General features: G+C 43.1%; 1 protein-coding gene, 1 long non-coding RNA gene and 2 pseudogenes across 2 annotated transcripts; 2 read left to right on the top strand and 2 right to left on the bottom strand.

Moving 5' to 3' along the window:
* The first annotated feature begins 47835 nt into the window (after positions 1-47835).
* Positions 47836-97484, top strand: LOC150040829 (uncharacterized). The gene is made up of 3 exons (XR_016533811.1): positions 47836-47903; positions 51267-51442; positions 97438-97484. It is a non-coding gene; the product is annotated as an uncharacterized LOC150040829 (long non-coding RNA).
* On the bottom strand, positions 67886-68481 carry LOC150040831 (high mobility group protein B1 pseudogene; annotated as a pseudogene).
* On the bottom strand, positions 73740-74077 carry LOC150040830 (U6 snRNA-associated Sm-like protein LSm8 pseudogene; annotated as a pseudogene).
* Positions 97485-97625: 141 nt separating the features above from the next.
* Positions 97626-103581, top strand: LOC150040828 (PWWP domain-containing DNA repair factor 3A-like). The gene is made up of 4 exons (XM_090327100.1): positions 97626-99416; positions 99639-99755; positions 101052-101157; positions 103565-103581. Exons 1-4 carry the CDS (start codon positions 97626-97628, stop codon positions 103579-103581), a joined length of 2031 nt encoding a protein of 676 aa, XP_090183226.1.
* Positions 103582-122835: the final 19254 nt, after the last annotated feature.

The following is a 122835-nucleotide window of genomic DNA, read 5'->3' as shown; positions in this document are numbered from 1 at the left end:
ACCTGTGAACATTTTACAAAATGACTGAAGTTAAGGGATTTGTCATAGTCACAAAAATAGTCTTGGTTTTGACAGTAGAATATACTTCTTTTTAAATCTTATTTTTGAGAGTACATTTTGCTATGTAGGCCATGAGCTCATGATCTTCTGAAGTGAGTCTACTCCTTTATATTGTTATATTTTATGCAAATTGATGGTTCTTATAGACGAATTATGTATTTATAACTACCATTCAAAATATTTACTTGTAGATTTATAGGCACATTCTAGGGAATCCATGTATCCTATGTTCTCTCTATTACATTGTTGGTAGGAATGTAAACTTGTTCAACCACTCTGGAAAGCAGTATGGAGGTTCCTTAAAAGACTAAACATAGAGCTTCCCCATGACACACAATTCCACTCCTAGGCATTTATCCAGTGGATCACAAACCACACCACACTAAAGCCACCAGCCCAACCATGTTTATTGCAGCATTGTTTATCATAGCCAAGATATGGAATCAACCTAGATGTCCATCAGTGGACAAATGGATCAAGAAAACGTGGTGTGTATGCACAATGGAATGCTATGCCTCCGTCAGGAAGAATGATATTGTCCCATTGATAAGAAAATGGAAAGACTTGAAAAAAATATATTAAGTAAAGTAAGCCCTGTGTTTATCTGATCATATATGGACTTGTAGTGATTGGAAAGTGTATATGGTTACAATTGCTCCATGACATATTTCTAATAATCTTCATGAATTTCCAGGCTTACCTGTTTGCTTGTCAGCCCAGCAGTACTCAAATATTGCTGTTTGTAAGGTACATTTTCCTAATGTCAGTGTCATATTTCACAGTGAAATAAACGCTCAGGGTAGAGACAACATCCAACACCTTATGAACAAACCAGGGCTGAGGTGGTGAGTATTTTAGCACCGCCGTACTTGAGTCATAGGAATTAATCTTTAAATGTAAACTAAAATAGATGTAGGTATACAAGTGCAGAAGTACAGTGCTAGTGAATAACTTTTGATGCTAGTGATCCTGTACAATCCTATAGGATCACTAATATCAGGTTATCACTAGTATTCTGGTGATGCCTGAATTCTTATGCTAATCTATTTACCAGAACTATGTCCTATGACTGCACTGTATACTGCCTTTATATAAGGATTTGAATGCCCTGATCTTAACACAGATGAATATACTTGAAATGTCCTTGTGGCCAAGTATTTGGGAACAGGTATGTGAACAGGTGGGAACATGTGTGGATGAACTCATATGCATATTTATATATTTACATATATACATATTTGTATATATTGCTGATGTTCAGATATTTTCAACTTATTTATGATCCAATTTACCTATATGTTATTTATGGATAAAGTGTATGATGGATAAAGTGTATATAACCATGACATGCATACATATATATACATATGTGCATTAATAAAACTGCTTTTGCTCATATCCTGTGCTCAGCAAGTTACTGATAAGAAACCTCAACCATTTAGCCCATTGGTTGAGCTTTACAATATTTGTCATCTCCAGGAGATGGAAGATGACAAAGACTGGGAAATTCCAGGTGAATGCAGGGGAAGAATGCTTGCTGGGGAAAAGGGCTTTGCATCCTGATTTGTGAAATATGATGATGAGTAAATAGCATTTTGGAAAGGGGTCCAAAATGTTGCTGAAATTCGCTACAGAGTGGAGGTGGTAACCAATTTATTCAAGTTTTTCTATCATACAATAATGCATTGTTCTGTTTTGCTCCAAGATATGTTTAATGTGTTTTGAAAATACAGTCCCTGTTGAAGAACTATTTTATCCAGTGCCAAAAAGCTAGAGAACTTTGTTGAATTTGTGGGTATGCACAACATGAGAGGTAAACCTAGTTTCATTAGAATGTTGTTTAGGGGCCTTCACATATAATTACTTTAAATGTATAATTCAAATCTTTGGAGTTCTAAGCCAACATAGCTTATAGTTCAGAAAAGCCTTGTTGCATATTGATGTGAAACCCAGAAAAGGAAGTAAGGATGACCTATAGACACATGAAGAAATGCAAACATCCCTGGCCATAAAAGAAACGCAAATCAAAACAAGTTTGAGGACCTTGACATTGGCCTAGTGATAGAGTACTTCCCTAACATGCATAAAGAGCCTCAGTACTGCATACATAGAAAAAGCCAGAAGTGGTGCCCAAGGAGAGTGCTCAAGCCCCGGGACTGGCAAAAATAAATACACACACACACACACACACACACACACACACACACACACACACTTTGAATGGCCATTAACAAGAAATCTAATATTAAAAGATGCTGGTGGGGATGTGGCCCGAAGGGTTTGGTACTACACTGTTGGTGGAAGTGTAAACTCATTCAACCACTTTGGAAAACAGGGCGGTGGTTCCTCAAAAGACTAAGCATAGAGCTCCCTTATGACCCAGCAATCCCACTCCTGTGCATTTATTTGCAGCAGAGTCCAGTTGTGAATGCTGCATGGCACTTACGGTCATGGTTATTAATTCTGTTCAACATGGACCAGGACCTTACTTTTTCAAAAACTGTGTTCCTTTTCATGACACGGGAAAGTTACATCAGTCCAGTTCTGAGAGACAGTCACTAATTTGTCCCTATTTCTTTAATGCACTTTTCATTATCCATCTGTTCTCTCACCGCATAAAATGTGGTGATAAATATGGTATGCACACAAAAAAATAAAATTCTAGTGAAGAACAAAAAGTTCACCTAAGTAGTCTGAACAATGTCTTGGGATAGAGTGAAGGTGCTGATTTTTCAGTTGAGCTTTGTTGTCTTCCTGTCAGAGCACTTTTGATAGAATATTGAGTAACTTTTATTTGTGACATTTATTTCTATACTAGCCCAAAAGTTTTAATTTGGTTCGGGGTAAGAAAAGATTTTGAATTTATGAATCATGCCTTGAGGCTTAAGAAAACAAATCCTTTTCAGAACTTGATCTAGTTAAAGATCCGAAGGAGGAACTAGATTCTAAAAAGTCTGACAGTAAGTACAGACAATGTTATGATATGCAAGAGGAGATTGTACTCAATTTAGAGACTTGTCTAGTGCCAAGGGACCAGCATTCCACTACTAAGAAGGTGAATAAAGTAATTTCCACATCCCTCCACACTATTTTCTTATTCATGTACAGGAATCATTGTTATTATAGTCCAGTCTAAAGTGACATATCTAGATTCTTTGAAAACTAGTTCAGAACTCAAATGCTTGTCTTTGACTGCCTGATGTAGAAACAGATTGAGACAAACTCATATTAAACTTGGAGAAATGAAAACATTTTTATATTTTTGAACATTTATTTTTATTTAAAAGGTGATTAGCGCCAGGAGTTTTGCCTAGTGGTAGAGTGCTTGCCTAGCATGCACGAAGACCTGGGTTCGATTCCTCGGTACCACATACATAGCAAAAAGCCAGAAGTGGTGCTGTGGCTCAACTGGTAGAGCTCTAGCCTTGAGAAAATCCAGGGATAGTGTTCAGGCCCTGAGCCCAAGCCCAGGACTGGCAAAAAAAAAAAAGAACTTGGCCGGGAGTTTGGCCTAGTGGTAGAGTGCTTGCCTAGCATGCACGAAGACCCGGGTTCAATTCCTCGGTACCACATACACAGACAAAGCCTGATGCAGTGCTGTGACTCAAGTGGTAGAGTTCTAGCCTTGAGAAAGTCCAAGGACAGTGCTCAAACCCTGAGCTCAAACCCAGGACTGGCAAAAAAAAAAAAGGTGATTAGCATGGGTATTACAGTTACATAAGTGAGGTAATGAGTGTATTTGTTTTTAAACACTATTACCTCCTTCCTCATTTTCTCCCTCTTACCCCTCTCAATTTGTAAGGTTCATATCCAACATAGTGTCAAGTGAGTATCAATATTGCTTTACTTAACCCTTTGTCCTGCTGTTTCTGTGATTCACTTTCCCTTCCATATATTGAATAATTTATATACAAGACACCAGGCACAGAAAACTAAAAGAAATGAAAAAAAAAACTAAATACAGGACATAATAAGAAGCTGTCGTTTGTATGTCTTGGAGTTCATGTTGGTACACTTCATTATATATGGTCCTATGCACTAAATGATTGGGTTATTGAGATACCCTGTTAAGAATATCATAGATATATTCTAGTTTTTACAAATGCAGAAAATCATGCAAGTTACTTTTGGGTCTGGCTTTCTTCACTATATAACTTTGAAAGAGGCTACTTTTTATTGCTTAAATGTTATTATACAGGTGGTATACAGAGGAGTAACAGTTGTATAGAGCATATTCCTTTTTTGATAACGTTACCTCTTCCTTTGTTCTCTCCCAAAGAAACTGTTTTTTTTTACAAATACATATTTGTAAAATATGTTAGTTTACATTTAAATAGCTCCATGGCAAAATTAATGAAAACTTTTGTGGCCATATAAATTCTCAAGCCAATTGGGTTGGTTTGAAGTACTTGAAGAGGCATTCTTCCTTAGTTATCCAGGAGTGCGGATGAAAATGCAGACCAATCAATATCTTATTTAAAATAATTACACAAATGCTAAAATATACATAGAAATTTTTTACTTCTCTGTATTAGAAATTTTAAAAAGACAGCATTATTGCTTGTACATATTTCACTTAAGTAATTCCAGCTATTATATTGCTTTTATGTTACATTTAGAATATTACTTTATGTAAACTATCCAAGTCATTTTTTGTTAAAATGTTTTCTTATTTCCAGTTGTTTCATGATTAAATTTCTATACAATTCTATTCTGTTCTACCTTTGTACTAAACATTTCCTGTAAAATCAGTGCATTTAATCATTTCTGAGGTTGAAGAGTATCGTATATTTCCCTCTGTACCTCAGTTGTCTTTCAAGGTATGATGAGGGTGTGTGAAAATCCACCTTCACATTTTCCCCTGTGATTTCCTATAGGCGAGTCTCAAGGTTGACCTTAGTTTTTTTCATATATTTTTATTATAATTAATAGAAGGGTTACATTATATTCACCACATAGAAGGTGCATTACTTCACATACATTGATACCCTTTCTCATGTCTTGGTCCCCATTTAGCTCCCCCCATCCCCCACCCCTCATCTTGTTTTCCTCCCTTCCCTATCCAACTTCAAATAACCAAATATGCATGTATACAATATATCAGATAACCAGGTGAAATCTTAGTTTTCTGGTTCAATCCATTAGAAAACCAAATGTCCCTACCAATTTTGTACCTTTAATAGTTTCTCTTCGACTGGGAATGTGGTAGAATGTTTTACTAGCATGCATGAAGCCCTAGGTTTGATTCCTCAATACCGCATAAACAGAAAAGGCTGGAAGTGGTGCTGTGGCTCAAGTGGTAGAGTGCTAGCCTAGAGCAAAAGAAGCTCAGGGAAAGTGCCTAGGTCTGACTTCAAACCTCAGGGCGGGCAGAAATAAAATTTTCTCAGTGAAGTCCTTGTAATTACCTTCCCCAACTGCTGTGTTTTCTTATAGGTAAAGAGAAATCAAACCAGTATTTGAATACATGTTGCAACCAAGCCTTTCAGCCAGACATTTAACTGAGAAATTACTTTTTTGCCAGTCCTGGGCCTTGAACACAGGGCCTGGGCACTGTCCTTGGGCTCTCTCAAGGCTAGAGCTCTATTACTTCAGCCACAGCACCATTTCTGACTTTTTTCTGTGTATGTGGTACCGAGAAATCGAACCCGCGAAACTGCGTCTTCATGCATGCTAGGCAAGCACTCTACAAGTAGGCTAAACTCCCGGCCCTGAGAAATTAGTTTTATAATAAATTTTTTACTGTTTTCTGCATCAGATTGTTGCGTTACACTATCAACTTTGTTTTTCAACTTTAATCCTACTAAAATTGCCTCTTTGGAATTGTCTCTCTCTCTGTGTAGTTATGTAAATGGAAACATTTGAAAATGCATTTATTTGAACACTTTATTGAATATATTTTCTGGTTCTAGCATATGATATTTAGGTTCTTTCTTCTTTCTGGATCAACCAAGTGCAGTCAGTGTACCTTTGGGAAACAGCACTGTTTTCCTGCTACTATCAGTGTTACTTTTATCATTTAGCATTGTGTAGAATTTTGAATGAAGAAGAGACAGTGGAATTCTTTTCTCGGTCCATGGTCCTCGGTCCATGGTCTTAACTAGAATCCTCTGTCATTGAAAATAATGCATACCACTCTTTGAAACTACAATTTCCCAGAGTAAAGATTTGTTTGAATGTATGTTTAATTGTGTCAGAGACAATATGTGAGACAACCAATAGGATAGATAGATTTACTATCTTTTTCCACTGCCTACATGATTAAAAGATATGGACCAAATAAAGGGACTCCCTAATCAGGTGACAAATCAAAGAAGATTGTGTTTGAGGACTACCAGGACAGAGTTTTGGAAGGCTCTGTTGTCAAAGACAGCAAGGCATTCTGGGTCTGTCCTATTTCCCCAGCTGCTGAGGAGGAAGAGTTAGGAAGATCACAGGTCATGGCAACCCTGGGCAAAGTCAGCTGAAGACTCTTTCAAAAGGACTGAAGGGTTCCTGAAATGGTAGAGTTATTACCTAGCTATCATAATATGCTGAATTCAATCTGCATTAGGTGAAAAAGGTTGGGTGTTTCTTCTGGTTATTTTGGAGGTAGAGTGTATTTTTCTTCCTGGGTTAAACTTGTTAATGTGTCCTTCAAGTCCCCTTCTCTTGAATAGCTACAAACATGACCCACCAGCATCTGACATACAGTTGTTCTTAAATGACACAGATTGAAGAAATAGTCTGCTCAGTCATGGTGTATCTGCTGGAAATTTGGTAGACCATATCTTGACAATCAGGAACATATACACTGCTGGATGTGTGGTTCAAGTTGTATAGCACCTGTATATCATTAGGAAGGCTAGGCGATCAAAATCCATTACCAACAAAGAACAAACACTCTAAAACACCCTACATAATGGAAATATGAGTAAAGAAATATATCTCATTCTTGACTTTTTATTGTTTGCTGATATTTTCTCATTGTCTCCATTAGGGAAATCTGTCAAACTGATACAGAACAACTATATTGTCTAATCTTAGTTCTTTTTTTCTTCATGAACTTATAGTATGGGTTTGCTGACAGAGTGAAAAGTAAAATAACTAAGATTTTTTAAAAAAGAAAACTTAATAAATTTAATTTTGTTAATATTAAGGTGTTGTTTGAGAATTTCCAGTTTCAAAAGTCAGGCATTGAGTACATTTCTTTTGGAAAATGTCACTCCTGCCTTTGCCTTGAAGCCAACTTTTAAGTAGTTTCTTCTAAATGGGAGGGGTCTGAATGGAGGGTCATCACATATAATGGATTGTAATAGCTGCCTCCAGAAGACAGCTAGGAAATTTTTAGAGATGATTGGATATTCTGGGGGCCAAATTAGGTTCTAGAGGCCCCAAGGAGCCTGCATGAACTCCTTATGTATACTTTAGCCCCTTTGAATGGGTGTCAGTTTGGGTGCATACCTCTGGGGTTCTACTGGAGTGCTGTTTGTGTATATGCATTTTGGCATATGTACATGTGAACTGGATAACAAGTGCAGTTTAAACCATTAGTCCACCTGAAAGAGCTTCTGAATATTAGTCTTTCAGGGAACCTAGTTGACACAAAATGTTCCTAGTTCATCCAAACCCTATAGCATCTGAAAAAGAATAATTTATTGACATATATATATATATATATATAAAATGTATGATGGAGTAGCCTAATTTGAGTGGAGGACAGTCTGTGGGAATGGCTTCAGAAGGAAGTCCTGTGTGTACACATTCAGCAGAGGCACGTGTGAACTCATGCTGCTCATTCAGGTGTACTGTGAAAGTCACATCTTTTTCCTACCCTGCAGGCCCTGAGTCCCCTGAGGGGAGTAAGGACAAGGAGGCATCCCGGGCAGTAAGATTTGCAGGTAAACTTTGTAGAGTGCTCTTCCAGGAGGCTGGATGCTCCTGAAGGAGGGAGAGGAGCAGCTGCTCCGGGCCTACCATGAGGTAATCAAGGGTTCTCCCATGTCCCTCCTCTCTGCCATGGCTAATGTCAGCTCTGGCATCTTGCCTTGCAAGGTGCACTGTGCCGGCTTCCTAGCAGAAACCCACCTCCTTTCTACTGAATCTACTAAGTGCAGGGTCCCTGACCTGATGCTGTGTGAGCTGTTGGGACTAAGGTTTCTTCTTGAGATCTGTCATTGCCTTTACATGTACTGTGGTACATGTAAATATTTTCAAGTTTTATCTTTTGTACCTTGTTAGACTAGTTCACACCCTGTATTACAATTTTTTTTAGTCCTTAGATATTTTCATGTTAGTTTTTTAAAGTTTGTATTTTAAAGTTATTTTATAAGGATTTGGAATTTAGATAGCATTTTATATGATACAATATTTTTTTTGTATCCAGGAAGCCACCTTAAATACTTTCAGTAGTGTAATAATGAATATAACTTCCCAAGTCTTTCCATTTCCTTATGAATGGGGTGATATCATTCTTTCTGATGGCAGCATAGAATTCCATTGTGTATAAACACCACATTTTCTGGAGTGGGTGCTGTAGCTCAACATGGTAAAGCACTGAGCTGAAGAGTTCAGGGACAGCACCCAGACCAAGCGATCAAGCCGCATGACTGGCAAAAATAAATACGCAAATAAATTAATAAATACCATGTCTTTTTAATTATCTCCTGAGGGGCATCTGGGATGGTTCCTTATCTTAGCTATGGTAAATAATGCTGCAATGAAAATAATTGTGTTGGTAGGTTTAGTATGTCCTTGTTTCTGGATTTTTGGGTAAATGTCAAGTAGTGGAATTGCTGGGTCATAGGGGAACTCTATGTTTAGTCTTTTGAGGAACTGCCACACTGCTTTCCATAGTGGTTGAACGAGTTTGCACTCCCACCAACAGTGTAGTAGTGATCCCTCCTGGCCACATCCCCACCAGCATCTGATGTTATTAGATTTATTGTTCATGGCCATTCTAACCAGAATGAGGTGGAATCTCAAAGTTGTTTTGATTTGCATTTCTTTTATGGCCAGAGATGTCATGTGTCTATTGGCCATTCAAGACAGACCCAAAGAAACATAGGCTCCTTTGTTTCTCTCATTTGTAATGATTAGCATATATCTAGAATTTTCCTAACAGAGGATCACAATAGCTCAGAAGCTATGTGTATATGGCCATATAGGATTAGGCTAAGTGAAATGAATTCCAGGATATGGAAACAAGAGGTTTATCTATATGGTTGTTGTTTATAATGTACTATGTGAAGTTATATCCTTACTCTTTTGGTTTCTTTTTCCTTATGGTTTATCCCTTGCTGTTGCTCTATCTGCTTTTGGTACCTGGTGTATTATATATACATTTATTTGCTTATCTGAATTAGGGAAGAAAAGGGGAGAACATGACAATGAGACAAAGGACAAAGGGTGAAACAATGTAATAGTAATAGTAATAGGACAATATATTGGAAATGAACTTTACAACTTGGGTGGAAGTGGGGGGAGTGAGAGTGGGAGAAAAACATGGGAAGGGGAAACAATGTTCAAGAAGCAATGTACTCACTACCTTACTAATGTAATGTAATCCCTCTATGAATCACCCTGACAATAAAATACAATTTTTAAAAAATAAAAAATGAATATATTTGTTGAGATACCCATCTATTGTAAAGTAGTTGAATCTAGCATGAAAGAAATTTTAGTCATTTGTTTAGATAATCAAATTGTAAGATTCCATTTGTTATTTGAGTTCCAACAGTCTCCTGTTTTGTTTGGCTTGCCTTCAATTAATTCTTGAATGTCTGTACTTTTTTTGTGTGTGTAGATCATGGGGCTTGAACTCGGCCTGGGCCCTGTCCCTGAGCTCTTTAACTCAAGGCTACCACCCTACCCCTTGAGCCAAGCCCAACTTCCCATTTTCTAGAGGTTAATTGGAGATAAGAGTCTCAGGTCCTTTTGTGCCTGGGCTGGCTTTGAACCTTGATCCTCACATCTCAGCCTCTTGAGTAGGTAGGATTATAGGCATGTGCCACCAGCACCCCAGCAAACATCTGTACTTTTGTTAGAACTGATTGCAATAAGATAACCATCTTTTTTTATAGCCAAAAGATGTTTTATTTTGGAGAAATTATATTGTTAAAGGGAGAAAATATGCTCATGGTAAAAATGTTGCAGAACATGTAATTTTAAAAATCTTTCAAAAAGGGCCAGGAGTTTGGCCTAGTGGTAGAGTGGTTACCTAGCATGCACGATTCGATTCCTTGCTACCACATACATAGAAAGAAGCTGGAAGTGGTGCTGTGGCTCAAGGGGTAGAGCTCTAGACTTGAGGAAAGTCCAAGGACAGTGCTCAGGCCCTGAGTTCAAACCCCACAACTGGCAAAAAAAACCCAAAAGTTTTTCAAAAAGCTTAATCAAGTAACATCCCAGTTTCCTCCTATTTATAATCATTTATTATGGAAAAAAGATTTGGCCGGGAAATAACACATAGAGGTCAGTTGGCTCTTTTGAGTAGACAAAAAGGTGCTTGTAGGAAGTAGTTTATAGACACTAGGCAGTTCTGATGGTAAACAAAGACCCAGTTGTGAAATGAGCTATGGCCTAAATGGCAAGAAAAAGAATTGAAGATTAAAGTGAAAGTGGAAGATTGAAGATAAGTGTACTTGGGAAAAGCAATCTCAAATGCACTTATAAGGGATGAGATAACCATCTTTCTAAGAGTAATAATATTTCTATATATTTAAAATAACAGTATCCTGAGTCTTTTATGTATACACATATTTGTACAATAAGTTCCAGATTAGACATATCAAGGATGCATAAACCACCTTTACAACAAAATAAGAGTAAATTAAAAATTGAGCTACAAATGAAAATTGGCCTAACTTAGAATTGTGGAATTCCAGGGGCCAATAAAATTTTTGTCCAATGTTTAATAGGTCAATTTTTATTATTATTGTTATTATCATCATCATCATTATCATTATTATTATTATTTGCCAGTCATGGAGCTTGAAATCAGGGCCTGGACACTGTCCTCGGACAATTTTTGCTCAAGGCTAGCGCTCTGCCACTTGAGCCACAGCGTCATTTCCAGTTTTTTCTGTGTATGTGGTACCGAGAAATTGATCCAAGAGCTTTGTGCATGTTAGGTGAGTATTTTACAGCTAGGCTATACTCCCGGCCCCAAGGTCAAATTATTTTTAAAAGCTCTGTAACCAGGTATGTTAATTTAGAATACTTCCATTTAGGTATAGGTTGATTTATGATTTGGAGTGATGGTAAGGAGATGACACAGATTAACTTTGTGTGTGTTATCTTTAGCATCATCAAGGCAGATTTGGTCCATTTAGAGTCAATAGCTAGAGAAAACATGGCTCTGAAAAGGGAAAAGAATCTCCTTCTGGTTTTATTTTAAGGTTCATGACCTCAGGATTTAAAAGAAAACTCCTAGGTTGACCATATAAGCCATGATAAACATGATATTTAAGCAAGAACAAATAGAACACATAAACCGACAGGAAATTTTCTGTTTGTTTATGCCCTCAAAGGAAAATCAAGTTAAGATGCTTTCCAAAAGGAAGAAGAGCTTATGTTTTTGAAGAGCAAGTTAAAACATACCTCAATGTTAATGAGTAGCACAAAAATGAGATCAAGGGCTTTGTTTTTACTTTTTGGAGGTAACGTGGAATACCAAAATTTGTCAAGAGAATTACAGTAGAATCACGTAATGAGGGAAAGCAAGGAGAGAAGTTCAAATTTTTCAGGACATGGACAATATCCATTGACTTTGTGGAGTCTTCAATATGCAGAGTATCTCTTCTGTAGGAGAACATCACAAGCATATTGGATAACTAGAATGTACAAATGACTAAACTGTAACAAATCCTGGGCTTCAGCCCACTTGAACGGCTATGATTAGCTCCAAATCCCTGATAGAGGATAGTCTAGATCAGTTGGTAGATTGGTAAGAAGGATCCATCAAAGATATGTTGATAATCAAAATGTAAGGGAATGTAGACACTACATCTTTGAAGATAAGTTTCCTCTGTGATTCTAAAGGGTAAGAATTGGATATACATCCAGGGACCATGCCTTATGTATCAATTGGAGATCCTGAACAATCATCTACCATTTTCACTTTTTTAAATGGTCTTTGAGCAATTGTGTAAAGCAGTTACAATTTAACAAAGCATTCTACTGTTTTTCCCTTAACCCCACCACTCTCATATTTCGAAAATTTTTATTATCTTTAAGTAGTTGTACAAAGATGTTGCCACTTACAGTTTATTAATAAAGTGTATCCTGTTCAGTGTCACCTCTTTCAACTTTCTCTTCCAACCTGCCCTACTTACCTCTTCCCCTATATTAACTTTAGGTTAAGTATTGAATTTTTGCCATTTAACAAAGCAGTTTGTGTGTACAGTGCATCTTGTTCTGTGTCACCACTTCATGATTCACCCCCTTTTTGTCTCACCCCTTCCTTATATTTCTTTTTTCCCCTTCCCTTTCTCTCTCTCTTTCTTTCTCTCTCTCTCTCTCTCTTTCTTTCTTTCTTTCTTTCTTTCTTTCTTTCTTTCTTTCTTTCTTTCTTTCTTTCTTTCTTTCCTTCCTTCCTTCTTTCTTTTTGTGGGTCATAGGGCTTGAACTCTGGGCCTGGACATTGTCCCTGACCTCTTCAGGTCAAGGCTACTAAGACCTTACCCCTGAGCCACAGCCCCACTGCCCATTTTCTAGTGATTAATTGGAGATAACAGTCTCATGTTCCTTAGTGCCCAGGCTGGCTTTGAACTGCGATCCACAGATCTCAGCCTCCTAAGTAGCTAGGATTACAGGTGGGAGCCCGTGCCTGGAGCCTTCCTTATATTTCTTAATTCTGTGGTATATACAATGAATCCTTGCATGCATTTTCCCCTGTCCCCTTATTCTTCTACCCTTTTCCTTTTGGATCCACGCTCCCCTCTTGCAAGGGAATGAACTGAAGTTTATAGACTCTACAGAAAGAGCAAACAGCAAAATTCTTTTAAAAGATTAAGGTAACACCCACAGCGTAATTTCCTTGTGAGGAGGTTCTTAACATTTAAGGACACACACACACACACACACACACACACACACACACACACACACACTGCAAGCACACGCTGATGTGAAATCAAAGTAAAATGACTAAATGGCTGTTATGTTACTCACACCCCAGCCCAACAATCCTTATCATTTGAAACAGGGAAGTAGACAGGCACTGGTGGATCACACTTGTCATCCTATCTACTCAGGAGTCTGTCTTGAGGAAGTAGGTTTGAAACCAGCAGGAGCAAGAAAGTCTGTGAAACACTTATCAGCAATTAACAACAAAAACCTGGAAGTTAAGCTTTTTTTTCAGTGGTAGAGTCCTAGCTTTAGCACAATAGTTCAGGGGCAGAGCCAAGACCTTTATTTCAAGCTCCAGGACCAACAAAACAAACAAACAAATAAAGGAAATTCTGTCTGTGTTCTCTCACACTTTGTCCTGCTAGAGAGCCAACAAAGCCCCAGAAATATGGGCACTGGCCTTCAATGAAGAAGATGTGTGTATAAATACAAAAAGCCCTAGGGGAACAGAAGTGAGAAGCAGTGTGTCTCGAGGGAACATTTCTGGAATTGGAGGTGTGGGTCAAGTTGTAAAATGTCTGTCTCAAGCAAAAATGTAGGGAAAGCTGGGCAGTGATGCCTCACACCTGTCATCCTTGATACCTAGGAAATGTAGGTCTGAAGACCCCTGGTTCACAGCCATCATGGGCAGAAAACTCTGTCAAATAACGTTCTCCAGTCAACCAACAACAACCAAGAAATGAGTTAAGCAAAAGAAAACTCAGAGACAGGTTCTGAATTCAAGCCTAGGGAATGGCCCAAAAAGAAAAATAAAAAGCAAATGCCAGCCAAGAAGGTGAGGCCCTGAGGTTCAAAACCTAGTTCTTGTAAACAATATGGTGATACATACTTCTTACTGAGGTAAATGTAGTCAACATGAAAAAGTACAAAGAGAAAAGTAGAAGCCATGGTTACTTTTTTCTTTGTTGCCTTCTGTTTGTTGGAGGAGGCCATGGCTAACAGTGGCAGTGTACTAGTCTGCTCCCCACCTATCAGTGTGCCTAGCAACATGGTCCACAATCTCCTGTCTTTCAGAAGGAGACGACAGATTCCAGGTCACAATGAGCAAGTGGTCAACACTCAGGACATCTTTAAAGGCTTCTTAAGAAATGGAATTTGAGGAAGTGAAAATGTGCCTCAAGTGGTAAACTGCCAGTGTTGAGAGAAAGAGTCAACAGAAAGTGCAAAGCCATGAGTTCATGCTTCAATGCCAGCAGAAAAGAAAAAAAATCCAAAACATCTCATCCATTTCCTGGGTGCCAGTTGCTGATGCCTTTAATCTTACCTATTTGGAAGGCTGAAATATGAGCATTGAGTTTTGAAACCAGCTGCGGGCAAATCTGTGAGACTCTGCATACAAACCAGCAAGAATGTTAGAAGTGAAGAAGTGGCTGGAATTACAGAGCACTTGCCATCTACAAAAAAGGGTAAGCAAGAGCTCAAGAAACCTGAGTTCAAGCTCAATTACTATCACAAATTGAGGAGAATTTGAGCCGAGTTCACTGACAGTGAAGATCAGGAAGGGGCAGGGAGGCAGTCAGGGTAATAGCAAGGTTAAAACCTAGAACAACTGAGGCCGGGAGTTTGGCCTAGTGGTAGAATGCTTGCCTAGCAAGCATGAAGACCCAGGTTCAATTCCTTGGTACCACATACATAGCAAAGCTGGAAGTGGTGCTGTGTGTGGCTCAAGTGGTAGAGCTCTAGCCTTGAGAAAGCGAGGATAGTGCTCAGGCCCTGAGCTAAAAAGCCCAGGACTGGAGGAAAAAAAAAACCTAGAACAACTATTCCTAAATAAAAGCTGGGAAGGGTTGGGAGTAGACTGAGCAAAATGTGCTTAGTTGGGCCTAGGAAAGTCCAGTTGCATTCTACAGTTTTATAAAAGAATCAGAATCTCTCCTCTCTCTTCTCTTCCTTTCACCCTCACCCCATTCCCTCAGGATCTTGGCTTGCTGCAAGGTGGTGGCAATGACGATTCACGGTGCTACATTATCTCTTCTAACTCATCTGGGCAGTGACTAGCTGTGCTCTAATCTCAGAATGTGGTACTGAGGCAGGTAATTCCTCCCAGCTCCTGGGAACAAACCATGGGGAGACAGCTAGGAGATAAAGGAGTGACAGGTTCCCCAACATGTAAATAAGGTATCATACCTGAAACAAATGGTGTGAAGAAAACCAGAGTTCTTTCATTTTAAAGATAGTGAAACTGAGGTTCATTGGAAGGAAAAGATTTGCTTGTGGGAACACAAAAAGGGATGCTTGGTAGGAATCTGGCTTTCAACAGAGCCTAGTTCTCTCCTTTTTCCCCTGCTAGGGCCAACAAAAAAGAGCAAGAGGAGAGGACTTAAGTGGTGGGGAGTAGATTTCTCCAACAGAGGTTGAAGGAGAAGAGCCTGGGAAAGAAAGGAGAGACTCTTCAGAGGAACTAAACTGGAAAGACACTGAGAAGCACAAGAGAGGAACAGAGTAGCTGAAAAGTGTGAGAACAACCATGCAAGGGAAAGCTAGGGAAGAGTTTACAGCTCCAGCTTCTACCATATGATAAGCATGGTAACCTCCATGATAGGGTGGAATTACTATCATATGGGATATGATATGTGCATACATGTATGTACATGTGTGTGTACATATCCTTATACATATGATAGTTTACTTTGCCATCTACAAAAGGTTGCTCTTCCTCAGCTCCTTTGAAGCATTTGTTCTTGTTCTGTCCTCCACACCTATTCTAAATGAACGGTCAGTGCTTGGTTTTGTTTTGTACCTCTTGAACCAAAGCTGCACTTCAAGTATTTTCCTGTATATTTGGAGAAAAGGGTTCATAGAATTTCCTATCTGGCCTGACTTTCATCCTGGATACACATATCTCAGCCTCTTATGCCACCTAGGATTATAGGAGTGAAACACTGGTACTTGGATCAATTCTGATTTGGCTTGCATTTTCCAGCGCAAGGAGACTGATTTTCAAATTTGAACAAGACAGGAACATTAGCATGAAGCCTTTGCTCTATGAACCAACCAAGAGCTAGTTTGACGTTGGTGGGTCATCTTCCTGTGTACAACGCTGAGCATTCATCACGGAGCCTTCCCGGACTGGGCCAGTTATGAACTAGCACGGTATCTTCAGGCTTTGGGGATACACCACAGCATGGGAACAGGGCTGGCTAATCTGCATGGAGCACGTGACCCTCCTCTTGTACCTTCCAGTACCCGAGGTACTGTATATAGCCAGGCCACGAGGATGGCCTCAGAATGTTTATAAGGCTAACCAATGAGCAAGCGCCCGGGGCCGCATGGAACAGCCAATCCCAGTATCTCGAGGCCACGTGAAAGAGGCCTCTGTTTGTGTACAAATCTGTCCAATCAGAGAGGAACGCCCAGGCTGGAATTCCGTGGTTACCCAGGCAGTTGTGGACCGGCTGATAGACTACACGGCTCAGGCTTTCTGGTACCGGCTGTCGGGTACTGGCTGCCAGCAAGCTGCTTAGGAGGGCTGCTCCTGAGCGTCGTGGATCCAGGTCCAGGAAGTCCAGGACCTCGGGCCATCCTGTAGGTACAGCGGTTCCTGGTCGATCAGGTGCGTCCCAGAGGCGCCCTGGGTTGTCTGACACTGCACTGGAGAAGGGGGCAATGAGTGCATGTGGGGTCAGTTGGCTAAATTGCACTTTGGTGGTCAGCAGTGGGTGAATAGAAAAGTCCACATTGCCATAAGAGATAGCACCACTGCACACTGCTTAGGATTGGGGACCATGAAGGCTGCCAGGGAAGGGCTGGTTCCAGTCAAAAGGTCCTCAGGTACTGTGAGGGTGAAGCGGCACTGAGTGGGCAGTTGTCTTGTGCCGGGGCCAGCTGGCAGCAAACCAGGGTTCGCAGATTGGGATTCCTGAAATAGGGGCAAGGACTAGGAAAAATTAAAAGCGAGACAAACAGATGGAGTTCGGGAGGTCTGCAGCCCAGGTAAAAACTGCAGCCCAGTTTATTTCAAGTTCCGACCTTAAATACTCTTCTTAAAACTAGGGAACTGCCAGAGGCTATTCATACAGAATAGTAAACAAGTCACATATAGGATAAATGAGAAAGGATTAACATTGCTTAAAGTCATCCTGATAAGAGCTGATTCACATTGCTTAAAGTTATCCTAATAAGAGTTACTTCCTTGTGTATACAGTTGTGTAGGTCCAAGGTCAGGTCCAAGGTCATTGACCCCACAGTCGGTCCCCAACAGTCTTGGGGTGGGCACTCTTCATGTCTTCCAGACAAGGCAAGGCATGATGAAGGGACACTTAGGAACCCTGAGATGTTGGAGGGGATTCCATGATGTGCACTGGGCTGTGTGCTGGACTGAGTGAGCAGAACAGTACTCATGTGTCATTTCCCCCTGTGTGTGGCTGGAGTGGCTCTATTTTTCCCAGTAGCTCCATTGGCTGCTGTGTCTACACCTCTGCACTGGGCCTCAAGGGGACAAGGAGCAATGCAAAACTTTGCTCCAGAGGAAGGAGAGGGGAGCACACTACCACTAGGCAGGCAGGACTGACCTTGATGCACGCTGGGCAAGGAGAGACCCTCATTCATATGTGAGGAAGGAAAGACCCAGGGATACACACTGCTCTATTCCTGATGGTGTGGGGTGTCCTTTTCTTCTTTGCTTTCTTTTTTATGGTTGTATATGGGGCTGCAACACACAGTCTGTCTTGTCATTAAACTTTTCACTAACAAGCACAATGTTATTTTCTATTTCTTGGAGGTGATCTGGAAATAAAACTTTAAGGGACTTTCCTCCCCAGGCTAGCTTGGAAGTGCAATACAGAGATCTCAGCCACATGAGTAGGTTGAGACAAGGAACCCAGATTAGAATCCTTTTCTACATTAAATTATATCTAATGTTAGAAGTCCTTACTTAATACAATAAACAAGATAAGATTTGATTTACATTATTAACAAACTAGAGATGAAATCTTAGGGCACAAATTTTATAAAATTTTTGTTTGAAAAGTAAATAGCACCAACCATCACCAGGCAGGTCACATCTGTGCACTGTTTTCATGATTTCTCTGATCTTCTATGAGAATAACTTTACATGCTCATCTCTTTTTATTATTATATTAGTCTTTCATAGTTGTGAAAGGTAATTGCAATTAAATGAAGTAGTGCAGTAATACAATGTGTCGTGATCAATGTCACCTTAGCCAATATTCTCACTCATTCCTCCCCAAGCACCTTTTCTTTCCCTGATTTCCCTCTCATTTCCTCCTCATTCTGTAGCTGCTAAGGTCTGAACAAGGACATATGAACATCAGCAATTACTTCACTGTAGTATAGTATTTCAATTTAAAGATTGGTCACATATTTTTGCTTGAACTCAGGGCCTGGACACTGTCCCTGAACTTCTTTTGCTCAAAGCTAACACTCTACCACTGGACCACTTTTGGCTTTCTCTGTTTATGTGTTACCGACAATTTGAACTCAGGGCTACATGCTTGCTAGGCAAGCACTCTGCCACTAAGCCAGATTCCCAGTCCTTTTACATGTTTTTTTTTTGCCAGTCGTGGGGCTTGAACTCAGGGCCTGAGCATTATCCTTGGGCTTTCTCAAGGCTAGAGCTCTACCACTTGAGCCCCAGCACCACTTCCAGCCTTTTTCTTTTTTTTTTCTTCCATATATTTTTATTGTAATTAATAGAAGGGTTACATTATATTTGCCAGATAAAAGGTGCATTATTTCACATACATTGATACCCTTTCTCATGTCTTGGTCCCCATTTCCCTCCCCACCACTCCCACCCCTCATCTTGTTTTCCCCCTTCCCTATCCAATTTCAAATAACCAAATAGAAATATATCCAATATATCAGATAACAAAGTGAGATACTGTAACAATATGAGATAACCAAGGGACAGCAAAACAGATGAGAGATAACATAGTACATTAAGGACAACAATCACTCATTATATGGCTTTTGTTTCTATATCCTAGAGGTCCTTTCATTTAGCGTCATACTATATGGCCTTATGTATCTAGGTTTTGCTCTATTGTAAATCTCTACTATGAGAGTCCAAGGTTTCTACTGACTATGACAAATGAGGAAAACCTTTCTATGCATGTGGTACTGAGGAGTTGAACCCGGGCCTTCGTGCATGCTAAGCAAGCACTCTACCACTAGGCCAAAATCCTGGCTAATTTTTACATGTTTTTTTTTTTTTTTTGCCAGTCCTGGGCTTGAGCTCAGGGCCTGAGCACTGTCCTTGGACTTTCTCAAGGCTAGAGCTCTACCACTTGAGCCTCAGCACCACTTCTGGCTTTTTTCTATGTATGTGGTACCGAGGAATCGAACCTGGGTCTTCATGCATGCTAGGCAAGCACTTTAACCACTAGGCCAAACTCCCAGCCCTAATTTTTACATGTTTTAAGAACAACATTTTACAGTGTATATCATGCTAATTATAGGGTGAGGAGATATACCAGAGAGGAATTGTATGCCCACAAGAAATGAAATGACCTTATGGCTGTATAGGATGAGGGTAAATGAAATGAATTCCAGAATATGGAAAGAAGAGGTTTATGTTTGAGACTGTTGTTCTTAATGTACTACATGAAGTCATTTCTTTTCTCTTTTTTCCCTTCATGGCTTATCTCATGATGTTACTGTATCTTACTTTGGTACCTGGTATACTGTATATATGTTTATTTGAAATAGGGAAGGGAAAGGGTAAAACAAGATGGTTGAGAGGGGGTGGGGGGAAGGAAATTGGGAGAAAAACATGGACCCTGAGAGGAATGTATGCTGAGGTAATAAAGATGGAAGAAACTAGTCTGAGAAACTAAATTAGGGATGGCATAATTTTTCCACTTTGGTTTCAAAAGGCACTGACAATTTTAGGAAGGAATGTGATCTCCCAATCTTTACTTCATTGTCTTCGTGCCCTATCTGCTTTGGATTTTCCAGAGCTGTTATTCCAGGACAGAGTTTGTGGTGATCTGGAGCAGGTGTTCCAGGGTCTTTGGAGTTTTGTGCACTTCAGAGGCTCAGAGCAAGACAAAGCATTAGGACAGCTGGTGCAGAGTTAAGACTCCAGAGAATCAGCTCGAAACCAGACCTCCTACGATTCATGCAACCAAGGTAAAACTTGATTATGTACTTAGCACTCATCAGCATTTACATATATTCAATGTTTAGACCATGTTGTTCCTCGCTACCCAATCTATAAGCAACAGCAGCAGTGGCTGGTTTTTGGTGACTTAGCCTGTGTTCCTAGCTATCCTGGAGGCTGAGACTTGAGGATCATAATTCAAAGCCAGCTATAGGTAAAACTTTTGATAGATTCTAATCCGCAATTAAGTACTACAAAACGGTAAGTGGACATGTCATCCATAGTGGTAGTGCACTAGCCTTGAGCCAAAGGTTTCAGGGAAAGCTCTCAGGCCCCGAGTTCCCTTCCCACAAACAACAACCAAAACAACATCAGCAGTCATGCTGAGTGACAACAGATCTCAATAATCATAAACATGGAGTAATTAGCTAAGGGCCAGTGCCCACCCATCTCTAGTAGAGTTCCTATGCAGGAACCATCAGGGTGACCTTCCCCAAATACCATATATCCCTTATCAAACTCAAAACATGACATTGGGCTGAGGGCCAGAATGTGTGTGCAGGAGATGACCACAAGCATCCTGGGATGTGCAGGGCAGCTCTAGCACTCCAAGAAAACGAGAAGGAAACAACACATTCCAAGAGAGGGAAGGGCTAAGGAGGTCCTAGGGCACCAAATGTGGATTAAGGTAAAAGGACCTGGCAGAATTTCCATGTCTCAAGCAGATGTACATCAACACACAGAAATTACAGTTGGTACAAATCATTTTGACAGTAGTGTCAGGGATCTTCTATACAATCTTCTGAATTTCACCCAAATATTTGCCATCAATCTTCCTCTTGGTGTAGGACAGAATTTTCTACTTTATTCTATTCTTCTGTGCCAGACTCATTGAAGATGGGGTCTCTATCACTAAGGGAAGTGCATGTCTGACTCATTTCTGCTGTCCCCTTTCTATGTTGCAGGGCACTGGTGCATCCTGAGTGAGACTCCACGGCCAGCTAGTCCCGGATCCTCAGGTGGGAGGAGAGCCCTTGAAGCCCACAGCCCTGCATGCACCTCAGGACAAGGAGGCTGCAGGTGGCTGCATGAGGAGCACATAAGGAAGAGTGGGAACTGAGCGACTCTGAATCAGCTCCCAACTCTAGGCACAATGGAGAGTGAGGACTATGTCCTTTGTCATTGGAAAGGGGACTTGTGGCCTGCTAAGGTGTTGTCCAGAGCAGGGACTCAAACACACAATGAAGGGAGAGAGGGATCACTCTTAGATGTACAAATCCTCTCTGTGGAAAAGGTGCAAGTGAGAAGCACTGATGTAAGGCCCCTCACAGAGGCTGGGATTGAAGCCATTGTGTCCTCAGCAGGATTGTGCTTGAGGGCCAATGAGTTTCCAGGAGATGCTCTGTGCAAGGACTCTGGCCCACCAGGCCAGGCTAGTGCCCACACAGAAGCACTTAAAGTAGCATTGGAGATTCTGTCTTCCAGAAAACTAGCAGGGCAAGGAACCCCTGTGGAGTCTCCACAGTCAGAGCCAGAGGCACCAAGGGCTCAGCCTGGCCCTGGCCCTTGCACTGGCAAAAAACCGCCCAAACGCAAACTGAATTCTGAGCCTAATCTGGGGAAGAGAGCATGCTTACCATCCCATCACATGTGCCATGCTGGCAGTGAGCATGCCCTCCCCGTGTCCGTGGCACACACAGCCACTGCTGCTTCTGTACATGAAATGCAAGCTCAGGTATCAGAAAGATCCAGTGTGAGCTCCCAAGTACCAACAACGAAGGGAGCCATTAATCCATCACAGAGTGAGAAAACCTTGGGAGCCCCAACCCCCGAGTCCTCTGGGCACCCTAGCTCCTGGAAATGTCGATATGCTAAAGCTCAATTTCCAGGTCTATATATGCGACCAGTTGTGGTCCTCACCAGGCTCAAAGACCAGAGCCAGAAAGGTGAGGATGCTGGTGAAGGGATCAAAGCGTGTGATCCCCACAGGTTCACTATCTCCCCAAAGGGCATGGAGGATTCTGCCAAGAGTGCCTCCCAGGCAGGCTTGCCAGGGGCTGGGGCCTCCTCTGTGTCCCCAAACTCATGGCTTCCCCATGCTGTCTCTACTGCAAATAGAAAAAGGAAGTGCCAGCCAGCAGGTGTTAACACAGGAGCAAAGAAATGTAAAGTTGCTAAGACATCCAATGAGCCTAAAGTCACTGGTACCAAGAAGGAAGGTGAGGAAAGAGAAGAAACACAAAGCAAAAGTGTGGCTCCCAGGAGCAAGGCCCCCCTCATTGAAACAGGAATGCTGGTGTGGTTTTATCTCAGAGGTTATCCATTTTGGCCATCTGTGGTACAAAGTGTGGACCAAACAAAAAACACAGCCAGGGTGCTGTTGATTGAGCCCAACTTGCTCTCTGAACAGAGAGGCATTCAGGTCCCTCTTTGCAAATTAAAGCCCCTGGAGTGCAGGTCCAAAGACCTCCTTGTGCAGAGAGCCAGCCGGCATTATGGCCTTGGTGTGGCCTGGTGCTTGTCACTGATTACACACTATCAAGAAGTGGTCGCATCAGGAAATTTCAAGGGTTCTTTTCTGAACTACTACTTGTCCAGCCATGGTAGTTTCCTAGTTGTGGGGGCCTTTGAAGAAAAGGAGCGAAAGGTTCATTTTCCAGTGGTAAAGTACCCTAACCTGGGAGACTCTGAAGAGATAATCTTTCAGGATGGAAAACCTCTCCTAGAGAAGCTGAATTTTTCAGTGTGTGTAAGTGGAAAGATGGAGGAGGAAGAGAAGGGTGAGAAGGAAAAGGAGGACAAGGTTAATATTATGAAGGAATTGAAGGAAGAGGAGAACATAGAAATGGAGAAACAGAAAGTGGTGAAAGGGGAGTGGAAGGAGGAAGAAGGGAAGGAGGAGAAGGAAGAGGTGGAGGAGAAGCAGGGGAAGAAGGAGGACCAGGAGAAGGAGAAGGGTGGGAAGGAGGAGAAAGCAGAAGAGGAAGAATTGGAGGATGTGACATTGGAGAAGGAGGAGGAGAAAGAGGATGAAGAAGAGGGAAGGGAACAGAAAGAGGAGAAAGAAGAGGAGAAGGCGCAGCTGGAGAAGCAGGAGTTTCATGAGGCAGAGAAGGATGAGAAAGAGAAAGAATTTGAGGAGGATAGGGAGAAAGTAGAGGTGGAGGATACGAAGCTGGATAAAAAGGCGAAGGATGGGGAAGAGAAGAATATGGAGAAGCAGGAGGTTAAGGAGAGACAGAAGGAGGAGTTGGATGAGGAAAATATCGGCAAAGAGGAGAAGAAAGAAGACGATGACAACGAGAATTTCGGAGTGGGAGAGGAAGAGGAGGTGAAGATGAAGGAGGAGGTAAAGGTAGTGAAAAGGGAAGAGGAGAAGGAAAAGTTGCACATGGAGGAAAATGTGAGGCAGACAGAAGAGAAAATTAATGAGGTGATGTTAGAGAAAGATGACAAAGAAGAAAGGGAGAAGGAGGAGGTGGAGAAGAAGGAGGAGGACGAGAAGGAAAATGAAGAAAAGAAGTCGAAGAAGGAGGACTATGATGAGGATGATGAAAAGGAGGAGAAAGAAAAGAAGGAAGAGAAGGAGAAGGAGGAGGAAGAGCAGATCAGATATTTCAGATTGATCCTGTCAGACAACTACTGCCATGTATAAATGAGAGGCAGGCCCTCTTCTTTCATAGTTCTTTAGGTTTATATTGATGTACCCTCTATTTGACCTCCACTCAGTGGAGCCCCTGGAAAGATACATAAGGACATGTGTGACTCTCTTCCAGAAAATCCATACCTGGGCAACTAGGATGGTTGCTCTTGTCATTTGGATGTTTATAAGAACCTTGAGTGTTGTGTTGAATAAATGTTTGTTTTCTGACTTCATGTGGTGGACTTTTATCGAGGGGCTTTTCAAACTGTGTAATCACTAGGTGACACGTAGTGTCCTCTGCCTACAGGAGAGCAAGTCTCCCGGGGCCTACTTCCACAACTAGATGTCATCCTCCTGTCCACAGGATTTAGGAAGTAGCAATCAGCTCCCAGCTGTGTGACAGCCTTTTTCACACAGACAGCATGCTTTCTTTTCTCTGTGGTAGTATTCCCTGAGTTCTACATAGTACTTAACTTCAGATGCCCAATATTATTCTAGATTGTAATGTTTTCTGTAGATCTCATTCAGTCATCCATTCACTAAGTCACTCATTCATTCACATTCTCATTCACTCATTCACACACACACACACACACACACACACACACACACACACACACACACACTCCGAGGTCCAGGGATACAGTGAGATGTGGATCACATCCAGTGACAGAAATCTTGTGACTCAAATACAAGTTGAGCATTTCCAGACTCCAGCTCCTTAGGGCAGAATTAACAATGTAATTACATGAGACTTTGTTCTTTGAATGAAGGCTAGGGGCCTCAGGTAGGTGGGGCAGTGGAGGAAGACAAGAATCCCTAATGATTCTCTCTTGAGAAGTGGTGGATGGGTTCAGAAGGGGTCTAGCAACGTGGGGGAGAGAGCAAAGTCAGACCACCCCATGGACTTAACACAGTTGTGGAGACTGTTTGGGTATCCACTACCTACCACACTTCTTCACTTAGTTTCTGGGACACGCTTTGCCAAATGAGACAATGTGGTGGGTGGTACTGGGGGTGCTATTGAACTTTTCTATTGTCAAATACATTTTATTTTTGCCAGTCCTGCCTTGAAATCATAGACTGAGCACTGTCCTTGGACTTTCTCAAGGCTAGAACTCTACCACTTGAGTCACAGCACTGCATCAGGCTTTGTCTGTGTATGTGGTACCGAGGAATTGAACCCGGGTCTTTGTCCATTCTAGGCAAGCACTCTACCACTAGGTCAAACTCCCAGGCCCTCAAGTTCATTTCTTATTAATTTAAGTGTTTGTAAGAAGGGAATTTTAATTCTGTGGACCATTTATGAGCATCATCCTTTCCATCATTGTTGGAAGCCCATGTATTTCAACTCTACCATCCTTCAGTTATCTAGTTTCAATTTCACAAATGTACATTGAGTATTATGACTGTACATTCCCTAATCATCATGAGCATATATCAGCATGTGTAGAGCATGGCCTTTCCCTGACGGGACTGGGGACCTGGCATAGTATGTGTTCAAGCAATAACAATGAAAGGAGCTGGAGGTTAAACTCAGTGGGTTGAGAGCCAGTCAGTGAACAAAGGTCCAGGTAAGGAGTTTAGATCCTGGTCTCAGAATAAAACTAAAAGTACTTAGTGGCCATTCCATGCAAGAAGCCATGGAGTTGGGATTCAAGATTTGTAACCAGCAGGCTGGAGGACAGGGTCTGTGGACAGGAACACAGAGATCTGTATCTTGAGCTGTGTCTGGGGCTGCAGTGGTTCCACACAGGCCTAGCAATGGCAAGGAAGCAAGTTCTTATTCAGTCCTGTGAGAAACCAAATGCAGCCAAGCTCCAGTGTCTTAGGCCTGGAAACCTTATTCCTCTGGAGGTTGAGATAAGAGGATTGAGGTTCCAAGCCAGGCTTGGTTGATAAGTTCTAGAAACTCTTATTTCCCTTTAACATCAAAATGCTTGAAGTGGAGTTGTGGCTCTAGCAGGATATCATCAACCTTGAGCTGAAAATGCTAAACAATGACATGGGTGCCTGAGTTCAAGCCTGAGTAATGGCAGTAGCCCAGGACTCTGTGAGAAACCAAGAAAATTCACTGAGGGGGCATTTGAGAGTTTCAGGTTCAAGGGGGAGTCTCCTCTGAAGGTCTTTGCTCTGTTGTATAAACTTCATCCTAGGTCTTGCCAGATTATTGGGCACCAAACAGTCCTTTCCATATGTACCCAGACAGCATGTGCCATCCACATCCCAGAGTATTCTGTGGAAACAGTTAACCCTTTATATAGGTCAGGACTCCCCAACTCACCAGAACCTAATATTTCTGCCATCTGTCTCTATCTGACCTCTATCTTCTTTCAACCTCTGTCTTGTACAGGTGGGAGAATAACTCAATCTCTGTCTCTCTCCCTCTGTCTCTCTCTCTATATATCTATCTCTCTCTCACGCACACACACATAGTCAAGCATGCACACACACACACACACACACACACACACACACACACACACACACACAGAGGCTTGATTCAGTCCATCTTCTGTGCAAAGTCCTCCTCTTCCTCTTCAGTGCCCTCGCACCTGGCTCTCTCTGTGAACATCTTGGTTGTCAGCATCAGCAGGGATTTTCCTGGCAGCCCCTGCCTGGGAGACTAAACCAGGAGACTGAGGCAGCGGCACTCTTCCTCAGAGCTAGGCCAGGGAATGCCTGAGCCCCAACCCTAGCTAGTCCACCTCTCTCAGCACTTACCTAGTAAGCCCACCCAGTACCCCTATTTCTGGCCTTCAGTCCCCTCCAGCTGGCCACCCACAATCCAACTCTTCAGGGCCCTCTGCTTTTTCATGCTCTCTGGCTGGGCCTGCAGGAGCCTCATTACCTGCATATTAGGATCCGACCGAGCCAGCTGCCTCCCTTCCTCTGGCCTCAGGGCCCAGATGAGCTGGAATTGGTTGGGGTAGGGAGCTTGGTCATGTGCGAGTTTAGATTTCAGGGGGACACATTGCCAATGGAATTTTTAATATGGAGGGACCCACTGTCCAGACAAGTGTTTACAACAGTAGGTGAAGGAAGTGGAGTGGAAGTAAACAGGGGGAGGAGCTACACATCTGCTGGATTTGTGGCAAGTTCCTCCCCTCCTCTCCCCTCCCCTCCTGTAGCCTTCACTTCTGTCCTATCCTCTTCTCTTCTTTTTTCTGCCTGGCCCTCCTGTCCTGTTCTCTTGACTCCACTGCTTTCCTCCACTCCACTCTACTCCTCTCTCCCTTTCCTTCCTCTTGCCTCTCCTACCCTTCTCTTACCTTCCTGCTTACTTTACTTTGCTCAGCACATCATTGCTCTCCTTTGATACTGTCGTGTAACTTGGGCTTAACTCAGGGCCAATGTACTGTCCCTTAGACTTTTCCCTTAAGTCTGGTGGTTTACAGGTTGAGGCACACATCTATCTCTGGCTTTTTACTCCTTAATTTGAGATAAGAATCTCAGAGGTTTTCTCCCTAGTCAGTTTTTCAACTGCTATCCTCATATCTCTGCCTCTGAGTAGCTAGGGTTACAGGTGTGAGCTATTACCATTTATTTTTACCAGAGGAAATGAAGCTTGATGAGACCCAAGAGATGTGGGAAGGGTTGCTGGGGTCTGGGCTATATTCTAGGACTCTGTGTGTTGTGCTTTCTTCCTCTCCTCTGGGTCCATCTATAATCTATTAGCTGAAGTGAGATATATGTTCTCAATTACTACAGAGTGATTGGAAACGGTTAGGTTTTAAGTAGGTAGTCGATTGAAAGAGAACAGCACGTGGTATTCACACAGGAGAGAGAACTTCATTTTCAGAACTGCAGGGCCCCAGCCCAGGTGGGAGATTGCACATGACCAAAGGGGCAAGGAGCAGCTTAAGCTGGGCTTATGTAGGGGAGGAGAGGTGAGAATGTATGGCCATGTTTGGCCAAGTGGGGTGGAGGTTTAACCACAGTGAATGCAGATTTGACCTCAGAGTCTTGAATCTTTCCATGGTCGCATGGGAGATAGGACCATGGGCAGTCCAGGATGTGATCTCAGATAAATGGACAATAACTGCATCCAGGTGTGGTGGTTATCTGTGTAACACAGGTCCTGGGCTGAAAGATGTTCAAAAGGTTAACAAATGAGAAATTTCACCCAAGGTGTGATGTAGGGAGCTGCTAACAAAAATTTTGGTGCAGATAAGGACACAGAGTGGGCATACTCTTGATATGCATCCTCAGGCATGACATTAGTGAAGAGGGAGAAGGGAGAAGATTCTAGGCCTCAGGGACATTGATGAACGATTCTGGGAGTCAATAATTCTGAAGCCCCTACAGACCCAGATGTAGGGGCTACAGTTGACTATGTGTGTGAAGGGAAGCTAATGTGTTGGTGTGCTGTCATCTAGTGTGCATGGATGGACCAGGAATTCTGTGTGTGTGGTTGAGTGCATGTTGTATGCATATGTAAGTATGCATAGTAATATGATGGTAAGTATGTCATATGTGTGATTCTATATATGTCTATTTTTTAAGTATCCATGTGTCTTTTTGGTGTTATGTCTTGTTCTTATGTGAGTGTTTGTGTTTGTGATGTGTGTGGGGGGCTGTATGATAAATAAATATAGTTCTTGGCCTATGTTCTGCATGTGGTTTCTTTGATGTTTGTGCATAGGTACCTGATTGTGGATTAGGTTAAGTGTGAGATCATGCATTTTGTGTGTAAGTGTGGAAGTCAGAGTGTGTGTGCGTGCGTGTGTGTGATGGAGTGTTTGGCTGAGTGGAGTTCTTTGTGTGTGCTTGAGTGTGTGGCCCTTGTGCTGGGAGATTGTGTGGTGATGAATTATGGCAGGACAGAAATTTCATCTCATCCAGAGATTCTCTGTGAAGATCTGGGTCAGTTTTTCCAGAACTCTGCACTTGTTTCTGGGAACCCAGATCTCTGAACTATAGAACTGCACAACTGGCAGTGCTGAGGGGAATGGGAGAGCAGCCTGGGCTCCCTGTGTGCTCCCCTTTGCCTGCTGGACAGAGCCCAGCTCTATGGCTCCTGCAGAAAGTCACATCATCAGTTGGTTTCTGTTGGAATCTAGATCAAGCAAAGCCCCTGGTTACCAGCACCAGTACTAGGAAACGGGACGCTGATGTTTCTAGGATCATCCCTGTGGGTCCTGTGAGTCTGAGCTTCTCTGAGTCCCAAATGCCAGGATCCTTTCACTCCTGCAATGAGGTTACTGCGTTGGGGCTGCCAGTGACAGGACCTGATGTGTGGTTGTTGGCAGAGGAGTAAACCCATCACCTGGCACATGACTGCCTGCGGGTGCTAGCACACTGCCTTTCCTCTTCCCTCACAGTCTGCTTAGGATGGTCGGGTTTGTGCCTCTACCTGGAACTGCATTAGAGGCACAAAGACACCACAGACTCTCCAGTGCTGTTAGGAAGACTCGGGTTTCTCAAGTTTGAGAAGATTTGGGGGTCTTCCCCGTTCCGGATCCAGGTTCAGCATTTCAGCTGGAGCAGAACTGAGATGACACTAGCTCCTCCCACCTCTGCCTCATTACATTTGTGTGACCTTGAACATTGCTGGACCTCCTTGGATCCTGGTCTCTTGCTGCTACAAAAGTCACAGGGTTGTGGGGAGAATTGCATCTCTCAGAGAGGTGAGGAACATAATGTACTGTAAACTCTACCCTGCCACAAATACTCATCTGCCCTGATCACATTTCATCCGCTGAGAATCCAGGGTCTTCTGCTGATATGTGCCAGTCCATGCCCTTAGGGTCACCACTGGAGAGGGGAGGAGAAAATACCTCTGGGTGAAAAGTTCATCCCAGGAATCTCCTAGAGGAAGGGGAATGAGTGGGACCTTCAGGGAAGGAATAGCATGGGAAAAGTTCTTTTTAGGGACAGCAAAATTTTCAGTGTGCCAAGGCTAGCTACGAAGTGTCACTGAAGAGAGATTTATGAGGGAAGTGAGGATGGGGGTTTGGGGAGCAGTGCAAGAAACAGGAAGTCAGGTGGTAAAGAGATGAAATTTAGAGCTGTGTTTCAGACAGATGAACCTGCCTGGGACAACTGTGCTGGACAGCAAGGAAAAGCGGGGTTTGTATTATTTTTTGTGGGACATGGGACTTGAACTCGGCGTGGACATTGTCCCTGAGCAATTCAGCTTAAGGCTACCACCCTGGGCCTGGGCATTTTCCCTGAACTCTCTAGCTCAAGGCTATCATCCTACCTTTGAGCAAAGCCCTACTTCCCATTTTCTAGAGGTTAATTTGAGAGAAGAGTCTCAGGTCATTTTGTGCCAGGCTGGCTTTGAACCTTGTTCCTCAGATCTCGGCCTTCTGAGTAGCTAGGATTACAGTCATGAGCCACTGAGCCTGGCTTGTATTATTTTTTTTTAATCCAGCGTAGTGTATTTCCACTTTTGGGCCTTACAGAATCTCTCATCATTGTGTCTTAGTTTCCTCAAGGGCAAGTCCTAGAGCCACGAACATTCAAATGGGGCAAAATTGGAAACTTCTGCTGTGTGGTGGGCACAAGAATTTAGGGTCACAGTATTTCCTGGGCTCATGCCAGATGTCAGACTGCAGGGTCAGAATATCTGGATTGCTCTTGGGTCTCAGTGGTCAGAAAACTGCTCCACTGGGCCTCAGGCCCTGTTGAACATAATCAGAGTCATATATGTACCCAGTAACTCCCTAAGTCCCAGTATACAGTAAGGTTCTGTCATTAAATCTCTGTATATATTGGTCAGTAATTTACTTGGAGTTGACTCAATCTTGCTGATCCAAGAAAAGAACCCACTCACCCCTCAGTGTCTGGACTTATTCTTCAGAGGCCTTGTTTAAGAGCACACGAGAGCCTCCTGTGAGAGCAAAGGAGGCAGCACTGGAGCCCATCTGGACAGGTGACATTCGGCCTATTTGGAGCTGGCTCCTTCCATGGGAGCTCTGGAGCCAGATCTCAGTCTCAGTCCTGCATCTGCTGCTCACCTGATGAATAAACTGGACAAGATGCTTAACATCTCTCAGTCTCAGGTTTTACTTTTACTTCTGAATCTCTAAAATTAGGCCAGTCAATGGAGGGAAAAATGAAGAACCCCTGTGTAGCCTAGGGTACAGCAGTTATTAAGAGGAATTGGGGAAACCCTGTACTCAGAAGCTCCTGCACAGGGTCAGGAATGTGGCCTAGTGGTCCAGTGCTTGCCCAGCATGCATGAAACCCTGGGTTCCATTCCTTGGTACCACATATCCAGAAAAATCCAGAAGTGATACTGTGGCTCAAGTTCTAGCCTTGAGAAAGCTCAAGGACAGTGACCAGGCCCTGAGCTCAAGCACCAGGACTGGCAAAACAAAAAACCTCAATCACAAAAAGGTCAAGCAAGTTTCTTTCCTTTGTGGGTCTTCGTTTCCTCATTTTTGAAATGACTGGGTTATTCTAGGGTTATGAGCTTCCCTTTCTGCCTCAAGGAAGGAGTTTGCAGATCTTTCCTGCCGGGGCCAGCCGGCAGCACACCGGGATTCCTGATTTAGGGGGTGAAGACTTGGAAAATAAATCGACAAGTAGACCCGGTCGGGAGGACTACAGCCCAAGTCAGCAGCCCAAGAAGGCTTTGAGCTTAATCCAGTCTTATATATTTTCTTGAAACCAGGGAACTGCCAGGGGTTACATTCACGAAGTGATAAATCTCAGATCAGTTAAGCAGGACAAGCCCATAAAACAATAAAGCAATAAAGCAATAAATTGATAAGGTCAGGGAGTTCACAATACAGACAATGTAGCTCAAAAGTTCCTAGACACAGCGCCATATATGACAGCTCATATTTTTGTGTGGTAATCTTACTGAGTTATGCAGATTCATGGTTCAGTCTGACTCCACACTCTGGCTCCCAACACTTTCCTAGGCCATCCTATGTGTACCTATGTCCCCTCTCATACAATGGCTCTGCATTCTCACTTCAAGACATTTATACAGTCTTTAAGTATCTTCTTTTGGCCTTCCAGGTATTTGATGACCTTCATTTTTTTTTGCTCAGCGTAAGAGCCCAGGATATTTTTGGTACCTCAGAGGCTTGGGTAACTGCCTCGATCTCTTTTGTCGTGGCTTAGGATGCGGTGGCTGTCAAATACACCCTTTTATAGATGTAACAAGTCATGTAACAACTCTCAGCCCATGTTGGACAAAGGAGTGAAGAGTTTCCAAAGGTAAAAAAGGGCAGGGAGTGTGTCCTAGTGGTAGAGTCCTGGCCTAGCATGCAAGAAGACCTGGTTTCAATTCCTCAGTAACACATAGGTAGAAAAGAAAAGCTGGAAGTGATGCTGTGGCTCAAGTAGTAGAGCTTTATCCTTGAGAAAGCCTACGGACAGTGCTCAGGACTGGCAAAAAAAAAAGTTTGCCCATAATTCAAGTCCCATGAACAACAACAAAAAATAAAGGATAAAGAGCCACGCCATGAAAGCAGGTAAGTATAGTCCCAGCTGCTCAGGAGGCTGAGAGCTGAGGATCAAGGCTAGAAGCCAGCCTGGCTAGTAAAGAAAGTTTGTGAGATATTTTGGGTGGAGAAGGTGAGTTGTATGGGTGGGTGGGTGGGTGGTGCTGGTGGTGCTGGTGGTAGTTTTGTGCTGTGGCTAGACCAAAGGGCATAGGCACTGTCCCTGAGATCTTTCCACTCAGGGCTAGAACTCTACCACTTTGAAGCACAACTAACCTCTGGTTTCTGTGTGATTACTTGACGTAAGTTTGTCACAGGGACATTTCTGCCTGGTATGATTTGAATGTTATGCTCAAATCATAGCATCCTGAGTAGCTAGGATTACAGGCATGAACCACTGGTTCCTAGCAGAGAGATTCTTATCTCCAGAAAACTGCTCAGGAAAAGCCAAAATTAAAGTGGTGATTCAAGTGGGATAGAGGACTAGCTTTGAAGAAAGTAGATCAGGCACTATGACCAGGCCCCTAGCATTCATGAGACTTGGAGTTCAAACATTCCTATAACTGTAAATAAAAATTCAATCCCTAGGGTATCACTCTGTGAACTAGATGCAGCAGGCAGGACAGGACATGGTACTCTGCATTTCATCCAGCACCCAGAGCATCCTCATCCGCTGGTCTGGAGACACATATTGTGAAGCCCGCTGCCTTCACAATCACAGCAAACCATCATCAAGGAAAGTTATAGATGAGATCACAACTCCCAGATGTGCAAACCTCACCAGGACGAAGATGTGCAGGGAGCTTCCATCCTGAGACTCTGTACAGGACCTCAATAAATTATTTAGGCAAGGTGAAAACTCTTTGTGGTGTGTCTGTACTCTATAAGAGAATGTCTGTTGGCCTTATGAGCAGCAAAAAAACATTGCAGTAAAATCAGTTTTATCTTCCTGAAAATAGCGAAGGAAAAGACAGGTTCTGCAATGATAGGACTGTAGAAATATCCTCCACTGAGAGTGTGCAGAGAACATCTTGAACACCCTGACTGTGAACCACTTATTTCTAAGGATGTCAACAATATTTGTACTTCATTTCTAGCCTAGTGCTTTCTAGAAAGATCTAGCAAGCACGTCCCTTCTGTGGTTATTGGAATTTTCTTTTTAGCACCTTTAGTAAAGGAAAAGTGAATCCCTTTGGCATTATTCAGAGTTGTGATCAAATAGGAATATCACTGTTTGCTGAGTGCTCATATCTCTGCCACCTCCCATATCTCTGTACATTAACAGCTCACATCATTGATTTGTTAGTCTTTGTTTCTTTCTCTCTTTCATTCCTTTTTTTGGTCAGTCATGGGGCTTGTACTCTGGTCCTGGGTACTGCACCTGAGCTAGTGTCCCACCATTTGAGCCACAGCTCCACTTCTAGTTTTCTGGTGGTTAATTGGAGATAAGAGTCTCAGAGTCTTTAGTGCCTGGGCTGGCTCTGAACTGTGATCTTCAGATCTCAGATTCTTGAGTATTTAGGATTATAGGCATGAGCCACTACAGCCCAGTCTTTATTTCATAATCAAAAAGCATATAACAAAGATGTGGTGCCCTGTGTGCAATGAAATGCAAAAGGGAGGATGACAAAAACATGTCTATAGCAAACGTGTTTGTCTACATGGATAAATATTAAATCCAGTTCTTCCTCCAGATCCCTTCTGTTTTGCATACTGGACCTGACTGTAGAGCATAGTCATCACAAGTGGACACAAAAGAGCAAGAGCAAACAATGAATTTGGTATAATCAAGGCACAGCTCTTCTATGGGGTGAGACCTGATTAGACAAAAATGACCATAATCTAGGTCACTTTGTCTCCTAGGCCTCACTGTTTCTCCTTCATCTTTTATGAAACTGTGGTGTCTTGCAGCTCTACTGAGCTAGATAGGCAGTAGCTGTGCTCCATTGAGATATCTAAAGTCACATAACAACTGAAAAATGTACATAGAGGGCAGAGGCTGTCAGCAGAACCAGCCATAATTAGGGGTGAGAGGTGAATATTGAGGTTCCATATATCTGTGGAGACAGGGGTGTGTGTTCTCTGGGTAGGACAGCAAAGACTTCATTTCAGAAGCCCCAGAGTGACCCATGTTCTGACCTGATTTGTCTTGGATGCATCTTGTCAGATGCATCTGTCTGATATATGAGGGCACAGCTGAGGGCCTCTCCATCTTGTGGTTCTCACAGCCTCTACAGCTTGTAATAGATGTCTTTCCTTCCATGACAGTGCCTGAAATTGAAAGCTAACCTCTGAGCCTTGGCCTGGATGCTGTGCGGCTTGAGCTCATCCCTGAGCCATACCAGGCAGGTATGATTTCAGGCCCATCTTGCCAACTATCATGGTAGTAAGGAGGAAGTGGACATGAGTTGAAACTCTTGAATGGAACATTCTTTAAAACCCACATACAGAATACCCCTACCCACAATCTAATACTCAAGAAACCCATCCCTCTGCCATGATGACTGGATTGTTCTGGATTTACATAGTCCCAATCATGAAAGCAGACACGTGAAAAGTCATTGGGAAAGAATTCTACATTGATAATCTGAAGTCCAGTGCTCCCATCATCCTGCATATACTGGTCAGTTCTGTGAGAAATTGTCATAGCAACACAGTTTCCAAGTGGAGTGTTCAGGGAGAAGTTTCAGACTCTCTTTGTCCCCGGGTCTCTGAACTTGTGCTGACACCCTCCTGCTCACTTTAGTTTTCATATTACAGTCCTCAACTTGGTGACCAATTTGAAGCATTCTTTTTGATTCCTCGGAACTCTAACAATGGGTAGTGTCTTAATCTGTCAGTTGGGCTCATGAACATATGACCTGGACTTGTAGAATTCCTGAGGTACCTGGCTCTCACAGTCCACACATACTGCTAAAATGAATATTGAAAACTGGCCAGGCACTGTGGCTCAAGCTTCTCATTCTACCTATTAAGGAGTCTGGGATGGGAAAGATGGCATATGTAAGCATGAACCAGGGCAAGGAAAGAAGATGTAGAAGGTAGGACCCCATGATTCAAACCTTGCGCCTCTCTCCAGTGACCCAGGGTATGAAATATTCACACTCTAAGCTTGTTCTGTTCTCCTGAATATCAGTTATTGTTTTGGTGGCTCCTGGGGTGAAGGGCCTCCTCAAGTTTGAGATAACAGCTCACTCAGTCCTTTTGATACAGGGAGGACATTATGGAATGATGTAAGTGATACCCAGTTTCCTCCTGAGATCAGCTCAACATCCCTTTCTCTCTCTATTCCTCTCCTACTAGTAATAGGCTCAGTCAGATGGCCTAGCAGAGTCAGGAAGCATCGACTCAGGGATAGGAGTTCTGAACGCAGAGGATGGCAGAGCTCATGTGTGGAGTAGGTTACAGGGCAATCGCCCCCTGGTCCAGAGCCGGCCCTGCAGTGAGGACCTGAGGTCTGTGTCTTCTCTCTGTAACAACCACTGCATCTGTTGAGTGCTTATCACAGCAGCATAGCAGAAGATACCAACCCCATTTACACTAGCAAAGACAAACAAGACACATACATTTGAACGCTAGGATTTCAACTCTTTTATCTCAAAATAATGTGGGATATCCTGATGAGTTAGAGAGGATGAACTTGTGTGCCTTCTTCCCTCCCTCCTGTCCCCCCTTGTCTCCACCGGATGATGAAGTATTCTCTGCAGCTTTAGAATACAAACATTACACCCACCCCCACTGTGTATGTCCTGATCCTTCCCCCAAGCCATCATCTCTGAGTCCAGCGTGTATACCAGCCCTAACTGCACACGCCTGCCTCCCCATCCCCTCCAAAGCTAACCAGCCCCCTCAGTGAGTGACAGGTGTGGTCAAGACTTATATGGACACATTCCTCTGGAAATTATGGACAAACATGTGAACCTACCATGCTTGAGTTTGTCCCAGATAATTCAGTTTACTTAAGTAACTGTCTGCTTGTCCCAATATGCAAATCTAAAGTGAACTTTGGGAATGACTTTCATTGGTATTGATGTGGAATGTGTATGTAGTCTTGTAGTCTGAGGGAAGATAAGTGCAGTGTTACTCAGAGAGTGAATGGAGACACAATCACTTGTGCCCACAGATAGAGGATTTAAAATCTGTCACCTATAGTATCTCAATTGTCTATTTTTTTCACTAATATATCTACCTGATTCTCCACTTGTTCATCCATCTGTTCATCCATCCTTCCTTCCATTTAACTGATCACTTATCTACATGTCATTGGGCCCTTTCTGCCTGACATTCATCTTTTCATTGTCTTTATAATTCTGTCCATCTATCTGTCCACGCAAAAAAATGTTTATATAATCTATGCATCCATATAACCTCTTGGCACTTACGGGATTCATCATGTAACAAGGAATGTAGCATTGTCCATTTTCAGCCTCCTGATGTCATGAGCATGACCATCATCCTTTGGTGAAGGTGTATGTTTTCATTGTGAAATGATTTGGGAGAAATGGTTACCTCTAGAAGATGTTCTAACAGTGCACTGCAGCCATGGAGGCCAGTTAGATGTCCTGGCACCTCTATTCCCCTGTGTTAGCATGGGCTACCGTGGGGAAAAGAAAGAGGCAGACATTGTCTACCTGAGGCTTTCCTTCCACTTAAAGGAGAGGAAATTTTTAAGTGTCTCGACAGTTCTGTGTAATATAGGGTCATACTCGGTACTCTTGTGCACATTTCTAGAGAAGATCTGGGGTTTTCTTTAAGCTCAGCATCCCTTGGCTCCTAGAGTTTCCAGTTACTGATACTGTTCAGAAAGCCAGAGATGAGCTGAGTCCTTCCTCAGGATTTTGTTGCTGTTGTTAGGCCTTTGGGGTCCCTAGAAATCCACCCAGATTCATCTTTAGAATCAGCATTCGGAAGAGGTTGGTAGTGATAATTCAGGTTTCACAAGACAGACCTAATTAAGAAATCACACAGTATTTAAAAGAAAAGGACCCTAAGATACCGCAGGTCCTTGAGTAATTTCGCCTCAGAAATGGAGGACTTCGTAGCTGTTGGCTACTGGGATGCACTGGTCCACCCCTGGTTCTGTAGGAGACAGTTACCTAAAGTAGTGACTTGTTGAAACCAAGAACTGTCAGAAATACTTGCTAGAGAGCTTTTGCAGTGATGCATCCATTTATTTTTATTTCTTCGTGTATTGATTTTTATTGCTACAGAGAGTTTTGCTATGTGATCCAGGCTGACCTCAGACACGTGATTCTTCTTCATCAACCTCTCAGTAGCTGGGATTAAATTCCTGAGCCATTGTGTCTACGTTATCTCTTTGGAAATGAAAACTGTTGCCTTTAGAACTGATTCTGCCCTGTGCAGTTTTCATTAGAGAATGTTGTTCTCAGTTTTACCCCTATATTAGCAAGCTAGAAAAACTAGGATAGCCAAAGTCACATTGTGAATGGAAACATTGCAAACCTATGGAGCTGATTATCTGCAACAAAGGCTTCAGAGTTCATTGGGAAGTCTTACTTGGGGGTCAGGATTTGCATAGCTTCTCAGACTTTCTGGAGTGAGCAGGAGACAAGGAATTCAGTATGTTCTTCACAGATTCTAGTAAAATAATTCTGTCTGGCCCACGCTGTGGTCACTATCCAGACCCCAGTCTTTCATGACTAAAGGGAAGGAGGCAGCAGAGAGGAGAAGGTTAATGCAGGAAGGAAACTGAACTGGGCTTCCTTGCTTTGTTGCCTTTGATCAATCACTTTGGCTTTCTGAGCTGGACCCTCTGGGCTGTGTTTATCTCCAAGTATTCCCCCACCCATCATGTCAGCCTCTCCATCCCATGGGCTGAATCTCTGAGTCTTTTCAATGGGTAAAGCAAACTTTCCTCCAGGAAGTAGCTTGCAGTCTATTTCAAGGCCTCATCCAGCACTGACTTCTTGGCTAACATTTGAATGTTAGCAATTGCCTGTTGAATCCACACTGTGCAGGGGACACAAAGCTTGGGAGCTCTGGGAAGTCAAGGAGGTGCTCAGGCTGTCTTGGGTATACTCTTTGCCTTAGCTCTGTCCTACACTGAGGTTGGACTGAGCTGAGGTAGAGGCCACATGGAGGTGAGGCAGGGCTGGCTGGGAAGAGGGACTGTTTTAATGCTGATATTGGTGCAGGGACGCCCTAACTGTGTTCCAGAATTGGCAGGTCGCTCTCGCTGTTTACACCAGGTACCAGAATTACTCAGCCTCCTGAGTAGCTAGGATTACAGGTGTGAGCCACTGCGCCTGGCTTTGTCAGTATTTTTTTTTGTGGGTCACAGGGCTTGAACTCTGGACTAGGTGCTGTCCGGGAGCTCTTTTTTTTTTGCCAGTTGTGGGCTTGAGCTCAGAGCCTGAGCACTGTCCTTAGATTTTCTCAAGGCTAGAACTCTACCACTTGAGCCACAGCTCCATTTCTGGCTTTTTTCTATGTATGTGGTACCGAGGAATTAAACCCCGGTCTTCATGCATGCTAGACAAGCACAGTATCACTAGGCGCCTGTCAGTATTTTTTTCATATATTTGTTATTGTAATTAATAGAAGGGTTACATTATATTCACCAGATGGAAGATACATTACTTCACAAATATTGATACCCTTTCTCATGTCATGGTCCCCATTTCCCTCCCCCCTCCCCCCGCACAACTTGATTTCTCCCCTACCCTCTCCTATTTCAAATAACCAATTAAGCATATATAAAATATATCAGATAACTAGGTGAAATATTGTAACAATATGAGATAACCAAGGGACAGTAAAAGAGATGAGAGTTAACATAGTACATTAAGGACAACAATCACTCATTATATGGCTTTTGTTTCTATATCTTGGAGGTCCTTACATTTAGCTCATACTGTATGGCTTTACTTATCTAGATTTTGTTCTATTGTGAATCTCTGCTAGGAGAGCCCAAGGTTTCTACTGATTATGACAAATGAGGGAAACCATTGAGCCTATGTTCCTTTGAGTCTGGCTTACTTCACTTAATAGGATTTTTTCTAAGTCTTTCCATTTCCTTACAAATAGGGCAATATCATTTTTTTCTGACAGCAGCATAGTATTCCATTGTGTATAAATTTCACATCTTGTTGATCCAATCATCTACTGAGGGACATGTGGGTTGGTTCCATATCTTTGCTATGGTAAATAGTGCTGCAATGAACTCATTGTGCTAGTGGATTTAGTATGTCCTTGTCTCTGGGCCTGTCAGTATTTTTTTTAACAGTGGTTATAAGCAAAGAGTTAGGAGATACTGTGGTCATTCCCAAGGTAGGAAAACATGTGTGTTGTTACCTTCAAATGCTTTATAAATATTGTGCCTAGGCTGTCTGCTTGCTTCAAATTGGCAAGACCAACAGATAGTCAACAATATAAATCTGTTCCCGCTGTGTTAACCACTATTGCCCAGTATAGTATTTCAAGCACAAGTAGCCTGATTTTAAAATATGAACAAGACAGGAATATTATTAGCCTGAAGCCATTGCTTCATGAGCCAACCAGCAGGTAGTGTGGTCTATCCAGACCGCATTGGTGGGTCAGCTTTCTGGGTACCACGCAGAGCATTCATGGAGGTGCCCTCCCGGCCTGGGCCTCTTGTGACTCACAATGGTGTTGCCAGGCTTTGGGGCTGGGCTGCCGCATGCGAACAAGGCCAGCCTAGCAACCTGGAGCATGTGATTCTGTCCCCCACCCCTGCCCGCCAAAGGACCTTCCAGTATCCAAAGTAGTATAACTAGCCAGTCCACGAGGTTGGCCTCACCATGTTTATAATACTGACCAATGAGCAAGTGCCTGGGCCACGTGGACCATCCAATCCCTGCACAGTGTCTTGAGGCCACGTGAGAAGAGACCACTGTGTCCAATCAGAGAGGAACGCCCAGGCTGGAATTCCGTGGTTACCCAGGCAGTTGTGGACCGGCTGATAGACTGCACGGCTCAGGCTTTCTGGTACGGTCTGTCGGGTACTGGCTGCCAGCAAGCTGCTTAGGAGGGCTGCTCCTGAGCGTCGTGGATCCAGGTCCAGGAAGTCCAGGACCTCGGGCCATCCTGTAGGTACAGCTGATCCTGGTCGATCAGGAGAGTCCCAGATATATCCTGGGTTCTGTGACACTGCACTGGGGAAGGGGACAGGGTGGGGATGGCGGGTCCGTGTGGATAATTGGCACTTCAGTGGTGAGAAGTGAGTTAGTGGAAGGGTCCACATTGGCCTGTGAGACAATAGCACTGCAGAAAGCTTAGGTTTGGGGCTGGTTGGGGAACTTGAAGACTGCCAGAGGAGAGCTGGTTCCAGTTTTTAGGTCTTCCTAGTCTCTGAAGGTCACATCGGTACTGGGTGGGCAGTGGCCCTGGGGTGGACACTCTCCATGTCTGCCACAGCGGTCAGTGCACAAGAAGGAGTCACTTAGGTAAACCTGAGATGCTCTGAGGCATCCACATTGTGCAGTAGGGGGTGCCCTGGACTGAGTGTGCAGCACTGGAGCCTCTGGGTCATTTCCCACTGTGTGTGGCTGAAGTGGCTCAGTTTTCCCCAGTGACTCAGTAGGTCCATTGGTGTTTTGTCTACACATCTGCACTGGGTCCCAAGGAGACAAGGAGCAATGCAAAGCTTTGTTCCAGAGGAGGGAGAGGAAAAGCACCCTGCCACTAGGCAGGCAGAAAGACTGACCTTGATGCATGCTGGACAAGGACAGGTCCTCATTCAGATCTGAGAAAAGAAAAACCCAGGGATACATGCTGCTCTACTCCTGATTTCTTGGAGTAATCTTTCTTTCTTTCTTTCTTTCTTTCTTTCTTTCTTTCTTTCTTTCTTTCTTTCTTTCTTTCTCCTTCCTTCCTTCCTTCCTTCCTTCCTTCCTTCCTTCCTTCCTTCCTTCCTTCCTTCCTTCCTTCCTTTCTTTCTTTATTCTTGGTTGGACATGGGGCTGAAAATCAAGGTTTGAGATTTGTCATTGAACTTCTTTAAATGGTCATTTTGTGCCACAATGCTCCTTCTGTTTTTTTTTTGTTTGTTTTTGTTTTGTAATAAAGGTCTTATGGACATTCATGCCCAGTCTAGCTTGGAAGTGAGATAAATAGATTTCCTTTGTATCTTGGATTATAGCACTTACCCACCGTTGCCTAGCTGAGAAGGCGTTTCCTAATACATTAATAGGACAATATTTGATTCAAGATTTTCCCACTAAACTAGAAATGCAATCTTAGAGCACTGATTTGTTTTGAAAAGAAAAAAAAGACCATGCAGGTCAGCACATGTGCATTATAGGCATAGTTCATCCTGTCTAATCTGAGAACACCTTTACCTGCTCAACTCCTTTCACTACTATATTTATCTTTCAATAGTTCTGCAATGTGACGGGCATGGTGGCTCAAGTCTGTAATCCTAGCTACTCAAGAGGCTGAGATCTGAGGATCAGGATTCAAAGCCAACCTGGGCACAAAAGGACCTGAGACTCTTATCTCCAATTAACCTCTAGAAAACGGGAAATGGGGCTTGGCTCAAGTGTAGGGCGGCAGCCTTGAGCTGAAGAGCTCAGGGAATACTCCCAGGCCCAGGGGTAGAGTGCCCAGGCTGAGTTCAAGCCCCATGACCCACAAATAGTTGTGCAATGGAATTGCAATTTTATGAAGTAGTATATGAATACAGTGCATTGTGAACAATGTCACCCACACTAACATCCTCACTCCTTTCTTTCCATGTTTTACCTAGTTTTGTAGGATATATATTGAATTCTTGATTTCAACATGTCCATTCCTTTTCCTCTTCATTCTGTTGCTTGTAAAGCTCAACCATGCCTTACCATGACCAGTAACAGCCGTCACTTCAGTACAAAATTTGAGACTATTGTTAGCCCTGGGGCATGAAGTCCTTGAGCTTTCTCAAGGATAGTTCTCTACCCTTGGAGCCACAGCAACACTTATGGATTTTTCTGTGTATGTAGTACCAAGAAACCAAACCCAGGGCTTTGTATATGCTAGGCAAACACTCTACCACTAGGCCACACTCCCGATCCACTGATGTGTTTTAAGAACAATATTTTACAGTGTATATCAAACTAAATCTGGAATAATTAAATGAATTGTTTGCTGACATTTACGTATTTTCAGAAAATGCTGTGTATTTCTTCATGCACAGAAAAACTGGAGTGGTGCTGTGGCTCAAGTTGTAGAGTGCTAGCCTTGAGAAAGCTCAAGAAGAGTGTCCAGGCCATGCGTTCAAACCCAGGAATAGCAAAAAAAGGTAACAAAGGTTTTAGGAAGGTTTTGTGATCTTCCATTTTAAGTTAATTGGCTTTATTTCCTTTCATCTGTAGATTTTAAAAAAGGATCCAGTTCACAGGCATCTGGAACAGGTACTCCCGTGTCCCTTGAGCTCTGTGCACTTCAGAGGCACAGAGCTAGGCACAGAACTAGTTAGACCAGCAGATGTAGAGTTCAGAGTCCAGAGAGTCAGCTCAAAACCGGTCCTTTTATGATTCATTGGACCAAAGGACAAGCCAGTAACAGGTACCAAAATCCATTCCAAGTATATATAAAACAATCTCCCCCCATGCTATATGTGCTTTCCTAGCAAAATCCAACATCCCTTCCTGGTGATGGACAAATGCAGACTTCTGGCATGCAATGTCCAGAACTTTGGCTGCTGCCTAGAATGTATAGAAAATCACAGGCGGAACACATGTTCAGGAGGCATGTTTAGCAGTATCCTGTGCAAGATCACAGAGATGCAAATGCTGAGAGCCCTGCTGAGTAGACGTGAGCATGGGGCTGGATCAGAGAGGGCAATGCAGTTGTGTCAGTATGATTCCCCCCTCAGAAGGAGGAATCTGAGCAGAGAACCAAGGGGCCTGGGAATTAGAGCAGTGGGAAGGTGGTGGGGAGAAACAGTGGAGAGGAGGAGAGCCAGGACAGAGGCTGGGATGGAGTTCAGGGGATGGCTGCTGCTGAGGCCAATTGTGAAACCGGAAGGTTTGGAGGGTGTTGAGGACAGAGGGTGATGTGAATGGCTTTGTGTGACTGAAGAAGATGGGAGCACAGGGGAGTTTAGCAGGAACATGTGATTCAGCCATGCTCCTAGCAGTAGTGTGGGAGTGAGATGGACACAGAGGGTTCTGGTAGCACATGTGAGAGATAGCCAGGCTTGACAGCAGCTTAAGCTGAAAGATAGGGTTCCTTGGTCCACTCCTGGCCCTAAGATCATCAGGTCCCTTACCTGGTCAATTGAGTGGGGAGGAGGAGCCTAATCCCTGAATGTAAACAACAGGGCCACAAACTGTGGGGCTTTGTCTGTTTACATCCCAGAGAAGTCAGAGGTGTCCCTTGGTAGACATCTGATAGTGACATACTCCAGCCATACAGTCCACAGGCAGAGATACATGGTGCTAATGTTTGTGCGGCTGGCTTGCTCCACATGGGTGTTCTAAACCTCTCTTTAGGATTCAGGGCATGATGAGGAGGTCACCTGTAATGTGAGGGAACATTGAGGGGCTGTGCATGACAGATTATATCAAGGTAGGCAGGGTATACACAGGTGAGGGTGTATGTAGACATGGAGATTTAGTACATGTGGGAATAAAGGTAAGCATGGAGGGGTTGTACATGTGAGACCTTAAGTGTACATGGATGATGTGTCAATGTGTGCACATAGCAGTCTGTTCACAATCGCGATGATATGTGTAAATATGAAAATGGGGTGCATACTGTGTGAGGACAAGTGTGCACATATAAGGGTGTGTACCTATAAGGGTATGTGCATATAGTGCCATGTGTCACTCATGCCATTATGGGTTACTCGTGCCATTATGTGTGTGTGTGTGTGTGTGTGTGTGTGTGTGTGTGTGTGTATGACAATTCTACCATTTGTTCTCTATGTCTTCCCCTGATCGTCTTGCTTTGTGTGGAAATTATGCAGTGGTCCTGGGCTGCCATTGTCACTCTTTGTCCTTTTGTCCACATGCACATTTTCTAGAAAAGGTCTGGGGTTTTCTTTGAGCTCAGCATCCCTTGGCTCCTAGAGTCTCCAGTTACTGAGACTGTGTTCAGAAAGCCAGAGAGGAGCTGAGCTCAGGATTTTGTTGCTGTTGATAGACTATTGGGTCCCTAGAAATCCACCCATCAATATACAGATTCATCTCAAGAACCAGCATTTGGAAGAGGTAGGTAGTGCTATCTCAGGGTCCATGGAACAGCCAGATGGAGAAATCACATAGTGTTTATAGGAAAGGGACCCTAAGATAACTCAGGTTCTTAGGTAATTTATCCTCCCCTGACCCTGTAGGAGACACTGGCTCCCAGTGGTCCCCTCCTGTCCCCACTGTTATCTACAAGAGTGATTTGGTGAAGCCCATAACTGCCAGACATACTTGCTAGAGAGCTTTTACCAAGGTGCTTCTATTCATTTTTAAGCATTTCTTCATGTACTGCAGTTTACTCGTTCACAGAGCCTTTTTATTTAGTTCATGCTAGCCTCAAAATTGTGCTTCTTCTGCATCAACCTCTCAGCAGCTGGGATTAATGTCATGAGCCATTCTGTCGACATTACCTCTTTTCAAATTAAAACCATTTAAAAAATCACTGCAACTCCTCTGTCCTGCCTTTAAAACTGATTTTCCCTGTGCAGTTTTCTTATAGAATGTTGCTCTCAGTATTTGCCTTTAGATTGGCAAGCTGAACATCTAGGGTAGCCAAAGTCAAACTGTGAGTTGAAAACTTACACAGTTGTGAGAATAAGTTGTCTGTGATTTATAGAAAATGCATTAGAGGCTTCATTGTGAAGATTTACCCCGGGGGTCAGGGGTTGCATAGTGTTTCAGCTTTTATCTGGACTAAGTTGGAGACAAGGTAGACAGGGTGTTCTTCACAGTCTCTAGTTCAATGCTCCTGTCTAGCTCCCTCGGTACTCTTTGTCCAGACTCCAGGCTTTCCTGAGTAAAGAGAAGGAAGCAGCAGAGAGAAGAAGGCTAAGAAGACAGGAAGGAAACTTCCTTATGGTTCCTTGCTTTGCCACCTTTGATCAGTCACTGTGGCTCTCTGTGGCGGACACTTTGGGCTGTGTCCCTCCAAGTATACCCTTCCTACTAGTATATCAGTCTCTCCATCCTTTGGTCTGATTATCTCAGCCTTCTCAATAGGGAAAGCAAACTTTCCTCTAGGTAGGAACTGGCAGTGGATTTCAAGGCCACAGCCAGTACTGTCTTCCTTGGCCCACATTCCCATGCTAGTGATTGACTGCAAATCCCAGGCAAAGCCTGGGATCTCTGAGAAGTCATTGAGGTGCTGAGGCTGCCTTGGATTACAGACAGTCTCTGGCTCAACTCTGTCCAATCATGGGTTTGTGATGGGCTAGGTTTGAGGCCTCTAAGAGGTAAGGGAGGGTTCCCTGGGCACAGGAACAGGACAATGCTGACATTGTATGCATCGGTTATCATAGCTAGCTCAGCACAGCACTATGCATGATGCATTTTAGCATATTTTCCTTGGTTTAAGAAACACTTATCTCACGATGAGTACTTATTTGTCTACCTTAAAGGAGATTGTTTAGTATATCTTGAAAGTGGTCATCAGAGGAGTTAGGAGAGATAGCGACACATGTGTGTTGTGGCCTTACAGATGCTTTATAAAGATTGTCCCTGGGCTGTCTGCTTGCTTCAAATGAATTAGAGAAGGAAGGCAGGGGTGCAGGGATGAAGGAAGGAAGAAGGAAGGGAAGCAAGGAAGCAAGGAAGGAAGGAAGGGTGAATGTTTGACTCCCAAGTGGATGAACTAGAGTGTAACTAGGGAATAAGTTAATGAATAATGAAATGAATGAGTGAGTAAGGGAGTGGAGGAGATTGTCAATAAAAGACTGAATTAGGAATGAACAAGATAGGGAATGAATGATATCACTTTCTATGCAGGAGGCAAAGTAATGTAGCTCTTTCTTATTTAGTGCTGAAATTTCTTACTCTCAGGCTCTGCGACTTTGCCTTATTATATGTTATTTTTACAATACTTTGATAATAAAATTAGTTATACAAAGGAGCTCCTCATTTTGTTGTTTCTTCTCCTCTCCTGTTTCTTAGTCTTTTAAAAAGAATTTTATGGGGCCGGGAGTTTTGACTAGTGGTAGAGTGCTTGCCTAGCATGCACAAAGACCCGGGATCAATTCCTTGGTACCACACACATAGAAAAAGGCAGAAGTGGTGCTGTGGCTCATGTGGCAGAGCCTTGAGAAAGCCCAAGGACATTGCTCAGGCCCTGAGTTCAAGCCCCAGGACTGGGAAAAATATTTTATAATCATTTTAAAGGTAATGCACAAGGAGTTACAGGTACATTTGTCAGGTAAAAGTGTATTTTATGGACAACGTCATTCCTTCCCTTGCTCTCTCCCACATTTTCTCTCCCATTTCATTCCCTTGGTAGCTCACTTGATTTTCAGCACAGGGTCCATTGTTGCCTTTATTCCTTATTTGTCCCTCAATTTCTCTACTTCCCATTACACTCACAAGGGCCTTTAGGGGAACAAACACAAAAAAGGGAAAGAAAACAACATCAAAAAGGAAAAAACATCTTGTTTTTATTTCCCTGAGTTTATTTTGATAAATGTCATTTTGTATGATCAGATGAACATAGTCATTGTGCTTTCTTCTCTTTCCTTGACTCTCTTTTCCAGAACTTTTTTCTGTTGCCCTTGTAGACAAAAGGAACAGCTCAGGACTGTTTGTCTAGTTTGGAAAATAAGGAGTACGATCTTTGAGGATTTTTGAGCATTATCAGTTTTATCTGCATCTTCCTTTTACTTGTGAAAACTGTGTTGCCTGACTTCAACTGGATTCTTTCAAGTATTTTTGCAAGGAGGTTTGGAGGGTTCATCTGGCCAAATACATCCAGGCCCCTTTACAACTAATCTCAATGAGAGCCCAGTTGCCAAGACCAACAGACAGCCAACAATCTAAGCATCCTCCCCCTGTGTAAACCAATATTATCCAGTATAGTGTTTCCAGCCCAAGGAATTTGGATTTGAAATAGGAACAGCCCAGAAATATCAGTGATACGTCCTTTCTCCATGTGCCTAGCAGGAGGATATATCATCTAACCAGACCTGGTTGGCTGATCTCCTTTGTATATTGCTGGCCAGTCATGAAGTACCCTCTCAACTTGGGCAACCTATTTTCCAAAATGGTTTAGCCAGGCTTTGGGGCTGGGCCTCTGTATGTGAACAAGGCTAACATATCACCCTGGAGCACGTGGCCCCCAGCCTCCCAGTATCCAGGGTAATATATATATAGCCAGGCCACGAGGTTGGCTTCACCATGTTTACAATACTGGCCAATGAGCAAACTCGTGGGCCACATGAATCAGCCAATCCTAGCACAGTATATTGAGGCCGCGTGGAAGGGACAACTGGAATGTTTACAAAGCTGCCCAATCAGAGAGGCGTTTCCAAGCTGGAATTCTGTGGCTATCCCAGGCAGTTGTGGACCGGCTGATAGACTGCACGGCTCAGGCTTTCTGGTACCTGCTGCCGGGTACTGGCTGCCAGCAAGCTGCTTAGGAGGGCTGCTCCTGAGCGTCGTGGATCCAGGTCCAGGCCATCCTGTAGGTACAGCTGTTCCTGTTGAATCAGGTGCGTCCCAGAGGCGTCCTGGGTTCTCTAACACTATATTGGGGAAGGGGACAAAATGGGGATGAGGGAACAGTTGACTAAATGGCACTTTAGTGATTGACAGTGGGTGAAACAAAAGGTCCACATTGGCATAAGAGACAATAACATGGCACACTGTTTAAGGTTGGGTGTGGTAGGGGACCTTGGAGTCTGCCAGCGAAGGGCTGGCTCCAGTCTGAAAGTCCTCAGGTTCTGTGAGGGTTAAGTGGGCACTGAGTGGGCAGTGGTCCTGGGGTGGACACTCTTCATGTCTTCCAGACAACGCAGGGCATGAAAGGAGACACTTAGGAACCCTGAGATGCTCTGAGGCATCCACAATGTGCAGTGCACAGTGCCCTGGACTGAGTGTGCAGCACAGGAGACTCTCTGGGTCATTCCCCACTGTGTGGCTGGAGTGGATCTGTTTTCCCCAGTGACTCAGTAGGTCCATTGGTGTTTTGTCTACACATCTGCACTGGGTCCCAAGGAGACAAGGAGCAATGCAAAGCTTTGTCCCTGTGGAGGGAGAGGAAAAGCACCCTGCCACTAGGCAGGAAGAAGGACTGACCTTGATGCATGCTGGACAAGGACAGACCTGGGAAGGAAAGACCCAGGGGTAGATGCTGCTCTACACTTGATGTCTTGGAATGTCTTTTTCTTTTGAACTTTTCTTTTGAACTTTTTCTTTTGAACTTTTCACTAAAGGGCTAGCATGCTGTCACTTTCAAGCACAATATGCTATTTTCTATTTCCTGGTGAAGATTTGGAAACTCTACTAGACTTTCCTCAACAAGCTGGCTTGGAAGTGCAGTACAGAGTCTCAGCCTCCTGAGTAGGCTCGATTGCAAGAATGGGTCAAGGAACCAGATTAGAAGCCCTTTCTTAATCCAGTAAATAGGACAAGATTTGATTTAGGTTCTTCACACTAAACAAGAGATGCAGTCTTGAAGTATTGATTATACGAAAGTTTGGTTTTGGAAAGAATTGTTATTCTTAGTGTACTATAGGAAGCTATTTATCTTCTCTTCTTTTTTCCCTATGGTTGATCTGATGTCGTTACTGTAGCTGAAGGTGGTTCCCGGCATATTGTATATGTGTTTATTTGTTTAATTGTAAAAGGGGAGGTAAGGGAAAAACAAGATGTGTGGGAGGGGGTGGAGGGAGGGAAAGTGGGAGATAAACATGCGAAGGTGTAACAGTGTTTGAGAAGTAATCTACCTACTGCCTGATAAAAGTAACTCTAACCTCTCTGTATATTACCCCCACAAAAAAGAAAAAGAAAAAGAAAGTTACTGAGCATCACCAGGCAGGTCACATTTGTGTACTGTTTGCATGATTTCTTTGGTCTTCTATGAGAATAACTTTACCTGCTCACCTCTTTTTATTATTATATTTCCCTTTCATAGTTGTGCAAGGGACTATCAATCAAATGAAGCAGTATAGGAATACAATTTGTCGTGATTAATTTTACCCACACCAACATTCTCACTCATCTCTCCCCGAATACCCTTCATGCCTTGATTTTCCTCCCTCTTTTTCTTCTTCATTCTGTTGTTGCTAAGGTCTGAATAAGGATATATAATCATCAGCAGTTACTTCACTACAGTACAGTATAGATATTAGTCATTTTTGACAGTCCTGGGACTTTAACTCAGGGCATAGGCACTGTCTTGAACATCTTTTGCTCAAGGATAGCGCTCTACCACTGGAGACAAAACACTAAAGATTTCAGTGTTTATTTTCTACTGAGGACTCAAACCCAGGGCTTCATGCATGCTAGGCAAGCATTCTACCACTAAGCCATATTCTCAGCCCTTTCACATTTTGTACTAACAATACTTTACTGTATACATTATGTCAATTCTGGGTTAAGGAAATACTTCAGAAAAGAATTGTATCAGAAAAGAATTCTATGGTCACAAGAAATGAATTTTACCAATTTTACTGTGATCTACTAAAATGTTAAATTTCAGAAAGTTAACGAAATATTAATTTTCAGAAAGTGCTCCTTCTTTAATTTCTGATTTCAGTAATGATCACTTGACAAGTATTCAACATTAGTCATGGCATTACACATGAATTCCAATGGAGGGAGCTAGCAGTATCTGTAAAGCTTGACCTCTGCAGATTCAGATGAACTTCCTTACAATCCATAGGTAGCTGATGTCATAGCACAGAATACCTTAAAAGCCAAAACAAAAACAATTAAGAAAGCCTCCCTCATTAGATGTGAGGATCTAGGAGAAAAAAAAACAAGAAAAAAGACTAATCCTACTCCTTTTTTCAATCTTTCTCTTTAATTTTCTTCTTTCTTTCCTTCCTTCCTCCCTCCCTCCATTCTTGTCTTTCTTTCTTTCTTTCTTTCTTTCTTTCTTTCTTTCTTTCTTTCTTTCTTTCTTTCTTTCTTTCTTTCTTTCTTTCTTTCTTTCTTCTTAATTGGCCCTGGGTCTCAGGACCTAGGAGTTATCACTAAGCCACTTTTGTGCTCAAGGATAGCTCTCTGTTTCTTCAGCTACAATACACCATCTATCTTTTTCTGAGTAATCTATTGGAATGAGATTCTCACAGAATTTTCTGCCTGGACTGGCTTGTAACTATGATTCTCAGATCTAAGCCTGTTGAGTGGCTAAGAACAGAGGTGTTAGTAACTTAGGCCAAGGTTAATTTTTTTTTTATCTTTCTTTGCATTTTCTTACCTTGGCTCCAGGGTAGACTGGAATCCCAGTGTGTCAAGAATGTTTCTCTTCTGTATTTGTCACTAACTGTGACTACCAGAGGCCAAAGAGGTTTAGAGTAGAACCAGGCTTTTCTCTTTAGGTCCCTGAAATTTAATTGTGGAGACAGGATTAAGGGTGGAGTGGCAAAACTGTAACTAACTTAGAGATGAACACACTGAAACAGGGGCATAGAAGAAAGTCTTCATTTGTGTATGGTTAAGGTCCATGTTGAGTTGCAAGATCACTACCAATGATTCCAGCCCCTTAGCAGGCTGGGGAAGTGAAATCACTTGACCCAGATATTGGAATCCATTTTGTTCTGATACAGAAACTTGTCAATACACCCATGTGTCCAAACTCATGAGCAATCTTTATGTCCTAGGCACATACTGTCAGGAGGGGGTAGGCACAAAAGTTCTGAACCAGAGGAGAAATTCCTCCATGATGCACCCTGGGAGGAATGTATGCTGAGGTAATAAAGATGGAAGAAACTAATCTGAGAAACTAAATTATGGATGGGATAATATTTTCCTCGTGGTTTCAAAATGTACTGATGATTTTAGGAAGGAATGCAATCTCCCAATCTTCCCTAATTTTCTTCATGTCCTATCTGCTTTAAATTTTCCAGAGCTACTATTAGAGGACAGAGTTTGTGGTGATCTGGAGCAGGTGTTCCACAGTCCTTAGAGTTTTGTGCACTTCAGAAGCACAGAACAAAGCAAGGATTAGAAGACCAGCAGAGGCAGAGTTAAGACTCCAGAGAATCACCTGAAAACTGGACTTTCTGTGATTGAATAGACAAGGGTAAATATTGATTATGTACTAAAGCATTCAACAGCATGCACAAATCATTGATATTGAGACCACACTGTTCTTTGCTCCTCAATCTGTGAGCGATAGTAGCAGTGGCTGATTGCTGGTGATTCACCCAGTAATCCTAGGAATTCAGGAGGCTGAGACCTGAGGATCACAATTCAAAGCCAGCTATGGATGAAAAAAATTTTTAACTCTATTCCCCAATTAAGTAAAACAAAGCCAGAACTTAACATGTCACTCAAAGTGGTAGAGCACTAGCCTTGAGCCAAAGGGATCAGGGAAAGTTACCATGCCTTGAGTTCCAGTCCACAAACAACTAAACCAACAACAAAACAAAACCAGCAGTCCTGCTGTGAGACAACAGATCTCAATCAATCACTCTATGCATGGAGCCACTAACCAAGGGTCTGTGCCAACCCATCACTAGTTCCTAACCAAGAGTCTTCACCAAACACCACATTTCCCTTATCAAACTCAAAACATGACATTGGGCTACGGGCAGTATGTGTGTGGCAGACATGGCCACAAGCACTCTGGGATGTTCAGGGCAGCATTAGCACTCCAGGAAAATGAGAAAGAAACACCATAACACCAGAGGGAAGGGCAAAGGAAGCCCTAGGTCAGTAATTGTCCACTAAGGCAAAAAGGATCTGGTGGGCTTCCCATGGCCTAGGAAGATGTACCTGAAAACACAATACTTAGAGATAGCACAAAACATTAGGATTGTAGCATCAGGGACTCAGTATAATGTCTTCTGAATTTCACCCAAGTATTTGCCATCAATCTTCCCTTTGGTGTAGGACAGAATTTTCTTACTTCTATTCTTCTGTGCCAGACTCACTGAAGATGGGTTCACTATCACTGAGGGAAGTGAATGTCTGACTCATTTCTGCTGTCCCCTTTCTATATTGCAGGGCACTGGTGCATCCTGAGTGAGACTCCACGGCCAGCTAGTCCCGGATCCTCAGGTGGGAGGAGAGCCCTTGAAGCCCACAGCCCTGCATGCACCTCAGGACAAGGAGGCTGCAGGTGGCTGCATGAGGAACACATAAGGAAGAGTGGGAACTGAGCGACTCTGAATCAGCTCCCAACTCTAGGCACAATGGAGAGTGAGGACTATGTCCTTTGTCATTGGAAAGGGGACTTGTGGCCTGCTAAGGTGTTGTCCAGAGCAGGGACTCAAACACACAGTGAAGGGACAAAGGGATTACTCTTAGATGTACAAATCCTCTCTGTGGAGGAAACAGTGCAAGTGAGAAGCACTGATGTAATGCCCCTCACAGAGGCTGGGATTGAAGCCATTGCGTCCTCAGCAGGATTGTGCTTGAGGGCCAATGAGTTTTCAGGAGATGCTCTGTGCAAGGACTCTGGCCCACCAGGCCAGGCTAGTGCCCACACAGAAGCACTTAAAGTAGCATTGGAGATTCTGTCTTCCAGAAAACTAGCAGGGCAAGGAACCCCTGTGGAGTCTCCACAGTCAGAGCCAGAGGCACCAAGGGCTCAGCCTGGCCCTGGCCCTTGCACTAGCAAAAAACCACCCAAACGCAAACTGAATTCTGAGCCTAATCTGGGGAAGAGAGCATGCTTACCATCCCATCACATGTGCCATGCTGGCAGTGAGCATGCTCTCCCTGATGAGCAGTCCGTGGCACACACAGCCACTGCTGCTTCTGCACATGAAATGCAAGCTCAGGTATCAGAAAGTGCCAGTGTGAGCTCCCTAGTACCAACAATGAAGGGAGCCATTAATCCATCACAGAGTGAGAAAACCTTGGAGGCCCCAACCCCCGAGTCCTCTGGGCACCCTAGCTCCTGGAAATGTCGATATGCTAAAGCTCAATTTCCAGGTCTATATATGCGACCAGTTGTGTTCCTCAGCAGGCTCAAAGACCAGAGCCAGAAAGGTGAGGATGCTGGTGGTGAAGGGATGAAATTATGTGATCCCCACAGGATCACCATCTCCCCAAAGGGCACGGAAGATTCTGCCAAGAGTGCCTCCCAGGCAGGCTTGCCAGGGGCTGGGGCCTCCTCTGTGTCCCCAAACGCATGGCTTCCCCATGCTGTCTCTACTGTACCTCAAAAAAGGAAGCACCCGGAAGCAGGTGTTATGACAGAAGCAAAGAAATATAAAGGTCCAGAGCCATGCAATGCGCCTAAGGCCACTGATACCAAGGAGCAACCTGAGATGAGACAAGCAACACAAAGCACAAGTGTGGCTGCCATGAGTGACATGCCCCTCCTTGAAAGAGGAATGCTGGTGTGGTTTCGTTACAGAGATTATCCATTTTGGCCCTGTGTGGTACAAAGTGTGGACAGAACAAAAAACACAGCCAGGGTGCTGTTGATTGAGCCCAACTTGTTCCCTGAACAAACGGGCATTCAGGTCTTTGTTGGGAAACTAAAGCCCCTAGAGTGTAGGTTGAAAGACTTCCTTTTTCATAGAGCTAGATATCATTATGGCGTTGGTGTGGCCTGGTGCTTGTCAGTGATTACACACTACCAAGAGGTGGTCTCAGCAGGAAATTTCAAAGGTTCCTTTCTGGACTACTGGGCAAGCAGTGATGGTTTCCCAGTTGTGGAGGCCCTGGAAAATGCTGAGCAAGGGATTCATTTTCCAGTGGTAAAATATCCCAACCCAGACAATTATGAACAGGAAACCTTTCAGGATGGAAAAAGTCCCCTAGGCAATTTGCCAGAGTGTCTAAATGGAGAGGTGGAGAAGCAGGAGAAGGAGCAGAAAGAGCAGGAAATAAATCATGGAAAGGAGTGTGAGGAGGAGAAGGAGGGGGATGAAAAAAAAGAAGAGAATGAATTGAAAGGGGAAAATGAGAAGGTAGAAGAAGATGAGAATTTGGTGAAAGAGAAGAGGAGGGGGGAGGAAGAGGGGAAGAGAGATGCGAAAGAAACTGTGGAGGAACAGGAGGAGGAAGATGAGAAGGAGGAAGAGGAGGAAAGCAAGGAAGAGAACGCAGAATTGAAAGAATTGGAGGAGGATAACTTTAGGAATGAGGAGGATAAGATGGATAAAGACAAGGAATGGGAGGAGAAAGCAGAGGAGGCAGAGAAGGAGAAGGTGAAGAAGCAGAGAGTCCAGGAATTGCAGGAGGATTCGGAAGAAAAAAAGTCCAAGAAAAAATTGAATGATGGAAAAAAGTTAGAGATGGAAGAAAAGAAATGGGAGAAAGAGAAGAAGGAGGAAGAAGAAAAGAAAGAGGCAGATAAGAATGAGTTGGAGGAGGTGTGGAAGAATGAGGTAGAGAAAGAAATAGAGAAGTATGAAAAGAAAGTGGCGAATAGGAAGGAGATAGAGAAGGAGGAGGAAGAGAAGGAGAGAAAGGAGATGGAGAAAGCAGGGAAGGAGGAGGATAAGAAGGTAAACAATGAGAAGCAGGAGGAAGAAGAGCCAATTAGAAATATCAGATTGGTCCTTTAAGACACCTACACCATTTTTGTTGAGGGGCAGGCCCCCCTCCTTTCATAGTCCTGTATATTGATATATATCCCCTGTGTCATGCATAGAAAATCTAGAAATTTGAAACATCCGGAACATGAACCCTTCCTTCTTGTTAAATTGTTTTGTGCTTGTCAATCTCTTCAGTTGGCATTTTGTTCTCAAATTATTCACAAGATATTCACTCAACAGATCACAACATCTTTTTTTCCAATGATTAAGCAACAGGGACGGTGAAACCTCATTTATTGTTTTGTAGAAATATCCACTGCACCTTTCATTTTTCCAAAATCACGTGATCTAAATTGTTGGATCTGTAATATAATCCCTGTCTTTATTTGGTGGAGAGTCCTAAAAGATGAAGCCCATGGAGGAGATACTTTCTTTGATAACCTTGCAGTCTCTCTTCAAGTGTCCACTGGTGAAGTCCATCACAACACAGACCTGTTGTGTCACCTGCCTCAGGTATTACTAGGGCAAAGGGAAATAGCAGCCTGCACAGGCCACTTTGTCAGCCCAAGGCAAGATCAATGGTTTTCTCTGCCCCCAAAATGCCATGTCTCCGAAGGCCGTCTTCAAGGACCGAACAACTTTGTGAAGCCTGTAGTTCTCCAGGCCCTCAGCCTCTCTAACAAGACCATCAATCCCCTTCATAGAGCCATCTGTCCCAGAAGTAACACACTGAATCCTCTGGATCTCAGAGGCCACCCAGCCCCTCGGAGCGCTGACTACCTGCTATGGAACCCATCTACCTGGCCTATCATTTGGGGCTCTGAATGACTTCAAATGGGCGTTTTTAAATTTCAAACCATGCCACATTTCAGGTGGCAGGTTAATTAGGTGCAAGGCGTGGATGACTCCCACAACAGAACGAACTCTGGTCTCCCATTGAAAATGGAGACTACTCTCCGAGTACCAGGCCAGACACAATGAAACACACATTTTAAACGTATGTGAAGTTCATATGTTTTGATTCTATCTTGAAAAGGGAGTTTTTGAAAGATAAAAATATAAGGCCAGTTTATTTTAAAATGTGAAAGATAACTTCTGTGGGATTCATGGGATTGTCTGTGCATTTAGAAGTGTAGGAAGAAGATCCACTTTTTATGACATATTGCTGCTACCTGTCTGCCTTGTGGGTGCTTGTATACAAAACCGAGTTGCAGTCTGGGTTGATAACACAGCCAAAGTGTCTTTCACCTTGAACATTTGGTGTACAGTACGTGTGAATTTTAACTATAGCTCAATGTATGTGCAGCATGCAAAACACCATGTGTGAACTCTCCTCCAGCAAATCCATACCTGGACAACTAGGATGGTTGCTCTTGTCATTTGGATATTTATAAGAACCTTGAATGTTGTGTTTAATAAATGTTTGTATTCTGACTTCATGTGGTGGACTTTTATCGAGGGGCTTTTCAAACTGTGTAATCACTAGGTGACACGTAGTGTCCTCTGCCTACAGGAGAGCAAGTCTCCCAGGGCCTACTTCCACAACTAGATGTCATCCTCCTGTCCACAGGATTTAGGAAGTAGCAATCAGCTCCCAGCTGTGTGACAGCCTTTTTCACACAGACAGCATGCTTTCTTTTCTCTGTGGTAGTATTCCCTGAGTTCTACATGAAACCCAACTTCACTTGTTATATATTAGAGTCTAGATTGTAATGTTTTTTGTATATCTCATTCAGTCATCCATTCACTAAGTCACTTATTCACTCATTCACTCTCTCATTTACTCGCAATCACACACACTTCCAGGAATATACTGAGATGTGGATTGAAGCTCTCATCTGAAAGATGAACTTCAGTTTCACATCCAGTGACAGAAACCTTGTGACTCAGGTACAAGTTGAGCATTTCCAGTCTCTAGTAATTACATGAGACTTTGTTCATTGTTTGAATGAAGGCTAAGGTCCTCAGGTAGGTGGGGCAGGAATCCCTAATGATTCTCTCCTGAGAAGTGATGGATGGGTTCAGAAGGGCTCTAGTGATGTGGGGGAGAGAGCAAACTCAGACCAACCCATGGACTTACACAGTTGTGGAAACTGTTTAGTACTCACTATCTACCCCACTACTTCACTCAGTTTCTGAGACACACTCTGCAACATGAGAAAAAGCGGTGGGGGAGAGTGAAGGTACTATTAACTCTCTTATTTTCAAATGCATATCTCATTAGGTTTAAATGCTTTTAAAAAATGATTTCAATTCTATTACCCATTCATGAGTATCATCCCTTCCATCATTTTCCCCAGCCCATTTCAACTCTACCATCCCTTCAATTATCTAGTTTCAATTTCACAAATGTTCATAGAGTATTAAAACTGTACATTCCCTAATCACCATGAGCACAAACCCAACATGTGTAGACATGGCTTTTTCCAGGCTGGAGTATGATCTTGGCATAGTGCATAGTAAGTGTTCAAGTGATACCAGTAAAAAGGGTTGGAAGAGAGACTCGGTTGATAGCCAGCCAGTGAGGGGTTAGGTAAGAAGGGTAGATCCTGGTCTTAGAAGAAAAACAAAATAAACAACACTGAGAAGCCATTCCATAGAAAATAAGCCATGCAAGAAACCATGGAGTTGGGATTCAAGAATTGTATCCAGCAGGTTGAAGGACAAGGTCAGTGGAGCAGGACACTGAGATCTATATCTTGAATTGGGGCTGGGGCTGCAGTGGTTCCACACCTGCCTAGCAACTGCAAGGAAGCAAGTTCAAACTCAGTCCTGTGAAAAACCAAATGCAGCCAAGCTCTAGAGTCTTAGGCCTGGAAACCTAACTCCTCTCGATGTTGAGATAAGAGGATTGAGGTTCCAAGCAAGGCTTGGTTGATAAGTTCTAGAGACTCTTTTTATTATAATAGAAAGGTTACAGTTATATTTTCCAGACAGAAGGTGCATTACTTCACACACATGGATACCCCTTCTCATGTTTTTGTCCCCATTTCCCTTCTCTCACTCCCTCCCCTCATCTTGTTTTCCCCCTTTCCCTTTCATATTTCAAATAAACATATATACAATATACCAAATAACAAGGTAAGATACTATGACAGCCCCCCCCAACATCAAAAAGCCTGAAGTGGAGTTGTGGCTCAAGCAATAGAACATCAGCATTGAGCAGAGAAAGCTAAGCAATGATATGGTGGCCCAAGTTCAAGCCTCAGTAATCGCAGTAGCCTAGGACACTGTGAGACACTAAGAGAATTCACTGAGGCTGTATTTCTGAGGTTCAGGTTCAATGGGGAGTCTCTTTTGAGGGTCTTTGCTCTGTTGTACAAGCTGTATCCAAGGCCTTGCCAGATTATTGGGCATCCTGCAGCGCTTTCCATATGTACCCAGACAGCATGTGCCATCCACATCCCAGAGTATTCTGTGGAAACAGTTATCCCTTTGTGTGAATCAGGGCTCTCCAATTTGCCAGAACCTGATGTTTCTGCCATTTGTGTCATCTAACCTCTGCTCCCTTCTAATCTTTGTCTTGAACGGATGATAGAATAACTCATTGTCTGTCTGTCTGTCTTTCTGTCTGTCTCCCTGCCTGCGTGCCTGTCTACTTGCCTTTCTGCCTGCCTGCTGGCCTGTCTCTCTGTCTCTCTTCCCCCCTCCCTTTCTCACATGCCCACATGCTTTTCACACACACACACACACACACACACACACACACACACACACACACACACAGGCTTGATTCAGTCCATCTTCTGTGCAAAGTCCTCCTCTTCCTCTTCAGTGCCCTCGCACCTGGCTCTCTCTGTGAACATCTTGGTTGTCAGCATCAGCAGGATTTTCCCGGCAGCCCCTGCCTGGGAGACTAAACCAGGAGACTGAGGCAGCGGCACTCTTCCTCAGAGCTAGGCCAGGGAACGCCTGAGCCCCAACCCTAGCTAGTCCACCTCTCTCAGCACTTACCTAGTAAGCCCACCCAGTACCCCTATTTCTGGCCTTCAGTCCCCTCCAGCTGGCCACCCACAATCCAACTCTTCAGGGCCCTCTGCTTTTCTATGCTCTCTGGCTGGGCCTGCAGGAGCCTCATTACCTGCATATTAGAACCCGACCGAGCCAGCTGCCTCCCTTCCTCTGGCCTCAGGGCCCAGATGAGCTGGAATTGGTTGGGGTAGGGAGCTTGGTCATGTGCGAGTTTAGATTTCAGGGGGACACATTGCTAAAAATATCGGGAGGCAGTTACTCTGTGGGATCACAAAACCTTCTCTGCAGACCAGGAGGCAGGTGCTCCATTTGTTTGGTTGTGTGAAGGGATGTTGATGTGTGATGTGTTGTCATCAGGTGTACATAGATGAGCCTGGGTGTTCTGTGTGTGTGTGTGTGTGTGTGCGCGCGCGCGTGCGTGCGCGCGTGCACACGCATGCACATGTGGTTGTGTGCGTGTTGTATTATGTGTCATTGTGAATATGAGTATATTGGCGGATATGTCATGTGAGTGGGCCTATATGTGTCTCCTTTTTGTTCAAAGAAATCTTAGCAGAACTTTATTGAGTAAATAAGCAAACAGGCAATCAGATAAAAAGCCCAAAACCAGACAGCTAGAAGTTCATGGGCACACTCTAAGAGAATGTGAGTGCTCTCTTAGGGAGACAGAGAGGGGGGGGAGGGGAAAGATATATGGAGAGGGAGGGAGAGAGGAGAGAGAGAGAGAGAGAGAGAGAGAGAGAGAGAGAGAGAGAGAGAGAGAGAGAGAGAGAGAGAGAGAGAGAGAGAGAGAGGCAGAAACAGGGATAAGGTAGGTGACACCTAGTGAGACATAGAAGAGAGACACCTGGAGGAGAGACACAGAAAGAGAGAGACACGTGGAGAGAGCACTATATGTCTCCCTTTTAAGTATCTGTATGTCTTTATTGTGCTATCTCTTGTATTTGTGTGACTGTGTGTGTGATTGTGTGTGTGTGATTGTGTGTGTGTGTGTGTGTGTGTGTGTGTGTGTGTGAGATGTGTCTCTATGGCTATATGTTGAGTAATTTTGTGAGTATGTTCTGTGTGCTTTCCTATATCTGGGTGACCATTGGATGTGTTTGTGTGTATGTGTCTGAGTGTTAGGTATATATAAGATTGTGCATTTTGTGTGTAAGTGTGAGAGTCAGACAGTCTGTGTGTGTGATTGAGTGTATGGATGTGGGGCAGAGTCTGTATGAGTTAAAGCGTGTGGTCTTTGTGCTGGGTGTGTGTGTGGCAATGGATTAAGGCAGTACAGGAATGTCACCTATTTCCAGGATTTCCCTTGAAGATGGGAGGTATTCTGCCCAGCAGTGTTTCTGGGAGCCCAGCTCCCTGGACTGTGGAACTGCACGGCTGGCTGTGCTGAGGGGAATGGGAGAGCAGCCTGGGCTCCCTCTGTGCTTGCCTTTGCATGGTGTTAGCATCTTTTTAAATTTTTTTCTTTTTCCATATATTTTATTGTAATTAATAGAAGGGTTACATTATATTCACCAGATAGAAGGTGCATTACTTTACATACATTAATACCTTTTCTCATGTCTTGGTGCCCATTTCCCTCCCCCCACCCCACCCCTCATCTTGTTTTCCCCTCTTCCCTATCCGATTTAAAAAAACAAAATACAAATATATACATTATATCAGATAACAAGGTGAGATACTGCAACAATATGAGATAACCAAGGGACAGTAAGAGATGAGAGATAACATAGTACATTAAGGACAACAATCACTCATTATATGGCTTTTGTTTCTATATCCTAGAGGTCCTGTCATTTAGTGTCATACTATATGGCCTTGTGTGTCTAGGTTTTGTTGTATTGCAAATCTCTGATAGGAGAGCCCAAGGTTTCTACTGATTATGACAAATGAGGGAAACCATTGAGCCTATGTTCCTTTGATCTGGCTTACTTCACTTCATATGAGTTTTTCTAAGTCTTTCCATTTCCTTACAAATGGGGTGATGTCATTCTTTCTGACAGCAGCATAGAATTCCACATCTTGTTGATGCACTCATCAACTGAGGGACATCTGGGTTGGTTCTACATGTTTGCTATGGTAAATAGCTGGTGTTGGCATCTTTTGACAGTGGTCCTGAGGAAAGAGTTAGGAGAGACCATGGTCATTCCCCAAGGGACACATGTGTGCCGTGGCCTTATAGATGGTTTATAAACATTGTTCCTGGGCTGCGTGCTTAATTCAAATGAATGAGAGAACAAATGGATGAATGAACAAGTGAAGGAAGGTAGGAAGGGTGAATTTTGGTCCCTAATGTGAATGAATTGAAATGTCTTGAGTGAATAAGAGAATGAAGATTTAAATGAATGAATGATTGAGGGAATGGTTGGAATTGCCAGTGAAAGACTGAATGAGGAATGAATGATATAGGGAATAAATAAACTCATTTTCTATGCAGAATTCAGGGGATGCAGCTCTATCTTCCGAGGCCCCATATTTGTTTTTGTCTCAGGTTATGTCATTTTGCTCATTATATTATGTATTATTTATTCAATGATTGTCGTTCATGGAGCTTGAATTGTGGATGTGGGTGCTGTCCCTAAGCTCTTCAGCTAAAGGCTAGCACTCTAACCCTTTGAGTCACAGTGCAATTTCCTATTTTCTGGTGGTTAACTGGTGATAAGTGTCTCACAGACTTTTGTGCCCAGGCTGACTTTGAACCGTGATCCTCAGAACTCAACCACTTGAGTAGCTTGCATCACAGGAATCAGTCACCAGCATCTGGCTGTATTTTATTCTTTATTCACTGCATTCATATTAGCATTAGTTATGCAATAGATTCTCCACTATTCTCCTTCTTCTTCTTCTACTTTCCTGTTACTCATTCTTTTTTTTGCCAGTCCTGTGTCTTGAAATCAGGGCCTGAGCTCTGTCCTTGGGCATTCTCAAGGCCAGAGCTCTACCACTTGAGCCACAGCAACATTTATGGCTTTTTCTATGAATGTGATACTGAGGAATTGAACCCAGGGCTTCATGCATGCTAGCCTAGTACTCTACCACTAGGCTAGGCTCCTGGCCTGTTACTTGGTCGTTTAAAAATTATTTTATAGTTATTCTTTTTTTGTACTGGTTTGATTTATTTCTCTTACTTTCCATCATTCCTTGCTTTCTTTCCTACTGTTTTTATTGTGATTAATAGAAGGGTTACATTATATTCACCAGATAAAAGGTGCATAACTTCACAAAGATTGATACCCTTTCTTATGACATGGTCCCCATTTCCCTCCCACCCTCCCCCCGCTTATCTTGATTCCCCCCCTTCCTATCCTATTTCAAATAACCAATTAAGCACATATAAAATATATCAGATAACAAGGTGAAATATTGTAACAATATGAGATAACCAACGGTTTTATAGTTATTCTAAAGGTAAGGTACAGAGGGGTTACAGTTGCGTAAGTATGGTAATGAGTACATTTCCTTTTAGGCAATGTCACCCCGTCCCTTCCTCTCTCCCAGTTTCTCCCCTTTCCAAACCATAGGTTATACAGTTCATTTTCAGCATAGTGTCCAGTGAGTACCACTGCTGCATTTGTCCATTTGTCCCTCCATTTCTGCACCTCCCATAACAATCACAATGGTCTATTAGGGAACAGACAAAAAGAAAGCCAAAGAAAACAAAAACAGCAAAAAGAAGTAAACCTCTTGTTTTCATTTCCCCAAATTCATTTTGATAAATATCAATTTTTATGATCAAGTGCACAGTCATTCTCCTCTTGACTCTCTTTTCTAGGACGTTTTTCCCTTTTAACCTTGCAGAATAAAAGTACAGGCTAAGTCTAATTGGTTAGTTTCCCAAATAAGGAGTGCCCTCTTCTGGGGATTTATAAGCATGATCAGTGTGAGTTTAAACTGCAATGAGTTTCCACTGCATGCTGGCAGTGGAAAGACCGGATATGTGGTCACTGCCAGAGTAAAACTGGCCATGTACTGTGTGACTGTCAGAAACAGCATTTAGAGGCACAAAGCCTCTAAGAACTCTCCAGTGCTTTTTAGGAAGGCTCAGGTTTCTCAAGTTTGAGAAGGAATAGCATGGGCAAAACTTTTAAGGACAGCAAAATTTTCAGGGTGCCAATGCTAGTTAAGAATTACCCCTGAATTTGGAGATTTCCAGGCCACCAGTGTGAGGCAAGTAAGGATGGGGTTTGGGGAGCAGTGCACGAAACAGGAAGACAGGAGGTAAAGAGATGAAATTTTAGAGCTGTGTTTCAGATAGATGAATCTGCCTGGGACAACTGTGCTGGACAGCAAGGAAAATCAGAGTCTATATTTTATCATAGCTTAGTGTGTTTCCAGCTTGGGGCCTTACTGAATCTCTCATCATTGTGCCTTAATTTCCGCAAGAGCAAGTGCAGCATGTCCTAGAGCCATGTCAAAGAGGCAAAATTGGAAACTCCTCCAGTGTGGTGGGCACAAGAATCTAGGGTCACAGTATTTCCTGGGCTCCACTGGGCCTCAGGCCCTGTTGAACATAATCAGTCATATGTCTACCCAGTAATTCTCTAAGTCCCAGTATACAGTAAGGTTCTGTCATTAAATCTCTGCATATATTGGTCAGTCATTTACTTGGAGTTGATTCAATCTTGCTGATTCAGGGAAAAGAACTCACCCACACTTCAGTGTCTGGACTTATTCTTCTGAGGCCTTGTTTGAGAGCACACAAGAGCCTCCTATAAGAGCAAAGGGGGCAGCACTGGAGCCCATCTGGACAGGGTGACATTCGGCCTATTTGGAGCTGGCTCCTTCCATGGGAGCTCTGGAGCCAGATCTCTGTCTCAGTCCTGCATCTCCTGCTCACCTGATGAATAAATTGGACAAGATACTTAACCTCTCCTGGTCTCAGGTTCTTCTTCTTCTTCTGAATCTCTAGGGCAAGTCAGGCTATTATTTCTATAAGAATGCAGGAGCCTAGCCTAGTGGTAGAGTGCTTGCCCAGAATGCATGGAGCCCTTGGTACCACATACCCAGAAAAAGTCAGAAGTGGGGCTGTGGCTCAAGTGGTAGATGGTAGCCTTGAGAAAGCTCACAAACAGTGACCAGGCCCTGGGCTTAAGCACCAGGACTGGCACAAAAAAGCTACATCACAAAAAGGTCCTTGTCACTGGGCAAATTTATTTCCTTTCTGGGTCTTTGTTTCCTCGTTTTTTTTTTTTTTTTTTTTTTTTGCTAGTCCTGGGCTTGAGCTCAGGGCCTGAACACTGTCCTTGGACTTTCGCAAGGCTAGAGCTCTACCACTTGAGCCTCAGCACCACTTCCGTTTTTTTTCTGTATATGTGGTACCGAGGAATCGAACCCGGGTCTTCGTGCATCCTAGGCAAGCACTTTAACCACTAGGCCAAACTCCCGGCCCCTGTTTCCTCGTTTTTGAAATGGTTGTGTTGGTCTAGGTCTATGAGCTTCCCTTTCTGCCTCAAGGAAGGAGTTTGCAGATCTTTCCTCGGCCATCCTATGTGTACCAATGTCCCCTCTCACACCATGGCTCTGCATTCTCATTTGAAGATATTTATACTGTCTTTGAGTATCTTCTTTTGGCTGCCAGGTATTTGGTGACTTGCATTTGCTTTCCCCTTGAGGTGGTGCTCAAGGTGAGAGCCCAGGATATTTTTGGTACCTCAGAGGCTTGGGTAACTGCCAGGATTCCTTATTGTCATGTCTTGGTGTGAAGTAGTTGGCAGACACGGTCTTTCATAGATGTAACAAGTCATGTAACCAACTCTCTGCACAGCCTGGGCTAAGGAATAATATGTTTCAAAAGAAAAAGATTCAGGCACTAAAGGCAGATGACTATAATTCCAACTAGTCAGGATGCTGGGATCTGAGGATCAAAGTAATAAGCCAGACAGGTAGGAAAGAAAGTTTGTGAGATGTTTTGGGTGGAGAACGGGAGGTGTATGGGTGGGTGGATGTGTGGGTGGTAGTGGTGGTGATGGTGTTAGTATTTTGTTGTGACTTGACCTCAGGTCATACATAGGCACTGTTCCTGAGATCTTTCTGCTCAAGGTTAGAACTCTACCACTTAGTGGCACAGCTACACCTGTATGTTTTGTGCGGTTAATTGGAGGTAAGTGTTTCACAGGGACTTTTCTGCCTGGGCTGACTTTGAACTGTGATGCTCAGCATCTTGAGTAGCTAGGATTACAGGTGTTAGCCACTGGTGCCTAGCTATGACATTCTTTGTTTTTTAAACCTCTGCAATTATTTATTAGTATCATCCAGGACTCACATGTGAAGCATTCCTCCTGAAATTATATTCACAAATGCAAATGGAAATAATTCAAATTATGGAACAAAACAGTACTCCATCACAAAAACGGGAAAATGGCAAAAAATGCTTTTTTAAAACACTGACACATTAAGAGAACCAATATCTAAAAAACCTCAAAATTGCAAAATTGTTCCCTAAACTATTAAGCAGATAAACATGACTCTAATGGATAAGTCTTGGAAAAATTCAAACAAATTGGGCAACTTGCCCTATAACGCAAAGTTTGTCTTAAGACTTAGAAAGGGGAAAACCACAATATAAGAAATATACCCTATATTAAATGTGGCATAATTTTCAAAAAAACTGGTCCAATTTGTTGAAAGTACTTTTAAGGGAGTCTCAAAGTTTCCTGAAGAGTCCATACTTAAGATAAATGAGAAAGGGCATGCATAGCCACCACTTTCCCACGGACTAATGTCAACCACACATTAAGTTTGCATTTTAAGTTCATGTTTTTGGGTGTACGTTCTCAGATCTTCTTTCATGTGGGTACTGAAAAATGTATATGCCATTACATGGTAATAGAAGTTAAAGAACCAAATTCTCCGGTAAAGAGTATAATTTTCTACTAGTCCTTCAAGAACAGACTTTGAAATTGTTTAATTCTAATAATCCCATGCTGTGCATAGAACTGATTATTCACTTTGTAAATCTAAGTGCTCCATCTGAAATTGATGAGAGATTTTCGTTTAAGTTATGGATGAAAATGTCCTCAATTTAACTTTTATTACCCCCATTATGACCTATAGGGTGTGGAGAAAAGTTTATCAACTAGGTGAAAAGATAAAACACTGCAACATAATTCAGGTGATCCAACATGGGCAAAAATGAAATACTAGTTTCCCCTCAAGAAGAAAAGTTTCAGACTTATGAAAAGGACAGTACTAGTAAAAAATGTATATAGTTAGAAGCAGTCAAAATGTCACCAAACAGCTGCAACTTTTTTTGCGATTACAGAGCAGTATTCAGTTAATACAACAATAATTATTTCATATGAGAGCATCAGACAACTGAAGATGAAAAAATTACCGTCCCCATGTGTAATTAATTTGTGCTATGCACCAACAAGAACCTGTTTTAAATTTCCACGATAATGTACGAACCCCATATCGTACCAGGCAAGGTTAGTGGCTATTGAAAAGACCACCAGGACAGGGCTATCTAAAGATATAGCTGGTAATGTGTTAACTATACAAAAAAGACACTGTATAGTTTAAAAGCTGACAAACTGAAAACTTTACAAGAAGGAATAGAAGACACGCTAGGCCTCCTTGGCACAGGTTGAAACTTTCTTAATAAGGACCAAGAATCACAACAAATCAGAGAAAGGCTGGATAAGTGGGACTGCATTAAACTGCAGAGCTTTTGTATGTCAAAGGACATAGCTAGTAAATTAGTTAGGAAGCCTACAGAATGGGAGAAGATCTTCACTAACCATACAACGGACAAAGGCCTCATATCTAAAATATATCAACGGCTCAAAAAATTGAATCACTCCAAAACTAATCTCCAAAGAAACAACCATCACATCAAAAGATGGATCAAAGACTTAAAGAGTCTTCTCTGAAGAAGAAATAAGAATGGCCTATAGACACATGAAGAAATGCTCGACATCTCTGGTCATAAAAGAAGTGCAAATCAAAACAACTCTGAGATTCCATCTCACTCTAGTTACAATGGCCAGGATCAAGAAAACTAATAACAACAGATGCTGGAGGGGATGTGGCCAGGAGGGATCACTACTACACTGTTGATGGGAGTGCAAACTCGTTCAACCACTATGGAAAGCAGTATGGCAGTTCCTCAAAAGACTAAACATAGAGATCCCCTATGACCCAGCAATTCCACTACTTGGCATTTACCCAATCATCCAGAAACAAGGACATATTAATCCACTAGCACAGTGATGTTCATTGCAGCACTATTTACCATAGCAAAGATATGGAACCAACCCAGATGCCCCTCAGTTGATGAATGGATCAACAAGATGTGGTATTTGTACACAATGGAATTCTATGCTGCAGTCAGAAAGAACGATATCGCCCCATTTGTAAGGAAATGGAAAGACTTAGCAAAAAATCATATTAAGTTAAGTAAGCCAGACTCAAAGGAACTTAGGCTCAATGGTCTCCCTCATTTGTCATAATCAGTAGAAACCTTGGGCTCTCCTAGCAGAGATTTACAATCGAGCAAAACCTAGATACATAAGGCCATATAGTATGATGCTAAACGAAAGGATCTCTAGGATATAGAAACAAAAGCCATATAATGAGGGATTGTTTTCCTTAATGTACTATGTTATCTCTCATCTCTTACTGTCCCTTGGTTATCTCATATTGTTACAGTATCTCACTTTGGTATCTGATATATTCGATATATTTGAATTTGGTTATTTGAAATTTGATAGGGAAGGGGGGAAAACAAGATGATGGGTGGAGATGGGCAGGGAAATGGGGTCCAAGACATGAGAAAGGGTATCAATGTATGTGAAGTAATGTACCTTCTATCTGGTGAATATAATGTAACCCTTCTATTAATTACAATAAAAGTATATGAAAAAAAGAATTTGGAGATGTTAACTTGCAGAACATAATACTCACTTTAATGTCTTCTTCATGGAGAAATAAATGGTGTTTAAGGGTATTAAAACAAACCAAATCTTACACTGCCGTTTTTTTTTCTTTTAAAATAGTGAGTTGTGTATGGGGGCTAAGTGCTTCATAAACAAGGAAAAAACTGCGCTAGAATTAACTTATTCATCCTCATCCTCTTCATCTTCCTCCTCTTCCTTCTTTTTCTTGCTCTTTTCAGTCTTCCTAACCCCTTCATTTTTTCTTGCTGCATCAGGCTTTCCTTTAGCTTGGTAGACAGCAATATCTTTTCGTGGTTTGCCTTCAGCTTAGCACCCTTCTTCTCATAAGGCTATTTGTCCTCTGCAGCAGTGTTGTTCCACATCTCTCCCAGTTTTTTTGCAACATCACCAATAGATAGGCCAGGACGTTGCCCTTTGATTTTAGGACGATATTCAGAATAGAACAAGAAGAAGGCCGAAGGAGGCCTCTTGGGTGCATTGGGATCCTTGAACTTCTTTTTTGTTTCCCCTTTAGGAGGGATGTAGGCTTTCATTTCTCTTTCATAATGAGCCTTGTCCGCCTTAGCCATGTCTTCAAATTTCCCTTTCTCTTTAGCAGACGGAGTCTTCCACCTCTCTGAGAACTTCTTAGAAATGTCTGAGAAATTGACTGAAGCATCTGGGTGCTTCTTCTTGTGCTCCTCCCAGCAAGTTTGCACAAAGAATGCGTATGATGACATTTTACCTCTCAGCTTCTTAGGATCTCCTTTGCCCATTTCTTCCACACAGTGCTTGGTACCTGTCCGGCTCACACTTGGTTCTGCACTGTCCTTATGGAACTCAATGTATTCTAATGTAAGCTTCTTTTATTTTTTTGCCAGTCCTGGGCTTGAGCTCAGGGCCTGAGCACTGTCCTTGGACTTTCTCAAGGCTAGAGCTCTACCACTTGAGCCTCAGCACCACTTCCGGCTTTTTTCTATGTATGTGGTACCGAGGAATTGAACCTGGGTCTTCGTGCATGCTAGGCAAGCACTCTACCACTAGGCCAAACTCCCGGCCCCTACTATAAGATTTTTTTTACCAATAAACTACTAAGGAATAGCTGAAAGTAAATGTGTGGATCAAGTGGTACAGCACTAGTCTTGAAGAAAGTAGATCAGTCATTATGGCCAAACTGTGGCCCAGAAACAGCAACATAAAAAAGAAAGAGAGCGAAGAAAATCTCAAAAGGGCAAACCTCCTCAGAATAGATAAGGATACCCCGTGGTCTATTTGGTAGATGACAGACCCCTAGCATTCATAAGACATTGAGTTTAAATGTCCATATCACTCCAAAAAATAAATAAATCCTAGAATTCCGCTCTGTGATCTAGATGCAGCAGGCAGGACAGGACATGGTACTCTGCATTTCATCCAGCACCCAGAGCATCCTCATCCGCTGGTCTGGAGACACATATTGTGAAGCCCGCTGCCTTCACAATCACAGCAAACCATCATCAAGGAAAGTTATAGATGAGATCACAACTCCCAGATGTGCAAACCTCACCAGGACGAAGATGTGCAGGGAGCTTCCATCCCGAGACTGTGTCTAGGACCTCAATATATTATTGACACAAGGTTAAGTTGTTTGTGATGTGATCATTCTGGACTCGATAAGAGATTATCTGTTGGATTTAGGTGTAGCAATAAGCATGCAGTAGAGTCAGTTTCATCTTCTTGAAAGATGGCAAAGAAAAAGACAGGTTCTGAATTCTAGGACACTAGAAGCATCTTCCTTGAGGGCGTGCAGGGAACATCTTCAACACCCTGACCAGTTCTTTGTAAAAACAATTCAATTAGATTAGTATCTCAGCTCTAGAATATAAGTCCCTTCTGTGGTTAATGGGTGAAAGTATGCTTGGAGTATAGAAGGAAAAATGAGGGGCCAGGAGTTTGGCCTAGTGGTTAAAGTGCTTGCCTAGCATGCATGAAGACCCGGGTTCAATTCCTCGGTACCACACACGTAGAAAAAAGCCGGAAGTGGTGCTGAGGCTCAAGTGGTAGAGCTCTAGCCTTGAGAAAGTCCAAGGACAGTGCTCAGACCCTAAGCTCAAGCCCAGGACTGGCAAAAAAAAAAGAAGGAAAAATGAATCACTTTTGGCATTATTCAATGTTGTGACCAAATAGCAACACAACTGTTGGCTGAATGCTCACATCTAGGCCACCTCCCATATTTCTTTTTTTTTCAAATCTCACTCCTGGGTTAGGCTTTTAATATACCTCAAATATAATAACAATTGGTAACTTCTCATTACATAGTATTTATAAAGCCAGTATATAAAGAGAAAACTAAAGCCAAACTGTTTACCAGTATAACTGAGTATTGCTCTGAGAACAAGGAAGCCTTGTTATAAAGCTGACATAATTACTGTAGTAGAAATAATACAATGGGACTTTAGAGCTAGTTACAGCAAGTAAATAATTGTTAAGTATTATTTGACACATAATACTCTGCAAAGTATAAAAAGATGAAAAATGGAAAGACAAAAGACACAGAAATATTAAAATTTTAATGCTAAATCCTCTGATCTTTGAAAGGTATCTTAAATACATATCTCAATTTTTCCATTTCACAAATGATAGATGTGGACAGCAAATGGACAACATTAATAAATGATGTAAAATTGCTCTAGCTCAAAACAAGAATATTGGGAGGGGGAGGGGAGGGAAAGGGGGACAAAAACATGAGAAGGGGTATTAAGAAGTAATTTACCCACTACTTGACAAATGTAACTCTAACCCCTCTATACATCACCCTGACAATACAATATAGAAAAATTCCTCTAGCTCTATTTTGTCTTCATCCTTGAGTTATGAACTATACCTAAAATGTACTTTCTAATAACAGGGAAATTATAATGTGAATGAATAAAGTATTCTACTAATTATCTCGTATAAGGTACATAAATGCCAGATTTCAATTTCCCCCATACAAAATGATTAATATTATATGATTCTGCTATCATGCCTAGCAAATGATATATATCCAATAAATTCAAAATGCTAATTTTTTGAAGTTGACTATACATGATAGTACCAGTTAAGGTTTGCTTTATAATAGGCTGCTAGGCAAGCAGGGTCCCATACCATTACACAGAAGTGCTTACTTTCTGACCAACCTCATCAACCTCTCTGGACATTATCTCACTTTATTTACACTACCAACTTAAGGTTTTCAGTCCTTCTGTCTAGATTAGCTTATAAAATCAAGATGATTTTATAAAATATTACACAGGATGTTTAAGCAAATATTAAAGTACTGTTCTTACATCAAGATTGCTAACACATTAAGTTAGCATGAAGCCACTTAGTCTAGCAAAAGTTTAATCTGAAAGAAATATAACTTTAAGCCACTATTTTGGATAGAATCTTTTCAGTTAAAAAGTTGCTTTTTGAAGCTAATTATCCTTTTTAATTAAGTTTAATGAAATTATCTTGCCAAAACTATCTTTAACTCATTTATGAAGCTGGTTTTAGGTTTTGCCTTGTGTCTGAGTCAAGAAGCACACAAGTAATAAGACTGATTTGAGCCATTTTATAAATAAAAAGTACTATAGCTTCACTAAAGAATATCTTAAAATTATTATAATCATATAACAACTGGCAGGTATGGTTCCCTTAGAAAAGGAAATTCAACCTGAATTGTTGTAAGCATAAAATGCCTAGGAATAAAAATTAGCTATATACTTCCTGGTATATTTTCATTTACTTCCTCCATAAATCATTAATAGAAACCACATGTATTGGAGTTATTTCCCATTATGTACCACAAAACGGTGATGATTTTTTTCAAAGATCTTTAAAAAGAGAATACATGAAAACAACTATTGTTTATATTTCCTTAAGTGTAATTTGTGTTGGTATGTCAAGAAATTTGAGGAAAGCTCTAATCTGGAATTTACTACTTGTCCTGTTTAGATAATGTTTAGTATTCTTAATTTTTGGAATTAGTTTACTAATTTAAAATTGAATATCTGATTGACTCTTTAATCTCTCTCTAATCTTCCAAGAGATGGTAATATACCATCACTCTGGGGTAACAGTTGGTAACAATTAAGAACTTTTCTTTACAAAATTTGTTTCCATTTTATTTTTAAAACCTCAACTATCATAATAACTTTATTTATTTAAAAAATGTGAATAAACCCCGCTTGGAAATGCTATGAAAAACTGCACTCCAGAAGCTCTTTTCAGAATTTAGAAACACTGGTAATCATCTCTTCTTTTTGAACTTATATTGATTAGTGAAGAGTACAGAACTATGACCTACAGGCCAAATCCAGGCAGTCTGCTTTTGTTCATGCATCTTATTGGGAGACATCTACAATTTACAATACCTATGGCTGCTTTTGTGTTATAACAGCGCAGTTAACAATGGAGATCACATTGTCCTGAAAGCCTAAAAATTTCATTATAGAAAGCTTCATGAAAAATTTGTCAATATCAGCCAAGTGTGATGGCTCATACATGTAATCCTAGCTACTCAAAAGGCTAAAATCTGGGGATCGCCGTTCAAAGTCAGCCTGGGCACTAAAGTCGCTAAGACTCTTATCAACAATTAACCACTAGAAAACTGGAAATGACCCTTGGCTCAAGGGGTAGAATAGTAGCCTTGAGCTGAAGAGCTCAGGGACAGGGCCCAGGCCCAGAGTTCAAGTCCCACAACTGACAAAAACAAAAACAAACCAAAAAAAATCATTAATCTCAAGTACTCAACTAAGAAAAAAATTAAAAGGATATAAGTATTTTTCTATTCTTTTATCACAAAGATATACACTCTTGCCTATACATAAAATGAATTTGAGCTTTTGCAGACTAGCCTGAATTATAAAAATACTATTTACAACATTGTTCGTATAGATTCTTTTTAAAAATCGAGTTTATTTTTGAAATCATATTTATGGAACCAATGAGTCACAGGTAGGTTATTCACAATACCAAGCACTACTCTAAAGTAAAGGTTTACTTACCCACATTTACAAACAAAAATAGTTTAATGTTAGACATTTCAATTTTTTTCCTTTTTTTTATTTCTGTGTTAGGATTTTTTATTGTAATTAATAAAAGGGTTACATGATATTTGCCAGATAGAAGGTGCACATTTCAATTTTTAAAAGTAAAAGTTAACATAGTTTTAAGAATACATGGAAGCAAAGATTTCATACACTGAATTTCACAAAAGTCAGTATTAATGTGTTCATTATTCTTTTTTTATCTAATCTACTGGGTGTGTTCATATACTTTTTTATCTAGTCTACTGGGTATAAAGATTGGAATAATCGTATCTTTCTGTATCTTTAATATTCAAGTCCTTACTTTTGACCCATCTTATTAAAACTGGTTCAGTTATGTTTTTCCTTTATTTCACCAATACACTTTTGGCCTTCTAAGTGCCAGGGAACCACTTTTAAACTCTGACAAGCCATCACTAATGCAGGGGAATAAAAGCCTGCCTGTTACTCAGATACCTGCAGAAGGCAAGATGTTTTCTGGTGAATTTCGCAAATGTCAGAGAAACATAAATGTCTTGCAATTTTGGTATCATTTACACAAAAATTTCTCTTTTATGATACATCACAAAATATTATCTTCATTCCCTAAGTTTTCAAAATGACCATGAGATTTTTACATTTTTTTTTGCCAGTCCTGGGCTTGGACTCAGGGCCTAAGCACTGTGCTTGGACTTTCTCAAGTCTTATTAGCACTCTATCACTTGAGCCTCATCACCACTTCCAGCTTTTTTCAATGTATGTGGTACCAAGGAATCGAACCCGGGTCTTCGTGCATGCTAGGCAAGCACTCTACCACTAGGCCAAACTCCCGGCCCAAGAGATTTTTACATTTTTTAATAGAAAAATAAAACCAAGCTACGACACTTAATTTAGGCCAACAAAGATTTTCCAATAAAAAATATAGAAATATTTTAATTTACACATTACAGTAAGTTAATATGAAGTCAAAGTCCACAATTACACTTACATAAAAATTCTGAAAATGAGCTTCAGAATAACTAGTTTCTTTACAAGATTTACAGATGTCTAACAGGTAGTTTTTCCTCAGTGTGTTACAGAGTTTAGAGGTTCTGCTCGAATATTCCCCAAGTCAAGTGCAGAATCTGTCTCTTCATCAATTTGTCCAATGACCGCAACATTGTCACCTCGTACGATGTGTAATCCTAGCACCACTTGTTCTACTCCCTGTGAAGAGCTGAACACGCGTTCATGGCTTTCATCCAAAATCAAATTAATGGTCTGGTCAAAGCCTTTTAGTGTTCCCACAATCATTCTCCCATCAGAAGTAATAACAGCAGTAGTTCTCCAGCGCGGACGTCATGTTGCTCAACCAGGAGTCTCTCCGGGTCACCGAGAGGAACCGGTGATAAACAAACCTAAAAGCGCCCGCCACCTCCCATATTTCTATACCTTGATGGCTGAAATACTTGATGTGTTCGACAGCCTTTAGTTCATAATCAAAAATCATCTGGCAGGGGCCGAGAGTTTAGCCTACTGGTAGAGTGCTTGCCTAGTATTCACGAGGACCCGGGTTCGTTTCCTCGACACCACATACATAGAAAAAAAAGCCAGAAATGTTGACGTGGCTCAAGTGGTAGAGCTCTAGCCTTGAGAAAGCCCAAAGACAGTTCCCAGGCCCTGAGTTCAAGCTCAGGATTGGAAAAAAAAAGAAAAAAAAGAAAAAAAATCATCTGGCAAGGCTGTGGTGCACTGTCTGCATTGAGGGTCAAAAGGGAGGATGAAAAAGACACATCTATGGCAAAAGTGTGTGTTTACTTGGATCACAAATCACATTTCTTCCCCATATTTCTCTTGGTCTGCACACTCACACTGTCTGGGGAGCATGGTCATGCCTATCTGGAAAGACAAGAGGAAGAGAAACATTGAATTTGGTAGAATCAAGCCAGGGCTCTTCTACGGCGTGAAATCGGATTAGACAAAAATGACATTTAGCCAGGCCCCTTTGCCTCTGGCCTCACTGTTTCCTCCTCTATCTTCTAACTATTGTGTCTTGCAGCTCTATTGGGCTGCATGGGCAGTGACTGTGATCCACTGAGACATCTAAAGTCAAATAACAACTGAAAAATATGTATAGAGGGCAGAGTCTGCCAGCAGAAGCAGCCATGCTTAGGAGTAAGAAGTAAATACCGAGGTTGCTTCCACAAGGCTGTGGCTACATCCTCCCTCCTCTATCGATGTGTGTGTTCTCTGGGTGGGACAGCAAAGACTCCATTTCACAATGCCCAGAGTGGTTCCTGTCACTGAATTCTAATTTGATTTGTCTTGGACATGACTGAGGACAGAGGTGAGGCCCTCCTCATCCTATGGTTCCACAGCCTGTACAGCTTGTAGTAGATATTTTTCCTTCGATGGCAGATCCTGAAATCGAAACTTAGCCTCTGAAGCTTGGCCTGGACGGTGTGTGGCTTGAGCTCATCCCTGAGCCATTCTCAAATGTTCTGGGTGATCAAGCCCACACCAGGCAGGCGTGATTTCAGGCCTGCCTTGCCAACTGTCATGGTAGTAAGGAGGAAGTGTGCATGGAAGCCAGATCCTGCTTTCTTTTAATTCAGAGGAGTTCTTGAGCTGTCACGATTGTGGCGTGTTGAATTATCTTGACTCTGTTACATGCTTTACACTCTCATTGATGCCCTCATTTCACAAAACATTAGAGTTATTCAAACCATTTTGAATCTAAAAACAAGAAGGCTCTGAGTGATGTGAGCTTTACTAAAAGTCACAGCTCACCAGAGGCTGGAGATGAGATATTCAAATATCGATAGGCAAGAACCTATGTAAATGGCAATATGAGGGGGTGTCACCATTTCACAGATTAAGAAATTTCACTTTGTTTATCCCTTTAAACTAAAAGAGTAAGTCCAGCCCCCAAATGCTGAGGCGAAACTCTTGAAAGTAACATTCCCGTAAATTCACATAGAGCATACCCCTACCCCCAATCTAATACTCAAGAAAAGGAGCAGGTGATAATGGTGTTTAGACTGACCTGGATTGACAGAACTCCACTCATGAGGGCAGACATCAAGAGGAAAGTGAAGTGTCACTGGGAAAGACTTCTACATTGCTAATCTGAAGTCCAGTGTTCTTAACACCCTACATAACATATATATATAGCAGTCAGAAATGAAGTCCTGGGAACGGAGAATCTGAATAGAATGCGTTAGAGAGAAGCTCCAGATACTCTTTGTCCCTGGGTCTCTGGAGTTGCACTGACACCCACCTGTTCCCTGTATGTTTTCATAGCACATCCCTCAAATTGGTGACCAATTTGAAGCTTTCTTCCTTGATTCCCCGGAATTCTCACACCAGTCAGTTTCTTTGTCAGTATATTGGTATCATTAACCTCTGACCTCCTGGGCTTGTAGATGAAATCTGCAAGGAAACTTGGCTGTCTTAGTCTACTTGTACTGATAAAATGAATATTGAAAACTGGTCAGGCAATGTGACTCAAGATTCTAATCCTATTAAGAAGTCTGGGATTAGAAAGACCATTTTGAGGCAAATTGTGGATTTATCACAATTGTTAAATTTGGGTTAGTAGTGAAGAGAATAGTTGGGAGAATGTCACACTTGTAAAGGGAGAAGGAAGGCATTTATGACTAGTTCTTGAACTATAGCAATTGGCTGTCCTAGTTTATTCTAGTTCAGGCCATTAGATCCTCAGATTCTTAGGGTAGACATGTAAATACACATGTCCTCCCCGCACACCAAATTTTTATCCTTGTCTCTCTTGCCCTTGCAAAGACCTCTTCCAGTCCTCTTCTCCTCAAAGAAGGATGAGGGCTACTGGATTTTCATGGTGTACATACAATGTTGACATATGTGGAGTGTGGGGTGTAACAACAGCTTTAGATTATTTTTCCACTCCTGGGGCTTGAACTCAGGTACTGAGCACTGTCCTTGGACTTTCTCAAGGCTAGAGCTCTACCAATTGAGCCATAGCACCACCTCTGGCTTTTTTTTTTTCTATATGTGTATTACTGAAGAATCAAACCAGGGTCTTCGTGCATGCTAGGCAAGCATTCTACCACTAGGCCAAACTCCCACCCCCCCCTTTTTTTTGCCAGTTCTGGGGCACGAACTTAGGGACTGGGCACTATCGTTGGACGTTTTGTGCTCGAGGCTAGTGCTCTGACGCTTGAGCTACAGCACCACTTCTGGGTTTTTCTGAGTATGTGGTGCTGAGGAGTCAAACACAGGGTTTCCTGCATGCTAGGCAAGAACTCTGCCACTAGACTATACTCCCAGACCAGCTTTAGACTTTTTTGTGCCGTGGAATTTCCCCAGCTCCCTTTGGAAGGCCTGGGCATATGAGTCTCTGGCACTGGCATTGAACCAGTTCACTATGGACCTGGTGAGAAGAAGCTTTGAGGATCCCAGGGGAATTTTCAGGGAACCTTCAAGCATGAGCCAGGTTTTGTGGACAGAGAAGGGCAGTTTCATTCAGTGTGAGAATATGGACAAAAGGCCTAGGCCTAGGGAGCCACAGGAAGTGTGAGGCTGGAGTTAGGCTGGGCAAGGGTGTTAAAACTTCACACAAAATTCCTATCACCTGCCATGACCCAGATAGTCAACCCAGCATGCCTGGTTGGGTCCAGGGCAAGGAGAAGGCCTAGTGGCTAGGACCCCATGGCTCAAGCCTCCAGCCTTTCTCCAATGACCCAGGCCATGAAGTATCTCTATTCTAAGCTTGTTCTATTCCCCTGCATATCTGTCCATGTCTTGATAAGCTCCTGATGAGAAGGGCCTCCTCAAGTTTGAGATATGGCTCTCAGGACTTCAGATACAGGGAGGCCATTGTGGTACTGGAATGGTGTGAGCGATATCTAGTATCTTCCTGAGATCACCTCAACATTCCTCTGTTGCTCTATTCCTCTCCTACTAGGAGTGGGTAAAACCAAATGACCTAGCAGAGTCAGGAAGTATCCATTCAAGGATAGAAGTTCTGAAAGCAGAGGATGTCAGGCCTGAAGGCATTCACCACCTGGTCCAGAGCTAGCCCTTCAGTGAGGACCTGGGGTCTGTGTCTTCCTTGGTCTGTAATATCTACTGCATCTGTTGGAGAGCTCATCACAGTAGTGAAGCAGAAGTTACTAACCCTACTTACACTAGCAAAGACAAACAACTAACATACACACAGCTGGAGACCAGAATTTCAACTCTTTTTCTTACATAAATCTCAAAATAATGTGGGATATCCTGATGAGTTAGAGAGGATGAACTTGTGTGCCTTCTTCCCTCCCTCCTGTCCCCCCTTGTCTCCACAGGATGATGTGTTCTCTGCAGCTTTAGAATGCAAACATTGTACCCATCCCCACTGTGTATGTCCTGATCCTTCCCCCAAGCCATCAGCTCTGAGTCCAGCGTGTATACCAGCCCTAACTGCACACGCCTGCCTCCCCATCCCCTCCATAGCTAACCAGCCCCCTCAGTGAGTGACAGGTGTGGCCAAGACTTATATGGACATATTCCTCTGGAAATTATGGACAAACATGTGAACCTTACCATGCTTGAGTTTGTCCCAGATAATTCAGTTTACTTAAGTAACTGTCTGCTTGTCCCAATATGCAAACCTAAAGTGAACTTTGGGAATGACTTTCATTGGTATTGATGTGGAATGTGTATGTAGTCTTGTAGTCTGAGGGAAGATAAGTGCAGTGTTACTCAGAGAGTGAATGGAGACACAATCACTTGTGCCCACAGATAGAGGATTTAAAATCTGTCACCTAATCATCAAGAGTTCCACACAACCATTATCTTAATTGTCTATTTTTTCACTAATACATTTACCTGACCATCCATGTATTCATCTATCCATTCATCCATCCTTCCTTCCATTTAACTGATCACTTCTATCTGTCTTTCCTGCCAGCCATTCATTTTTTTCACTCTGTTAATATTTCTGTCCATCTTTCTGTCCATGCCAAAACTGCATATATAATTTATGTATCCATATAACCTCTTGGTATTTATGAGATTTTTGTTGTAACAGCAAATCTAGCGTTGTGCAGTTTCAGCCTCCTGATGTCATGAGCATGACAATCATCCTTTGATGAAGGCGGATGTTTTCCTTGTGGAGATATTTGGGAGACATGGTTACCTCCAGAAGATGTTCTAACAGTGCACTGCAGCCATGGAGGCCACTTTGGTCTCCTGGCTCCGCTATTCCCCTGTGTTAGGCATGGGCTACCATGGGGCAAAGGAAATAGAGGGCTTTGCCTACCTGAGGCTTTCCTTCCACTTAAAGGACAGGAAGCTTTTAAGCCCCTCCCACAGTTCAGTGTTCCAAGCATGGGACATACTGATGCCTGCTTCAATCCTCTCATTACCATGTAAAAAGCTAGAGAGCTTCAGTGACCTGTGTAAATGCAAGCAACAATTTGTAAACCTAAGTGGGATGCAAACCCAAACTCTCTATACTAAGGCTGTTTCCTTGGCTCTGTGTGAGTCCTCTTGGCTATTTGAACATGTGTTAACCCTTCTTTCCTTGTCCCTTTCCGTAGTCAGCAATGGCCCACTCCTACTATTTCTGGCCTTTGGGTTTTAATCTCTGTCTCCTATTCAAGCAAACATACTTTCCTATATTGCATGTAGGCACTTACAAGGGGGAGTGAACTTTCTAAGCTCCAGAAGAACAAGGGGAGCTTATGCTCATCCAGGTAGATGGGCATAGTGGAGGCCAGACTATAGGAACAAGGTGACAAAGTGTAATCACAGCTGGTCTGACCTGCAAGTGAATGAATGCCTGCTTAGTTCTGAAAAGGGCAGGTAGGCTCACTTTCAGCAGGACAAGGAGGTGACCTTCAGGGTCTATCTAGCTATAAATGCCAACTCCCCAAATATAAAGATTGATATAACACCTTCCAGTTGTCTCTAAGGAACTTCTATGAAGTACTTCATTGTGAGAGAACCAAATTCACAGTGAGGCGTGAGAAGCAATGTGAGAAGTGGTCAGTTTCTCTGAGGAACTTGTGGCTTCTTCCAATAAGGACTATTCTGAATTTCTCTGACAGGATTCTTGAGATCATGGAAGTAACATCCAGACATGTTGTGGTAAGGCCTGCTTTCTAAATTCTATTCAATATTGTCATTTGTAGAAGATTCTTTGAAGATTTAATTTTTGGTTAGTTCCACTATTGGGAGAAAATACATGATGCAAACAACTTCAAGGGATGAAAAAGATTTCATGGTTTTAGAAGTTTCCATCATGGTCAGCTGACAGCCTGGTTTTGAGATTATAATGAGGAGGAGAACTATGGCAGAAGAACATGGTGGAATAGAGATGCTTATATTATTGGAGAGAGGAAGAAGAAAGACATAGAGGAAGAGGTGGGGGACAAAGTACCTCTTTCTGGACCACACTCCCTAGGGACCTAGGGCCAAACTTATATCTTGTAATAATGCCACTCTCTTAACAGTCCCCAAGGGACTGATGTGTTGATGAAGGTAGAACTGTCACTGCTTGATGACTGACTGCACCAGGTGTGGACCATGACTTCAACACACAACCTTTAGTAAGTCACTTGATATGTAAACTATAACCATTCCATAGTTCAAAATGTAACTTAATCCCACTTAGCAAACCAGGAAATCAGTCCAGCGATAGATGTAAACTGCCGAGTTCATTCAGCAGGTCAGTGACAGCAATCAAAGTAGAGTCCAAGTATGAAAAAAATCCCCTCTCTCAATTATGTATGTGCTTATCCAATAAATTCCAACAGCCCATCTTGAGAAACCTGATGATGGACAGATGCAGACTTCAGGCATGCAATGGCCAGATCTGTGGCTGAAGGCTTGAAGGTACCTGAAATCACATGTGGAAGACATGCACAGGAGACACGCATCACATTGTTATGTGCAAGATCACAGAGCTGCAAAAGTTGACATCCTTGTTGGGCAGATGTGAGCATGGGGCTGGGGCAGAGAGGGAAATGCAGCTGTGTCAATGTGATTCACCCCCTCCCAACCTACGATAGAGGAGCCTGAGCAGAGAATCAAGGGGCCTTGGAATTAGGGGTGAAGGTGGCAAGAAGTAGCAGTGGAGAGGAGCAGAGCCAGGACAAAGGATGGGATGGAGTTCAGGTGCTGGCTGCTACTGATGTGGATTGTGAGATTTGAGGGTGTTGAGGACAGAGGGTGATGTGAATGGCCTTGTGTGACTGAAGAAGATGGAAAGAGCCGGGGGGGGGTTAGCAGGAACATGATTCAGTCATGCTCCTAGCAGTAGTTTAGGAGTTAGATGGACACTGAGGGCTCTGGTAACATGTGTGAGATATGGCCTGGGCTTGGCTGCAACAGGGGCTGAAAGAGGGGTCCCTGGGACCAATCCACAGTCTGAGGTCATCAGTCCTCTGACATGGTCAGTTGAGGGGACTAGAGGAGTGGTCTTAAACACTGAGGTTAGAAAGCAGGGCCACAACTGTGGAGCTTTATCTGTTTATGTCTGTTTAGGAAATCAGAGGCATCCCTTGCGAGATAGCCTCATCTGATCTTGACATACTCCTGCCACAGAGTCTCCAGACATGGGTTAAATATTCACGGTGTTTGTAAAACAGGGCCTTCCACATGGATGTGCTAAATCTTTATGTAGATCTCAGAGAGTGATGATCAGGGAACTGTAATTTGGGGACCACTGAGGGCACGTCCATGACAGATTGTATCCAGATAGGCAGGGTGTATATAGGTGAGAGTGTATATAGATATGTGGATTGTATGCATGTGGGCATATATGTAAGCATGGAGGGGTTGTACATGTGAAAGTTTATGTGCATATGGAAGGTGTGTGCATATGTTTACATAGGAATGTGTGCACAATTGTTGACAGTATTTGAACATATGAGAGTATGGGTGCATACAGGTGTAAAGACATGTGTACACATGTGAGGGTATATTCCAAGGAGTATATGAGGGTATAGTGTGTCACTTATGGAATGTGTGCCAATTTTAACACTTGTTCTCTGCTTTCCTCTTGATCTTCCTGCTAAGTGTATAACTCACGCAGTAGACCTGGACTTACAGGGTCACACTTTGTCTACTTGTCCACATGCAAATTTTCTAGAGAAGGGCTGGGAATTGCCTTGAGTTCAGCATCTCTTGGATTGCAGTGTCTGCAGTTACTGAGATTGTATTCAGAAAGCCTGAGAGGAGCTGAGTCCTTCCTCAAGATTCTGTTGCTGTTGATAGGCCCTTGGGGTCCCAAGAAATCTACCCATCAGTGTGCAGATTCATCTCTAGAATCCATTTTGGAAGAGGCTGGTAGAGATAACTCAATGTCGTCAAGATAGTCAGATTGAGAAATCACATCTTATTTATGAGGAAGGGACTCTAAGACATCTCAGGTTCTTTTTATTTTAGTTCTGTGGCTTAAACTCAGGACCAGGGCACTGTTCTTGGGCTTTCTCAAGGCTAGCACTTTAGCATTTGAGTCACAGCACCATTTCTGGCCTTTTCTGTATATGTGTTACCTAGGAAAAGAACCCAGTACTTCGTGCATGGTAGGTAAGCACTCTACCACTAGACCACATTTCTGGCTCCCACATCAGGTTCTTAAGTAATTAACCCCAGGAACAGAGGCCTTTGTAGCTGTAGACCTCTGAGATGCATTGGTCTACTCTTGATTCTGTAGGAGACACTGGCTTTCAGTGGTCCCGTACTGTCCCCACAGTTAACTGACAGTTATGAACTGTCAGAAATACTTGCTAGAAGCTTGGCCTGGTGACTCACACATGTAATCCTAGCTACTCAGGAGGCTGAGATCTGAGGATCCCAGTTCAAAGCCAGCCTGTGCACTAAAAAGTCCAAAAGAATCATATCTCCAATTAATCACCAGAAAACTGGAAGTGGCCCCGAGGCTCAAGGGGTAGAGCTGTGGCCTTGAGCTGAAGAGCTCAAGGAGAGCACACAGGCCCAGAGTTTCTTTGTGTACTTACTTTTATTCCTTCAGAGAGTCTTGCTATATAGTGTATGCTGGGCTCAAACTCGTGATTCTTGCACTTCAACCTCTCAGCTGATGGGATTAAGTCATGACTCACTGTGTCTACATTACCTCTTCACAAATTAAAAGTATAAAAATTTCACTGCAAACGCTCTGTCCTGATTTCAGAACTGATTCTGCCCTGTGCAGCTGTCCTTAGAGATTGTTGCTTCCATGATTGTCTCTAGATTGTCAAACTAGAGAGCTAGGGTAGACAAAGTAAAACTGTGTGTTGAAAAATTGTAAGCATGTTGGAGTGGGTTGTCTGTTTAATGGAAAATGCAACAGAGGCTTCAGAGTTTGTTGGGAAGAATTACCTGGGGGTCAGAGGCCATAGTCTCTCAGCCTTTTTCTGGAGTGAGCAGGAGACAAGGAATTCAGTATGTTCTTCACAGATTCTAGTAAACTTCTGTCTGGCCCACCCTGTGGTCACTATCCAGACCTCAGACTTTCATGAGTAAAGGGAAGGAGGCAGCAGAGAGGAGAAGGCTAAGGAGGCAGGGAGGAAACTGAATGGGGGTTCCTTGCTTTGTCACCTTTGATCAGTCACTGTGGCTCTCTGAGCAGGACATTCTGGGTGGGCTGTGTTATCTGTAAGTGTGCTCCATCCTATCATGGCAGCCTCTCCATGGCTTGGGCTGAATCTCTGAGATTTTTCAACAGGTAAAGCAAACATTCCTGCAAATAGTAACTGGGAATCTCTTTCAGGGAAACATCCAGCACTGTCTTCCTTGGCCCACATTTCCATGGTGCCGATTGCCTGTTAAATCCACACTGTGCAGGGGACACAAAGCCTGGGGAGCTCTGAGAAGTCACCGAGGAGCTGAGGTTGTCTTGGATACGTCTCTGCCTCAGCTCTGTCCAACCATGAGGTTAAATGGGACTAGGGTGGGAGCCACACTGCAGTGAGGAAGGGTTCCCTGGGCTCAGGGACAGGGACAATGTTGATATTGGTGCAGGAACCCTGGTGCGTTCCAGAAACTGCAGGTTGCGCTAGCTCTAGGCACCAGGTACCAGAGCTACCTAAGCACAACACTATGCATTTAAGGACATTTTCTTTTTGCTCAAATTATATATTTATTTCAGGATGGGTGCTCATTTCTCTACTTTAAAGGTGACTTGACAGTATCTTTTGACATTGGCCATGAGCAAAGAGTTAGGTGAGACCATGGTCATTCCAGTGTAGGGACCCATGTGTGGCCTTACAGTTTTTTTCCCATATATTTTTATGGTAATTAATAGAAGCGTTACATTATATTCACCAGATAGAAGGTGCATTACTTCACAAACATTGATACCCTTTCTCATGTCTTGGCCTCCATTTCCCTCTCCCCACCCTCGCCCCTCATTTTGTTTTCCCCCTTCCCTATCTGATTTCAAATAACCAAATACGCATATATCCAATATATCAGATAACAAGGTGAAATACTGCAACAATATGAGATAACCAAGGGACAGCAAAAGAGATGAGAGATAACATAGTACATTGAGGATGACAATCACTCATTATATGGCTTTTGTTTCCATATCCTACAGGTCCTTTCATTTAGCTTCATACTACATGGCCTTATGAATCAAGATTTTGCTCTATTGCAAATCTCTGCTAGGAGAGCCCAAGGTTTCTACTGATTATGACAAATGAGGGAAACCATTGAGCCTATGTTCCTTTGAGTCTGGCTTACTTCACTTGATACGATTTTTTCTAAGACTCCATTTCCTTACAAATGGGGCGATGTTGTTCTTTCTGACAGCAGCATAGAATTTCATTGTGTATAAATACCACATGTTGTTGATCCACTCATCAACTGAGGGGCATCTGGGTTGGTTCCACAACTTTGCTGTGGTAAATAGTGCTGCAATGAACATTGTTGTGCTAGTGGATTTAGTATGTCCTTGTTTCTGGACGGTTGGGTAAATGCCAAGTAGTGGAATTGTTGGGTCATAGGGGAGCTCTATGTTTAGTCTTTTTTTAAATATTTTTTACTGTAATTAATAAAAGGGTTACATGATATTTGCCAGATAGAAGGTGCATTAATTCACATACATTGATACACTTTCACATGTCTTGGTACCCATTACCCTCCCCCCTACCCACCCCCCCTCTGTCTTGGTTTTCCCCCCTTCCCTATCAAATTTCAAATAACCAAATACAAATAAATTCAATATATCAGATAACAGCGTGAAATACTGTAACAGGAACTGCCATACTGCTTTTACAGTTTTTTTTAGCTTTTTTTTTTTAATAAAGATTGTCCCTGGGGATCTGCTTGATTCAAATTAAAGAGAGAATAAACGAATGAATGAACTAAGGAAGGAAAGAATGTGAATTTTGAGCCCATGTGTGAATGAATTGGAGTGTGCTGATTGAATAAGTGAATGAGAGAGTGGAGAGTATTATGAGTGAAAAACTAAAATGAGGAATGAATGAGTTAGGGAATGAATAAAGTGAATTTTGATGCAGAAGGCTGGTGACGCAGCTCTTCTTTTTTCATTTTAAAATTTCTGAATTTTTCTTTTTTATTATTGTATTTTTTGTCTTGTTGATATATAGAGAAGTCACAGTTACATTCGTCAGGTAGTGGGCACATTACTTCTTGAACAATGATACCCCTTCCCATGTTTTTATCCCAGTTTCCCTTCCCCCACCCCTCCCAATCTTCTTGATTTTCTCCTTCTCGTCCCTATTTCAATTAAACAAATAAATGTATTTACAACATACCAGATATCAAAGTCAGATACAGTAATCACATGAGGTAAACCATAAGGAGAAAATAGAGAGAGAGAAAAGAAATAACTACACATAGTACATTAAGAACAACAATCACAATGATAAACCTCTTGTTTCCATATCCTTGGAGTTCATATCGCTTAGCCACATCCTATATGGCCAGATACACACAGCTTTTGAGCTATTTTGATACTTCGTTAGGAGAATCCTAGATGTGTACTGATTATTACAGACTAGGGAAACCATAAAGCCTATGTTTCTTTGGGTCTGGCTTACTTGATATGATTTTTTCCCCAAATTTTTCCATTTCCTTATGAATGGAGAAATGTCATTGTTTCTGATGGAAGCATAGAATTCCATTGTGTATAAATACCACATCTTCTTGATCTATTCATCTACTGAGGGCATCTGGGTTGGTTTCATATCTTAGCTATGGTAAATAATATTGCAATGCTCATGGTTGTGCTAGTAGCTCTAGTATGTCCTGGTTTATGGACAATTGAGTAAATGCACGGGTGTGGGATTGCTGGGTCATGGGGGAGCTCTATGTTTATTTAGTCTTTTGAAGAAATGCCATACCACTTTACAGAGTGGTTGAACGAGTTTACGGTCCCACCAACAGTGTAGTAGCCATCCCTCCTGGCCACAACCCCGCCAGCATCTGTTGTTATTAGATTTCTTGATAATGGCCATTATCAACTGGGGTGCAGTGAACTCACAAAGTTATTTTGATTTGCATTTCCTTTATGGCCAGAAATGTTGAGCATGTTTTCCTGTTTGTGATCATTCTTGCTTCCTCTTCAGAGAAGTCTCTGTTTAAGTCTTTAGCACACCTCTTAATAGGATAGTTGTTTCTTTGAGGACTTGTTTTTTAGAGATGCAAATTTTTGCAGATCTATCTTCTTTAGCACTGGATTTTTTTTTGCCAGTCCTGGGCTTAAGCTCAGGGACAGAGGACTGTCCTTGCATTTTTCTCAAGGCTAGAACTCTACCACTTGAGCCTCAGCACTACTTCTGGCTTTTTCTAAGTATGTGGTACCAAGAAATTGAACCCAGGTCTTCGTGCATGCTAGGCAAGCACTCTACCACGAGGCCAAACTTCAGGCCATCGCACTGAATTTTTGGCTCTCAGCTTATGTCTTTTTGCCTTATCATAGTTTTATTATTTTTTCTTATTAACATTGGTTATACAATGGGGTCTTCATTATTCTCCTCATTCTCTTTCTTATTACTCAGTCTTTTAAAACATATTTTATAGTTAGTATTAAGTTAATGTACAGAGGGGTTAGAGTCACATGAGTCCGGCAATGAGTACATTTCTTTTTTGACACTTGTCCCTTGGTCTCTCACACATTTTCCAACCCATTTCAAAAGTTCATTTTCAGCACAGTGTCCAGTGAGTAACACTGCAGTATGTGTTCATTTTACCCTCCAGTTCTGCACCACCAATCACTCTCACAACGCCTAATAAGGGAACAAACGGGGGGGGGGGGAATGAAAAAAAAAAGAAACCCAAAACCCAAACCAAAACAAACCCAGAAAGCAGCAAGAAGGGAAAACCAATTGTTTTCATTTCCAAGAGTTCATTTAGAGGAATAACACTGAATATGATCAGATACCCATAGTCATTGTGCCTTCTACTGCTCAGGTGTCTCCTCTTTGGTTGACTCTTTTTTCTGTTCCCCTTGTAGACTAAAAGTACAGTCTAGGTGTGATTGTCTAGTTTCACAAATAAGGAGTGGCAATTTCTTGGAATTTTTAAGCATTATTAGTTTTACCTACATCTTTGCTTTAGTAATATCTGCAGTATTGCTTGATTTTCATTGGATTCTTTGAAGTACTTGCCCTGCAAGGCATTTTCCAGTGTTTATCTGGTCAAACACATCTAAGTCCCTTTGCAATCTCAGCTCAATGACAACCTAATTGCCAATAAAAACAGACAACCTAATCGTGCCCCCACCCCCCCATGTTAACCACTATTACCCAATATAGTATTTCAAATGCAAGTAGCTTGATTTTAAAATACGAACAAGACAGGAAGGGTTTTTCCTCTTTCCCTGACTTTCTTTTTCAGGATTTTTTTTCTCTTGTTCCCCTTATAGACAAAAAGTACAGTCTAGGTCTGATTATCTAGTTTTACAAATAAGGAGTGCCCTTTTCTGGAGATTTTAAGCATTATCAGCCAGACCTCTTCCCATATGGTGAGCCAGTTATGACCCAGGATGGTATCGCCAGGCTTTGAGTTTGCCCTGCTGCATAGGAACAGGGCTGGCTAAAGCCTGCGCATGAGACCCAGCCTCGACCTCTGGACCTTCCAGTACCAGAGTTGTATATATCGTCAGGCCACGAGGATGGATTCACTATGTTTATAAGATTAGCCAATGACCGAGTGCCTGGGCCGCATGGACCAGCCAATCCCTGCACAGCAGCTCGAGGCCTCCTAGAAGTGACAGCTGTTTGTGTACAAATCTGTCCAATCAGAGAGGAACGCCCAGGCTGGAATTCCGTGGTTACCCAGGCAGTTGTGGCCCGGCTGATAGACTGCACGGTTCAGGCTTTCTGGTACGGTCTGTCGGGTACTGGCTGCCAGCAAGCTTCTTAGGAGGGCTGCTCCTGAGCGTCGTGGATCCAGGTCCAGGAAGTCCAGGACCTCGGGCCATCCTGTAGGTACAGCGGTTCCTGGTCGATCAGGTGCGTCCCAGAGGCGCCCTGGGTTGTCTCACACTGCATTGTGGGAGGGGACAACACGGGCATGTGGGGACAGTTGACTAAACGGCACTTTAGTGTTCAGCAGTGAATGAATAGAAGGGTCCATACTAGCATAAGAGACAATAGCACGGCTCACTGTTTAGGGTTGGGACTTATAAGGGGCCATGAAGGCTGCCGGAGAAGTGCTGGTTCCAGTCAGAAGGTCCTCAGGTTCTGTGAGGGTGAAGTGGGCACTGAGTGGGCAGTGTTCTTCCAGACAAGGCAGACCATGGACAAGAGACACTTAGGAACCCTGAGGTGTTCCAGGGGGTTCCAGGACGTGCAGTGAGCCATGCCCCTGGACTGAGTGTGCGGAACAGTACCCATGTGTCATTTCCCCTCCTTTGGTTGGTTTGTCTACACGTCTGCACTGGGTCTCAAGGAGACAAGGAGCAATGCAAAGCTTTGCTCCAGAGGAGGGAGAGGACAAGCACCCTGTCACTAGGCAGGCAGAAAGATTGACCTTGATGCCTGCTGGGCAAGGAGAGACCCTCATTCATATGTGAGGGAGGAAAGACCCAGGCATCCATGCTGCTCTACTCCTGGTGGCATGGGTGTCCTTTTCTTTTCTTTTTGTAGTTGTGTATGGCACTGGAGCTCAGGGTCTGAGCTGTGTCATGGAACTTTTAACTGAAAACTATCCTGGGTGTATCCTGGGTTCTGTGACACTGCACTGGGGAAGGGGACAGTGTGGGGATGGCGGGTCCGTGTGGATAATTGGCACTTCAGTGGTGAGAAGTGAGTTAGTGGAAGGGTCCACATTGGCCTGTGATACAATAGCACTGCCTAAAGCTTAGGTTTGGGGCTGGTTGGAGAACTTGAAGACTGCCAGAGGAGAGCTGGTTCCAGTTTTTAGGACTTCCCAGTCTCTGAGGTCACATCGGTACTGGCTGGGCAGTGGGCAGGTAAACCTGAGAAGTTGTGGGGCATCCACAATGTGCAGTGGGCGGTGCCCTGGACTCAGGGTGCAGCACAGGAGCCTCTGGGTCATTTCCAACTTGAGTCTTATTATGTAATGCATGCTGGCCTCAAATGTGTGATTCTTCTGCATCAACCTCTCAGCAGCTGGAATTAATTCCATGAGCCATTATATGTGTATTACCTCTTTCCAAATTAATATATATTAATATATATATATATATATAGCACTGCAACCTCTCAGTCATGCCTTTAGAAGTGATTCTGCCCTGTGCAGTTTTCATTGTAGAATGTTGCCCTTAATATTGCCTCTATATTGGCAAGCAAGAGAGCTAGGTGAGCCAAAGTTAAACTGTGAGTGGAAAACTTGAAAAGCTGTGAGGCTGTGAGAGTCACTTGTCTGTGATTTATAGAAAATGCATTAGAGGCTTCATTGGGAAGATTTATCTGGAGGTCAGGGGTTGCACAGTGTCTCAGCTTTTATCTGGACTGAGTTGTAGACAAGATAGACAGGATGATCTTCACAGACTCTGGTTCAGTGCTCCTGTCTGACCCCCTCTGCAGTCTCTGTCCAGGCCTGAGACTTTCATGAGTAACCAGAAGGAGATATCAGAGAGAAGAAGGCTAAGAAAGCAGGAAGGAAACTGAATTGTGGTTCCTTGTTTGTTGATCATTCATCAGTCAGGTGGATCTCTGAGAGGGACACTCTGGGTGGGCTGTGCTATTTTCAAGTAAGCCCTCTCATATCATGTCAGCTCTCAATCCTGTGGGCTAATTCTCTGATCAGTTTCCATAGGTAATGCAAACTTTCCTCCAGGTAGGAACTGGAAGTTTATTTCAAGGCCCCATTTCTATGCTAGTGATTGCCTACATTTCCAGGTTGTGGAGCTGCAGACAAAGCTTAGGAGATGGAGGAAGTCATTGACGTGCTGAGGTTGCCTTAGATTAGTCTCTGGCTCAGCTCAGTACAAAACTGAGGGGGCGCTGGGATAAGGTGGGGGCCACACAGAGGTGAGGGAGGGTTCCCTGGTCACATGGACAATGCTGGCATTGTATGCACCAGATATCATAGTTAGGTCAGTGCAGCATTGCATATGATGCATTTTAGGATATTTTCCTTTGCTCAAGAAACAAATTTATCTCATAATGGGTGCTTATGAGTAGAGTTAGGAAAGACCATGGTTGTTCCCCTGGGGGCGGCGGGGGGGGGGGAATTGTGTATTGTGGCCTTACAGATACTTTATAAGGACTGTTCGCAAACTATTTGCTTGCTTCAAGTGAATGGCAAAAGAAAAGAAGGAGAGAAGAAAGGAAGGAAGGAAGGAAGGAAGGAAGGAAGGAAGGAAGTAAGTCTCACAACTCAGTGAATGATGATTAAGTGCATAATGAATGGGCCAGGGTTTGGCCTATTGGTAGAGTGCTTGCCTAGCATGCATGAAAACCCAAGTTTGATTCCTCAGTACTACAAACACAGGAAAATGCTGGAAGTGGTGCTGTGGCTCAAGTGGTAACCACTAGCCTTGAGGAAATCCCAAGGACAGTGCTCTGGCCCTGACTTCCAGCTGCAGGACTGGAGTAAAAAAATTTAAAAAGTGTGATGAAAGAAATGAATGAGTGTGGGCCGGGAGTTTGGCCAAGTGAAAGAGTGCTTGCCTAGCATGCACAAGACCTGGGTTCAATTCCTTGGTACCACATACATAGAAAAAAAGCTGGAAATTGGTGCTGAGGCTCAAGTAGTAGAGCTCTAACCTTGAGAAAGTCCAAGGACAGTGCTCAAGTCCTGAGCCCCAATCCAAGGACAGGCAAAAAAAAAAAAAAAAAGAAAAGAAATGAGTGAGTGAATTAGGGTGTGGGGGGTATTGTCAGTAAAAGACTGAATGGGAATTGAAGAAGATAGGGAATGAATAAACTCATTTTCTCTCTAGGAATGCAAGTGATGCAGATCTTAGTGCTCCAATTTGTTGCTCTCAGCTAACGATATTTGCCTTATTATATTTTTACAGTACTTTTATTATTACATTAGTTATACAAAGGTTTCAGCATTATTATATTGCTTCTCCTCCTTTGTTTTTTCTTTTTTAAATTTTTTTTGATCGGGATAATGTATAGAGGGGTTACAGTTACATTCACCAGATAATAGGTACTTCTCACACATTGATACTCCTTCTCATGGTTTTTTTTTTGCATTTCCCTCCCCCCACTCCCTCCCAATCATCTTGTTCTCCCCCTTCCCTTTCCTATTTAAAAAAAAAACAAGTAAGCGTATATACAATATAGCAGTTAACAAAATCAGATACAGTAACCATATGAGATTAACCATAAAGGGAAGAAAAAAGAAGAGAATATAGTACATTAAGAACAACAATCACACAAGATAAAGCTCCATATCCTAGAGTTCCTTTCATTTAGTTTCATCCTATATGACCTTATGTACCTAGATTTTGAGGGATTCTAATCCTCTGCTAGGAGAGTCCGAGATGTATACTAATTATTACAAATGAGGGAAACCATTGAGCCTATGTCCTTTTGGGTCTGGCTTACTTCACTTAATATAATTCTTTTCTCAAGTTTTTCCATTTCCTTACAAATGAGGCGATGTCATTCTTTCTGATGGAAGTATAAGTATCACATTCTTATTTCTTAGTCTTAAAATATTTTGTAGTTATTTTAAAGGTAATGCACAAAGAGGATAGAGTTACATTAGTCAGGTAAGAGTACATTTATTTTTAGACAATATCACCCCTTCCCTTGCTTTCTCCCACTTTTATCCCTCCCATTTCAAACCATAGGTGGATTACCTGATTTTCAGCATAGTGATCAGTGAGTACCACTGCTGCATTTGTTCCCAATTTTTCTATTTCTATACTTCCCAGTACATTCACAATGGACTCTAAGGAAACAAACAGAAAAGGGGAAGGAAACAAAAACACCGAACGGAACAAACCTCTTGTTTTCATTCCCACAAGTTCATTTTGATAAGTGTTATTTTCTATGATAACATGCACATAGTCATTGTGCCTACTGTTATTCAGATTTCTCCTCTTTCTTGACTAGCTTTTGCAGGATTTTTTTTTCTGTTGCCCTTGATAGACAGAAGATACAATCTAGGTCTGATTGTCTGGTTTCACAAATAAGCACTGAAGTCTTATGGAAAAATTTTGAGCATTACCAATTTTCTCTGCATCTTCTCTTTATGTGTAACAATTTTGTTGTCTGATTTCAACTGTATTCTTTTAAGCATTTGTCTTACAACAGATTTGAGGTTTCATGGGGTCAAATGCAGCCAGGCCCCTTTACAAATCAGCTCAATGAGAGCCTAGTTGCCAAGACCACAGACAGCCAACAATCTAAGCACCCTCCCCCTGTGTAAACCAGTATTACCCAGTATAATGTTTCCAGGCCAAGGAGCATGGATTTGAAATAAGATACTGTCCGGGAATATCAGTGAGGCGTCCTTGATCCATGGGCTTAGCATAGCACATATTGTTTAGTCAGACCCAGATGGCTGGTCCTCCTGTGTACATTCCAGGCCATTCAGTGAGGTGCCATCCCGGCTTGGACCATCTATTACCTAGAATGGTACAGCCAGGGTTTGGAACTGGGGTTCCCCATGTAAACAAGGCTAGAAAATCACCCTGGAGCGCAGTCCCAAGCCTCCCACTACATCCGTCCATCTATCTATCTATCTATCTATCTATCTATCTATCTATCTATCTATCTATCTATCTATCTATTACATATATATGTATATATACACACATATATATATGTATATATATGTATATATATACATATGTATGTGTGTGTGTGTGTGTGTGTGTGTGTGTGTGTGTGTGTGTAGCCAGTATAGGAGGTTGGCCTCACTATGTTTACAATATTGGCCAATGAGGAAGCACCTGGGCCGCATGGACCAGCCAATCCCTGCACAGCAGCTCGAGGCCTCCTAGACATGACAGCTGTTTGTGTACAAATCTGTCCAATCAGAGAGGAACGCCCAGGCTGGAATTCCGTGGTTACCCAGGCAGTTGTGGACCGGCTGATAGACTGCACGGTTCAGGCTTTCTGGTACCGGCTGTCGGGTACTGGCTGCCAGCAAGCTGCTTAGGAGGGCTGCTCCTGAGCGTCGTGGATCCAGGTCCAGGAAGTCCAGGACCTCGGGCCATCCTGTAGGTACAGCTGTTCCTGGTCGATCAGGAGGGTCCCAGAGGCATCCTGGGTTCTTTGACACTCCATTGTGAGAGGGGACAACACGGGCATGTGGGGACAGTTGACTAAATGGCATTTTAGTTTTCAGCAGTGGATGAAGAGTCCACACTGACCGGCAATATCACTACTCACCGTTTAGGGTTGCGGCTGATAGGGGGCTGCAAAGGCTGCCAGAGAAGGGCTGGTTCCAGTCAGAAGGTCCTCAGGTTCTGTGAGGGTGAAGTGGACACTGAGTGGGCAGTGGTCCGGGGGTGGAAACTCTTCAAGTTTTCCACTCACAGTTTAACTTTGGCTCACCTAGCTCTCTTGCTTGCCAATATAGAGGCAATATTAAGGGCAACATTCTACAATGAAAACTGCACAGGGCAGAATCACTTCTAAAGGCATGACTGAGAGGTTGCAGTGCTATATATATATATATATATATATATATATATTAATATATATTAATTTGGAAAGAGGTAATACACATATAATGGCTCATGGCATTAATTCCAGCTGCTGAGAGGTTGATGCAGAAGAATCACACATTTGAGGCCAGCATGCATTACATTCCAAACAAGGCAAGGCATGATGAGGAGACACTTAGGAATCCTGAGATGTTGCAGGAGATTCCATGATGTGCATTGGGCTGTGTCCTGGACTGAGTGTGCAAAATAGTACTCATGTTTCATTTCCCCCTGCATGTGGCTGGAGTGGCTCTGTATTTCTTAGTACATCCATTGGTTAGTGTGGCTACACATCTTCACTGGGTCTCAAGGGGACAAGGAGAAATGCAAAGCTTTGCTTTAGAGGAGGGAGAGGACAGGCACCCTGCCACTAGGCAGGCAGAAGAATTGACATTGATACATGCTGAACAAGGACAGGTCCTCTTTTTGATCTGAGGACGGAAAGACCCAGGGATCAACGCTGCCCTAATCCTGGTGGCTTGGGGTGTCCTTTACTTCTTTGTCTGTCTCTGTTTGTCTGTCTGTCTGCCTCTCTCTCTCTCTCTCTCTCTCTCTCTCTCTCTCTCTCTCTCTCTCTCTCTCTCTCTCTCTTTCTGTGTGTCTGTCTTTAGTATGGTTGTATATGGGTCTGTATCTCAGGGTCTGAGATTTTCATTGAACTTTTTACTAAAGGCTAGTATATTGCCACTTTGAATCACATGGTATTGTTTATTTTGGGGGGTGAATTGTAGATAACTGTTTAATAGACTTCCCTTCCCAGATTGTGTGGAAAGTGTCTAAACCTCCTGAATAGGTTAGATTACAAGAATGAGCCACCAGAACCCAGATTATATGTTCTTTTCTAATACAATAAATAGGACAAAATTTGATTTACGTTCTTGACACTAAAATAGAGATGGAAATTGTGGAGCACAGATTTTATGAAATTTTTTTTGTATTTGGAAAGCAAAAACTCCAAGTATCACCAGGCAGGTCACACCTGTGCACTATTTGCCTGGTTTCTCTGGTCTTCTGTGAGAATAACTTTACCTTCTCACATGTTTTTATTATTATATTTCTCTTTCATAGTTGTGCAAGGGAATCACAATTAAATGAAGTTATAGCAGAATACAATGTGATGTGATCAATGTCACCCACCCCAACATTTGCACTCATCCCTCCCCAAACACTCTTTATTTCCTTGATTGTGCCCCCTTTCCTCCTCATTCTGTTGTTGCTAAAGTCTTAATAAGGACAGCTGAACATCAGCAGTTATTTTACTACAGTACAGTACTTCAGTTTAGATATATGTCACATTTTTTTACCAGCCCTGGGCCTTGAACCCTGCTCTCCCACTGGAGCCATAGCACTACTTCTGGCTTACCCTTTCTATATGGTACTGAGGATTGGAATCCAGCGCTTCATGCATGTTAGGCACATATTCTACCAGTAAGTCACATTCCCAGCTGTTTCACATTTTCTGAGAACAATATTTTACTGTGCATGTTATGTCAACACTGGCTTAAGGAAATACTCCATAAAGGAATTGTATGCCCACAAGAAATGGATTGTACTAATCTTTCTGGGACATACAGAAATGTTAAATCAAGAACTTACAAATACATAATTTTAGAAAGTGCTCTTTATTGCATTAATTTGTGATTTCAGTAATGATCATTGAAAAGTATTCAGCATTACTCATGACATTACACATGACATCCACTGGAAGGCGATTCAATGCCAGCAGTAGCTTTGTAGCTTGGCCTCTGAGGACTCAGATGAACTTTTTTTTTGCCAGTCCTGGCCCATGAACTTGAGGCCTGAGCACTGTCCGTGGGCTTTCTCAAGGCTAGAGCTGTACCACTGGATCCGTAGCACCATTCCCAGCTTTTTTCCTATATATGTGGTACCAAGGAATCAAACCTGGGTCTTCATGCATGCTAGGCAAGCACTCTACCACTAGGCCAAACTCCCTGCTAAGATGAACTCTTTACAACCCATAGTTACATGATGTCATAGCACAAAGTACCTCAAAATAAAAATAAATTACAAAGCAATAGTTCAGCCATATGTGAGGACCTGGGGCATGAGAAAAAGACAAAGATCACATGCTCCTCCTTTTGCTTTTTCCCCCTTTCTTCTTCTTCTTTTTTTTGTAATCTGGTCCTGGGTCTCAGGACTTAGGAGCTACCCCTAAGCCACTTTTGTGCTAAGGACTAGCTCTCTGTTTCCTCAGTCATAGTCTACCATCTCTCTTTTTCCCCCCAGATATTGAAATCCATTTAATTATGAGACAGTAACATGTACACAAACTACAGTATCCAAGCTCATGAGAAATCTTTATGTCCTAGGCACATGCTGTCAGGAGTGGGGTAGGCCCCAAAGTTGTGAGACAGAAGAGAATCTCCTTCATGATGCACACTGAGAGGAATGTATGTTGAGGTAATAAAGATGGGAAACTAAATTAGGGATGGAATAATTCTTTCAGTTTAGTTTCAAAAGCCACTAACAATTTTAGGAAGAGAATGTGATCTACCAATCTTTACTTAATTGCCTTCATTTCCTATCTGCTTTGGATTTTCCAGAGCTACTATTAAAGGACAGAGTTTGTGGTCCTCTGGAGCAGATGCTCCAGGGACCCTGGAGTTTTGTGCACTTTAGAGGCTCAGAGCAAGGCAAAGTATTAGAAGAACAGCAGGTGCAGAGTTAAGAGCCAAGAGAGTCAGACCTTCTGTGATTCATGGGACCAGGGTAAGTACAGATTATTAATTAAGAATTCAACCGCATGTACAGACATGATGTTTACACCACACTGTTTATTTGCAACCAAATCTATGAAGAATTGCAGTAGTGGCTGAATGCTGGTGCCTCACACTATAATCCTATGAATTTAGGTGGCTAACACCCAAGGATCACAATTCAAAGCTGACTATGACTGAAAATTTTGTTAGCTCAAACTCCCAATTAACTGCCACAGAACAGAAAGTGGATGGGTTACTCAAAGTGGTCGAGTGCTAGTCTAGAGCCAAAGGGATGAGGAACAGAATGGATGCCCTGAGTTTCAGTTACACACACAACATAAACAACACAAGCAGTCCTGTTATGAGAGAACAGATAACAGTCACTATATGCACGTAGCCACTAGACAAGTGTCAGTGCCCCACCCATATCTACTACACTTACAACCCTAGAACCATCAGGGTGACCTTCACCAAACACCACATTACCATTGTCAAACTCAGAATGTGACATTGGACAGAGGGCTAGGAACTGTGTGTGGGGAAGATGGCCAAAAGCATCGTGGGAAGTGCAGGAGAGGAGAACTTTAGGTACAAGAGAAGGAAATAACACATGCTCAGCGATGGGGGGGCAAAAGAGGACTTAGGACACAAAACATGTGTTGAGATAAAAGTCATCTATCAGGACTCCAAAGTCCCAGGTCGATATAGCTTAACACACAGTACTTAGAATTGGCCGAAAGCAGTGGGATGGTAGTGCCACACACACTATAAAGTATTTGCCATCAATCATCCCCTTGGTGTAGGACAGAATTTTCTTACTTTCTTCTATTCTTCTATGCCAGACTCATTGAAGATGGGGTCTCTATCACTGAACGAAGTGAATGTCTGACTCATTTCTGCTGTCCCCTTTCTATATTGCAGGGCACTGGTGCATCCTGAGTGAGACCCCACGGCCAGCTAGTCCCGGATCCTCAGGTGGGAGGAGAGCCCTAGAAGCCCACAGCCCTGCATGCACCTCAGGACAAGGAGGCTGCAGGTGGCTGCATGAGGAACACATAAGGAAGAGTGGGAACTGAGCGACTCTGAATCAGCTCCCAACTCTAGGCACAATGGAGAGTGAGGACTATGTCCTTTGTCATTGGAAAGGGGACTTGTGGCCTGCTAAGGTGTTGTCCAGAGCAGGGAACCAAACACACAGTGAAGGGAGAGAGGGATCACTCTTAGATGTACAAATCCTCTCTATGGAAAAGGTGCAAGTAAGAAGCACTGATGTAAGGCCCCTCACAGAGGCTGGGATTGAAGCCATTGTGTCCTCAGCAGAATTGTGCTTGAGGGCCAATGAGTTTCCAGGAGATGCTCTGTACAGGGACTCTGGCCCACCAGGCCAGGCTAGTGCCCACACAGAAGCACTTAAAGTAGCATTGGAGATTCTGTCTTGCAGAAAACTAGCAGGGCAAGGAACCCCTGTGGAGTCTCCACAGTCAGAGCCAGAGGCACCAAGGGCTCAGCCTGGCCCTGGCCCTTGCACTGGCAAAAAACCGCCCAAACGCAAACTGAATTCTGAGCCTAATCTGGGGAAGAGAGCATGCTTACCATCCCATCACATGTGCCATGCTGGCAGTGAGCATGCCCTCCCCGTGTCCGTGGCACACACAGCCACTGCTGCTTCTGCACATGAAATGCAAGCTCAGGTATCAGAAAGCTCCAGTGTGAGCTCCCTAGTACCAACAATGAAGGGAGCCATTAATCCATCACAGAGTGAGAAAACCTTGGGAGCCCCAACCCCCGAGTCCTCTGGGCACCCTAGCTCCTGGAAATGTCGATATGCTAAAGCTCAATTTCCAGGTCTATATATGCGACCAGTTGTGGTCCTCACCAGGTTCAAAGACCAGAGCCAGAAAGGTGAGGATGCTGGTGAAGGGATCAAAGTATGTGATCCCCACAGGATCACTATCTCCCCAAAGGGCATGGAGGATTCTGCCAAGAGTGCCTCCCAGGCAGGCTTGCCAGGGGCTGGGGCCTCCTCTGTGTCCCCAAACTCATGGCTTCCCCATGCTGTCTCTACTGCAAATAGAAAAAGGAAGTGCCAGCCAGCAGGTGTTAACACAGGAGCAAAGAAATGTAAAGTTCCTAAGACATCCAATGAGCCTAAGGTCACTGGTACCAAGAAGGAAGGTGAGGAAAGAGAAGAAACACAAAGCAAAAGTGTGGCTCCCAGGAGCAAGGCCCCCCTCATTGAAACAGGAATGCTGGTGTGGTTTTATCTCAGAGGTTATCCATTTTGGCCATCTGTGGTACAAAGTGTGGACCAAACAAAAAACACAGCCAGGGTGCTGTTGATTGAGCCCAACTTGCTCTCTGAACAGAGAGGCATTCAGGTCCCTCTTTGCAAATTAAAGCCCCTGGAGTGCAGGTCCAAAGACCTCCTTGTGCAGAGAGCCAGCCGACATTATGGCCTTGGTGTGGCCTGGTGCTTGTCGCTGATTACATACTATCAAGAAGTGGTCGCATCAGGAAATTTCAAGGGTTCTTTTCTGGAGTACTTGTCAAGCAATGGTCATTTCCTAGTTGCAGAGGCCTTTGAAGAAACTGAGCAAAAGGTTCATTTTCCAGTGGTAAAGTACCCCAACCAGGGCGACTCTGAAGAGAAAACATTTCAGGATGGAAAAAGTACCCTAGGCAAGGGGAATTTCCCAGGGTGTGTAAATGGAAAGATGGAGAAAGAGAAGAAAGAGGGGACAGGGGAGGAGCAGAAGATTTATGAGTGGGAGAAGTCTGAGAAGAAGGAGGAGAAAAAGGAAATGGAGGACATGGACAAGAATTGGAAAGAAGTGATTGAGGAGGAGAGGGAAGAGGAGGACAAGAAAGATATGGTGAATGAATTGAAGGAAGAGGAGAAAGTAGAAAAGGAGACACAGAAAGAGGAGAGTATGGAGGAGGAAAGAAGGGAGGAGGAGAAGGAAGAGGAGGACAAAAAAGCAGAAGAGAAAGAATTAGGGGAGGAGAGGTTGGGGAAGGAGAAGAAACAAGAGCAAAGGGAGAAGCAAGAGGAGAAAGAAGAGAAGGAGCAGCTGAAAAGGCAGGAGTTTCATGATGTAGATAAGGATAAGATAATGGAACAGAAAGAAATAGAGGAGGATAAGGAGACGGCAGAGATGGTGGAGGTGAAGATGGAGCAGCAGGATAATTTGGAGACTGAAGAGAATGTAGGGCAGAAAGAGGAAGAGAAGATTGAAGAGGTGATGTTAAAGAAAGAGGATGAAGAAAAGGAGAAGGAGCAGGTGAAGGAAGTGGAGGAGGCAGAGGAGAAGATGGAGGAGGATGAGGTGGAGGAAGAGGAGGAGAAGGAAGATGCAAAAAGTAAGACAATGTTAGAGAAGGAGAATGAGGAGGAGGAGGACAAAAAGCAGGAAGAGGAGGAGGAAGAGGAGGAAAAGAAGGAGGAAGATGAGGAGGAAAAGGAGGAGATTAAGGGGGAGGAGAAAGAGGAGGAAGAAAAGGAGGAGGAAACGGAGGAGGAGAAAAAAGAGGAGGAAAAGGATAAAGAGGAGAAACGGGAAAAGGAGGAGAAGGAAGAGCAGATGAGATATTTCAGAATGATCCTGTCAGACAATTACTGCAAATATACATGAGAGGCGGGCCCTCTCCTTTCATAGTTCTTTAGGTTTCTGTTGATTTACCCTCTTTTTGACCTGTTCCAAAGTTCCATAAATTGAGAATTTACAAACATGAAATTTTCTTTTTTTTCCCAATAGTTCTTAGCATGGCATTTTCTTTAGTTCACTTTCTGGTTCTCAAATTAGTCACAAGTTACTCATTCTATAGACTGCAATCTTTTTGTTTCCCTGAGATTAAGCAGCAAAGATGGTGAGACCTCGTGTAAACTTTTACAGAAACATCCATGGCATCATTCCTTCTTCCAAAGGGACAAGTACACATAAAGAGTTGGATCTCTAATGTCCTCCCTGTATATATTTGGGGAAGAGTCCTGAATGTTGAAACAGGGGACAAAGCTATTTTCCTTGATAACCTTGCAATCCACCTTCAAAAACACACCTTTGGAGTCCATCAAAACACTGACTTACTGTGTTACTGCTGTGCTATTACTAAGGCAAGGGGAATTTACAGCCTGCACAGGCCATAGTTCAGCCCAAGCAGGAGCAATTGATCGATCTACTCTTGAAATGCCATTTGTGAGAAGGCCCTTCCTCAAGGATTGAACGACTTCCTGAGGGTGGTCAGGGACACAGGCCTTCAACCGACCTGACAGCAGACTTGTTTCCCTCCATAGTGTCATCTGTCCCTATAAGTAACACTTTGAGTCTTCCAGATCTCAGGGGCTGCCCAGCTGCTGGAAGCCCCAACTGCCTGCTGAGGAGCCCATCCACCTGGTGCCTTGTTAGGCACACTGAATGCCTGCAAATGGGCTTTTGTCTGTCTAAAATCATGCAAGACTTCTGTTTTGACTTTCTAGTTTGCACAGCAGAAATGTAGCCTAATCTGCCATCAGAAATGAAAACTCTCACGGTGACTAGGAGTACCGCACAAGGTCAGGGTCTGCAGAATTTACCCTGGACATCACGCACTCCATATCACTCAGTGGAGCCCCTGGACAGATACGAGTGGACAGACACTCTAAAAGTATGTGAAGTGAAGCCCATGTGTTAGCAAACTATTGTGAATGATGGTTTCTAGAGAAAAAATATGAGCAAAGCTAGTTTATTTCAAAAGCTCTATGTGGAAACTAAGTTTCACTAGTTTCAAGGGATTATGGAAGTGTTGTAGGAATATGGCTATTTTCATGACATTTGGCGACCTATGCTGATGGTGTGAATTCTTGAGCAATTTATAAACTTACAGTCTGCATTCTCAACAAAACCAAAGTGACTTTCACCCTGAATATTGGTTGTACAGTATGGGGGAATATAACTATATCTCATCCTTAAGTGCTGCACACAAAACAAAATGTATGAACTCTCCTCCAGAAAACCCAAACCTGGGAAACGATGAACTTTTATTTAGCGTTTTGATGTTTGTAACGAACTTTTGTGTTGTGTTTAATAAATATGTCCATTCTTTTTTCCTGTTGTGGATTTGTGCACATGTGACTTCCAGGATGTATAGTCATAGGTGAAGTCCTCCTTCCCCTGGTAATAGTTGTGAGGATCAGAATAAGTCCTTGCTCTGTGAGAGCTTTATCTTTCAGTCAGCATGCCTTGTTTTTCCTCTGTGGAAGCTAGTTGCTGAGTTGTACATAACATCCAACTTCAGCTTTCCTATAGCCAAGTGTAGACTCCAAAGATCTCATTCATTCTTGTGTTCAGTAAGTCATTCATTGTGTCCCTCCCTCACTCACTCATAGGTCCAGAAATCCAGAGATGATAAATGTCTTTCTACCCTGTGCAGTAGCCAAGGTGACCTGTGCTAGACCTCAAACGAACATCTGTTCCTTGTGTAACGTGTGCTTGTGTGAAATGAAATACCCAAGAATCACTCACACTCAGCTCATGGACTTAGGAGACTCATTCTCAATCCCCTGCTCCTTGTGTCAGTGGTTAAACATCAGGGTCTTCTGCTCATGGTTGGATGTAAGTGCCACATTGAACCAACATATATATATATATATATATATATATATATATATATATATATATATATATATATATATATATATATACAGGGTTCCGAGGTCTCTCTATCCTCAAATTAGGCTATCTAAGGATGTTGGAGCCTCCATTGAATTCTATGTAGGAGTTTCTGACATAATTTGCAGACAATGTCTAATCTTCCCTGTGCCAACTCTTTGCCTTGCTAAACCTTTTTTTTGGGGGGGGGGTCATGTGGCTCGTACTCAGCCTGTGCACTATCCCTGAGCTCTTCAGGTCAAGGCTACCATTCTACCCTGGTCCTGGGCATTTTCCCTGAGCTGTTTACCTCAGGACTACTGCCCTACTCTTGAGCCAAGCTCCATTTCCCATTTTCTGGAGGTTAATTGGAGATAAGAGTCTCAGGTCCTTTTGTGCCTGGACTGGCGTTGAACTTTGATCCTCAGATCTCAGCCTTCTGAGTAGCTAGGATTACAGGCTTGAGCCAGGGTGCCCAGCCTAAAACTCTTTTGCTTTTTTCCAAAATCCTCTAAACCTCTATCCCTGGTTCAGTGCACTACCAGCCATAATCTTGGATCAAGTGAGTGCCAAGCTTGGTCTCAACCCTCATGTCTTTGGAACAATGAGCTCCTCTGACTTTTCTACCCACTGACTTTTACCAACCTCTTCACCTTCCCTCACTTTTCTGGTCCTTGCCTATTCCATGAATCTTCTGGGCCTCATGACATGGCTAAAATCACTGTAGAGCAAAAATCCCACCCCAGCTTTGAAGGAATCTTTGGGGTAACCTGAGTGCAGTCACCATTTAGGTGAGCTCTAGTTAATATCTATGAATGAAACTTTTTAACTAGGGAATACTTTCCTTTATAGCTAAGACATTCATTTTGTCTAGGTTTGCTTTCATGGAAAAGGAAATAAATTATCAGTAGAGACACTGAGAAGTAAAGCCATTGGTTATAAAACCTTCAACTTGGCCCTTGTTTTTACTGTTACCTTGGAAGCATGACCTTCCACTACATGTTCTCAGTCCTTACAATAGTGCAACCAATCACCCATTTGTTCTCTCCAAATATCTTTGCAATTCCATTTCCCATAATCTTGTTTGGGTGGTAAAATCTCCACATTAGAAATAAGAGGCAACAACACCAGTTTACCACCTGTTATATCAGCAACTACAAAATAAATGTAGCCAGGAGTTTGGTCTAGTGGGAGAGTGCATACCTAGAATGCCCAACAACCTGGATTTGATTCCTCTGTACCACATACACAAAAAAAAGCCTGAAATGGTGCTGTGGCTCAAGTGGCAGAGTTCTAGCCTTAAGGAAAGATTCCAAGGACAGTGCTCAGGCCCTGAGTTCAAGCCCCAGTTCGAGCCAAATATAAAAGGTAAATGCAAGATTCATTTACAAGTACCCCTCCATTTTTTGTGCTCTTTCTTGCAGATATAATTGCTTTTTAACTCCTCAAGACACATAATAACTCTAAAGCCCAGATTGGAAGAAGGCATAGCTTTCCTTTCCCATGTGATCACCACCCTGCTTCCTCTATACTCTACCTACAAATATTTCCTAGATGAATATGTGTACATCTATTACTCCACACATATGCTCTTACTTTTTCTCATCTTTCTCACCCTTGCTCATTCAATATGGACATGACATTAACTTTGCTGCACATTTCCAAGAAGATGCCAAATCTTAATGTCGAAAAATCCTTGAATCAGTTGTCTGCTGGTCAGCTGCAGGGCTCCAGCCTTTGTGAGGAGAGCCCCCTCCAGCCTCGGGAAAATGTCCTGTGTACTCCACTCTACTGTCCTGCTGCTAAGCTGATCTTGTCCTTGGCAGAGGAAAGTGGGTATACCCAAGCAAGTTTAGGGAGGATGCCCTCCAAAGCCATAAAACTAGAAATTATCATACAAGGTGTGATGGAGGTTGCTGGTGACAGCTGGGGAAGATGAGGAATTAGGGTGAGTGTACAGTTATTCATCATCAGGGATGTTATGGAGAAGAGGGAGAAGACAGAAGATTACAGGCCTCAGGGACATTGCTGAAAAATACTGGGAAGCAGTTACCCTGTTGGTTTACAGAAACGTCTCTTCAAATCAGGAAGCAGGAATGCTTGATAGTATGTTTCAAGGGATGCTAATGTGTTGGTTTGCTGCCATCAGGTGTCCAGGGATGCACCAGGGATGCACCAGGATATTCTGTGTGTGTGTGTGTGTGTGTGTGTGTGTGTGTGTGTGTGTGTGTGTGTGTGTGTGTTTGAGCAGATGTTCTATGTTAGGTGATTGTGCGTGTGAATATGGTGGTTAATGTGTCATGTATCATTCTATATATGTGTCTTTTTTGCCAGTCCTAGCTTGAGCTCAGGCCTGAGCATTGTACTCAGGCTTTGTCAGGGCTACAGCTCTACCACTTGAGCCTCAGCACCATTTCTGGCTTTTTTTTTTCTATGTATGTGGTACCGAGGAATTGAACCCAGGTCTTTGTGCATGCTAGACAAGCATTCTACCACTAGGCCAAACTCCCAGCCCTATATGTGTCTTTTTTTAAGTATCTGTACAACTTTATGGTATGTAATGTCCCATTTTGGAGGTGAGGGGGATAGCAGTGTCTCTTTGGCTGTATGCTCATTAATGGTAATTCTGTGCAAGTGGTCTGTGTAGTGTTTCTTATGCCCGTGTGAAGAAAACATGTTTGTGTCTTGTGCTTATGTTGTATGTGTATGAGAACATGCATTGCATGTGGAAGTGTGCAAGTCAGAGTGTCTGTGTGTGATGGAATATATGGAGGCCAGGAGGTGTCTATGTGAGTTTGAGCGTATGGACTTTGTGCTGGGAGTGTGTGGGGTGATGAATTAGAATATTAAGGAATATCAACTCTTTCCAGAGATCAACTGTGAAGTAGAATATTCAGCCTAGCAATGTTTCTAGGAGCCTCGCTCTTTGGAATTTAACTGCACGGCTGGCGGTGCTAAGGGGAATGGGAGAGCAGCCTGGGCTCCCTGTGTGCTCCCCTTTGCCTGCTGGACAGAGCCCAGCTCAATGGCTCCTGCAGAAAGTCACATCATCAGTTGGTTTGCTGTTGGAATCTAGATCAAGCAAAGCCCCTGGTTACCAGCACCAGTACTAGGAAACGGGACGCTGATGTTTCTAGGATCATCCCTGTGGGTCCTGTGAGTCTGAGCTTCTCTGAGTCCCAAATGCCAGTATCCTTTCACTCCTGCAATGAGGTTACTGCGTTGGGGCTGCCAGTGACAGGACCTGATGTGTGGTTGTTGGCAGAGGAGTAAACCCATCACCTGGCACATGACTGCCTGCGGGTGCTAGCACACTGCCTTTCCTCCTCCCTCACAGTCTGCTTAGGATGGTCGGGTTTGTGCCTCTACCTGGAACTGCATTAGAGGCACAAAGACACCACAGACTCTCCAGTGCTGTTAGGAAGACTCGGGTTTCTCAAGTTTGAGAAGATTTGGGGGTCTTCCCCCTTCCGGATCCAGGTTCAGCATTTCAGCTGGAGCAGAACTGAGATGACACTAGCTCCTCCCACCTCTGCCTCATGACATTTGTGTGACCTTGGGCACTGCTAGACCCACTTGTCTGCTAGACCTCCTGCTCTCTTGCTGCCATAAAAGTCACAGGGTTGTGGGGAGAACTGCACAGCTGTATCTCCTATGCCTGAGTGCAGCCTTGTCCACAGCATACTCCACCACTGCACTCACCTCCTCTCAGAGAGGTGAGGAACATAATGTACTGTAAACTCTACCCTGCCACAAATACTCATTTGCCCTGATCACATTTCATCCATTGAGAATCCAGGGTCTTCTGCTGATATGTGCCAGTCCATGCCCTTAGGGTCACCACTGGAGAGGGGAGGAGAAAATACCTCTGGGTGAAAAGTTCATCCCAGGAATCTCCCAGAGGAAGGGGAATGAGTGGGACTCTGAATATAAGTAGGTATTTGCATTCAGGGAAGGAATAGCATGGGAAAAACTTGTTTTAAGGACAGCAAAATTTTCAGTCTCTTAAGATAGAGATTTCCAGGCCACCAGTGTGAGGCAAGTAAGGATGGGGTTTGGGGAGCATTGCACGAAACAGGAAGACAGGAGGTAAAAGGGTGAAATTTTAGAGCTGTGTTTCAGATAGGTGAATCTGTCTGGGACAACTGTGCTGGACAGCAAGGAAAAGCAAGGCTTGTTGATTTTATCTCAATTTAGCATCTTCCAATTTGTGGCCTTACTGAATCTCTCATCATTCTGTCTTAGTTTCCTTAAGGCCAGTGCAGCGTGTCCTAGAGCCACGAGCATTCAAAGGGGCAAAATTAGAAACTTCTCCTGTGTAGTGGGCACAAGAATCTAGGGTCACAGTATTTCCTGGGTTCATGGTGGTATCAACAGCTCTGCCAGATGTCAGACTGCAGGGTCAGAATGTCTACATTGCTCTTCGTACTGCTCTACTGTGCCTCATGCCCGATTAGACATAGCCAAAGTCATCTCTGTACCAATAACTGCCTAAGCCTCAGTGTAGAGTAAGAGGTTGGCATTAAATGTCTGTATACAATACAGACATTTACAGTCATTTACTCGGATTTGACTCCAATCTTGATGATCTAGGGAAAAGAACTGGCCCACCCCTCAGTGTCTGGACTTATTCTTCTGAGGCCTTAAGAGCACACGAGAGCCTCCTATGAGAGCAAAGGAGGCAGCACTGGAGCCCATCTGGACAGGTGACATTCGGCCTATTTGGAGCTGACTCCTTCCATGGGAGCTCTGGAGCCAGATCTCAGTCTCAGTCCTGCATCTGCTGCTCACCTGATGAATAAACTGGACAAGATGCTTAACCTCTCCTGGTCTCCGGTTCTTTTTCTTCTGAATCTCTAAAATGAGGCAAGTCAGGCTGTTGTCTCTGTGAGAATTCAGGGAAAAATGAAGACCCAAGGTCTAGCCTAGGGATAGCAATTATTAAGAGGATTTGGTGATACTTTGGATCAAAAGCTCCTGCACAGGGTCAGGTGTGTGGTCTAGTCATAGAGCACTTTCCAATCATGCAAAAACCCCTGGGTTCTATACCTTGGTACAATGTACACAGAAAAGGACAAAAAGGACCTGTGGCTCAAGTGATTGAATACAATCTTTGAGAAAGCTCAAGAAAAGAGCACAGGTCCTGAGGTCAAGTACCAGGACTGACAAAAATCTCCAATACAAAAATATTCTTGTTATGGTACAAGATTATTTTCCTTATTAAATGATTGTACTAGTCTAGGTCTATGAACTTCTCTTTTCTGCCTCAAGGAAGAAATATATAGAATTTCCCTACGTCTTGATATGTGTATACCATGCCTCTGAACCCTCAATTTCCCAACACTTACATTCATGGGGCTTGCAATGTGTACCTGGGCACTGTCCCTGGCCTGGGCTCTTCAGCTCAAGGCTAATGCTCTATCACTACAGGTGCAGTGCCACTTCTGGTTTTCTGGTGGATAATTGGAGATGAGAGTCTCAAAGGCTTTCGTGCCTGGGCTGGCTTTGAACCATGTTTCTCAGAGCTAAGCCTCCTGAATGAGTGAGCTATGGGCACCAGGGTTTGGTATCTTCTTTTGTCCTGCCATGTCTTTGCTCACCTTCATGTACTTTGTTCTGGTGATGGTGCTCACAGTGGGAAACCCAAATATTTTTGTACCTCAGAGGCGTGGGGAACTGCCCAAATTTCTTACTTTCATGGCTTGGTATAAAGTGGCTGTCTTACACAATCTTTATTGACATAACAAGTCATATAACCAACTCTCAGCCTAGCCTGGGCTAAGGATTGATGATTTTCAAGAGAAAAAAAATATTCAGGCACAGAAGGCAGATGACTGTAATCCCAGCTACTCCGGAGGCTAAGGTCTGAGGATCAACGTTATAAGCCAGCCTGGTTAGGATAGAAAGCTTGTGAGATGTTTTGGGTGGAGAAGGGGGTGTTATGGCTGGGTGGATGTGTGTGTGCTGGTAGTCATGGTGGTAGTTTTGGCTTGTAGCTGGATCTCAGGGCATGGGCACTGTGCCCAAGATCTTTTTGCTCAAGCTAGAACTCTACTACTTTGAGTCATAGCTGCACCTCCAGTTTTTGTGGGGTTAATTAGAGGCAAAAGTTTCATAGGGGATTTCCTGCCTGGAATTACATTGATCCAGGATGCTCAGATCTCAACATCCTGAGTAGCTAGGATTATAGGTGTGAGCCACTGTTGGCCAGTTGTAAGAATCTTATCTCAAATAAGCCACCCAGAACAAAATCAGAAGTAAAGCTGTGGCTCAAGTGATAGAGCACTATCTTTGAAGAAGATAGATCAGGCCTGATGACCAGGTGCTATTATTTATGACAGACCCCTAGCATTCATCAGACTCAAAGGTCAAATATCCATACCACCATGAAAAATTAACCCTAGGGTCTACTCCGTGATACGGATACAGCATGTAGGACAAGAATTGGTAATCTGCATTTAATTTAGCACCCAGAGTGTCCAGATCCACTTGTCTGGAGACACATATTAGGAAGCCTGCTTTCATCATCACAGCAAACCATCCTCAGGGGAAGTTATAGAGGAGATCACAACTCCCAGATGTGGAAACCTCACCAGGAAGAAGATGTGCAGGGAACTTCCATCCTGTGATTGTGTCAGGAAGTCAATAAATTTTTTAGCCAAGGTGAAACTCTTTGTGGTGTGATCAGTCTGGATTCAATAAGAGAATGTCTCTTGGCCTTAGGAGTAGTGATAAGCAATGCAGTATAGTCAGTTTCATCTTCCTGAAAGATGGCAAAGGAAAAGACAAGTTCTTGAAGAATAGGACTCTAGAAGGATCTTCCCTAAGGCTGTGTAGAAAATATCTTCAACACTCAGACTCTATAGCAGTTCGTTAAAAGTAAAATAGCAATACGATTAGTATCTCAACTCTGACATATATCTTCAAGCATACCCCTTTGAAGTTACTGGTTGAGAGTCTGCTTCCTTGGTAAAAGAAAAATGAATCCCCTTTGGCGTCGTTCAGTGCTGTGATCAAATAAGAGCATCACTGTTTGCTGTGTGCTCACATCTCTGCCACATCTCATATCTCTGTACCTTGATGGCTGACATAATTGACGTGTTAGCTAGTATTTATTTCATAATCAAAAATCATCTGGCAAAGCTGTGGTGCTCTGTCTGAATTGAGGGCCAAAATGGAGGGCGAAAAAGACATGTCTATGCCAAATGTGTGTGTCTACTTAGATCAAAGAAAATCCATTTATTCCCCCAGATTCCTCCAGATCTGCATACTCGACCTGACTGGGGAGCATGGTCATAACTAGTGGACAGAAAAGAGAAAGACAAAACAATGAATTTGGTATAATCAAGGCAGAGCTCTTCTATGGGGTGAGACCAGATTACACAAAAATGACCATTAGCTAAGCCACTTTGTCTCCTAGGCCTCACAGTTTTCCCCTCCATCTTCTATCAAACTGTGGTGCCTTCAGCTCTATTAGGCTGCATGGGCAGGGCCTGTGCTCCATTGAGACATTACGTCAAATACCAACCTTAAAAAGTAGCCATGTTTAAGGATGAGAGGTAAATATTAGAGTTGCTTCCATAAGCCTGTAGAGACAGTCTCAGTATGGGTGTGTGTATTCTCTGCGTTGGTCAGTAAAGACATCATTTCAGAAGTCCAGATTAGCCCCTGTCACTGAGTTGTAACCCAATTTGTCTTGCACATGACAGATGCATCTGTCTGCTCACTGAGGACAGAGCTGAGGCCATTATCATCCTGTGGTTCCCACAACCTGAACAGCTTGTAGTAGATGTCTTTCCTCCCATGGCAGGGCCGGAAATTGAAACTTAGCCTCTGAGGCTTGGGCAGGATATGAGTTCATGCCTGAGCCAATCTCAGAGGTGTGGGTGATCAAGTCCTACCAGGCAGGTGTCATTTCAGGCCCATCATTCCCAACTGGCATGGTAGTAAGGATATATGGGGATGAAAGCCAGCTTCTGTTTTCCCTAGAATAAGAGGAGTTCTTGAAATGACAGGATTATGGCATGTTTTTTTTTCTTGCCTTATTTAAATGCTTACCATTCTCTCAGATGCCCTCATACCCCAAAATGTTAGTGTTGTTCAACCCTTTTTGAACTTGAAACCAAGGAGACTTTGAGTGATGTGTGGCTTTCCCAAAGTTCACAGCTTACAGGGACTGGATATGGGATGTTGAAATATTGATAGCCAAGAACCCAGGCTACTGTCACTATGAGGCTGTGTCACCAATTCATAGATCAATATATTTTACTTGGTTTGTTCCTTAGAACTAGAAGAATATGTCCAGGCCCAAAAGCTGAGTTGAAACTCTTGAATGGGACATTCTCCTAAACTCAACATAGAGCATACCCTTACCCATAATCTAATACTCAAGAAACCCATCCCATCTGCCATGATGACTGGATTGTTCTGGATATACATAGTCCCAATCATGAGAGCAGACACACGAAAAGTCATTGGGAAAGAATTCTACATTGATAATCTGAAGTCCAGTGCTCCCAGCATCCTGCATATACTGGTCAGTTCTGTGAGAAATGGTCATAGCAACACAGTTTCCAAGTGGAGTGTTCAGGGAGAAGTTTCAGACTCTCTTTGTCCCCGGGTCTCTGAACTTGTGCTGACACCCTCCTGCTCACTTTAGTTTTCATATTACAGTCCTCAACTTGGTGACCAATTTGAAGCATTCTTTTTGATTCCTCGGAACTCTAACAATGGGTAGTGTCTTAATCTGTCAGTTGGGCTCATTAACATATGACCTGGACTTGTAGAATTCCTGAGGTACCTGTAGGCTCTCACAGTCCACACGTACTGCTAAAATGAATATTGAAAACTGGCCAGGCACTGTGGCTCAAGCTTCTCATTCTACCTATTAAGGAGTCTGGGATGGGAAAGATGGCATATGTAAGCATGAACCAGGGCAAGGAAAGAAGATGTAGAAGGTAGGACCCCATGATTCAAACCTCGCGCCTCTCTCCAGTGACCCAGGGTATGAAATATTCACACTCTAAACTTGTTCTGTTCTCCTGAATATCAGTTATTGTTTTGGTGGCTCCTGGGGTGAAGGGCCTCCTCAAGTTTGAGATAACAGCTCACTCAGTCCTTTTGATACAGGGAGGACATTATGGAATGATGTAAGTGATACCCAGTTTCCTCCTGAGATCAGCTCAACATCCCTTTCTCTCTCTATTCCTCTCCTACTAGTAATAGGCTCAGTCAGATGGCCTAGCAGAGTCAGGAAGCATCGACTCAGGGATAGGAGTTCTGAACGCAGAGGACGGCAGAGCTCATGTGTGGAGTAGGTTACAGGGCAATCGCCCCCTGGTCCAGAGCCGGCCCTGCAGTGAGGACCTGAAGTCTGTGTCTTCTCTCTGTAACAACCACTGCATGTGTTGAGTGCTTATCACAGCAGCATAGCAGAAGATACCAACCCCATTTACACTAGCAAAGACAAACAAGACACATACATTTGAACGCTAGGATTTCAACTCTTTTATCTCAAAATAATGTGGGATATCCTGATGAGTTAGAGAGGATGAACTTGTGTGCCTTCTTCCCTCCCTCCTGTCCCCCCTTGTCTCCACCGGATGATGAAGTATTCTCTGCAGCTTTAGAATACAAACATTACACCCACCCCCACTGTGTGTGTCCTGATCCTCCCTCAAGCCATCAGCTCTGAGTCCAGCGAATATGCCCTCCCCAACTGCACACGCCTGCCTCCCCATCCCCTCCATAGCTGAACAGCCCCCTCAGTGAGTGACAGTGTGGCCAAAATATATATGGACACATTCCTCTGAAAATTGTGGGAAAACATGGCATTAGGAGACACTGGCTAGCAGTGGTCCTATCCTGTCCCCACCTTTACCTAAAACAGTGATTTGGTAAAACCAAGAACCTACAAAAATACTTTCTAGAGAGCTTTTTATGAGATGCTTCTATTTATTTTAAACCATTTCTTCATGTATTGATTTTTATTTCTTCAGAGGGTCTTGTTATGTAGTTCAGGCTGGCTTCAGACTCATAATTCTTCCATATCAACCTCTCAGTAGCTGGGATTAAAGTCTTGAGTCATTGTGTCTATATTATCTCTCAGGAAATTGAAACTATAAATAATTCAACGCAACCCCTCCGTCCTGCCCTTAGAACTGATTCTGCCCCATGCAGTTTTCTTTAAAGACTGTTGCTCTCAGTATTGCCCCTAGAACAGCAAACTAGAGAGCTAGGCTAGCCAAAGTCAAATTGTGAATGGAAAAAAATGCAAATCTGTGGGAGGTTGTCATCTGTTATTAACAGAAAATTCAATTAGAGGCATCAGAATTCACTGGGAAGGCTTACCTGGGGCTCAATGTTTACATAACTCCTCAGCCTTTGTCTGGAATGAGTTGGAGACAAGGAAGTCAGGATGTTCTTCACAGATTCCAGTAACATACCTCTGTCTGGCCCACCCGGTTTATTTCCGGGCCCATCTAGCACTGTCTTTCTTAGCCCACATTTCCATGCTACTGAATGCCTGCTAAATCCACACTGTGCAGGGGACACAAAGCCTGGGGAGCTCTGAGAAGTCACTGAGGAGCTGAGGTTGTCTTGGATATGTCTCTGCCTCAGCTCTGTCCAACCATGAGGCTAAGTGGGGCTAGGGTGGGAGTCACACTGGGGTGAGGAGGGGTTCCCTGGGCTCGGGGACAGGGACAATGCTGACATTAGTGTAAGAGATACTGTGATCATTCCAGAGCAGGGACACATGTGGGTTGTAGCCTTACAGGTTTGTTTTAATTTAAGAATTATTTATTTCATTGCACATATTGTTATTTACTTCATTGCACATTTCCTCTTCTACATTATTGCATAAATGGATGGAAAAGAAATATTTTTCTATACAAAGAGGATTAAAAATTTAGAATAGTAGTCGGGTACAGTGGCTCACATCTCTACATCTCTAATCCTAGCTACTCAGGACGCTGAGATCTGAGGACCACAGTTCAAAGCCAGCCCGGGCACTGAAGTCTGAGACTCTCATTTCTAATTAACTACTACAATATTGGAAGTGGTTATGTGGCTCCAGGGGAAGGGAAGAAACCTTTTGCTGGAGAGCTCAGAGAGAGAGCCCAGGCCCAGAGTTTAAGGCCTATGACCAACAAAAAAAAATGGAATGTTGGCTACAAATGTTTTTATAACGATTGTCCCTGTGTGGTCTGCTTACGTCAAATTAATGAGAAAATGAATGAATGAACAATGGAAGGAAGGAATGTGAATTTTGAACTCATGTGTGAATGAATTGGAGTGTACTGAATGAAGAAGAGAATGAAGATTGAAATGAGTGAGTGAATGAGGAAGAGGGGCATTGTGAGTGAAATAGTGAATGAAGAACCAATGCGATAGGAAATGAACTCATTTTCTATGCAGAAGGCAGAAGATTCAGGTCTATCTTCTTTAGAGTTGGGTTTTTGGGTCTCAGCTTATGTGCCTTTCCCTTATTGTATTTCATTTTCACTTATTTATTTTTTGCCAGTCCTGAGGCTTGAACTCCTGAACACTGTCCTTGGGCTTTCTCAAGGCTAGAGTTCTACTACTTGAGCCACAGCATCAGTTCCGGCTTTTTCTATCTATGCAGTACTGAGGAATCAAACCCAGGTCTTTGTACATACTCGGCAAGCACTCTACCACTAGGCCAAACTCCCGGCCCTTATATTTTATTTTTATTTACTATTTTTTCTTATTAACATTGGTTATACAAAGGGTTCTTCATTCTTCTTCTTTTTCTCCTTTCCTATTGCTCAGTCTTCTATATATTTTATAGTTAGTAAAAAGGCAATGTAGAGAGGGTTTAAAGTTACATAAGTTGGGTAATGAGTATACTTCTTTTTTCACAATGTCACCACGTTCCTTGATCTCTCAATTTTTCTATCTCATTTCACACCATAGGTTATATAGTTCATTTTCAGCATAGTGTCCAGTTAGTATCATTTGGTGCATTTGTCCCTCCATTTCTGCACCTCCAATTACAAACACAGTGGTCTTTTAGGGAACAAACAGAAAGAAAGGCAAAGAAAACAATAACAGATAGAAGGGAAAACCAAACCAATTGTTTTCATTTCCACGAGTTCATTTAGAGGAATAGCACTGTATATGATCAGCTCCCCATAGTCATTGTGCCTTCTACTGCTCAGGTATCTCTGCTTGACTCTCTTTTGCAGGATGCTATTCCTATGTGTCTTATAGTACAGATTAGGTCTGATTGTCCAGTTTTACAAATAAGAGTGGCCTCATCTGGGAATTTTTAAGCATTATAAGTTTTACCTGCATCTTTGCTTTAGTGATATCTCCAGTATTGCCTGATTTTTCATTGGATTCTCTGAAGTAGCAGTACTTGCCTTGTAAGGCAGTTTCCAGTGTTTATCAGCTCAAATACATTCAAGATGCTTTACAGCTTAGCTCAGTGCGAGTCTACCTGCCAAGACCCAACTGATAGCCAACAATCTAAGGGTGCGCCCCTTGTGTAAACTAGTAACTTGATTTTAAAATATGAACAAGACAGGAATATTATTAGCATGAAGCCATTGCTCCATGAGCCAACCAGCAGGTAGTGTGGTCTATCCAGACCGCGTTGGCAGGTCATCTTCCTGGGTACCGCACAGAGGGTTAATGGAGGTGCCCTCCCAGCCTGTGCCACTTATGACCCACAATGGTGTCGCCAGGCTTTGGGGCTGGGCCGCCACAGGAGAACAAGGCCAGCCTATGAAACCTGGAGCACGTGACCCCACGCCTTCCAGTTCCCCAGGGAACTATAGATAACCAGGCCACGAGGATGCCCAAACCATGTTTATACGACCAGCCAATGAGCAAGCCATGGACCAGCCAATCCTTGCACAGCATCTCGAGGCCTCCTAGATGTGACAGCTGTTTGTATACAAATCTGTCCAATCAGAGAGGAACGCCCAGGCTGGAATTCCGTGGTTACCCAGGCAGTTGTGGACCGGCTGATAGACTGCACGGTTCAGGCTTTCTGGTACCGGCTGTCGGGTACTGGCTGCCAGCAAGCTGCTTAGGAGGGCTGCTCCTGAGCGTCGTGGATCCAGGTCCAGGAAGTCCAGGACCTCGGGCCATCCTGTAGGTACAGCTGTTCCTGGTCGATCAGGAGGGTCCCAGAGGCATCCTGGGTTCTGTGACACTGCACTGGGGAAGGGGACAGGGTGGGGATGGAGGGTCCGTATGGATAACTGGCACTTCAGTGGTGAGAAGTGAGTTAGTGGCCTGTGAGACAATAGCACTGCATAAAGCTTAGGTTTTGGGCTGATAGTGGAACTTGAAGCCTGCCAGAGGAGAGCTGGTTCCAATCAGAAGGTCCTCAGGGTTTCTAATGTGAAGTGGGCATTGAGTGGGCAGTGGTCCTGGGGTCCTGGCCATGCCCTGGACTGAGTGTGCAGTACTGGAGCCTCTGGGTCATTCCCCACTGTGTGTGGCTGGAGTGGGTCTGTTTTCCCCAGTGACTCAGTAGGTCCATTGGTGTTTTGTCTACACATCTGCACTGGGTCCCAAGGAGACAAGGAGCAATGCAAAGCTTTGTCCCAGTGGAGAGAGAGGAAAAGCACCCTGCCACTAGGCAAGCAGAAGGACTGACCTTGATGCATGCTGGACACTGACAGGTCCTCATTCAGATGTGAGGAAGGAAAGACCGAAGGATACATGCTGCTCCACTCCTGAGGCTTGGGATGTTTTTTCCTTTTTTTTTTTGATGGGTCATGGGGCTTGAACTCTGAGCCTGGGTGCTGTCCCTGAGCTCTTCAGCTCAAGGCTTCAGACCTATTCCTAGAGCCACAGCCCCACTTCCTCTTTTCTAGTGATTAATTGGAGATAAGTGTCTCTGGGTCTTTAGTGCCCGGCCTGGCTTTGAACCACAATCCTCAAATCTCAGCCTCCTCAGTAGCTAGGATTACAGGTATGAACCACCAAGCCCGGTTTGGGATGTCTTTTTCTTTTTCTTTTCTTTTCTTTCATGCTTGCTTGCTTGCTTTCTCCCTCCCTCCCTCCCTCCCTCCCTCCCTCCCTCTCCCACCTCTTTTTCTTTCTCTGTAGTTGAACATTGTACTGAAACTCAGGGTCTGTGATTTTTCAGTGAATTTTTTTTACTAATGCTAGTGTACTGTCACTTTGAGCCACAATGCTTCTTCTGGTTTTCTGAGGATTAATTGGTGATACAGGTCTCATGGACATTGCTGCCCAGATTATGTTGGAAGTGTGAAACACAGATCTCACCCTCCTTTGTATCCTGAATTACAAAACTAAACCACTGGTGCCTAGCTGAGAAGGCTCCTGCTAATACATTAATAGGACAAAAGATGATTTAAGCTCTTCCCACAAATGCAATGTTGGAGCACAGATTTTATTAAAGTTTTGTTTTGGAAAGAAAAAAGAGCCCAAGCATCAGCAGGCATGTCAGCACATGTTCACTGTGTGCATGGGTCATCTTATCTAATATGAGAACACCTTTACCTGATCAACTCCTTTTATTATATTTCTCTTTCAATACTTGTGCAGTGAGATTGCAATTTCATGTAGTAGTATATAAATACAGTGCAAAATGGTCAAAATCAGGCCACCACCATTCTCACTCATCCATCCCAGAATACCACTTCTCTCCTCGTTTTTCCTAATTCTGTAGGATGTACATTGAATTCTTGATTTCATTCTATTCGTTCTTTTTCCTCTCCTTTCTGTTGCTGCTAAGGTCTTAATGACACATGACCAACGGCAATCACTTCAGCACAGGCATTGAGATCTTTTCACATAATTGTTTTTGCCAGTTCCGGGTCTTGAACTCAGGATTTGGGCACTATCTGCAGGGTAGCCCTCTACCACTCGAGCGACAGAATGACTTTTCCGTGTATGTGGTACTGAGGAATCAAACAAAGGACTTCTTTCATGCTAGGGAAATACTCTACTGCTAGGCCACATTCCTGGCACCCTCATGTATTTTAAGAACAATATTTTACAGTGTATATCAAGCTACACTTGGATAATGAAATATTCCAGAAATGGATGGTATGCCAACAAGAAATGAATTAGACTAATCTTGCTGTAATGTCATCAAATATTTAATGAAGAAGATACATATACATATTTTCAGAAAGTAGTGCTTATTTCTTCAGTTTCTGAACTCTGCAATGATCATTTAACATTTATTGAACATTACTCGTGACATTACAGCAAACATCCACGGGAGGGCAATTCACCTCCAGAACTAACTGTGCAGCTTGACCTCTGAGGATTTGCCATCTATAGGTAGATGATGTCACTGCAAAGAGTAGCTTTGGGAAGGTGATTGGGAGTTGTAGTAGAGAGGAGCAGAGCCTGAAAAGAGAATGGGATGGATATCAGCTGGCTGCTGCTGCTGCTGATTGTGAGACAGGAAGGTTTGGAGGGTGTTGAGGACAGAGGGGGATGTGAATGGCCTTGTGTGACTGCGGAAGATGGGAGCACAGGCGAGTTCAGCAGGAACGTGATTCAGCCATGCTCCTAGCAGTAGTGTGGGAGTGAGATGGGCACAGGGTTCTAACAACATGTGTGAGAGATGGTCAGGGTAGCAACAGAGGCTAAAGGAATGATTCCTGGGTCTAGTCCTGGCCATGAGGTCATCACATCGCTGACATGGTCAATTGAGTGGGAAGAAAGGGCCAAATCTATTAGTGCACACAGCGACTGTGAGACTTTGTCTGATTATGTCCCTAGGAAGTCAGCGGTGTCCCTTGGGAGACAGCCTCATTTGATTGTGACACACTCCTGCCATATAGTTCACAGGCTTGGGTACATGGTCCTGATGTTTGTGCAGCATGCTTCCTCCACAAGGGGGCTCTAAACCTCTCTGCAGTTCTCTGGGGGTGATGCGCAGGGAAGTGCAAGTGAGGGAACATTGAGGGAAGTGTGCAGGGTGTTCACAAGTGAGAGTGTATGTAGACATGGAGATTTTTGTGTGGGGGGGATATATGTAAGCATGGAGGGGATTGTACATGTGTGACTCTGTGCAGATGGATGGTGTGTGAATATGTGCACATAGGAATGTGTGCACATTTATGCCTGTGTGTATACATATGAGAATGTGGGTACATACTTATGTGAGGACATGTGGGCATATGTGAGAGTGTGTTTCTATGAGGTATGTGGGAATAGAGCCATGTGTCACTCATGACATTGTGTGGCAATTCTAACACTTATTCTCTTTGCTGCCCTGTGTGGAAATCACACAGTGGTGTTAGGCTGCCATCGTCACTCTTTGTCCTTTTGTCCACATGCACATTTTCTAGAGAAGGCCTGGGGTTTTTCCTGAGCTCAGAATCCCTTGACTCTTAGAGTTTCCAGGTACTGAGACTGCGTTCAGAAAGCCAGAGAGGAGCTGAGCCCTTCCTCAGGATTTTGTTGCTGTTGATTGGGGACACTAGAAATTCACCCATCAGTGTGCAGATTCATCTCAAGAACCAGCATTTGGAAGAGGTAGGTAGTGCTATCTCAGGGTCCATGGAACAGCCAGATGGAGAAATCACATAGTATTTATAGGAAAGGGACCCTAAAATAATTCAGGTTCTTAGGTAATTTATCCTCGGGAACAGAGGCCTTTAGAGCTGCAGGCCTCTGGGATGCATTGGTCCACCCCTGACTCTGTAGGAGACACTGGCTCCCAGTGGTCCCATCCTGTCCCCACAGGTTCTTGGTGAAGCCAAGAACTGCCAAACATACTTGCTAGAGAGCTTTTACCAAGGTGCTTCTATTCATTTTTAAGCATTTCTTCATGTACTGCGGTTTACTTGTTCATAGAGCCTTTTTATTTAGTTCATGCTAGCCTCAAACTTGTGATTCTTCTGCATTAATCTCTCAGCAGCTGGGATTAATGTCATGAGCCATTCTGTCGACATTACCTCTTTCCAGATTAAAAGTATAAAAAAATATGTTTCAAGCTGAGCACAGTGGCTCACATCTGTAATTCTAGCTACTCAGGAGGCTGAAATCTGAGGATTGAGGTTTAAAGACAGCCTGGGCACTAAACAACGTGAGACTCATGTCCAATTAACCACTACAAAATGGGAAATGGGGCTGTGGCCCAGAGAGCTCAGGGACAACACTCAGGCCCAATGATAGGGCAGTAGCCCTGAGATAAAGAGCTCAGGGATAGTGCCCAGGCCCTGAGTTCAAACCCCATGACTGACAAAAATTAATTAATTAAATAAATAAATAAAGAATATGCTGAAACCACTCAGTCGTGCTTTTAGAACTGATTCTGCCCTGTGCAGTTTCCTTATTGAATGTTGCTCTCAGTATTGCCTCTATATTGGCAAGTTAGAGAGCTAGGTGAGCCAGAACCAGACTGTGAGTGGAAAACTTGAAACGCTGTGAGAATCAGTTGTCTGTGATTTACAGAAAATGCATTAGACGATTCATTGGGAAGACTTACCTAGGGGTAGGGGTTGCATGGTGTCTTAGCTTTTTTTTACATTCCTGGGGCTTGAATTCAGTGCCTGGGCACTGCTCTTGAGCTTTCGCAAGGCTAGAGCCCTGCCACTTGAGCCACAGCACCATTTCTGGCTTTTTCTATGTATGTGGTACGGAGGGATTGAATGCGGGTCTTCATGTGTGCTAGGCAATTACTCTATCACTAGGCCAAACTCCCAGGCCAGTGTCTCAGTTTTTATCTGGACTGAATTGGAGACAAGATAGACAGGATGTTCCTCACAGATTCCAGTGAAGTGTTCCTGTTTAGCCCACTCTGCTATCTCTGTCCAGACCCCAGACTTTCATGAGTACAGGGAAGCAGGCATCAGAGAGGCTAAGAAGGCAGGAAGGAAACTGAACTGGGGTTCCTTGCTGTTACCTTGATCAGTCCCTCTGGCTCTCTGAGTTGGGCTGTGTCACCTCCAAGTTAGCCCCCTCCTAGTAGATCAGCCTATCCATACCTTGAATTGTGGTTCCTAGCTGTGTGACTGTTGATCAGTCATAGCAGAGCTCTGAGCAGCACACTCTGGATGGGCTGTGTTATTTTCAATAAGCCCCCTCATATCACGCCAGCCTCTCCATCCCTTGGGCTGAGTCTCTGATTCTTTTCAATAGGTAACACAAACTTTCCTCCAGGTAGGAACTGGCAGTGGATTTCAAGGCCCTAGCCAGCACTGTTCACCTTGGCCCACATTTCTAGATTTCCTGCAAAGTGCAGGATATGGAGTAGGAGACAAAGCTTAGGAGATGGAGGAAGTCATTGCGGGGCTAACGCTGTCTCAGATTCAGTGCTTGGCTTAACTCTGAGCACCACTGAGGCTGTACTGGACTAGGGTTGGAGCCACACAGAGGTGAGGGAGGGTTCCCTGGACACATGGACAGGACAATGCTAACTTCGTATGCACTAGATAGCATAGCTAGCTCAGTGCAGCACTATGCATGACAATTTTTTTATATTTTCCTTTGCATAAGAAATATATTTATCTCATAAAGGTGCTCATATTTCTACCTTAAAGGAGATTTTTCAGTATCTTTTGCCAGTGATCATAAGCAGAGTTAGGAGAGACCATGGTCATTCCACAAGTAGAAACACATGTGTGTTGTGGCCTTTATAAGGATTTTTCCTAGGCTATATGCTTGCTTCAAATGAATGGCAAAAGGAAAGAAGGAAGGAAGGAAGGAAGGAAGGAAGGAAGGAAGGAAGGAAGGAAAGAAGAAAGGAAGGAAGGGCTTGACCCCTAAGTCAAACATTAGTTGGAGTGTGATAACTGATTAAGAGCAAGATAAAAGAAATGAGGGAGTAGTGGGGGATTGAATTAGAAATGAAGGAGCTGTGGAATGAATAGTCATTTTCTCTGCAGGAGCACAAGTGATGCAGATCTTTCTTAGTGCTCAAATTTATTGCTCTCAGCAAAAGTTACTTTGCCTTATTATGTTTTTACAGTATTTTTAATATAACAATAGTTATACAAAGGCTTCTACATTATTCTGATGCTTCTTATTTCCCATTTCTCAATGTTTTTTTTAATGTGATGAGACCTTCTGAGTAGCTATTTCCCCCTTTTGTACTTTTTTATTAAAGAATTTATTAACATTGATTTTTACATCTTATTTCAAGTGACATATTCAGTTTTTTGTTTTTTATTAAAGAATTGATTAACATTGATTTTCCCCATATTTCAAATGACGTATTAACAAACAAGTATTCATGAAGGGAATCTCTATATACAATCACTGGCACTTAGATTTTAAAACATAATTAAAATTTGGGTGACGGTTTGTATGTCATAAATACATATTAATGTATGTAAGAAAACATAAAAAGTCTATGAAATCTAAAAATAAACATTTTATAGGGTCAGATGTTGGTCCTAGTGGTAGAGTGCTTTCCTAGCATGCACGAAGACCCAGATTCAATTCCTAGATACCACAAACATAATATAGCTGGAAGTGCTGCCGTGGCTCAAGTGATACAGTGGTAGCCTTGAGGAAAGCCCAAGGACAGTGCCCAGGCACTGAGTTCAAGCCCCAGGACTGGCAAAAAATTATAGTTATTATAAAGGTAATGCGCAAAGAGGTTAGAGTTACATTTGTCAGGTAAGAGAGCATTTACTTTTAGGCAATGTCACCCCTTCCCTTGTTCTCTCCCCACTTTTCCCTCCCATTTCAAATCATAGGTGGGTTACCTGATTTTCAGCACTGTGTCCAGTGAGTACCATTCTTGCATTTGTTCCCCATTTTCCCCTCTATTTCTGCACCTCCCATTACACTCACAATGGCCTATAAGGGAACAAATAGAGAAAAGAAAAAGAAAACAACAGAAAGCACAAAGGGCTTCACGAGTTCATTTTGATAAATGTCATTTTGTATGATCACATGCACGGGGTCGTTGCCCCTTCTATTATTCAGGTTTCTCCTCTTTGCTTAACTTGTTTTTGCAGGATTTTTTTCTGTTCCTCTTGTAGGCAAAAAGTACAGTTGTAGGTCCAGTTGTCTGGTTTCACAAGTAAGGAGTGATCTCTGGGAATGTTTGAGCATTATCAGTTTGATCCGCATCTTCTCTGTACTTTTAACAATTGTGCTGCCTGACTTCAACTGTTTGCCTTGCAAGGAGGTTTGGAGGGTTTATGGGGTCAAATGCAGCCAGGCCCCTTTACAACTCAGCTCAATGAGAGCCTAGTTGCCAAGACACAGACAGCCAACAATCTAAGCACCCTCCCCCTGTGTAAACCAGTATTACCCAATATAATGTTTCCAGGCCAAGGAGCATGGATTTGAAATAAGATACTGTCCGGGAATATCAGTGAGGCGTCCTTGATCCATGGGTTTAGCATAGCACATATTGTTTACTGAGACCCAGATGGCTGGTCCTCCTGTGTACATTCCAGGCCATTCAGTGAGGTGCCATCCCGGCTTGGACCATCTATTACCTAGAATGGTACAGCCAGGGTTTGGAACTGGGGTTCCCCATGTAAACAAGGCTAGAAAATCACCCTGGAGCGCAGTCCCAAGCCTCCCAAAACCCAGGTTAATAGACGGACAGACAGACAGACAGACAGGCTAGGAGGTTGGCCTCACTATATTTACAATACTGGCCAATGAGGAAGCGCCTGGGCCGCATGGACCAGCCAATCCCTGCACAGCATCTCGAGGCCTCCTAGAAGTGACAGCTGTTTGTGTACAAATCTGTCCAATCAGAGAG

This window comes from Megascapheus bottae, chromosome X (genome assembly GCF_031878675.1).
Source record: "Megascapheus bottae isolate mThoBot1 chromosome X, mThoBot2.hap1, whole genome shotgun sequence".
Taxonomy (NCBI): domain Eukaryota; kingdom Metazoa; phylum Chordata; class Mammalia; order Rodentia; family Geomyidae; genus Megascapheus; species Megascapheus bottae.
Note: the sequence above shows the minus strand (reverse complement) of the source record. Positions and strands in the feature narration are given on the sequence as shown.

Coding starts and splice junctions, on each gene's coding strand:
- LOC150040828 (XM_090327100.1), top strand. CDS start 97,626: ATGGAGAGTGAGGACTATGTCCTTTGTCATTGGAAAGGGGACTTGTGG. Junction 99,417..99,638: donor AATTGAAGGAAGAGGAGAAA/GTAGAAAAGGAG, acceptor ATAATGGAACAG/AAAGAAATAGAGGAGGATAA. Junction 99,756..101,051: donor AGGAAGAGAAGATTGAAGAG/GTGATGTTAAAG, acceptor CACGGTGACTAG/GAGTACCGCACAAGGTCAGG.